At 39.8% G+C, this 144,179-nt stretch overlaps 2 protein-coding genes across 2 annotated transcripts; one reads left to right on the plus strand and one right to left on the minus strand.

The window, feature by feature from the left end:
- Positions 1-607: 607 nt before the first annotated feature.
- METTL25 (methyltransferase like 25) lies at positions 608-76,814 on the minus strand. Its single transcript, XM_067559876.1, has 12 exons — positions 76,547-76,814; positions 64,935-65,099; positions 57,330-57,430; positions 49,010-49,651; positions 46,379-46,523; positions 23,922-24,016; positions 20,754-20,783; positions 18,258-18,331; positions 13,690-13,783; positions 3,603-3,677; positions 2,927-2,998; positions 608-1,360 (listed from the first exon to the last, which is right to left on the minus strand). The coding sequence occupies exons 1-12, from the start codon at positions 76,812-76,814 to the stop codon at positions 1,274-1,276; spliced, it is 1,848 nt and encodes a 615-aa protein (XP_067415977.1). The 3' UTR covers positions 608-1,273.
- A 156-nt stretch (positions 76,815-76,970) lies between these two features.
- Positions 76,971-87,892, plus strand: CCDC59 (coiled-coil domain containing 59). Its single transcript, XM_067559875.1, has 4 exons — positions 76,971-77,172; positions 78,836-79,058; positions 81,568-81,664; positions 86,535-87,892. The coding sequence occupies exons 1-4, from the start codon at positions 77,019-77,021 to the stop codon at positions 86,694-86,696; spliced, it is 636 nt and encodes a 211-aa protein (XP_067415976.1). The 5' UTR covers positions 76,971-77,018; the 3' UTR covers positions 86,697-87,892.
- Positions 87,893-144,179: the final 56,287 nt, after the last annotated feature.

A 144,179-nucleotide genomic window follows, 5' to 3' on the forward strand; every position in this document is an offset into this window, starting at 1 on the left:
GGAAGATGAATGACATCTGGGAAGTTTAGCGTGCATGCAGACTGTGTATTGTTTTGTGATGTGTTTTCTCTGTAATGCTTTTGTCCTAAAAATAAATGTACAGTGCTCTGAAAGCTGGCTGGTCACCCTGTCTTTGTTCCTGAGAGAGAGCAAACCATACACAGGTGCTGGATTCAGGTCGGTGCTGTGGGATAAACACAGTGAATTGCAGAAAAACTGCAAGACTAAATCCCTGGTCTGGAGGAAGTGGGAAGAGGGCCTGCCTATACAGAGGTGGTGGCTGATGCCTGAGACCTAACGGGGTGCCCTTGAGTGGACCAGGGAGGAGGCAGAGGTACAGTTAATTCTAGAACTGTGACATCGTTATCATTACATTTATATAATACCATTAATTCTGAAGGATCCTAAAACATTTTGGCCTGTATAGTATACTGAAGTGTAGCTGATTCTGGGTTGGAATGTAGCAGCCATTTTGTACCAGTAACAATACAAAAGAGCGTTAAGAACATGCAGAAGAAATGTCCTTAATTAAATGCACTATCCCAACGGCTCCAAAGCATCATGGATCTGCAAATTACAAGACTGTATCACAGGCTGCCCACTCAATCTTTTACTTTTTCCTATATTTTATTGAAATTATGACTAGAAATGAAAAATAACATTAAAATTGTTATATTATTAAACAGTGTGAAAGGTCTACAATTACCAAAGCAAAGTAAGGAAATTATACCTTCCATTTCAGCATAAATTTACCCAGTTGCAATTGAGATTACCATAACACCTAAGCATAGTGGATGAAATATTGGTCCCACAGAAGTCAATGATAAAACTCCTGTTGGCTTTACAGAAGCTCAGATTTCACTGACTGAGATGAGTTAACAAGAGAATGGGCACTTCCCCATAAATCTGAGCTATACTGTCCCATCAGTTTTTTAAGCTATTAGCATTAGTAGAGTTCTGCTTTAAAATTAATCATACAATAAGGGCTTCTGAATTTTTCTGGGAAAATCAGATGCTTAACATAACTTTAATAAATTAGACAAGGACATGTTGAAAGATAAAACAACTTCAATTGTTCTTTGGATATATTTCTCATGATTCACACTTATTAAATGCTTTTTTTTCAGGTAAAACCAAATGGTTACATCATATATCATTGGATTACTTAGATAGTAATTTAAAATATTAACAAAATAAACATGTGGGTCAAAAGTAATGTGTCAGACCTAGAACTGTGAACTATCTAGCAATTTGCTTCAACTTGAATGCATTGCTATTTCTTCAGAGCAACAACTGCATAGCATCTGGGGGATTTCACAGGATCAAATAACTTCACCAGTCCAGACCAGGCAACGTTGTCCTGTAAAATGATATACGATTAAAGTACATAAAAATGTGTTTGATTTAAAAGCTAAGATATGGGAATGGTCCCACATTTTGAAATATGAAACTGCAAAAAAAGGAAACGCTAATGTTTATGCAATACAAGAAACTGTTAGGAACTCACAAAATAATGCTTATGAAAAGTAAAACAATCTGTAGTTTTAAAGTCATTACATTATTTCTTATGTACTATCATCTGAGTCTACCACTCACTATACAGATCTCTTCTTTTCTAACTTGCAAGCAGTGAAATTAAAGGTAAAATCCTGCTAACTTTACTCATGCAAGTAGTACCGGTGAAGTTAATGAGACTTCTCACATGAGTCAATTTATTTGGATTTGGCCCTAACACTTTGTATAGCTTCCATAATTTCTGTCTATTCCATTTTAACCAGAAAAATACAATGTGTGAGTCAACCAGTGCAAGATTAAATCTATGGGTATATTAAATTTAGAAAAGGTAAATCAGAGCTAACTGCACCAGGTCTGATCTCCCATCTTGGATAATATACAGATCTCTTCATGATTTATAGCTAGTTGGCATTTGGGAAAATACATCATTATTTAGATATTTCAGAGTCACCTCTCTCTGTAAAAATATCAGAACAAAAGCAAACATTTATTACAGCTCATTTACTCCAAGTGCACTGTAAAAGAGAATAAAGCAAAGCTTTCCTTATGATAAAATGGAGCTGTTAAAATGAAAAGTTTATAGTGGAAAAACGAATATTAAACAAACGTGTTTAATATGAAAAGATCACAAAACTTTACTTTGGCTAGAGCCCACAGTAGAAGCTTCAAAGACACCATCACCTTCTAACAAATTACTATTGGATGGAAAAAGTAGTATTGAAACAGCGTAAGTATGATTGTTACTTTTGAGTTAATTAAGCCAAGCTGAGACAATGTAAGTGGGTGTAATTCAATGGAAGCCACTGTCGTTGCACCATCTTACTGTACATTAGTGTATGTGGTGTATGTTAGCCAGGTGCAACTCAATTGATAAGATAGTTGAAAAAAAGCTTTTTTTCAGCTATATCTTAACTAAGTAAGTATAAAAATAATCCACATGCATGATGGACATGATCCAAAGCTCACTGAAGTCCAGAAAGACTGCCACTGAGATCAATGGGCAGCAGATCAGCTCTTACAATATCATTAGGTGAAAGCTGTGGTATACGCAGGGTAATGTTTGTTTAGCGCTTCTAATATTACTTTTAATGATTAATATACCAATACTTGGTATGGAATGAGATTTGTCAGGGTTTGACATTTTTATTTTTTTTACTGTCTGACTAGCAATTACCATACAACTAGAAGAACATACTCTTTACTGTTGAAGCTTTGCTTAAAATAATAATAAATAAACCTCTGCTAGGCATATGTTTAGACAAAGATGGAATGAATACTTACCTTTTTGCTAATATGATGAGAATAGTAAGTCTGCAACAGGGCTTTCTGGTACTCATTAAATAATTTGGTTAAAATAATCTCTCTTGAATGACACAGTTTTCAGCTATCATAAAATATAAAGTAAACACACCTTCTCTTTGAGGTAGCAAAGACGATCCAGAAGTAACAAAATCTCTATACAGGGAGCCAGAACAACTTTCAACTGAAAGAAAGATTAGACATGAGCATGACTCTAAGAAAGGAAGCCAATGTACTACTAAAAGATTATTCTATCCCCCAGAAAACACTTCTAGGAAGGTGAATCTTTTTCTTGAGAAAAAGCTTTACAAGTGCCACCTTGCCAGTTCTTCCCTATCTGACATTTTAGAAAATCAATCTAGTAAAGATCTAAAGTCCATGGAATGTTATAAGCAGGGAAAGTATTTTATTTGGTTGGCTCAGAGGCATAATCTAACATGGAAATCATCCTATAAATGGCAGAAAGCTTTGAAGAGGGAAATAATTTTTTAAAAGATTTTTTTTGTTAAATAACTTCATGGAGACCTATCCGGCTTCAAAAGGAGTCTGACATTTCTTTTTTCACATTCATAATCCCTCTTGAATAAGAATCTTCCATGTGTTCTCTTTATTATTTGGTTGACACCTGATATAGCTCAGGAATAGGATATCCTCCCAGTAAAATGTTCTTCTGTAGACAATATATCATAACATAAACCGGTCCACCACCACATAACATTTAGCAGGGCTCTATTCTAGACTAGCACATATATATGCACAAGGTAAAGTTTTTAATCCTGTGATTTTACCATATTAAATGCTTCCAGCTCATTCATTCTATGCTTGTATTTTTCATAGTAATCCATTATACAGCTGTCTGGGAGCTGCAACAGGGGAAAAAAAGGATAACAACAATTAAAACCATTCCTATTACCTACTCAAGGCAATTTCTAAAACAACCTTATTCTTTCTAATTAAAAGTGATACTGTCAAAGGAACTTTTGTTTTGTTTTTTATATTAGTTCTTCTCTAAGACTTATAATAAGCAATTTTTTCTGTTCTCAATTACCTGAATTCTTCTATTAACGTTTGCCTTTTCACTAACATTAAATATTCATTATTCAGTAGGACGAAAACATTCTTAAACGAGCATTATACACTGAAGTGGAGGTGACATTCTTATTTCCTACAGAGAATGCCTCACATTAATTTTACAAAGAAATACAAAAGGGCTTACTTACATAGCTAAGGGAGGGAGAATGATATGTCATACATAGCAAAAGGAGTAGAAGTGAGGACTCTGGGGTTTTAGTCTTTGTTCTGCCACTTACTCTCTGTCAGGCCCTGGAGAAGTCACACACTTTCTCTGTGCCTCAGGTTACCTCTCTGTGAAATAACTATAATAATCTTCCATATTGCTTTTCCTCATCTGCAATTCTCTGCAGCCTCCCTCTCCTTCACCAGACTGTCTGTTTGCAGTGTTGCCAATGCTTGTGATAATGCAGGTGCTGCAGTTTTGGGCTGGTTTTGGTGAGAAGACACAAGCAGCTCTAGAATTTTGCCTGAGCCACCTACAGCTTCCCCCTTCGGCTATTACAGACTACTATGTTGCTTGTGTGACAGGCAGCAGCCATAGGGAAGCTGGGGCACAACAGAGCTGCCACCTCCTTCAAGTTTGGCAGTAATAGCTCAACACCCCCTACCCCAGTGCATGAAATGCTAGTTAATGAAGATAAGAGCTTTGGGGAAGCCCTCCCACTGAAGGCTGGAGACAGAGGGACAGCTACTGGAGAATACCAGGGCATTAAGAGTGGAAAAGCAGATGGCTGCAGGATCCTGCAAGGGAGGAGTGGGACGGAGGGCTGAAGGATCCTATTGGGGGATCCTCCCAGGATGGATTGGGGCTGCCTCCCAGCTGGGACTAAGGAGAGCCCTGGACAGTGAGAGGGGAGGAGTCTGTTCATCCTGGTCCAAATTCTCAGTGGATGCTCAACACAGCAGTCACAAGTACATGTGAGCAAGTTATCATGTGCATTTTTCACATGCAAAGTGTCTGGTTTACATATACACATCAAGCAGGTTTTCTAACTACTTGATTTGTGTATACCACTGTATTTTTTCTATGTATGGTTCTCACAGAGTTGCAAGGGCAAAAAGTTGTGTGCTTAAAATGTGGAAACGATTATATGAACGTAGGGACCATACTCTTCTGTGCTGTCTGGACATTATACTATGAATGCAAATCACTAAGGGAAACAAAGAGGATGCCTGCTGCACTTGCCAATTCCTCCTCAAGTCTCCAGTTCTGCATTGAAAAAACCAGAGTGTGCTCCTAACATGCTCAAGCACTACAGGGAGACAGCACTATGGCCAGAGTCTCTTCATTGACTTAGGCAAAATGCCACTTGGCTGTCTCAGACTATGAACACCAGTATGGCACCACTGTTATGCAAATGATGTATGCTCTCTCTTCAGGATGACTTATTCTAGTGGTTGGGTTTATGGGGGAGGCGATAGGATAATCAAGACTGTTGGCGCAGGGAGTAAGAAGAAGCAGGGTCTCTGGTTTTATGAGTAGAAACACAAGGATTGGGGGAGGAGAGGCTTCTTGTACACTCCCACGTTGCATCACCCATACAGTGGACAGCCACAATCTCAGGTGAATTTGGTTCATTTTTCTGTGACTGAATGCTTCTCCAACTCTCTCTATAATGACATCTCCCTGACTGACTACATTAAACTTCCTGCTCCCTAGACACCTTGATGGGACTAGATTTCTTTTTTAATGTATGCAATGTATATTGTTTCTCTATTAATTAGAATAGAAGTCAGAGCTGTTAAAATTTCTTGTCAGATAAAGTGAAATTTGGCAGTGTCACCACATGACTAGCACAATTTATGTTTAAAATACAAACAGTTGTACTTGAAACAGACCATAAGGAACACATTTTGTACAAATTTTAATAAACTTTGAATAATCCCTATATTCAACATATTTGAGTTATACCTCCCTTTCCATCATTGGTAGCTGAACTTTAAGACTGAGATTTTTTATAGTCACCAAGGGATTTGGATGCCTAGTTCTATGGGAATTGGTCATCTAAATCCCCTATGTGGATATGAAAATCTCAGCCTAAGTAAATAAAATCATTCCCTTTTCTCCCTCCACAAATTCACACATTTTTGGTTGGTTTGGGGATATAATCACGTTACTTTAAGTTTTAATGCACTATTGAAAATAAATGTGATTTTGTACATGTGGTTCTTGCATGCCTCCTCTGAAGAAAGCAAGCCACAGATCATGATTTTTCCTTTAATTTCCCCTTAGTCTGTCAACACCATTATGTAATACTCCACTATTTCCCTGGAACAGCTGTTGCCAAGGAAACACATCCAATACTGCTCTGTGGTGGGAAAATGAGCTGGGGATTTTAGATAAACAGAGATGTGCTTTCTTATTTTGCTGCCCAGAATACAAAGCCTTAATTCTCAAGTGAGAGAACCTTCCACTGTGCACAATTATCTGTACCAAAACTATGATTCCCTTTTCTTTTCCTCTTAAGATATAACATGACACAATGCAATATCATGTGCCATTTATTACTGCTTGATATTTTCTTATATTAGTACCCAGAAGCTCTAATCAGGGCAGGGGTTCACTGTGCTAGGTACTGTACAAACACCTATGAAGACACAATCCTGATCCTGAAGATACATGACACAAACCAGTGATGCAATCCTATATATTTCATATACATACATATGTATTTGCTCCAAAATCTTATTATTATAGATAGATAAATTGCCAACTAGTCTCATCTTTATTCCACTCAGTATAGCTATTGGATGACATCTTATCAGCACTGTGGTCTTGAGGAGAGATTTAAAGGAATGGGTATCAGCATTACAAATTACCTCAAGGTGAGCCATTTCACATATAAGGGACTTTGTGGAAGGCGGTATGAAGGTGTTTGTGTGAGAAGCAGAAAAGCAGGCCAATGAGACTGACTTTGTTGGCAGAATGGAGGATGTACATTAATAATAATCTCATGCTCTCCAAATTTTTTCATAACGTGGACCACATTTTAATAGAAGGCATGGACACTTCCTCATACAGTGAATGTGCCCCACCTTCCCCCCCACTCACAATCATGTGGCAACTACAGAAATTACTTACTTAGAAAAATAGTAGTAGGAAAATAATTGATGTACTTTTAGCTTCTTTTAATGCAATTTAGCAGCTAGAAACAAGGGAGAGAATCAGCTCTCCATGAACCACCACCAAGTGCTCAGCCACCACCAGTGGTCTAAACTGATTAATCCATTACACTGCTCCACCTCTTCTTAAAATGAACCAATCCAATATAAAAACAAATACCCTACAGATAAATTCAAAGTCCAGTGATGCTTGTAAAGCAATGCATGACAGCTGACAATATTTTGGCATAAGTCAGTGGATAGCGAAGGATGTCTTCTCTTTCTTCAAAAACGTAATGCAGCAATCAATTTCCCGGACAACAGAACACAAGTATGGTCATGGACTCAGGATTCTTATAATAATAGCGAGACAAAACTACAAGAGCAGGGCTGGTCAGGCCACACACAGAACATTTTTGTAACATTTGATCTACTTGGGGTTTCGTCAAACAATTGAAGAAAAAAGTGAATGACTGCTAAAGCAAAATGGTTTATATCAATGCTCTCAGATATTATGTCATGCTACCACTTTAATCATAGCATTGCCAATAGCAATACCGTTGTTAAGACTGACAAGGACAATCCATTCAAATACTGTTTTCAGTTTTTTTGTAATCTGCTGAATGCTACAGGTAAAATTTTTTGAGAGTTTTAAGTAATTCATATTCACTTATTTGAGTTTGGGAAGGGTGGAAAAAATCCACTTTTATGATAAAAGAATTAAAGTGACAGCTACATCTATTGGCAATACTGCCCAACTTTTTGTCATCTGCAAATTTTATTAGCACATTACCACTTTTTGTGGCAAGATCATTAATAAAATTGTTACATAAGATTGGTCCAAAGACCGATCCCTGAGGAACTCCACTAGAAATATCCCTCCAGTGTATTAGTTATTTTTAAGTGTATAATCCCTGTTTTAAAAATCATTCAATAGGCGTAATTCTTATTTTATATTGGTATTATGCTGATGTAAATCCACTAACTCCAGTAGTTACTCCTGATTGACATAGTCTGAGATAATTTGGGGGTTTTCAGAGCAGTCAGAGGTTGCAGGCTCATGCCAGGAAGCTGCTGGAGCCCCAGACTACCTGGGCCAGCCATGCTGACGCCCCTGTGGGTGCCCAGTCAATTGTTGAAGGTGGCAGAGAAGAGACCACTGATGTGGGGAGACTACCGAAGCTTGAAGTAAGGGTAGGAAGCAACCCAGGGATCAGAATTGTTCCAGTGAGAGACCAAGCCTGAACACAGCAGTATTGGTTCCTCAGGGTCCTGGGACAGGACCTGGTGAAGTTGAGTGGTCCTGGGTCCCCCTGCCCTGCACCATGCCCATCACTGGATGAGGTCACCATCCGAAGAAGCAGGTGTTGCCACCCAGGCCACTAGGCCACGCTGCCCCGAGGCAAGGGCAAGGCAAGGGCCTCTGCACTGACTCAGGCCTCGGAGCCTGAGTCACTGACCAAGGGAGAGATTTCTTTCCCCCAACTCTTGCTTTTTGCCTTATACACGCCCATCAGGGTGTGTCAACCCCACAACAGTACTCTTCTACTAATTTTCTTTAAAAGTTTTAGCCTGTTTTAAAGATGATGCTGGTACTAACAAGACGTATCAATTGTTTAAAAATACGTTATCGGAAATGAGAAATATTGCTTTGTGCACAGTTTTGTAAGACAAAATGATAATGTATTCCAGTGAACAGAATGATCAGCATATTCTCTATACAGTATCATAATCACAGTCATAATCTAGTTAATTTTATCACTGAAAAATGAAATACTCTGGAGTTCACAATCTTAATGTAGTAAAATTGAAATAAACAGTAATTTTAATTAGACTAACTAGCTTAAAAATTCACTGCAAGTCCAATGAACAACGAGTTCCCTTGAGAATACCCATATCTTGGCTCAAATTAATGACCATAAAGGAAAAGTACAAGTGAAATTGTTACAGTATAAGCATTCTTTTTAAAATGAACGCCATCCAATTCTTTTAAAGAATGTTAAAATAATAAAAACAACAAGCTTGGTTTATTGTACAGTTTAAAAGTTCTACAGTTCTATACACGCAGAAATGAAGGGTCGCATAATTGAAAAGCAACCCACATCATAAGAATAATAAAAGACAGCAGGTTATATTATGATAAACATTTCTCTTTATGTGCTGCATAAAAAAGCTACCCTGGGAGATTCTGAATATTTTTCATTCTGACTTCAGTAGATGCAACATGCCAAATATGAGAGCTGTTTAAATTATTTTTAAAGAGAGGATAATGTCTTTGCTGCAGGGTTACATTGTTTCCATGTATGCAATTTACTACTGCGCCATTAATTTAAACATCTCTCACATTATATCACGCGAAACTGATCATGAAAAATTTTCAGCACAGTAGACTTATTTGATGCAATACTCTGGGTTTAAAAAAATCAGTCAATCAATCAATCAAATTTACAGCAACATACACAAACACACACTTAAGGTAATGCAGCCTAATCTATGGAATCGCTACTGCATCTTCATGGTATATATTTAACTGGATGCTTCTGGAGGAGTTTTTAAATTGTTTGTGAAATATTTTGACTACAAGACAAAGTAACCATCATTAGCCAATGGCAAAGTAAGCTATAACTATATAGTAGCTTGTATGCTTGTATGTAGTGACAAGATGGATCCAAGGTGATTACAGTAGAACCTCAGATTTACGAACACCTCAGGAGGTTGTTCATAACTCTGAAATGTTCGTAACTCTGAACAAAACATTATGATTGTTCTTTCAAAAGTTTACAACTGAACAATGACCAAATACAGCTTTGAAACCTTACTATGCAGAAGGAAAATGCTACTTTTAACCATTTTAATTTAAATGAAACAAGCAGCGAAACAGTACTGTACTGTATTTGCTATTTTTTTGTCTTTGCTGCTACCTGATCGTGTACTTCTATTTCCAAATGAGGTGTGTGGTTGACCCGTCAATTCATAACTGTGGTATTCATAACTCTGAGGTTCTACTGTCTTTAATATCTTTTCTCTGTATGTGGAATATCAATTGACAAAGCTATCTCTATATAGAATTCATCCCGGAATGACCTAATCCCTTCATGAGTTCAGGCTGCAACGAGGTAGCCATGAAAAGTATAAAAAAGAGCAATGGTGCTAAAGACACTGAGTGTAAAGAAGGTTGAAAAGTGGATTTAATCAAGGTTTAATCTTTGTGTATTCATCAGTTTTACTGTACTGATATAAAAAGAACAAATATGTTCCATTGTTTTCTATAAATAATATGGAGGCAGCTACCATTACATTACTACCAAGAGGTTCCAGACTTTAATATTTAGATGTCCATCTAGGACAGAAATATTAGAAACTGAGCTTGTTGCTTTCTTTAATCATATAAAACTGGGCCAACTCAGTGGTAAACACAGAGTATAAGTCAGTACTGAATTTGGCCCATTATGTTTTAATAATATAATGGACATAACATAAACACACTAAAACATATCATGAGGAAGCTTTAAAAATACATGATACTATAATGACAAATTCATAAAAAATAAATTATAAGAGGATCTTGAGTGTTCCGCCATAGCAAGTTTTAACATACTTAAAGCTATTTGCTGTATTCCTGTATATTGGGTTGGGGTGGATATGCTACCAATTAAGGATTGGAATAGTTTAGATTAAATAGATTATGAATTGTCAGATGGAAGGTCAGCTTGGTAGGCAAAATATCCACACCCACGAATGCTCAGGAGTAGCAAAGAACCTGCAAATGAGATGTCTTCCTTCCCTTTTCCAAACAGCCCTATCCCCCTCCTAACTCCTGCTGAGACTGCAGAGGGAGCTGGAATATTTTCTACTGAACAGCTGTAGCAATATGGGAAAGAGAGAAAAAACACATCCTTTCCATCCTTGTTTTTTTTTAAATAAATCGAAACAGCCAATAAGTGGAATGGCGGACACTCCTTCTCTGGAGGAAGGAACTGGGATGAGCCCCTGCACCAGTCATCCAAGGTACCTCTGTCCTGCATAGATGTGAGAGTAAGAAGTGCTCCGTCATCTGATCACAGATGATGAAGGGTATTTGGTGAATGAGAGAGTAAGAAATCTTCTGCCAAATAAGGGCTTCCTCTCCTATCTCTAGCTGACAGCCAGTGCTTTCTTCTTACAAAATTGTGTGTATGTGTGTGGTGTGTGATTAGAATCAGTAAGTGTGTAAGGGCAAAGAAAACTTCTTTGAGAAAAATACTATCCACATTCCTCCACACCGTCCCCCTCCCTCACTCCACCACTGCATATTCCCCTTGCCCTATCCATCATTCTATCAGAATTGCACAAAAATGTAAGCAAATGTAGTGCCTTTCCTGGGGATATCTTTTAGCCCCAGGGAAGTGGTAGGTTTGACTGTCCTCCAAAGGATTAAATGGATCTAATGTAGCTACATTCAAGGCAGAAACAATCATTTAGAAACTTCACAACCCAAACAGGAGCAAATTTTTATCCTAAATTGTGCATCACATAAAAGCAGGAATTTATCATGAAAATTTTGGGGAGATTCCAAACTATATCGCGATACAAATGACATTACTAATAACAGAAAATGGCTAAATTTTCAAGGTTCTCTTTTATAAGTGATTTCTAGGGATTTGTCATTTTTATCATGTTCTATTTGGGTTCTAGTCACATTTAAATCTCTCATACCTATATAGCTGTTCCTGTTTTGGAATGATAATGATTGGTATGAAAATGTTCTGTCTCTTACTCCACATATCTCACAGTAATTTCTTAGGACTGAGAACCAATCCAGAAACATGTTCGATTAGTTAGCCACTTCATTTGTTTACACAGTTTTGAAAATTAACAGATGGTCATTAGAGAATCAGAAACACATTAATATATATTTGTCCTCCATGCACAGATTTATTTAAATATAAGTTTGTAAATGTAATATAACATAGATTATTTAATATCCCCTTTAGATCTTTTTACTGCCTCCCTCTGTTAGAACTTTTTACACAAACATAATCTGGTTATACAATGAATTAATGTATAGATGGAACTGGATCTATTCCTCTGGTCTTCTACAGTTGTGGCTAAAATATTTTATTTCTTTACTTTTAATACTGAGAGCAGTATGGTAATCCAGTGGCAGCACAATGTGTTAATTTGAATTCAGAGCATGAGTTGAGTTCCATCCTTTCATAGCGTTACCAGTCAGAAATGTTGAGGGTACAGGACACTCGTTCCTTGAGCAAAAGGGATGTCTTACATTGCTATACCACTGTATCTTCCAGTTGGACAATGACTCCCAAACAAGGGGCATAAGAAAATAAGAGTGCAGGAAGCTGAGAGATTAATATATTAAGCAAAAGCCATTTATTCTGTAATTTCTGGCTCATTATTCAGCTTTTCTGATCTACATAACTTTAAATAATAAAAATGAAATATCTCCATATTTGTGCAGAATAGTGGTTCATTGGGACCTAGAATGAAGGACACAGGAGGCAGGCTTATCATATACGCAGATGAAATAAGAAAGTTATGGCAGGCTGACCAGCACAGTTTCAGCACAGGCAAAAGAATCCACATGCTTGACCTGAAACTGAAGCACGTAGGAGGCGTGTTTATTTACTTTGGATGACAGCATGTGTAAAATGAGTATATTATTAATTCCCTACCTCACAGGGGTGTTATGAGAATAAATCTATAAATACTAAGGAGGCATTCAGTTGCTACGTTCATGGAAGCCATATTGAGTCTCTACAGAGAGAGAGAAGGAAAGGCTTGATTTATACGAAGTTCACTAAGACTTTAGTCAATATAGCTACAGGGAAAGGAAGAGAATTACTCTGGTTTTCATTCAACTTGTTAGCCATCTGGCACTAGCCACTGTCAGAAGACAGGATACTGAGCCTGATGGACCATTGGTCTGACCCAGTATGGCCATTCTTATATTTTTACCTGCTGTTCTATATCCACCTCTTTCACAGAATCAAACTAATCCACCTATCTACCCTGGATTACAAAGGCTTTAACCCTAGTTCTGCCAAATCCTGTATTGAGTCTTTTCATGCTATCACAGCATGGCAAGATTGGAAGGAAAACCGAATGAATCAGAAAGCGTTATCAGCCCATATGATTAAAGGTCTCAGCTAAACCTTCTTCCTGGTTTTGATGCTATATGTACAGTCTAGTACTCATTTTATGATTTTAGGCCACAAAGAGGATGCAAGAGTTATGTGGTGGAGTACCCATCTCTACCACATATGTCTTGAAGGACAAAGAAGAAGGAAAAGGATATTGTAAACTCATTTGGATAAATAGAAATGTTCATTAATTATAAACACTTAGGCTTCAGAGTGTATTTTTGGGGTGGGGGTTTAAAAATTATTTAGAATATTAGTAATCATGCAAAAATAAAAATAGAAAAGACATCTCACAAGTCAAAGGTTTTAAAATAAAACTGCAAGTATTCTAAAGAAAAGAAAAGTGGAAGTTAATCCCCAAACTGAATATACAAACTGATATAATTTGACGTGGATAGATAAATATTGTTTAACTCACAAAAAGCTGTAGATGTGGATGTATATTTTAGTAATACTAGCTGCCCACATAATATATGCAAACAGCTCCATCAAAATGCTGGCCACTTCTAGGGTTTACATTGATACGTGAACTGTATGCAATATGAAATCAGCTGCTTACCTTTGACTCATCTAGTTCAAGTTTCTTCAGAGACTTTCTGACATAATCCACAAAAGAGGAAGACTTGGAGAAAATTTTACCAACATGCCGATCACTGCAAATGTATTATTGAGGTTATTCTTTTAATTTTCCAACAACACAAAAGTTCCGTATTATTGTTTCACTACTCTCAGATCCATTGCAAACATATACAATAGGATATACTATGAAGTTAGAATAATAATTTATTTAAAATTTACTTTTTCTTTTACCTAAAAATACATCAAAGCAAGCTAACTAATACCAAAGATGTTTTTAGACCAAAAATACAATTACTCATGAATACCTGAAATTATGAAAGACGTAAAGGTGATTTTTTTATTTCTGTTCCTCTCCTAACATTTTAAAAAATATTATTGGCTGCATTACACAGTGACCATTTTCAATGAATCACCTGCTAATATTAGCAAGAGTTAAATGTTTATGAAAGCAGAACCTCTTCAATGCCAATTATCGATCCAGGACCATATAGTAAGTTGTGTGATTCTGATCTGACTGATGCCCTGGAGTTTTGTCTCCTAGATTTATGTGTAATGTAAACAAAGATGTATAATGTGATTCTCATTTATATTAGGCAATGTCAGAATTTTCTGGATTTCCCATTTCGGGTGCCTCTTGGGAAACTTGCCCAATATTTAAATTAGTTCAGGCAAAGTGATAAAGCAATGCAGAAAAAGGACCAGAAGACATACAGAAAATGCACTCACATTAGCAAATTACAGGTAATCTCTTCTCTTCATTTAAAATACATTATAAAATGTCTGAATATGCTTTGTCAGGCCTCAGTCTGAATTAACTTTCATAGATATCACTTATACAACAGACAGTTCCAAATCTCACTGACCTTGGCTGTCTCGTGCTGTAAGAATCATATTCTCAAACACATTAACTACTCACAAATTCTCTCTTCAATGTATTATTTATGCACAAACAAACTTTTCATAAAATATTAGTTAGGTATTGTAACACTGGCAAAGCAGGTGCCAGATTACACCAAGGTTCCCATGCCTCACTTCGATATTGACAAATACATAGGTGGAAGTAGTCTGGGTCACCTGTGTGTATGTGTGTTAAAATAAATATTAGAGTTATAAAAGTGTGCTTAGTGTTTAGACTTTATTAAATGCTTGTAAATTGTATATGCATTATTCTCGTTTATAACATCTGTATTCTATATTGTAAGACAGTATTTGAATATTTGCACTGTATGTCTCTGTAACTGTGTAAGGTCATGTCTACACTTACAAGCTTACAGCAGCACAGCTGTATCGATACAGCTGACGCTCTCCCACTGACACAGTGCTGTGCACACAAGCGCTTATGCCGGCAAAATTTATGTCACTCAGGGATGTGTTTTTTTCGCATCCCTGAGAAATAAAAGTTTTGCCAACATAAGTGCTAGTGTAGACATAGCCTAAATCACCATATAGGAATGGGACTTGAATTTAGTGTGAAATGCTGGCTTCCAACAGAAAGTGTTAGATCCTGCCCAACAGAGAAGACCATTCGACACCAGATGAAATAATGTGGAAGATCAAAGGACAAAAGGTTTGCTAATTGGTCTCCCTGCTCCCACCCATGAAGAGGAAATATGCAGATGAATTCCTTCCATCAGCTGAGTTGGCAGCTTAGAGAAGGCGAAAAGGGAAATCCCTGACAAGGAGAAACTGTATCGCTGTGCTGCTTGGACTCTCAAGGGCAAGGTTTTCTAGGCATAAGGAAGAGGTCCTCAGTGTTTAGTATGGATTACCCCATGGGACATATAGAGCTAGCTTATTATAGAAGCTTCTATTACCTTTTGAAACTTAAGACTGTAACTGTGACCAGATAGCTAGTGTGAAAAATCGGGACAGAGAGTGGGGAGTAAAAGGCACCATATAAGAAAAAGCCCCGAATATCAGAACTGTCCCTATAAAATCGGGACATCTGGTCACCCTATTTGTGTGTTTCTGTTTACCTGCTTTAACCTTGTAAATATTTCCTACTTACCAAATCTCTAGATAGTTTATTATAGAGTTGGCTACAAGTATTGTCTTTGGTGTGAGATCTAAGGTGCAACTGACCTGAGGTAAGTGACTGGTCCTTTGGGACTGGGAGCAACCTAATATTGTGATTTTTGGTGAAAGGGACCATTTATCACAAAAGCAAGCTTGTCTACATGACAAGGTAAACTGGAGTACCCAAGGGCACTCTCTGTGACTCCATGGTTAGACTATTATAGTACCTGAGGAGTTTGTACTTGATGCTTGTTGATGAAATTTAAGTAGAGAACTCAGTGCCAATTTGGGGTTTGTGTCCTGGCTCTTAACAGTCTGCCCTGAGATTGGTACTCATGCTATTGAGTCACTGTAGGACAGCTTGACAGGTATATCATCTTAAAAACTATTTTACTGGAATCTCTTAGAAAGTTTATTCTTTTCAACTGAGGGCCTGATTCAAAGCCCACTGAAGTTGACAGAAAGACTCTCATTGACTTCACTGGGCTTTTGGTCAGGATCCAAGTTCTTTGTGTAAATTAGCTTTAAATATTTTTTTTCGGGGGATGGGGGGGGAGGAGGAAATTCCTACGACCATATTTTTTATTATTCCAATGCAATAAAATCTTTGTGCAAATGCAGTCTGAAGACTACTTAATGGCTATGCATCTAAAACATTCTTTGGAAAAATATGAATTTAGTGCTTCTGTCCTACAAATCAGAAGCAACACAGTTGTAACAAGAAAGATATATACTTTATTCATGAAGCTCTAAAAAGTCAGAATGGGCTCTTAATGACTCAAGGCATCATAATTCATTCTTTTAATTGTCTTAAACTGCTTTTTAAGTGTTATTGGATAAGGAACCTGACATCTTAAAAACTGCTGAAATGGTCCCACTAGGCTTCACAGAGACGAAGAAAATTCCAGCTACTTCATCCAAACTGGAGACATCTCACATTAAAACTGGGCCTAAAACACTTTTCATTTCAAAAGTGCAATCTATTACTTCCCCCACGTTACCTTTACTTTAACACGCACTTGCCTAGCCCATACTTTCAGTTTTTACAATCTTATTCTCATGTTTTGTTCTGCTAAATTTTCTGTGTAGTTTTATCACACATGATGCCATACAAAGGAAGAAATGTTTCTGTTGGGAGGTTGCCCATTGGCAGAAAAAAGCTGTGGTCTCACTGTAAAATCCCACAGACAATTTGCCACTGGTCTCGTGCATCCATTTTGGCTCTTGGGCTCCTTGCTGCTCTCCTCAATATGCACTGACAGGCATTCAAGTCAGTAGGTGACTCTGAGACCTGTGATGAAGAAGCACGCTCAGGCACAGAGGTGCTCTGAAAAATAATCTATATAGCTCAAAGCTGTATTTTGGTGTGCTCACCACATGGAATAAGGCAAGAACACATGGTCTGGGTTTAACCAGGCCACAACTTTAGTAGTCCAATTATATCCAAGGTTACCATTGAAATACAGCCCAGTGCTGACAGTGGCAGTCCACTGTTCCTTTGCTAATTCTTGAGGATGCTCTAACCACAGGTGGAGCCAATCATAACACTAGGAGGTTTTTTTGGGTACCTCCATCCGCCCACTAGCATCCCTCCCACTTTTGGGGGCTGAAGAGAGAGAAGATCTTAACACCCACTCCTCTGCAAGGACCGCTATAAAGTACATTGGCAGGATGATCCTCCCAGGGTATGTTCCAGCCCCTGGTTTGGATGTGTCCCCAAGGGGTTAGACACTTTGTCCCCATCCTGAATGGAGATACTGTTGGGATGCCCATTATGTTACCATTCTTTATTGAATCTGAAGCCTAAATCGGCAACTTCCTGCACTGGGCACCTGTCAAAAACTGTGACAACTAAATGACTCTCACATAGGTCCCACTGTGCCCTCTGGGTGGGGGGGAATCCCAGCCCTCCAGCTGTACAAAAAACCCCAACCCTTAGGTTTCACTGTGAGGAAGATGAAAAACCCAATCAGCTTCAAACGCCCTAGGTGGTATGGGGAAAAACTCCTTCCCAGTCCCGAAGCAGTGACCTATGTAAGGGAGAGAGGGTGCGTTGACCGCTGGACAGACTGACAAACAGGAAGTGGCCCTGAGTGCAGGGCTATTTTTATGGCTCCAAATCTCATGCCAAATCCTGCAAGACCTCCAGCCCATCCTGGAAGTCCTGTGGGTACCAGAAATCTCGCTGGACCTGTCTACCCTGTCCTTTATGCCCTGTCCCATCATGGGAGCCAAACTCAGCCCTCGCTAGGCTTGGGACCATCAACTTTTTAGTGCATTTGTCACAGTTCCCTACATGTACAATGCCAAGGATAGGGTTAACCCCTCTCCTATGCTGGAAGGACAAGAGCTCTGTGCAGATGGTATCCTCTGCATATGGATTCAGAGCAAATGACAGTCTTGTATTATTACTGACTGCATTCATAATGCAAACATATACAGGCAAAATTTATGGCCTGATTCTGCAAGTCTCATGTTAATAGTTACAATTTGCAGAGTAAGGAAGGCAGAATTAGGCTCAGAGTCTCATACCTTTTGGTGACACCATAACATTCCTCTATAATAACCTGTAGAACAGCTCGATAAAACAATGATTCTGTAGGGAGCTGAAAAAAGAAAATCAAAGAACAGCAGGAATGGAAAGTTGGCATCAAAATCAAGACCAGAGTACCTACAATAGTGTTGGCTGCCTTACCTAATTACTGGTTTGTATTCTCTCAAACCAGTCTTAATTACCTGGTTGAGAGGAAAATTTACTAATTTTCCTGTTTGCAAGTTAAAATGGTTCAGATAACAACATAACCATAATTGTGAGAAAAAATAAACACAGGAAACTGCAGAGTTTGGTAGGAAGTGGGTAGAGGGATAGGGATTAGAGAAAAAGAAGGGAAGATGGGCCAAATTTTGCTCTTCATTTGTAAACCCAGGGAACTATATTGCAGTTAATGGAGTTACTCCAAAATTGCATCATCATACTTTAGAGCAAAGTCTGGTCCAATGAATAAAAAAAAAAAAAAAAAAAGGCAAAAGGAAAACATACTACTGATGCCATAATGTTCTCTTATTTATAGCTACTTTATCTTGGTTCCCTGAAACACTGATATCCATGTAGAAAGCACTGCGCTTATAAAAACAGTGGAGTGCATTTAAAACTTCATACCTTTAGGTATGAAAGATGTGTTTACTTAAGAAAAGCTAATGTTTGTCAGTTAAAAACATAGGGCCAAATGCATCTCCTGTGTAAACCCACTGAAGCCAATAGGCATACAATGAGAATAAGTTGGCCTATAAATCTAGTCTGTTAAATACTTGTACAGTTAGTGTGCATACACAAAAATATGATAAAATACACAATAATGATTTAAAGTACTCAGAGAATAAAATTTAGACAGGGATTTAAAAATGAGAGACAGCTAAGATATTCCCGCTAGAAGCAAGGTGCTACAATAAATCATATAGCAATTCTCAGTCACGATACTTTCCTATCTTCATATCAAATACGGCAGTAGTACTGAGTGAAAAAGTTACTGGTCTCCACACTGAAAAATCAGGAAGACATATGGGATTTGCCTTTTGTATTTGTGATTACATGATGGTATATTACTTGTACTATAGTAAAAATATATTACATAGCTTCTGGTTTTAGGTTACCCAATATCTGTAGACATAATATGTAATATGTAATCATAAACTAAAGCTAAATAAAAATGCCATTACAAATAAATATTTTTCAGTGAAAAAACCCACTAAATATGCATGCTTATCCTGGTTTTTGCATTTCAATTTTCAAATACAGCCTATCAGTATGTAACTTAACTTAAAATATTATGTTAATTTGATTATAGGCTTTTGGAGGTTTCTCTGGTTAGATTGGTCCACCAATCATGCTCCTGCACTGAGTTTGCATCTGCTTTCTGAGAAAATGTAGACCTAAGAGTGAGTGCTGGGAGGGTAATAGGACTGTCTGGCCAACTACATTGCTCAACACGGTTTAGGAGTTTTGTCTGCAGTTTGCTGTACCAGATTCAGGAAGACAACCAAGTACCAGGCTAGGCTTCTGGTGGGGCAAAACATTGTTAATTTTCTCTAGTTACTAACCAAATTTTAACCACGGGATGTGATGCCAGAGAGCCAAGTATGTTTTAATTATTTACATTAAAATTAAAGAATTAAATATTCTTAAAATATAGGGGACTAGTTTACACTGTCATTTTTGTTGCAGTAACAGGAGTTAATTTCCTACTGTTCAACTTGTTTTAATAGTTAGATGTACATAAAGTTCCACTCCTCTTTTATTAAAATCAATTTTAATAAAAAATTGAAGAATAACTCTTTTCAGAGTTCCCCACAGTAATTTATGAACAATATTTTGGCCATTTCAGATTATTTCCTTTTGGACAAGTTTTTGCCTCAAAAAACACCACAAGTGGCATTATTGTTGGAAATCTCTGCAGAAACTACCAAAATGTAATGAGTTGGGAAGAGCCTGAACTAACTTCTTACTCCTACTGAGATGTTACTACACCCAAAAACATTACGGTTCCTCAGAATAAAGAGGTCAGTGAATCCTCTAAAGATGATGCATTGGGCCAGGAGCCTCTGTTGGACCAGTTTGCGTAAGAAAACACCCAAAGTTTAGAAGGGTAATTTTACACTTTCATTTTTTAAAGACGCACTTTTGGATTTGTGAAGAATATTAACCTGCATGATTAAGCACAAAAATAGCTTACGATTAAAATAAGATATTTTCATCTATATTAAATTTGTACTTTCTTTAAAATATGTGTTGGCTGACTCTTGACTGTCTGAAGAAAATAGATTCTTTAGCATCACTATGTGCAGATAAGGCAATAAAAATGCAATTTTGTGGTGCTGAAACATGATCAATCTGGCTTTGATTTATATTCTGTTAATTGTAGTGTTTTAGAAACCAGTAAATTGCAAGTTCAGGAGAAGGTCATGTATTAAAAGTATTCAAAAAGAGAAAACAGTTTTGTCATTAGAAGGGTTAAAATAAACATTACTTACCACTTGGCTGACTGCAACTCGTTCCAAAGCCTTTAAAAGTGAAGAAATTAAACTGCTATGTTTATTCTTTATCAGGACATTTTATAAACGTGTTATATAAAGGCTGGTGGAAAAGACATTTTATAAGATTAATTATGTGATATAACATGAGCGTGTACACTTAAGAGTGTTAAAACCATTAGGGGATGTTAATCAGTTCACTTCTGTTATTTAGGATTTATTTATAGGACAAGCAATGATAACGAAATGCATATATATGTATCCTCTTCAATTTTTGAAAGCACTAAGAAAAAAGAAATTTAATTTTTCTTGGCTATATTCCTATACAACTATAAGCATAAAAACAGCTCAATTTAGATACTATACTGTATTCTTAAATAATCTTTTAATTTAATGCACAATACATTAAAATATCTTTTTAAGTCTCTAGTGACTGCATGAATGTTCATTTTCAACTTGCAGTACTTAAAGTTAAACAAAATAAAAACTTTAGAGAGACTGCAGTTTAAAATGACACACAGATCCTGTAAAATAGAGTTTTCAGCCCATGAATCCTAATGGTGTGAGAGTATTTGATTTTTATGATCCAAAGAATTAAGAAAAAAATGAAATGAGTGGAAGATTTTTCTACAGTTGGAAAGATATTGTACTTATAGGAATTACAGCCAAAGAACATTCTCTGTGCAACCAAAGAATATGCAGTGAACACATTCTGTGACACTACCACAATATAATAAATAAATACCGCACAGCTTACTACTCATACCATCCCTACTCCCCAAATCCCCAGCACTGTTCCTCTCTCTATCACCCACTCCTCTTTCTTGTCCCAGAGGTCACTATGCTGCCAACCTGCACCCTGGACTTTCCTTCAGCTGTGCTCCAAGTAGCTGCAGTTCTCCCTTCCCATTCCTTTTAGAGCGTAACAGGTGCAATTTACACTACATAAAATCTACTTCCCCCCTTTACTGCCAGTGAAATAATTGGCTATTGCAGGTATTCCCTGTGGTCACTGCTGACCTCTTCCCTACTCCAGAAGTCTCTCCTCCTGCTGCACAGCAGCCTACAAGTCTCGGTGTCAGCCTTAGAAGTGAATGAGAACCCCAGCTAGAAAGAAGGGCAGCGTTACTGCTGTCCAGGCTGGAATTTGTGTTGCTGTTGCATGATTCCTCTTGTAATGATCAGGTAGATTGTGGCAGATACTGGGACGGGTTTCACTGTTAGCTACTCCTGTAACTCACTCTCTATTACTAACAGCGTGCTGGTGAATACCGATGACCAGCATCAGCCAGAGAGCAGCCGCTCTTCCTGCAAATATGCCAATGGAATAGAATCAAGTGATGTTGAGACACAAGTCAGCAAAAGCCAGCTGTTTACATGCTGGCACAGACCAGTGAGTGCTCTGGATGTGGATGTGAGTTCTCTAAGCCAGCCCCTATGGTGTCTGTGGCCTCCTGTAGTTCAGCAAATGGGAACTGCCATGCAAGTAACAACAGTGGGATTGTTCTCAATACATTGCAAGCTCCCAGAGAACACTAGCTGGGTCACTCCCGACAGAGGGAGTAGTGCTCTAACTGTTCTGCTCTGTCTGCCCCTTCCCTGAGCTTAATGGGATGAAACGACAAGCCTTCGCCACACACGTTCCCGAGAGAGTCTCTGGCGCAGGGATAGCACCTATGGGCAGAGGATAACTTCTTGGAATCCACCTTTCTAATAACTTCAAGAGAAAGTGTGGAAAGGGGAACATGATGATCTTTCTTTTGTGAACGTAAGTACACCGGGTGCAAAAAGTATATAATTACTGTGTGTGGCCAAAAGCATCTCCAGCTGATTGTTTGCCTCTGAAATATATTATTGTCAAATGGCAGCTTGAGCTTACTTGTCTCTCACTAAATAAGGCCTAGCCTACACTAGAAATTAGGTACATTTAACTACATCGGTAAGGGGTGTGAAAAATCCACAACCCAAGTGGTATAGGGAAGCCGACCTACGTCCCCACGTAGACAGTGCTAGGTCAATCTAGCTACTGGCTCTTGGAAAAGTGGATTACCAATGCTGACACGAGAATCCCTCTCGTTGGCATAGGTAGCATCTACACTGAAGCACTAAAGTGGCTCAGCTGTGCTGCTGTAGCATTTTAAGTGAAGATGAGCACTTAGAAAGAGTGGGAAATGGAAATGTTATAAGGAAATGAATGGGCCAATCTGACAATTGATCTAGGATATAATAGATAAGTTACTGGGACAACAGAAGATGGCAAAAACATTTCCTTAGGGCTTACTGATGATTTAGGGTATGGAGGTTCTAGAATTTACATTTTGGTCTAAATCCTTAAGCAGTTGAGATGTTTCATGCAGTTTGTTGAGGATGTGACATTTGGGGGCGAGAGCATCCTGTCTAATTGTCCTGACATGTTTCAGTCTGAAGATCTCTAACATTAGTTCTGATCTCTTTAACCTTAACATATGGGACTCAGTTGATTTTTGGCTGGGATTTGTGAGTGAGAAGCTGAAGTTGAGGCTAACAGCATCTCTTGTGGTGGGTCCTGGCAAAAGGGATAAAAAATCAACGGAGATTAGAGGTGGTGGTTTCCTACTGCCACAGTAGTTGAAGATTTGGGGTCATGCCCTTATCCTCAATTTAATTACCAATCCATCATGCTGTGCTGATGTAAAATGAGTGTACAGTCTCTTGGTCAAATGTTAGATGATTTCCTGGAGTAGGTCTACTCTGGTTTTGGGATTAGACAGGCCTGTTTATGGTTTTGTACAGTTAGAACATTGAGTGCTATGAACAAGGAATGGTTTGGGGGAAAGTCAGTGATGGTAGAAGAATGCCATCTCTTTTAAACCACTGCCACGAGCTGTTGCCCTAACAGATTACTTTATTTAAATTCAGGTCCACAAAATTGTGGCCTCTTTGGCCACTTTTAAAATAATTTTTTGTCTATCCTCATTGTTTCCTGCCCTCAGCAAGTACAAAATCTGCAAAGTTGGAAGGTTAATGCAATTTTTTTTTACCTATAATTTATCATGCTTACAACATTAATAATGTTATTCTGTAGAGTCTGGGATTTAAGTCATAGCTCTAGGATTACAAGCCAAAAACAATGAATTCTATAACATCTGGATAAAGCTTCCAGTAGGAAAAAAAGAAAAAGAACCATACTAAGCAGGCTGACATTCTGGCATTGCGACCACAGCACCAGCCCTCTTCCTTTAAATACCGGCACATGGGAAACCCCCACAATCCCAGAGAGCAATCTGCAAATGAGAGAAAAATAGTGTGTTACTTTATTAAATTCTTCTTCTCTTCAGGTAAATCATCTATTGAGAAAGACAAACAGTAGTTAGAGCATAGGAGCAGAGCTGTTGAACTGTTATTCCTGTCCAATAACAGAAAACATATTGGTGTTATGAAAAAGGTATTTTCTCAACAACAGATGTTTTTGCTTTAGGCTCCATTTTTGAAATCTTCATATTTTCCAAAGTTATTCCTCCAAGACCTAACCGAGTGAATTGTATGCAAAATCTGCTTTCTTTCTTTCTGTTTAATGTTCTTTAGAGATGACAAAAGAGTTTGCATTTAATTTTGGCAACCAACACATTGACATTCATCCCAAGATGCTGAGCTGGGCAGCTTGTCAATATAACAGGACGTATGTATCATTTACTGCTGGGCTTTTCTTTTACAGTAAACAATTTTTAAATAGTATTTTGGCAACTCATTACAGAAGATATGCTTGTTTACTAAAGTGCTGAAGGTCTGCTTTGTTGTTAGCCATTATGTTTGTTTTCCAGAAAGGACCAGCTGCAAAGGCTCTTGCTGCTTCTTCAAAACACTAAAGCATTTACACATCACAGATTGACTGAGTTTGGTTTAGTCTCATTAATGTTTCAAGTGACAACAAAGCTCCTAAATTAATGCTTAATCCTAATGCAATGTTGGGACAGCTAAACTGGCAACATTGTGAATGTTCATACTACCCGTGGTATGGAAAGTTCTTCTAAGTTTTCTTTAAAACACTTTGATGTCAGCTGACTGTTTAAATCATTCTGAACGTGATTTTAATACTTAAAAATGAAAACAAGTTGGATGGGATCCTGGCATTTCAACTTAGAAAGATGGCTCTGAAATATTTTAAAATTAATCAAGCAGATGAGGTTAAAAAGAGGACAGTGGAAATATAAGAGTCTTCAGATTTATAAAAAGTTACATGCATTCGAAGAATGGGATACAAACCTGCATGCAGAACTCTTTTCAAAGACCTGGCAGACAGAAAAAGGAGACTGAAATTGATAAAGGATAAAAAGACGAGACCAGTGGACTAACAGTGGGAGCTCCAAGCATTAGAGAATGAGACTAGTGAAGAGCAACCAAGAGAAAAAAAAGAGGAAGATGATCCTAAAACATTAAGATGATCTTTGAGGAAAAAAGATGAACAGAAGCCTTTGGTCTACAAGGGTATGTCTACGCTGCATTGGGAGGTGTGATTCCCAGCATTGGTAGACAGACTCGGGCCAGCCCTGCTCAAGTTAGCATGCTAAAAATAGCAGTGTGGATATTGCGGCACTGGCGGCAGCTCAGGCTAACCACCTGAGCTCAGAGCCCAGCATGTCAGGTGGCTAGCCTAAGCCCCTAGTGGTGCTGCAATATTCACACTGCTATTTTTAGCATGCTAGCTTGAGTAGAGATGGCATGAGTCTGTTTACTCATGCTGGGAATCACACCTCGCAACTGCAGTAAAGATATACCCAATGGAGTACTATGTACAGTAAAAGGGAAGAGAATAGTAGAGTTATGTCCAAGATAATTTATCTAATCCCTATTGATCTTTGTTTGCTGTCCTGGTCACTGATCCTATTTAGATTTCTAACAATATGATTTATTGTCAGAATATCAGCAAAGGTGTAATCTGTTGTGACATATACATTTCCCTGAATTTCCGTCACTACTGAGTGCAGTATCTACTATATCGATCCCCTCCCAAATTCCGCATTTTGTGAATTACTTTAAGTGAAGGGAACTGTTAATATGTGATTTTATATTGGAGGTAAAATTAGGATGTGATTTTATGAATGTACTAACTTTAGTCACTATACCCAATATCCTACTTAGCTTTACAGAAGCATGGTCTAACGATTAAAACACCTCTCTGAATCAGGAGATCAAGACTCCACTCCCAGCTGTCACCAGACTGATTGAGTGGCTTTGCTTAAGCCATTTAACCAAAGAAACTTAAAAAGATTTGAGGGTCATGGTGGATAATCAGCTGAACATGAGCTTCCAGTGTGATGTTGTGGCTGAAAGGGCTAGTGCAATCCTTGGCTTCATAAAAGGGGAATCTCGAGTAGGAGTAGAGAGGTTATTTTATCTCTGTATTTGGCATGTGCAACCACTACTAGAATAGTGTCCAGATCTGGTGTCCACAATTCAAAAAGGATGTTGATAAATTGGAAATGGTTCAGAGAAGAGCCATGAGAATGATTAAAGGATTAGAAGACCTGTCATATTGTAGATTCAATCTATTTAGCATAACAAAAAGAGAAGGTTAAGTGATGATTGAATAAAGTCTGTAAGTACCTGTATGGGGAACAAATATTTAATAATGGGCCCTTCAACCTAGTAAAGAATAGTATAACATGATCCAATAGCTGGAAACTGAAATTCAGACAGGAAATAAGGCATACATATTTTAACAGTGAGAGTAATTAACCACTGGAACAATTTACTAAGGATTGTGGTGGATTCTCCATCACTGACCATTTTTAAACCAGCATTGGATGTTTTTCTAAAACATATGCTCTACGAGTTATTTTGGGGAAGTTCTATAGCCTGTGTTATATAGGAGGTCACACTAGATGATCACAATAGTCCCTTCTGGCCTTGGAATCTATGCATCTATAATACAGAGATAATAATATTATTAATTTTAATGTATTAATTAATTTAATAATTAATATTACATATCACACAAAAGTGCTCTATGACTTCATTAATTAATGTACATACTGTGCTTTGAAATTATTTGATGGATTATGTTATAAAATATGCAGTATTATTACCATAACATAAAATCTATGAACACATATATGGGTGTGTTAGACAGACAGACAGACAGATAAGTTACACTCTGGAACAGAATGTATCTGCATGCTGGATATATGTGGGTAAGATTGGGAATTATCCTGAAGTTTAGGACCTTGTGGAAAGGTTTGCTTGATTACTGGGCTGACTGAATTTACCATGACAAAATGAAGGTTCATGTTTGAGAGACTATGTCTCTAGTATCCTAGAAAGTATTCACAAAAAAAAGTTTTATGACAATATTGTATATAAAATATATCAGGCCAGCTTAATCGCTGCTGTAACTATTGGCTACATCACAGAAAAATTTGGCAAATTTATTTATAATAAAGTGATGGTTAATAAGATTCTATGAAATACATTTATGTAAAGAAAACGACTGTTATAATTTTGTTGTTGGTTATGCAATAAATATTTCAAACAAAAATTGGCAAGCTCTGAAAAGAAAGAGCAGGTTTTTTGGAATTTTTATTCTCTCCTCTACTCTGTGAGTGTCTTCTCATTATCCCACGTCCAGTGAAACTCATCCCCAATACAAGCTAAAAATGCTATAACCTTAGCTAGGCTAACATTTATGTACAGTATCACTTATAAATTAATCTGAACCATTTCTATTTTCTCTGAACAAAATAATTAGTAAGTGCTGTCACCACTCATGATACTGAAATGCGCTGTGAGGAAAAATAATGCTCTAATACAGAATTTTCTTCTGGACCTCCCAATATAATTTATTTCGCCAGTGTATTTAGAATGTAAGCTCCTTGTGTCAGATTTTATGTGTTTTCTCCCATGTTTTCTTGTACACTCCCAAGCATACTGTGGGTGTTTAAAACAACAATTCAGCAGATAAGTAAGCATATATTTTTATGGGCCACATTTTAAAAACCTGGACACCCTTTTTGTGCCTGCCATTATTTGTAGGCTCTAGTAACATTATGATGTGTAATTACCTGATTGCTCACAGATGAGATATCTAACTGGCATTATTTTTGCCCTCAAAACTGCAGGACGAAGAAGGGAGACTGAGTTGATTCTGATTTAAAAGTCAGGTTTACAGTTATTTTAAAAGTCACATTGGGTTTCTTTTAAATATTTTGCAGTGAAATGTCCTTTACAAGATTATAGTTTGAATCTGTATGTCAGGTTACTAAGAAAAAACAAGTGTGAATCACAACTGTTCTAACAAAATCCTGAAGTGGGAGTTCAATAAATATTGATATATAAACACTGAAAACATTCAGGAATACTTTATGGATACATTATGAAAGATTGTATAGCATATAACTTTGAAAGAGACAGTATATTGTATATGAAGCAACTAACAAGACATCTTACCATTCATTATAGGGATATCTATAAGGCAGAACTCTTCTCTCTATACAACTTCTCACAAATTGAGTAATTCTAGGTAATGGAATGAAGCACGGAATAAGAGCTGAAGTATAATATAACTCTATTCACTGTTAATGAAGTAGATATATCGTGACGTGTAGGCTAACAGCTTACAAAAATCCCACAGCACATGTGTAGCAGAAGGAATAGCCACAATGAGCATACAAGAAGGAGCTGCTATCAAAACAGCTAATATTCAGGCTGAATTCTATTCTGTTCTATTGAGGTTTATAGGCTCTTCATAGTACACTGCATTTCTGATACCACGCAATATACAGCGTAAGGGAACATATGAGGTATGACAGAACTGAAGCAATGCTATCCCATGAGTACAAGTCTCCCAATTCTGGAAGGCACCTGAGCACATGCTTTAAATCCCACTGATTTTAATGGGCCTTAAGTATGTGCCTAAATGCTTGCTGAATGGAACAGTTTGGTAAATCATGATTTAAGCAAATAAAATTAAGGGATGTTCGACTGGCTCCAAGATGCATCAATGGTCCAACAACACAAATAAAGGCATTGATTATGCAAAAATGCCCAAGGCCACAGCAGGAAAAGCATTCTGATGTACTGTGATGAAAACAATTCCCTCCTCTAGCCAAAGAGCACAAGTCCTACTTCTAAATCCAGACAAAGGGAGGTAACATCGGTGGGTTTGTGGAATACTTTTTGTTTTCTAAAAGCAGTTATTTGAATTAGCTACTTCTCCATTCTGTTTGTTTCTATGGGCTAAGTAAGTAGTTACCACACACAAAGGGGAGGGGGAAGTAAACTATCATCAACTGAACATGGGAAAAAAACTAACAGTTTTGAATGAATGAATTTCTTTCAAGTATGTTGAATTATGTCTTTCCATCTCTACTGGGAAACCAACTACTAGTTATGTACTTTTAATATTATTGCATTTGGATTACTTTCTAATGCATTAATTTATTCTTGAAGGTTGTGTGTTTACTGTTATCTGATCTTGATTTTGTAATCCTGGTTTTATGGTCTTCTATAGACTGACAATCTGTTTTTAACTACTATTCTAAGGTTTTGCAGAGAGATTTTAGCTCCAACTACTTTGCCTACATTTTTGTAGCATTGCAACTACCTTAGCACTTATATTTGGAATGTCCATTTTATATTCTATTTCAGCGTAATTTGTAGTTGATGGAATTCTTTTCCTGTACTTAATTGTTCCCAGTGGGGAAAAGGGAAGATGCAAAAGGATGTTTGATATATATAAAATGTCGCTGATGATTCGATTAAGCAAGAAGTATTATCCAGAAAAAAATATACTTTTGGATTTTTGTCAACCACCCCCATTCTCATAATACATTTTAATTCTTTCAGCATACCGTAATGGGGGAAAAGAGCTTCACACTCACCCTTGTCAACCTCTTCATTCTATTGCATAGCTCCCTTGACACGGATTTGTTTGGTCAGCATTTCATGGCTATATAAGAGTTGTATAGCTAACCAAAACTAGTATGTGTGGATAGAAAACAGTGCAACTTATATTACGTGGCCAGGGTGTAGAACACTAAACATACCCTATTTACTGCCTCTTTTGGTGCTTATAGAAAAAAAATATTTGGCAGTGCATATAAGAGCAAAGGATTTTATTGGGTTGGGGAATCCTGAGTAGCCTTTTCTTGTATTTGCTATTCCACTCATATGTGTGAAATAGGCCACAAAAAAAAGTGTGGTACCCATCTTCTTCAGTATGGTCAATTTTACCTAATGCAATGTATTGCATCAAATGTATAGGAAAACAGTGGGCCTCATTCTTCTATGTTGCACGCTGTACCTTGTATAGATTTTTCTACCTGTGCAGAGTGAGTGTAAAATACCACCATTCTAGTATGGTAACATTTTAAATTCACTTTGAACAGACATAAATGACTTTGAAAGGTGCAAAACAGGGAAGAATCAAGGCCAATATGTTTTATTCCTGTAGCTCAGAAAGTTCCAGAGTGTATTGCAATTTCTTGTTTATTTCCTGTCCCAGTGTTTTTGAAGACTCGTTTGCATTCATTAAAATGTTTTCTTTCTGTTTCCCAGTGATTCGCAAGTGTTATGCATAGAAATACATTCACATGTTTTCCTTTGCACCTTCTGAAACAGAATGGTTTATTACCAAGCAAATAGCCCTAATGCAGGCATTTTTTTTTACGAAAATTTTCTTACAGACTCATTTTAATTTATTTAACACTAAATATTACTCACTATAGCAAACATAATTCATACCGGGTGGCAAGACCATTATTATCTAAATCACCGATGGATTATTTAAACAGTACAAATCTGATTTCTTGTTTTATGGTTTTCAATAACATGTAGATGATTTATAAATTCTGGTTTGGAAAACTGTTTTTTTTTCTTCAGATCGATAATGACAGACAGTCAACACAATCAGTTATTACACTATGCAAAGTACTATAAAAATAGAGGCTACTTGTTTCCTTCAACTGGCTGATGGCGTTTTTCTGCACATCTTATTTTTTAAGACATTAAGCTATTCGAATACATACATAACTAAAAATGGATGGAGGTGAACTGTGATTTATTTTCTAGTGACTGAGTCCATCAGTTTGTATATAGTATGTGGCAAACAGAAGGTAGAAATAACCTTTTAATGTACAGGCCGAACTGCCAACTCTACTCAGGATTGCATTTTGTTTCAGAAATTATACTCTCCAAAGGAAAACAACTGTCATTTACATCATTTTTAACCTTTACCTTGGCTGAGGCAATTTGTTACTGAAGTGTTGTGAAATATCAGTCTCTTAAAGTGTTTCTGCATGAGTAGAACTTGAAGAGAAAGAAAGCTCCTTCTAATTTAGTACTGACATAACTATACTACTACTAAACCCAGAGCTTGTATAGTCTGAAAGCATTTTAATAGCTTTTAAAGTGACACTGACACTTTAAACTTGGCTTTTTTACCAAAATCACCACTGAAATGTAATAAAACTGAAATCTGATTCCAAATTGGATTTATCTTTCTCCATTTTTGCCACTTGTTTTTATACTGGTCTTGCTATAATAAAATCAGTGTTGTTGATTGATACCTCTTGGTACTATCTAGTTCACATGGACCAACATGGCGACATCATCTAATCTATTCTGTATGCTTATGAGCACCTTTCCTCTTCCACTGCTTAAGAAACAGCATTTGCTAATACTGAATGGCTGCTGTAATTTATAAATGTACAATGCAACAAATATTAACCAACGCACAATGTTACTTTTATGCAATATTGTTTAACATATTTTGTATGTGTTCATTGTTATTCCTGAAAAGAGGCATGTTTCCTTTTTATATTTTGATGTTATACATACATTACATCACAAAACCCAGACCTCGCATCTCCTTTTTTTTTTTTTTTTTTTGACACTCAAGCTCTAGAGCTCCTGTCCATTTCCTTTTAATGTTTCAATTTTCACTACATTCCTTCTACCCCAAAAGTCCAAATTCTCTGTTTGCACTTCCAAATGTATTTATTGAGCCTAAATCCCTAACTTACCCTTCTACTTCAGACTAGGACTCAGTGCGGAAGTTGGAAACGTAAGAACCTCAGACTCTTGGACCAGATCCTTTAAGGTCATGGAACTACACAAATTTACATCTGAGTATGGATGAGGTTCTAGCACCTTAGTGGTTATTTGTAACAATGTTGGGCACATGATTTTCAGACAGAATGTGATTTTTTGAGTTAACAGTGTTCCTTTAAACAGCAAGGATCCAAATACCAACATTATTTTTGAGGCAACAAATAGAACTTCAGTATGAGCCTGTGTCCTCCACCATCCATTTTAACACACACAGAGACTGTCTAAACTTCTCTGGTCTTATTTATATACCTAAAAAGTCATAATGAAATAATAAATTAAGTTATGGTAAGACCAAAATCATCACATAAACCTGTGTTGCTAAATAAGTAAATATTATTAATAATCACAAATGAGCAGCAGATATTGACAAAGAAAATTGCTATTGAACTTGTTGACAAAACTATATCCTGGGTCTGGATATTAAAACAAAGTCCTACAAAAAGATAATTAGGTATTGTTTTATTTTCGTCAAAAGTCAATGAAGTCTGATTTAGAGTCAGAGTCATCTTGCAAGACAGAGCTCTCTACCATTGTTTATATACAATATTATTTTATTTGAGATGAGTTAGGAGAGGGCAGGGAGGTATCTTTAAAAGGATTCCTTGAAACGGATGTTTTCATTTCCTCACGTACCAAGAATACAAAACCTTGAGTTCAGTTACTTATTAATTTTGTTTACATGTCAACTGCATGTTTTTACTGCACAAATCCAATGTATATGAGCATTTACAATCCCTTTCTTTTGTCACAAAAATAATGAGGTGCAAATAAAAGCAAAAAAAGAAAGAAGCAAGAATATTTTAAGGATCCATTTCTAACCACTTCTGGACTGCTACAGAATATCCCAAGGCAAAAATAAAATCAGTGCCAAGCCTGCAGAAAACACACAACTGACTGAAGATCAGATACAGCTGTCAGTGTGAGGTAATTGTAAAAGAACTGCCAAGCACATCGAAAAAGCTCCGTATTAATCACGTACTTATTGGCAGGGATTGCTTTGGGATTCTGGCCAAAGTCAAATAGTGAAGAGTAACATGATATAGCACCTAAAGCTTGTACACAGCTGAATCCACATAGCTGGCACCAAGATCTGCTCATCAGCTATTTAATTACAAAGACCAATACCTGGGAGGTAACCACCATAAAAATAATTTTCAAGCTTGTGTGGTTCATGACACATTAGTGGTTAAGATAAAGCCAGTCATAACAGATGAGGTGAAAATAAACAAATCTAGTCCTTCATTCCTATTTTAATTTTTAAAGTTGTTAGAAAAGAAGCAAAAGTGTACGGCCCATGACCAATTTCATTACTATCATGTAATAAATTGTGACCTAGAGTCTTGATAGTGTTTCCTTCTGTGTAACCTGAGCTTTACTTTCTTTGAAGAAATATGGTTAGCATTCCTATAAGTATATGATTAAAATATTCTACAGAAATAATAGCAGCATGAGTCATATGATAATTGTATGTGGTATTATTTTCTGTTTTTCTCCCCCTCCCTCATTCTTCTCTCTTTCCTTCTGTCCTGTTCTTGTTACTTAGATTCTTTTTGATATTTCTGTTTAAAATGTTTTCTGTATACAAAGTAAATTTTCCCCCTAAAACTCTATAATATCAGTAATACATGACGTCCTAATATATATATATATATAGAAAAAGAGATAAAAAGACCAAAGAAAGTTATAATGTGATAACACAAAATCATCAGTTTTTATTATATATATTACAATAGAGTCTACAGGCCCCAATTAAGATTGGCTCTGTACAACCATATTGTGAAATACAGTCCCTGACTCAGAAGCTTACAATCCAAACAGACAAGACAGAGAAAAGGCGGTGGGGAGAGGGAAACAAAGTCAATGAAAGATTAATTGACTTGCCCAGGGTCATATAGCAGCTCAATGACAGATGGGGAAATAGAAACCTGGTCTACTGACTTCCATTCCAGTGCTCAATCCACTGAAACATGCTACCTCCCCAGCAAGCATTGCCTCAGTCAACAAGCATTCTTAAATCTGTATTTATCACCCAATATTACTGGAAAAGAAATATGAATTGTGTCTCGCATACATGACATTGTAGAAATGTGTGATCTTACTACACTGCAAATTGTACTTCCCCCGGTGCAGAGGTGAACAGAGACAACACTCACTCATTGCTTTAATCTTCAAACCAACCAGTATAATAAATCAAAGTTATCAACCATAGGAAATGTTACCAAAAGGAAACGGGATTAAATATTTATAATAAGAGAGATTAATAAGGTGAGAATTCAAATTCTTTGCTAAAATTATATAAAAACATTTCTTTTAGAACTGTGACCTAAATTATTACTAGTCAGATTTTACCTAAAACTAACACTTCCTAATCCTGGTGCACACTGATATAACTCCAACAACTATATTATTTCTTAACAGTAACTGGAAACTCCTACAACTATTAGCTCCGACATAGCCACATATACTGAGTATTATAAAAGCTTCACTTATATGAAGATTTATTAAATGCTAGTATATTTCCAAACATCCTAAATGCAAAAACATTCACTAGTAAATAGTATTATACTCTGAACCTGAAATTGCAAATCAGATATTAAAAATTAAAGAGAGAATGGTCAGTGAAAAACAATTCAGTAGCTTCAACGAGAGTCAATGACACACACAAAAACAGAAACTGTCCTAAAATATATAAAAGTTTGAGAATACTACACAATATTTTTATATGACCTTCTTATGGTGTAATAAAATATTTTTGAAAAATATTTTTCACTTATAAAGTGATTTTCTTCTCATAGTATTTACAAATGTCAATGAATTAAACCTCACAGCATACCATGCTATATATATGCAACATCACACACAAATCCTGTTTGGCAAAGATAAGATTAGAACCAAAACCTCATGACTCCCAATCTATTTTTCTAAGTTACCTATTGATATGATATATCTATCAAACCCCCAGTCACTGAAGGTTTCTAGGTAACAGTTCTGTGCTTCAGCTGCAGACCAGCTCCATTATGACAATGACAGATTTTTGCTAACTGTCTAAAATTGGTTAAAATGTAAAGTAAGTTACCTAAGACACTTAATTTAAATAAAAATATTTTTAAAATCTGGAATACTACGATTTGAAGAAAGTATTTAGGATCAATCATTTGAATATACTGTATAGTCATCCAACAGGCAGAATTAGAGTGACCAGATGTCCTGATTTTATAGGGACAGTCTTGATATCTGGGGCTTTGTCTTATATAGCTGCCTATTACCCCTCGCCCCGTCCTGATTTTTCACACTTACTATCTGGTCATTCTAGGCAGAATATCATTTAATTCAATTATTTCTCCTTAAGAGAAGAGCACTGTCACATTATCTTGGCTTGTAGTAAATTTGCACTTCAAACTCTGTAACAAGCCATATGTCTTGTCTGCAGAGAAAAGCTCTGCATTTTCAGCTAGACATAGGATTCTTCTTCACTTACTTCCTAAACACTTCCAAAGTGCAGCTGTGTTGCCGTTAACCAGAGGATGCTTTCCAAACCAGAGGTGGATGACTTTCAATGGCAGAAGAAATGACTCCTGTACAGTAGGACTGATCCTGCTACTTTTATTGCGACAGAACTCCTCCTGAAGAAGCTAATAACCTTTGTTTGTGTGTGTGTGTGTGGAGGGGGGGGCAGTGGGGATACATTTTTGTAGCAGTTACAATTGGCTGGATGCTATACAAATAAATAATGTATAAATGATGTCCCTGACTGAAAAACATACACTAAAACAGACAAACATATGAAAGATAAGGGAAATAGGTACAAAACAAGAAACAAGTAATGTTCAGTGTAACAAGTGACCATATTTATACAACACTTTTTTCTAATAATATTAGAGGTATAGATTATCTCCAGTTTCTCCTCAACTTTGCTATTAGTCAGTAAATTTCCCACCTCTGTCATGGTAGAAATAGATCTTCAGAAACAAATAGGAAATATGCTTCAGTAAACACAGTGGAGTATGTATGTGTCCGTGTACATTTTGTATAGTGTTTTGGGATTCTCTGTAGGAATGGTACTACAATGTATCATCCAAAGAACACTACACAGTACATTTTACTCACTAGTGCGCTGAAACTCACAACATACTGTGCACAAGTGAACTGCTGGGCCCACATGGAGCCCTGTGAAAGTCAATTAGCCTCTGCATGGATTTAACATGTGTGTGTGCTACATTGTAGGATTAGGGCCTCATTAATTACATCTTTCTATGTTTATGTTAAACTATAAAAGACAGTGTACAAACTGAAATCTATAAAACGTAGCCTTTATCCACAATGAATAGAAAATAGGGGCTAATTTAAATATTGCATCGTGGAAGTAACATTATATCTAATGATGGGGAAAGTTTTTTTTTGTGACAACTTTTTTCAGCTTTCAGGAGAAAACTTTCTATGTTTGGTGTTATATGAAAGCTAAATATTTTGTTTGTTTTTCCCCAGCCAAATATGACAAAATATTTGTTTGGCTGGGTTGGGATAATAAGAATGTAAAATAATAGTAAGAAAAATTGGGTTTAAGATAGTTTTTACGTTTAGACAACTAAAATTTATTTTAAAAATTGGAAGATAATTTGATTAAACATTTTACTTATTTCCAAAATAAATTACATTAACACACATGAATTACACATGGTCAATTATATACTGAACATGTGCAAATCATCATTTTTTATAATATTTAAGGTTTCCACAAAGATTCATGTTATAATTCTTTACTACTGTTGGAAAAACAGGCATAAGTTCAAAAATCATATACACTGTGCTTTGGACAAACCCAATGGCTTTCAGAGTACACATATTCTGTTTCTTAGGGAGGATTTACAAACAATGTAATAAAAAGCCATAGTGACAGTTTGCTTGAACAATATTGTGTAAAATTCTGCTCTCAAGATAGAAAAATGACTTTGATAATAAAATAATGCCTGTCTCAGTAACCCTTCCTGTCCCCCATGATATATTTTACTACAACTGACTTCAAAACCAACTATTATTTTAACACATATATTGAAGTTTTTTCCTTCTGTACTGTGTAATTTTTGTTTCTTCTGAATATTCTGACTTCTAATTTAGAATCTTTTTAATCATTTACCTAAATTTTCAGTCAGCTTTCTTAGACTAACCAGTTATTACTCTGCCAATATCTGTTTCATTCCAGAGAATGGATTGTTAAAGTATTCTTTTGAAGTTCTTTCAGGAGAGCAAAAACTGTTTGTCTGACATTGCTGGATGTGCTTAGCATGAACAGATAATGTTCTTAGGTTATTAGCTGAACTGGCGTAGAAGAATGGGACATGATAGATAGTGATCCATTTTCATTTGTATACATAACTAAGTCTGTAACCTTTCTGGTCCTTTGGTAGTTTTCTTTGGTAATGATCTACACAGGTCTACATTTTTCTTTGTATATGATCTGAAATATTTTCTATCTCTTGTAGATGTGTAGGAATGCTGGCACAGGTGGAGAGGAGATCAGATGAGAAACTTCTGCATCTGTGATAGAAGATAAGGAAGAGAGAGTTGGTTATGGGGGGAGAGGAAGACAAGGCTAGATGAGGAGAGGAGGAAGGACATGTTATATTTTGTCAATTGTATCTTCTTTGCTGATGAGATTAACCAAATTCTGACTAGATTGACTACTTCTATAATAGCAGATCCATGTCAGAGCAGGTACAAAAGCAGCATCTTCTCTGGTATAGTTTTGGTCACAGTCACTCTTAGATGTTCTAGAACAGTGGCTCTCAATCTTTCCAGATTACTGTACCCCTTTCAGGAATCTGATTTTTCTTGGGTACCCCCAAGTTTCACCTCACTTAAAAACTACTTACTTACAAAATCAGACATAAAAATACAGAAGTGTCACAGCACACTTGTTCTTGAAAAACTGTTTACTTTCTCATTTTACCATATAATTATAAAATAAATCAATTGGAATATACATATTGTACTTACATTTCAATGTATAGTATATAGAGCAGTATAAACAAGTCATTCTATGAAATTTTAGTTTGTATTGACTTTGTTAGTGCTTTTTATGTAGCCTGTTGTAAAATTAGGCAAATATGTAGATGAGTTGATGTACCCTCTGGAATATCACTGCATACCCCCAGGGGTACACATACTCCTGTTTGAGAACCACTGTACTAGAAGTGCTGGGGGAGCTTCAGGCTGGTAAAATCTACACAAAGTCCATTATTGATGCAGATTGTCAATACATCTCTTTGGAAAGGAAAATTACCACAATCTTTCAAAATGTACAAGAAACAAACTCTTCCTATTGAAGGTCTTGCCAATCACAGCCCTGCCCCTAACATTGTGCGTTGCGAAGATTATTGAGAAGGTTGTGGAAAGACAGATCTGTCATAATCTCAAACATCAAGAAAGCAGCAAAAACAAGGGAGTACTCAGTATAAGTCCTTATTTGGGCAGAAGTGGTGTGAGTCTTCTTTATGTATCTGATACCTAGATACTGTGGCGAATTGCATTCTAAATTAGAAACACAAGCAGACAAAATTTAAAATTTCAAAATTGTCCAAGTGACTTAAATGACCGAGGCACTTCCAATGAGACTTAAGTTCCTGAGAGAAAATGGGATTTAGGCTTCTAAATCATTTGGGAAATTCTGAAATTTTTACACAAGATGCTGAGATGACAAATAATTTATATGAATACTTTCAACCTGATTTTTATTTAGATATGTCATGGAAAATATGTTAGTCTTTTTGGTCAAAAATCTCCTTCTGTAATAAAGCAAGCTAAGGTATCCAAGGCAATTCTTTCAGAGCAATCAGCTGCCTTTGAAACCATTGAATAGATGTTTTGTTTACATGTCTGAATCCTGGATAAAGTAGATGGAATTCTGTTAAAGTGACTCCAGTCTTTCCTCTTGAAGAGGTCCCCAAGAATGGTATTGGGCAGTTGTTTAAATGTCCTTTAGTCAGATGGACAAACATACATACACAAACTTGAATTTCTTATCCAGTCTTACATCCAGTAAAATACAGTGCATTACAAAGTCTTCAGATGTGGTTTAATTTTTAAGTATCAGCTAGATCTACAAACGCGGATAAAGAAAAGTAGTGTAGTGGTTTTATCATGAATGTTTAAATCTGAACAGTCTGAAGTATGAGATAATTCCAAGTTAAAGATTAAAGCCAATGGTGCTACCATGATTTACATCACTAAGTATCTGGCCTGTAGTGCACTGTAACCATAGAAATAGTGAATTAAGGTTGCTCCATATTTTTCATCCATTTAAATAACTTTCACTAATATTAAATGAAATTACAACAAACCTGTATCGATTAGAGTTAAACTTGGATCAAAACAAAAAAACAGTTAAGAAATATTTATTTTCTCTAGCCCTGAAATACTAGAGATTGCATATTATAAAGGGATACCAGAACTTTGTAAGCTGTTGGTCCTAAACTAAAAACAATGTAATACCATACTTTTAAAATTGTATAGTCTATAGTATAGAAGATATGAATGCAAAACTGTGTTCAAGATTTGGTCATGCAAAATACTTCTTTACATATATGCTTTTTCTCAGTTAGGAAAATGAACTCCCAGCACAATTTTAAGTAAATGTAAAAACAGTTATTTAACACTAAACTGCATTTGATACCCATTTAATGATGCTTCATCACTGTTTGTAACTAAACAAAGAATCAGCCTTTCATTTAATCTTTTTATTTCACTGAAATGGTTTCAACAGAAAGTAACTTACTGCATTCTTAGATGGTAAGATCTTTGGAACAGACTATGTCTTTTTTTGTGTCTGCCTGTGCATACACGATACCCAGAGCCACTGGCGAATCGGGGCAACTGCCCTGGGCCCTGCACTTTGGGGGGCCCCACGCTTTGTGCTAGGACTGGCAGGGAGGCAGGCGGCTGCAGCCCACCTCCTAGCTGCATGCTGAGACCCAGTGGGAGGTGGGCGGCTGCCGCCAGGGTCCCGGCTTCGCCCTGGGCCCCCTTAGGGTCGGCCCTGATGATACCTGGTACATTCTGGACACCACTAAAAGATAAATAGCCAGACCTATTTTTGCTTAACTTCCACAGCATCTGGCAACAGGCCAAATCCTAGTTCTCAGGCTCTGCAGAAATGGAAAGAGCCACTTAAACAGTCACTCTCCCTAGCAACAGCTACAGACTTTAAAGTTCAGACAGGTTCTTTGAGTCTGTAGTATGTTTATCTTAAAAATCTGCATTCTTTTACTGAAAAAAGTTTATATGAAATATAATATATGAAAATAGATTCCTCCCCCAATATTCATCCTAGGCACCTATGAGTCATCATTTATTGTGGAAACACTTGTTTTCACCAGATATACTCCCTTTTATAATTGACAGAAAAATTTACAAATACAGATTAAATCGAAGATTTGAAATCCTTTTTGTTCTGTTCATTCATGAAAAAATAAAACAAAAAACACTTTTATTTTAAACTGGTCACTTCATGGGGGAGATTGTTAGAGAGCCACAGACTACAGCATTGTCTCGAAATGTAACAAGATGATGATTTTTAAATGTTCCAAAACATTTCTGATACATTTTGATTTAAAATATCTGTATTTTCTTGACAGTCATTTATTAGGCCTCTCACAAATTCAATGAAATATCGCAAACAAGCCCTGCGCAGCAATATCTAGAGAAGGTCTGGAAAGAAAATCAGGCTCTTTGTTCTTTTGCTTGGAATAGTTTTCATGTCTTGCCATGGTCTCAATGATGGTTGTTTTAAGATAGTGAACTATGGAATATTTTTGAAAATACAAGCAGATATCTGCAATGCTTAGAAGGCAGCCAAGCAAAATACATGGCTCCTATCCTATAATACTTCTACAGCAGTGATTAATCCTGCATTTCTACAGAATGCAAAAATAAGGAGTCATTATGTTTCTCTAGTGCGTTCGTCTAAGGAGCTACTCAGCCTACTCACTATGGGGGACTTTTTTGTCTCCCTGCATTCAATTTATTTAACATCTTTTTTATTTAGCTTTCGCAAATTTATTGAAATTCTTAAAATAAAGTATGCCTTCTTTTGCATCCTTTTCATTTCCTTTAATTATGTTTACAAGCTTATAAAAGTTAGATGTTAACAAGTGTAGCCAAAGTTTATATTTACCTGGATCAAGAGTCTCAAGGCTCTTGTTCCTTTGCAGAAAGCCTGTTGCAGACATTCAGACATGGACTATGCCCATAATTATGTTATCTGTGCTTTATTTACTCTTTTTGAACATCTCTCAAAATGACTTACTCTTCAAAGGTACTCTTCAAAACTTCTAGTAAGCCTTTCAAATTCATCAGTCTGGCACATATCCCTTTCTTACTAAACTACTATAGAAAAATGGCCTCATCTAGCAAACCCCTATTATCAGGATACTTTTTACTACCTTGAGTAGTCACACTATAGTCAGCAGAGGCTTTAAGTCCCATTTAAATCAATCGAACTACACATAATAATACACCTAGTAGTGAGCATTGTAGCCCTATGCAATCAAACTATGAAATAATGATCTCTTTAGCAATATACAGTGTAGCTGTAGCCATTTCAGTCCCAGGTTATTAGACAGACAAGGTAGGTGTCGGTCCCTTACAATATGTGCTAACTACGTATGCTAAATAATCTGTTCCACCACGCATTTTGCTGTGACGGTGGGAGTTCCTTTCTGAGAACTGAAGAAGAGCTCCATGTACTCAAAAGCTTCTCTCTCTCACCACCAGAAGTTGGTCCCCCCCCAAAAAAAAATTCATCTCACCCACCTTGTCTCTTTAGTGATGGCAGTTTTGGTGCATCTGCTCTGACAACAATGGATACTGTATCGGAAAACTCCAACTCCCTCTGTGACCAACCAATAATGTTTATATTTTTGAGGGATTGGCAAAGGGAAGTTAAAGGTGACTCCCTTACAATGATGTTTAATTCACATTTCCCTTCTTCTTTTTTTCATCCCTCTTAGGCCAAGTGCCACCTGTCTGGCCCATTTACCTGGAGACATATGGAAGTGTGAGGTAGGAAGGCTCTTCAAAAGCCTCAGAATAGCTGCAAAACTGATCCAGGAAGATTATTTCAACCTAATGACCAACAGGAAACAGAAATTTTCCTGATACATTGCCATAAGGACTTATAAAGAGTAAAAATCCTACAAAAGGGTAGCTACTATATATTCTGAGATTAACTGACTCAATTACATTCCAAATTTAACTTTGGAAACAGAAGCAGTATCTAAAAGAATTAAAAGAATACATTATGCCAGCAGCTGCTATGCAAGAGGGTGAATCTAGAGCACATATAACAAGACTCAGTGAGGAAAAGCTCAAAGGAATCAACTATAATAATCACTAAGTACCTTAATCCATAAAGAAATATCTGTATAAATGACCAATTCTACTTAAATGAGGAAGTCAGAGTAAGATTATTTTAAGAGTTGTCAAAATATTCCATATTAACTGAAATGTACTAGTTGATGCTATTTCTGATAACACCAGTAAAATTCTTAGACAGGAGTTAACTGAACAAGAACTCAAGATTATTCAGTATCTTCCCTCTAGTCCAGTGGTCCCCAAACTTTTTATCTCCCCCCCTCCCCGGGGCTGAGAGCAGGGCCGTGGCAGCCGGGGAACCCTGGGGCCACGGCCAGGAGCCAAAGCCGGGCCTGAGCCAAGCCAGGAACCGAGACCAGGCCAGGGGCTGCAGTTGGGGGTCGGGGCTGAGAGCTGAGGCTGTGAACAGGGCTGTGGCGGCCAGGGGATCCAGCCAGGGCCAGGCCAGGAACCACGGCCGGGGGGCAGGGCCAGGAGTCAAGGCTGAGACCAGAAGCGCAGCTGGCGGGGGCGGAGCAGAGCTCGGGGCAGAACGGGGCTGGATGGCACTCCCACCCTGCTCTCCATGGGGGCTGGCCTGGGCCCTGCCACACCCCCTGGAATGTTCTTCCTCACCTCCCTGAGGGGACGCACCCCCCAGTTTGGGTACCTCTGCCCTAGTAAATCACAGTGAAGGCTCTCACAGTTCTATGGGGCGAAAATTCTTCCCATAATAATTGGAGATATAGTCCCTTTCCCATAATTCTTGACCAAACTTTTCTGCAGAAGGATCAAGCATACTTAAGGGAGACAGAAAATTATAGCCCATACATATACTGACCATTGGACCCAAGACCATGCCTAATTGTGCTTTATACTTTAACCCCACCAACTCCTAAATCCTCAACCAAACACTGGGAAAGGGGTAAATACAACCTTGCAAAGCTGTGACAACACCATTATAATCTTCCAGTTTAAGAAAAATACATGGAATTACTGCCTGTCAACAGCACCCCCAGATGGGGAAAAAGAACTTGCAATAATCATGATGGCTCAGTAATCAGTGAACCGCTGCATATTCACATTTCCTGATGAATCCACTAGCCAGGCCCACTAAACACTGCATGTTGCATCACCAAAAGGAGAAATTCTCTTCCTATCCACAGTCAATCATTATGTGTGAAGGGACAATAATTTATTGGATTCAGCTATGACAACCTTCGGCATTAGATAGAAAACAAGTGCCAAGCAATACACAAGCCTCTCAATCTGGACAACCGTCAGCCCATAGCAGCTTTTGTGAGGGCTGGCACATCTATTTCAGTCAATACCTATCTGGCATTCACAGAAGGGAGGATGAATAGGAAAAAGTATTGCTACTGGCAGAAGGAATGGGCAGTTTTTACACTCTCAGACCTGGTTGTGAGAGCTAATCTATTAGACCAGCAGTTTTTTAAATGTCAGTCCCAACTGGTTCTGCAGCACATGAAGAACCATGGTTAGTATGGTGTCATGGCAGGCAAACTCACACTGGACCCAATTTGTCAGGGCTAACAGATACAAGTTTCTGCAGGAACAGGCAATCTCTTTTGCTACATTATTTTCCCTCTCCCTGGAATTATCCTTCTGGGCTCAACAAGGGTACATCTAGACTAGAGGAAAAGGTGCATTTTGAAATAGATAGCCAAGTAACTGATCTGAAAAAATACATATTTTTCCCTAATGTAGTTTTACCCCTAGGTCTTCTCTACCCTGGATTTTTTTTTTTTTTAGCCTTGTTAATAGATTGTTATTCCCCTTTAGAAAAATGCTTTTGGACAAATTATAATTTGATCTGTCTGGGAGGCAGTGCCACACTGCACTGGCCCAGGGAGAGCTGTGGCAGGGATTATGTGTTAGCTCTGGTGCAGAAGGGTAATGGACTCTGATGGTGCAATCTACATAACCCTGGCAACCTGGCCAGCTCCAGAGGCCAGCCCACAGCAGGGGTAGGGAAGACCCATGATCCCATTGCCTCCCCACTGCCTTTGAGACAATTTGTTTTCCTGGGAGTGCATGAGTGGGGAGTCTTTGCATTCCCCTGATAGTAAGAACTGCAACTGGCTCTAGTGCTGGTCCTTGTGCTCTTGCCCCTCCACTATGTACCTATGCAAGAGAAAGGGACAATCTGGCTTTTTTGTGGAAAACATAGTTTTAGACGCTATAATAAATAATTCTGCAGTAAAATTCTGAATGTCCTAATTTTCTGAGCATGATGGAATAGGTTCAGTGTTCTCTCCCAGGAGAAGAAAAATAGTGTTTTCCTTTTTCTTTTCATAAGGAGTTCTTCATTAGAGTAATCATATACTTCAAGATGCAAGAAATTAAACAACTAGAAATTCTAATATGTAATCTGGCTTAATTTCTACAATTAAAAAAAAGCTGTGAAAGTGCATTGGTGGTGGCAGTGGCAGGGTAGTAGTAGTTTCTGAAGGCATTGGGGCTGCTCTGGAAAAAAGAAGTACACCAACAGAAAGGTCAGGACTTTTTGCCCTCTTTGCAGTAACAGTAAGTAACTAACATTTGGGGAAGAAAAACTTGATAACAGGGAGTAAAAATTGTTGTGCATTGTACATATCTAAAACATGAATTGATTTTGTAATATTTTTTCCCTTCCTGGCTTCACCTCCTTTTTTTGTTCTTTTCTTTCCTGTTCGCAGGACCTCATGTACAATGAGATTATGAAGGAACGAACATTGATGCATCATAAGTTCTTTTTAAATTGCTGCATAATCATATTCAGGAATCTAAACTTTCATTTAAAAAAAGGAACTTTAGCCTTTGTGGTTGTAAATGGAGGGACTGAGGTATGCCTGAGTCTGCAGAGAGCCTGAAACAATCACTAAGAGAGATGTAAACTGCCCCATTCATCTCATTTTAACGTGGTGTTAACATTCAAGCTTGACGACAATTTAAATGTTAGCATTCACTACTTTACTGCTGATCAAGTTAGCAATATTTGCCATTTTTAGATGTAGTAGAAGATACTAGGGTGTAGTAGAGAAGGATAACTACTGTAGTTCTTGTGACAGATTATTGGAGTGGGAAAAAAAGACTTCATCTCTGTACATTATATAACAGAGCTGCACTCCAAAGCTTTCCAGCTGAATTAAAAACTGCCTCATTTAAATGCAAAATCCAGTGAGGACCGACAACTATTTGCTTACTGAGGCAAATACCCTTTTTCATTCATTATAAAAATTCTCACATACATTAATCTAACACTTTGGCTAAATTGTCACCAATGTCAGTTTTAGAGTCCTACCTATTTATTTATTAATATGATCCAGCATCATGTTATTTGCTGTGCTTTGTTGAATTTTTTTATTTCACTTCAGTTTGTAATTTGCCATTGTATTTTTGACAATAACAATGGTACCTCCAACTGCAAAAGTTAAATGGCAGACATTAAAAATAACCAGTGTTTTTGGGGGTAACACAGCAGTCCATCAATGTCATGTCCTACGTGTCTTACACTCATAAAACTTGTGTAGCTACAATTTTCCGTTTTTTCTTCTTTGAAGGCTATATTTTACAAGTAAAGATATCAACCTTTTCCCAAAAATGAAAAACTAACCCTTGAAAGAAAGCTTTTAATTCAATATGAAGTTATCCTCAGACAACTTTCAGCTTCATTCCCCAGTGAAATCTGTTACGCACGTAGTGTTCCACAAACTATCCTGGTAATGGCCCAGAGTGCTATATTCTGATGGGCATTTTTTAAAGTAATTGCTTAAACTCAGAGGGCCAAATTCTGCTCTTAGTTATGCATGCACAACCCAAAATAAATGGAAGTTGTGTGCACATAGCCCAAGGCAAAATCTGGCACAACACATTTTAAAAGGATAAAAACATATTGACCGAAAGAATCCACATTTTATGAGTGTAGTAATGGAATAAAAACAGCTGTATTTTAGCCATCTAAAAACCTTCTGCACTAATGTGCCTAATTTCAGTCAGAATATTGGAAATACTGGCACAACAGGAAAGCTATAGGGCATCTGGGAGAGAATGTCCCACCTAATGTAATTAAAACCAGTTCTAAATAAACCACTGAAAAGGAATAGACACAAGTTAGCTATTAGTTAAAAGGTAACTATATTCTCATCTTGCAGATTGGCAGACTCAACATGAGTTCAACAGAATGCCTGTACCTTTTAGGGTTTCAAACTCTTCTGACAACAGATGGTAGCAGCAGCCCACACTGCAAACGGCCTTGATTTCAGGCTTAGCAGTAAAGATTCGTAGTGTATTTGGAGCAAGATCCCCACATGTATGTAGTCCCACCATTATACAGTCCTAAAAATAAACAGCAACAATCAAACAAACACATTTCTTTTCAACTGAAGGAAAAGACAAGAACAGTAAAAATGGACATGCTACAAATGGTTAATTTGCTCTGAGTAATAAATGTACAAGCTCATGGAGACTCCTGGTGTCCTATTTTGGAAATTTACTGAAGAACCAAAAGCAATTCAGTGCCAACAAAGTGTGAGAACCTTTCCTATAAACATATGTGAGGGGAGGCGTTCTCTGTGTCTTTGTTGGAATGGTGAAGCTACTCTCAATTTTCTCTACTCTTCATTCCTTTCCTTTGCAAGGAGAAAGCCGAAGCCCAGGACAATTAATTGAACCTGAGTCACTGAACCTCTGTCACTGATGGCAGTGCAGAGATCTACCACCAAGTGACAAATCATTATCTTTTGAACTTTTTCTTTCTTCTTCATGTTTTTTTTTACTTTTTTTTTTTTGTTTTTACTTCAAAATGTCCTACCTTAACTTACATGACTGAATGACACTTCTGCTGCTTCTCAATGATTCAGTAGACATTGGTAGCACTGAAAATAAGTGCTGTTTGAGAAACAATGAGTTTTCCGCATCTCTATTATCGTTGCTCTGTCTCTACAGTACTTTTCCTCCTAAACAGCCCAACCCTGCATCCCTGAAGTCAACAGGAGTTTTGTCAATGACTTCAATGAAAGCATGTTCAGAGATCTAGTTACGGATACTATATACTCTTCTTCTATCCTCTGCATTTCCTGAGTTCTTTTTCCTCACTTTTTCTCCTTTGTGTCCCTTGCTTTTATTTCTCCATCCCAGTTATCCTTTGTTTCACTTCCGACCATGATACCTTCTCTCCTCCTTTCCTCCACTATACTGTTCCTCTTTCATCTCACTTCTCTCCCTGACATCCTGCTGCTCCATTTCCTGTTTTGGGAAGGTTCTCTCTGGAACTTTTGGCCTGTGAGAATTAAATGCCATCTGTACAATACTCTTCTCCTAACTGACCCTATCCTGAGGTTAGCACTCTGCAGTCCTTCCTCCCTTAACAGTAATGGAAAAGAGCATTAGAAGGACTATAGGGCATAGTAAGGGATGGAATTTCATGCTCCCGCAAGAACAGTATTTAATCCTGGAGGCTGGAAAAGTTAGACAAATTCTCCCAAAATTAAGATGGTGGAAGATGGCCACCAGATATAAAAGACATAAAAAACATGTTAAATAACATGAAGATTCTGACAAAACAGTTCAAAAGTCAATTTTGTTCTGAGCTACACTGATATCATCTACCTTCTTCAATTCTACTTTTGTAACCCCATTGAATTCAATAGCATTGTACTGGTGTAACTGAGAGCAGATTCTAATCCCTTGATTTATATAGTGGATTTATCCATCAGAATAAATTAATTCAGCATTAGCTCTGGGCTACTCATAAATATATATTCAAACTATTCTGTTTCAGTGATTCAAATTAATTTTGAAGTTTTGCCAAATAAATCAATAAACACTGCAGTTTTTCTCCAATCATTTTCAGTGTTTAGGAATATTGCAAAATCAGTTGAACAAAGTGATCAGTTAAAACAAAGTGTAACCATTTGTAATGAAGTTTTAAAAAGCTTTTTAATGGTACAATTTTATCACATATGATGGCAGGCAGTACTGTTTACTAGTTGTAGCAGCTACAGTGTGACTTTGCTTCTAAAAACAAGAGTAGGGGGCCTGATCTCTGTTCACCTCCATCTTTTGCATTCATTTATATCCGTGCAATGTGAGCACCTGGTGGATGTAAAACACAACCATTCTTACTTGGTAGCATTTACTCTGTGTTCACTTTGTATCCGTGTAAATGACTACATAAAATACAATACAGAGGAACTGAAATCAGGCCCCAGTTGTTTAGTCGATTATTAAATTGCCATTATCTTTAAATCTGAAAATCCAAACTGCAAAAAATTTTGCTAACAAATAAAATTATTTGTAAAGTCCTTAAGTTCTAGGGGTTACTATACTGTACCATATACAGTATTTCATATTTAAATTTAAACTTTAATTACTAAACAATCATTTCACAAAAGTTGTTTTCAATGCAAAATATATTCCCCTGAATAATTAATTGGCAAATATGAATTATCCTCCTTATAATTTAACATATTTATATGTAACTAGACTAGTAAAGTTACAGGATAGTTGATGAATATCATTGTACAGTCACTGTTAACTTTGTTTTAAGTCGAATTACAGCCACTTCCTAAGCTGTAAGTAGTGCTTAATTCACCTAGCCAAAAGTAGTCCGGCACATGCATTGAACAGGAAAAAAAAAATGCATTGAGAAGAAATGGTTATGCAAAGTGGATGTGAAGAGCTATCAAGTCAGAACTCTTCACTCATACTGCTGATAGCATTCTCCACCCACTTTGCAATCACTTTGCACACAAGGTGCAAAGCAGTGGAGAATCAGACACTGGTACTTCAAAAATAATAATAATGCTAATAAGTGAAATAACCTCAAGATCTGTAATGATATCATGAAGTTCTGTTTCTGCAGTGATATATGAAGTCAATGGCAAATAAAGGTTTGATTCATTTGACTTGCTTGCTTTGGCCTTGATGGAAGCCATTTTTCTTTGTTCTTTTTCCTCTTCACAGAGTTCCATGTTATATTTAGATGAAGAAACAGCTTCTACAGCATCAGCAGGTAGAATGTTTAGAAGAGAAAAAGTATTTTCAGAAATTTTGTTCCCATCAGACTGTGGCTGAGCCACCAAATGAAGTTCAGTTTGTTTGCTGGTTTTACACATAGAAGGGTCTGTGATAGTACCAGTAATTTCCAAAGGAACTGAATTCAGGGTAGCCACCTGGTCCTGACTTAAAAGACTGTTGTTAGTTCTGAAAAGCTTTTCATTGATATTTGTTCTACATTTCATTTCATCTTTCACTGCCCTTTCCTTTGGCTCTGCCAACATTTGGCCTCTGACATTTGCTCTTGCCCGACTTTGATAAGCTCTCCAGTGTTTCTTTAATTTCCTGTTCCTTTCATTAGCTCCATGAGTGTTGGTGTTTGAGGAATCAATGCCATAAACCTTTAGATTATATTGCAGGGATAAAAAGGAGCTTAGATAGCCTTTTCCAGAGCCCAGGTCAATCACCTAGAGTTAAGAATAACAAAATGAATTAAAAATAGCATGTACCATATTAATGAACAACAAATAAGACATGTTTCAAACTCATGCTAATAATAAACATTCCCCTAAGAAAAAGAAGTATGGGTTCCATAATTTACTTAACTCTTATTCTGCTCCGCTCCTGGTTTAAAATATGAAATATGTTAAAACTGGTTTAGTTCTACAAAAGAAACACAGTCAATATAATAATCATGACATTCAGTGTCCTGACTTTTCTAAGTCTTTTAATGTACTTTTATACAAGTAATTTCCTTTTGTTTAAAAAAAAAAGTAAAATAAAAAATTAATGAGCCAGATTCTCAAGTGTAGCCTCTTTGTACTACACTGCTGGCAGACCTGGAAAGCCAATTCTGTGTAACCAACCCAGGAAAGATCACTCCAATGTAAGGGCGATCTTGCAGTGACATACGGATAGATGCCTTAGGTAGGAGCTCACATGCCATTCACCTTCCCTAATGTTAGCTGATGAGAAGAGAGTGCACAGTTGGAACGGCTAGTTTTTCAGCTTCTTGTGGCTGTGAGTTAGTGTCAACCCATGGCTGATCTAACAAATGCAGTTTAACAGTGCACTGAGTAGCAGCAGGAACAGGACAAAAAGTAAGAACTTTACACCAACTTTGCACAATCCCCCGTCTTTCACTATGTGAATTTTGATTATACATGAGGATTTGGCCCAATTCTTTGTAAGATTTCTGGAGTAGGTCATAGAGAGCCACTTCTCAACAAAATAGAGACTGTCACAAAAATGTCATCTGATCCAGTATCTGTTAAGAATTATATGGAATATGTATAAAACCTTGTTTGTTAGGTATGCTCCGGAATAGCTTGATCCAAGGATTTCTGGACTGTAAGATGTCTCATTTGAACATTTGCTCTGATTTTATGCCAGACCATGTGAACAGGCATAAAAGGTTTGACTCATGCGTAAATTGAACTGCACATACTTAGTAACCAGGCAGTACATTTGAATCCAGCAAAGCTGGAATTAAAAGGACAGTTTTATATTTTGAAGTACTGAGGATGCTATAATTTTTGTTCAAGCCAAGAAATATGACAAAGAATTAAATTAGTAACCAAAGTAATTTTGGATCAAGGTCAAGAAAGGGACTACACAGAGCAGAAAGTATTTATTATTGGGGTAAAAATTGATTATGGAATGAATTTATGACCCAGAGATATTATGCAAGGATTAAGAACATGATTTCTTTCTGTGAGTTTTCTCTACGTTTTCCATCTAGTTACACTAGAATCCTTAAATTCTTTGGGTGACGTGTATACACACACCTTTGGTGGAAGAGGAATGAAATAGACTTTGGCTGTAACTTTTGTAAAAATAGTTTACTTGCCACCCTCACCACCATCACACCAGATGCCTCCCACAAAGCTGTAAAAGAAAGACAAGAAAGGAACATGTGGAATGTTTTTGCCAGTTAGCTAAGAAATGATGACAGGATGGAATTCTAAGAAAGATATCACTGTATAGAATGTGTCATGATTCCACCCATACCCCTAATTCTACATAGCATTAGGATTATTATTCCTATGAAAGGAACTAACTGAACATCTGTGCAGACTGTGGATTTGTTCCAAAACCTATTATCATGACCCCTAGTGGCTGTAAAGAAGAACAACTGTTTTCGCAAGATATTTTCATTTATTATCAAGTGAAAAAACATACAGATAAACATCATACATTTTTAACATTCGTATAGTCTTTGTAAAGTGAAAAGAAAATATAGGTTTAAAAATAGGCAGTGATATTATGCTGAAATAAACTGACTGGACTAAATTCATCCCTTATGTAATTCCACCGATTATATAAGGAAAGATACTTAACATACAGTACTATGATATACATGCCAAGCATGAACTTTTATAATAAAATTTCCATGACATAATAAACTCCAAAAGCCCTGTCCATACTGGGCTGGGTACTATGTTTAAACACACTGCCTGGCCCAATACAGGCATGGGCATCATTTTCCAGAAGACTGAGCATTTCCCAGAATCAAGTCATGAATTAAATATGCAATGAAGAATTAAATCTTATTTGTTTCACACACTGAATGAATTTATTGCCCATACTGCACCTTCCAAAGAAAATTTAACAAATATGTGTAAAAGAAAACAAGAATGACACTTAGCTTATTTTCAGAATTTAACAAAGGCCTTTTATATAAAAGTTTCATTTGTATGATGTTGTTTCAGTAACAGTGGGTATTAGGATCAATGAGAAATTGTGATAGAGAACCTATTTTTTAAATCAATAAAACTTTAAAGTTTTTTAAAAAAAACTTTAAACTCAAATAGTTAACTTGAAAGTGATTGCAACAAGCATAACATTTCTGCCTTTATACCCATTTTATTATTTGTTATAATACATAATAAAACACTACAAGAGAACAATATCCTTTACCACCCATTATACATCATAGGTATGGAGGTGAAGCTAAGGGCACTTTTCAATCCTTCAGTGACCTGTAATCTCTAAAAGAAACACCCTGAGGACATCTGTGCGTTGTAAAACATGTGTTGTATTTTCATTGCTCTACATATTTTAATTAAATGTTATATATATTTTGTTCTGTCAGCAGGATTGAAAGAAATCAATAAGGAAAAAACTCTCCTAAAACTTTACAATTCATATTGTTTTTTAAAGTTTAAAGGTAACTAAAACAAAAGAGGTTGCTTTTTAATAACTAAAAAGGGGAATTTAAAAAAAAAAAAGTAACTGGAAAGCTCCTTTCATATATTAGGGATTTGTAACTGAACACATAAATTCTGTTACAGCACATGACTGAATGATGGAATAAAGTTAACATAAAGCCATCTGCATTTCATATTTAGTGACATACTATATAGCAGTGTTTCTATTAAAATCAGTGGCCACAAGTTGTTATTTTTTCAAAACAACCATCAAAAGAATCAATTATTTGGCCAAAGATGCTTGAAACCAACAAATATACATACTCACTGGTTAAAAATATGCATCCTTTATTGTCAATTATCAATCCAATAAAGACAGAGTGCTGGCCGGTTGCAGCTTTTAATAATAGCCAATTGCACCAAAAGTAGCAAGAGTTAGAGTTAGCACATTGAGGTGGCTCCAATCATTTCTCTCTGGATGTATCTACATTTTGAGCTAGATGAGACATACCCGCAGTAGCTCTGGTTGACACAGCACACTAAAAATAGTGTGTGGTAATGGAGGCAATGCAAGCAATGGGAGGGGCTAGCTGCCCAAGTACGTTCCTAGTGTCTCACCTGGAACATGACACTCCCACCACAGCTACACTCTATTTTTAGCATGCTAGCTCTCACTGAGGTAGTGCAGGTATGTCTCTTCAAGCTGAAATTTATGCCTTCAGTTTAAAGTGTAGACATATCCATAGAATGTATTCAGAAAGCTGTGATTGGCAACTTCTCCTTTGCCTCACCTACTGAGTCCCACTGTGACATATCCTGTATACTATTTAACATTTATATGAAATTGCTAAGAGCGATTGTGAAAGACCATGGGCTCAAAAACCAGCAAACGCATATAACACTAATCTTTACATCAAATACAAAGAGTACCGTTGACAGATTTCTCAAAACTTGAAAGACTTCAACAAGCAGGAAGGCAGAAGGAAACACTTTGAAAAACTTACTAATACTGTAACATCACTATTCATAGAGGACATCTGCCTTAAGATGGTCCACATTTCTCACTGCTGTTGGATCTCCAACGAACTTCTGAAAACATTCTATTCCACTTCTACTTGCAAAGATGACTGCACCCCATCGTGTCACACTCGGACTTGACTACAGTTATCCACACATTAGCGACTGTCAGTAGTGAATATTCCAGTGCACTATATTTAAGAATAAAACTACCTGCAGTACTTTACAGCTGAGGGTTTTCTTCAAAATGCAAGAGCCTGCATAATCAGCAACAGAGCCTTCCAAGAAGACATTGTCCCTACTCTGCTCTCTGCTGTGATTTCCCATAGAACTCAATCAAGTTCAAGGTTTCAGTCCTTATCTTCAAAGCTCTCCACAAGATTGATCCAAACTACCTGAAAGGCCACTTCACATGACCTCTCACAACAACTACAAACTCTAGAAAAATAAACTATCAACCACAAGAATATTCTTTTGAATGGGACACAACACTTTGTCTGAGACTGATTACTTTGGAAAGAGGAAGTCAGATCATCAACAAACAGGCTACTCCAGCCACTTTTCCTGCAACCAAAGGAGGCCCACTAGCAAGCAAGCACAATGTCAGCAGAACATCACTGGGCTGCAGTTCCAGTTCCTTCTATATAAAAGTCCAGAAAACTGTGAGACCTGAAGAGATGAAAACCCCTTGCCACAAGGTGGCTGACCATTTAAGGGGAGTCAGGGACCAGTTACCCATGACAGGCTTCTTGAAGAATGAGCCCATCTCAGCCCACTTGGGTGTAAATTACCTGGCTGGGTGGCTGACTGGCAGCTAAAGACCACCAAGACCTGATAAAAGGCTACCAAAGCTCAACTGAAGGAGAATATTCTTAAGGAGAGGAACTCCCAGACGAAGCAGGAACTGGACAATAACTGCTGCCTGCTAACCTCTCCAAACTGACATGTGAAGGAACTGAGTAAAAAAGGGACTAACTGGAGAGAAGATGACCGAGGGCTACAACTGGCCTGAAACATAACCCAGTCCAAGAGGAGAACTGTGGACTCTTGAACTGAGGAGAGTGAGACTATTTTAATAATAACCCAGCTCCGGGATGAAGACTGGGGACTCCCGTATTTAAGAGAGGATGCTTGTCAGGGTGTTTGTCTAATCTGTTCTTAAAAACTGCCAATGATGGGAATTCTACAACCTTCTTTGGATGCCTATCCCAGTGCTTACCTATCCTTATGGTTTGAAAGCTTTCATAATATCTAACCTAAATTTTCTTTACTGCAGATTAAGCCCATTACACATTATCCTACTTTCAGTGGCCACAGAGAATAATTGATCACCATCCTCACAATAACAGCTCTTAACATATTTGAAGACTATCAGGTCCCTGCTCAGTCTTCTTTTCTCAAGACTAAACAGCCCCAGTTTTTTAACCTTTCCTCATAGGTCAGGTTTTTCTAAACCTTTTATCATATCTGTTGCATTGCTCTGGACTCTATCCAGTTTGTTCTCACTTTAGAGCAGGGGTGGGGATCCTTTTTTATGTCAAGGACCTGATGGTGGCCCTGGCAGCGGGGGAGAATTCGGTGGCGGCGTGGTTTCACGGCGGCGTTCCGTGGGGGGCGGGGGGCAGTGCCCACCGCCGAAGTCCCCCCGCCGCCGAAAAGGGGCAAACAGCGGCAGGGTTACGGCGGCAGGGTTTCGGCGGCGGGCACTGCTCCCCTTCCCCCCGGAACCCCGCTGCCGCCGGGAAACCGCGCCGCCGCCAAATTCCCCCCCACCGCCAGGTCCAGACCAAATGATTTTGCGGGCCTTATACAGCCCGCTGCGGGCCGGACCAAATCATTTCGCAGGCCGTGGGCCGGACGTTCCCCACCCTTGCTTTAGAGTGTGGTTCCCAAAACTGGACACAGCACTGCAGCCGAGGCTTCACCAGTGTCAAGCACAGCGAGACAATTACCTCCTATGTTTTAAAGCCCAGAATGATATTAACCATTTTACCAACTACATCACATTGTTGACTCATATTCAATTTGTCATCTACAATAACTCCCAGATCCTTTTTCAGCTATACTACTGTTGAGACAGTTATTCCCCAGATTGTATTTGTGCATTTGATTCTTCCTTCCTTACTGAAGTAGTTTTGCACTTGTCTTTATTGAATTTCATCCTTGTTGATTTCAAACCAATTCTCCAATTTGTCAATCTCATTATGAATTCTACCCTTGTCCTCCAAAATGCTTGCAACCCCTCCCAGCTTAGTGTCATCTGCAAATTTTATAAGCATGCTCTCCACTACATTATCCAAGTCATTAATGAAAGTATTGAATAGTACCAGACCCAGGACAGACCACTACAGTACCCCACTTGCTACATCCTCCCAATTCGACAGCGAACCAATTGATAACTACTCTTTGAGCACTCTTTCAACCAGTTATGCATCAACCTTATAGTAATTTCATTTAGACTAAATTACCCTCATTTGCTTATGAGAACGTCATGAGGGACAGTGTCAAAAGCCTAACTAAAATCAAGATATATCACATCTACTGCTTCCACCATTACCTACTAGGTCAATAACCCTGTCAAAGAAAGAAATTAGGCTGGTCTGGCATGATTTGTTCTTGACAAATCCATGCTAGCTATTGCTTATCACCCCATTATTCTCTAGGTGCTTACAAATTGAAGAAGGGTAGGATTTGAGGAGAAGGGGGGTATCAGCCAGTCAGCCTTAACGCCTGATCACTTTAAAATTAGTCTTTGGTTCTCACATCCTCACCTCAGACAACCTCAAAATTAGAACTTCACAACCCTTAGTATGAGATAGTATAAAAGTGGGGAAAGACAGCCCCCTGTTGGGCCCTGCAGCTCCTTGAACATCAAACCAGTGCTGTATGGAGCCTGGGGAAAGCAAACATACACAGAGCATTCAGTGTATTCACAACTAGACTGGCACCAGAGAGTAGAGGAGTAGCTGAAGCCACTTTGACCTGCTGCTTTTGAGACTGGAGCCAGGAATCGTTGGACCAACAAGGCTCGTTCACCAGATGAGTGTTTTCTAGCATGGTGGGTGTCACTAAAGAGGGGGGAAATTCCAATTCTTCGGTGCAAAAATAGAAAAATTTACTTTTAAAACTTGTCAGATAGTGTATTGTTTTATTTATTTGCTATTTTTATGAGCCTAATGGAATATGGAGAATGAAGTTCTGTTTCTCTATTGGTTACTGTTCTTGTCTCATCACTATCATACAAGGAACACTATATACATGGCAATGTGCAGTGCAGCTTTTAACTGCTCAGCATATTTTTCATGATTCATGATTGTAATAATGATGGGAAAGGTCATTTACCTGAAGTTAATAATGGGGTGGGTGAAGATCCCCTGGGCAGTGGTTCCCAACATTTTTGGCTCGAGGGCCACAGATATAATTTTTACTTCCCTGAAGGGCCACCAGTCAACGCCAGCAGTCTCTCTCCCCCATCCCAGCCAGATGGAAGCAGTTCAGCAAGTGGTTCCTTTCTGCAGCCAGGGGGACGGGAGATCAGTGCTCCCCTCCTTCTGGCTGCAGCAGAGACCCAAACACTTATGGCCCCAGGCAGAATGCTTTGCTGTGCTCCCTGCTAAAGTCAGGGGCAGGGAAGCGCTGATCTCCTGTCCCCTTGGCTGCAGCAAGGAGCCTGCACAGGTCTTTTAGCCCTGTGGCAACGCACTCCGTTCAGGTCCTTAGGCAGCAGCTCCCTTCTGCAGCCAGCGGGAGGGGAGCAGCGGGCCAATCTGAAAGCCCCCGGGGGCCACTTTTGGCCACCAGGGCACAGGTTGGGAACCACTGCTCTACAGCTTCCCCTTCAGTCATTATTACTTTAAAAAAAAGAAAAAAATCTGCATTAAGATTATATCAAAATCTAGGATTTGAACAAGATGGAAAAAATGAGACAAGTATTTGTAAATTACATAGCAATACACACTAAAAAAAAGTACATTCTTACCTGCTTTATACCACAAAAATTTGCAATGCTATGTATCAATTCTGACATGATCTGCACTTCATGAGATTTCTTATTATTCATAAACTCATCTGTTTTCATTTCTATAAGAGACCAGAAAAACAGAAATATTAATACTATTCAGATCATCTGGCCTTCATTGCTCTCAAATGGAATCAACATCCAACTATAAATATATATATTTTTAAAGTTTACATCGTAATATATCAGTGGTTTGTTTTCACTAAGAAGTTGTAAGAATGCTCATATGATTATACTTCTGACTCCAAGATGAATTAGTGAAACTGAACAACATATTAAGAGCATTACCAGTAGTACTGTTAGCAATAGTAACAAAATACAGAAGTAAATATCTAGTATGACAAAAAATTGCTACTACAAAATGTGCTCCCTTATTCCTTCTTCGCCCAGGAATTTAGTTTAGCTCTTCACTACAACTACATTTACCTATACACAGATGAAACATAAAGGCAGTGCTGGGAAACATTCTCACAGCACAGTTTGCTGGTTCTGGTACCTATTAATTCTGCATGTTTGCTGATGATCTCACAATAGATACACTTCAAGCTCTCAGCAATTACATTGAGGAAATGGAGGCAAGAGAAGCACCATTCTTTCCTAGCTTCCCTTTTGCTGCAAAGGGTAGTAATCCACTACTGGACCTTACCAACAGATTATTACCCTCACTCTGGCTCAGCTGTCCTAGACAATGCTTTGAGGGGACAGAGCCAAGGCCCACTCCCTGCCTATTTGCTCGGGGGATGTGATAAATAGCAGGTACATAGCACCGAGGTATCTCTGCTTGCCCAGACTGAAGGACTAAGAGACTCTGCAGGGAATGGCTGTGTGCATAGAGGAGGAGAAATTATACTTGTCTGTACATCCCTGTGGGGTCACACAGACAGAGACATAAAATCAGTTGACTACTTGTGAAGTAAGATATGCAGAATTAAGCCCTAAGGGCACACTTACAGAACAGAAAACAGAAAAGTTAAAGACACTTTTCTCTATAATTAGTCAGATTAATACACCTCCTCTTTCCCGCATTCCATGGAATACTGTCTTAATTTGTCCAGAAACTGATCATCAGACAATAACTACATTCATTCCTTAATCAGATCATGCTGGGAATAATGCCCAGAGCATTACTTAAAAAAAAAAGAAAGTAGAGGGTTGAATTGAGTTCGTGAGACTCAGAGTTTTCCCAACTTCCCTCCAACATCCATAGGATCTCTGCACTTTTTAAACATCTGGTTCTGTATAACAAACTATTATGACAGTACTTTGAATCTAATATAGAAACCATGAACAAACAAAAGAAAATCATAAACTTTAAAACTAACAAACAAAAGCATATGGGAGAAACCAATGTTTATCACTTTATTTTTACTGATTTATTGAGGACTTCTGAAGGTTCTCATTAAAAGTAGAAATACTTGTTAAGGTCCCCAGATTCTCCTAAAAAAACAAAATTGTAACTATTCCAATTGAGAAGTTTAGAGTTCCTCCGCCACCAGTGCATGGTGATGATGCAATCTTATGCTAAGAGATAAAATCTCACAGCTTTTTTGTATCTTCAGACATGTTAGGATCTGAATCAGGAGTATGGGGGGGGGTGGGGGGGGGGGCCGCGCGTGAGTATCACAGATTCCAAAGTATTATGGCAGGGGTTGACAACCTATGGCATGCATGCCAAAGGTGGCACATGCAATGATTTTGAGTGGCACACCATGCTGCTCCCAGACCCAAGCAGGGCCACTCCCCCCTTCCAGCCCAATGGTGCCCTGCCCTGACCAAAGCTGGCGCAAAGCAGGCGAGGAAGGCTGCCTAGCCCCTGCACCCCTGGGGTCCCCGCGGCTCCTTAGATGCATTCAGCTCAGGGTCAGGAGGACAGGAGGCTAAGGGGCTGGGTTGGTGCACCACTGGCCCTGGCCAGGAGCCACGCAGCGGCCGCTCCGCCCCACCTGTTCTGCACCGGCTCTGGCCAGGGTACTACTGGGTCCACATGGGAGAGAGGCGGGACCAGAAGGGGAGAGTAGGCACCGCATAGTCCTGCTTGGGGCCGGGAGCGGCATAGCTCCAGTCAGCAGGGCACTTCTGGGCCCACTTGGGAGAGGGGTGGCCGTCGCAATGTCAGTGGGGGGCGGCTCCTCAGAGGAGGGCCCAGCCGGCGCCCCTCCCAGGTACTCCACCGCTGCAATGGGGAGGAGGGGGAGAGCAAGAAACGGGCCCGCAGACACACACCTCCCACCATCGCCGAACACCCTGGCCAGGGTGCTGGACCCACAGCACGTGGGAGGGGAGGCGAGGGGAAAGATTTGGCACCCTGCTTCCAAAAGGTTGCCGACCCCTGTATTAGGGTCTTCATTTCTGTGATTTTTACAACTTTTTTCCATTTCAAAGACAACTTTCTCAAAATAACAGATATATTCTATTTTCCTGTTCAGAAAAAACCTCTATTGACAATAATGTAAGTTTTTGCTGAATAAGGGCAATGTTGGGCAAATCTTGCTCCAAAACCAGCAATATTGTTATGAAATATAGTCCATATACTACCCCATGCTCTTCAGCGTAAATGTGAAAGCCTAGATGGGGGCGTTTAAAATATTACATCAGCTAAGTCTGGGACCCCCAATGCTTAAACTGAATAGAAGCAGTTTCAAAATCAAAGAACCAAATTCTGCAGATAGGCTACTTTACACCACCTGAGGTTCTGACCCAAAATTAGAGTCTCTTTCTACCTATGCATTTACTTGCATATAAAAAGTGCTTATCCTCATAGTTACTAATGGTCCATAAATGTCTTCATGCTCATTTTTCTCACTTTTTCCAGTCTGTGCTTACTCGTCAGCAAATGACCCAGAACAGGGGGGAAAAGGAGGCACAAGCAATGATTTTGAGTGGCACACTCAAATCAAATTTGAAAAATAATTATGGGGATTTTAATATTAAAATATGATGGATTTTATTTATAAGGATTTTTGGGAACCGAAGGACTTTTTCCACTTTTCAAACCTGCTGTGATAATAACAGACATTCTTCAGTCTAATGAAAAAAGCAGACAGCTAGAGACAGTGGAATACTGCAGCAGAAAGCTGCAAAATTTGAGGAAATCTGCAGGGAATATTCCAGTTTTAAGAGGAGATTTTTATTTTTTAAACCCTTTTGCAATGCATTCTGTTGTTCCATCAAGATCTTGCTCATAATTGCTCACCTAACTTAAATCGCTATGCTTTTAGTCTCTTTCAAATGTGAATAACTGCTGACTCAAGCAAAATTTAGTGATTTTAGAAACAAAGCATCTGTGTGTGCAACCCCCTTCCCGAAAAAAGTTTCTAAGACTCATTTATTCTCTGAAGAATTCTTTCTATAACATGCTAAGAACAGGATGAGTGTGAGTTCTCTTATTTTATACTGAAATATATCTGCTATACCTCTAGACTGTATGCTCTTAGGCAGTAAGGAGCATGTGATAAGGTGTCTGCCCCACACTGGCAGAGAAGCCTAGAGAGGCTGCCAATTGGAGAGAGGCTGCATGGAGCAGCCAATCAGGGCCCAGAGGGTTCACATAAAAGGGAACTGCAGGGCAAAGCAAATCAATGGCTGCTGGGTGCTTAGGCATTGAGAATTCTCTCTGAGGGCTGAGAGAATAGATAGCACCTTGGACAGAGCAGCTGCTAGCAGGGACTGCCTGGGGGAACTAGAGGGAGCTCCTGACTGGCTAATGGGATTTGCAGGCTTGACCCTGAGAAGAGGGTGAAGAAGGTATTGGGGCCATGGGGAAGTGGTCCAGGGAACTTAAACAACACCGGTGGAGATGTTAAAGGGAGGCAGCAAGAGGCTACTATCTACAGAGTCCCTGGGCCAGGACCCAGAGTAGTGGATGGGCCCAGATTTCCCCCACTTGCCACTGTGGAAGTGGCTGGACTATCAGACTGTCAGATACTTCTACCCCCCGGTAGGAGGAAAACATGGATAGTGACACAGCTGGAGGGCTCGGTCATGAAAAGAATGCTGCAATACTTGGACTGAGGTGGGTCTGCAGATGGAGACAAAGATGAGAGAGGCACCACCAGGAGAGGGCATGCTGGCTGAGAGCTACTCTGGTGAGTGAACATCAGAGCTGTTATTTGTCTGGAAAGCTGCACTAATTGTATGATGCAATATACACTGACAATTTCTATCTCAGTAATTAACAGCCATATATCATCTCTTATATATGCCAACTGAATTGCATGTTGAAGACAGGACATTTTGTGAAGTCCTCCTTGAAGAGCTTCCTAGGCATTGTTCAGATAGAGAGCAGGATTTGTACACCCTCGCCTTCTATGGAAGATGCAGAGGATTCGACCCTTGAAACCAGCAGATGCCTATGTTCCAAAAGGAGTTTCAGGATGCACACAGGCAAGGTCCATTTACACAGCCTTCTGCCTGTATACCAGCTTCTCCTCTTGGGCAGCACTTCAGCAGGAGCCAGGCTGATGGGGGAATTCCCTGCTGTTCTGGCTGACGAATCAGAACTTCTACAAAAGGAGGGTTTTGTGGAGTTCAAAGAATGGAGGGGAAAAATGGATAAAGTTATATCGACTGTGGCAGCATTAACATGTGGCGGGTAAATTGACGTCTTTGGGTCTGTTTCTCCAGCATGCCTCCCTTCCTACATTCAGATCTCAACCTTCTACCAAGAGGAATTCCACTGTTCTACATCTTCTCCTCTGGACAAGGATCATTTACATTTCATACCCCTAGGTCAGGGAAGCTGGAAATATGATAAGCTCACAATAAGCTATGCCAGGAAGCAACAGAGAATCATGCCAAGACCTGGATTCAGAATGGTTCTCTGCATGGCCCTGTTTGCACTATAACTATTAAGCCCTAGTAAAGATTTAAGGATTGGATTTTCAAAAGCACTTTAATGACTTGGTGTGCTCCTTTTCCAACAACCTACCCTAAAAGTTGTTACTATTATGTGCATCCATATAACAAGGTTTTAAAAGTATTTCACAAGTTAGAGAACGCTGGAGATATTTGTGGGGGTAGTCTCTCAAACGTGTTATTTTTATGACAAGGAACATTACAAAAGACAGTTAAACAATAAATGGAATTATGTTGAAAAATAATTTTCCATGATATAAATGACAGTTTTTCCTTTGTGTGTAAGGCCCTTTAAAGATTCCAATTTGTTTGTGAACATTTCACATAGGTTAGCAAATGTGCCTTTTTTTTGAAATACAGGAATGAGTCCAGGAAAATCTAAAAGAAGATTAAGATTTAAAGATCCCAGTTTTCACATGAAAAGTCCCATTTTACAAATCTGTAGCTTGGTACTTTGCCTCAGCAAGATGACTGCCAAGCAATTCATTTTGATTAAGGAGTCTTCCTTGACTTGTTGGCAATTCTATACAAAGGACTCAAATTATAATAAAACTGTTCAATAAATGAAACATTTGGAATATTTTCTATATTGCGATAAAGCACAGGTTTAGAATTACTATATTACAATCATGAAGTCCATTTAAAGTGTGTGGGAAAACAACTGGTCTCTATCCCTAAATGTAGATGTTTAGCTCAATACAGACATAAGGAAGGAAGATGTTTGGTGTATACAGGGGGGAAAACCTGGTCCAAATCCTGGGGACAGCAGGAAAAAAGGGTACAAAGTCAAAAGGGGGAGAAGCAGAAAAAAACCCATTAATTACAGATAGCTAAGCATAGAGTAGGGCCTGAGAGAGCATGGAAAAAGAGCCAAGATGGAAACAAGAAAAGAGTTGTGTGTATACAACCATAAAAATAAGGACAAAGGGCTTCAGTTGGATGTAAAAAGGAAGAGAAGCCAGTGAAGGCATTCAGGGAGGGGACTAACATGTTCATAGCACCAAGAGAGGAAGATGATTTTAGTTGTCACATTTTGGATAGTCTGCAGATGTGAAAGACAGGAAAGTCAGATAGATAAGATCCCAGCAGTAAATGGAATAGATGGTTAACCCCCTTCATTAGGAAAGAGAAGAAGAAAGGACATCAGAGTTTAGATACAATGTAGAGAGCAAAGCAGATTAGAAAACAAAGGCAGGAGAGCACCGAGAGCGTGGATGTGAGCAGTTAATGAGAAGTGTCAAAGACAATGCCAAGACTGTGAATGGGAAAAGGAAATGGGTACTGCACTTGAAAACAATAACAGTGAAAGGCAAGTAAAGAAAGAACAATTTATGATCTGTTAAAACAAGGCAAAGCTGGAGTAAATCCACAGCAAAGAAATCACCTTTGAGGCCGCTTTCATTCAATATAAATAACTGCAGTTAATGGACAGATTCCAGACTTATACCAGTGCACCTGAGATCAGACTCTAGTCTAAGTAAAAAGATGGGGAATAAGGAAGATCAGTTCATTTTGTGTTGTCAATCCTGTCTGTAAGACCCCAATCCAGCAATGCACTTAACCATGTGCTTAATTTTGAGCACAAGAGTAGTACCAAGTTTTCAAGTTACTTTAAGTCCTGATACACCAAAACACTTAAGCACATGCCTAACTTTAAGGGTGCAGTAGTAGTCCCATGAAAACCAATCAGACTACACACACTCTTAAAGGTAAGTACATATTTTTTAAAAATATACGATTTTCCTATATGTATGACACTCCCAGGTCATCACAAAGTAGTTGAGCAGAATGTCTCAAGACATACATGTTCAAATTAAATTTTAACATAAAAGCTTCTTCCCGCGGTTGGGTGTTTAGCATGGGCACATTTAATCAAGGGAGACAGTCCAACAGGCACTTATATTCTTACTCATGAAAATTGTTGTAGTGGCCCCATGTCTGTTAGGGAAGGCAAGGACAAGGAGAATGTGTGATTTTCCCACACCATATATGAAGTTCCAAAATGAGCAAGACTATAATAGGAAGTGCTAAAAAGTCTTAGCAGATGTTTACTGAGCATGCTGAAAAGTGATCTTAAATCACTTAATTTTCTTGTTTTTATTCCCAAAGGCCCCACTGGTAGGGACCATACAAACACATAAGAAGACACAGATCCAGCCCAGCAGAATCATATGCACCATCGTCTGTACCTTCTGGGTTTTCTGTAGAAGTCTCTCATCTGAATATGGACCTAGACGCATCAGCATCTGCTAAGGTGAATCCCTGCAACCATGCAGAATCCCATTGATTTCATGCAAATTCAAGGCCCGTGTCTGAAGCTGTTTAGCTTCACATAGGACATGGGAGAACAGCTTGAGGTGGTATAGCTGCAAGACATCCTAGTGAAGCCTTTAACAAGAGCAAGAATACCAACTAAAACTCACTCTGCTCAGGGAGAAATAATGTTTGCTAAGTACTGAACCATATCAAATTGCCTTCAGTCTGCCTTCCTAACTAGTCCCTTCTAAGGCCAGAGTCTTGGAAACATCTACAGGAATGGGAATCTAGTGATTCTTTTTGCTCATATTTCAGGAAGAAAAAATATCCTATAAATCTGTGCACTGGAGTAAGTAGCTAAGAATAAAAGTAAATCGAGAGGAGAAGCAAGAGACTCATCTAGCCTTAGCCACCACAGTGCCCAATTTTTGTAAAGTAAAATAAATTCCAATATACCACATCTCTCTTGTTGCTTTCCATTCAGTGCTCCAAGCATCTGTTCTAATGGGGTACACACTCCAAGGTTTGGCAAGGAATGGTATTTAGCAGCAAGGGCAAAGAACTCCACGTTGACCAGCTTCTGAGAATTTTCACAGAACACGTTGGAAAAATTGCAGCTATCTGTGTGGAAAGTGGAAGGAAAAGTTACATGTTAACAATAATTAACAATGAAATTGCTCTTCTACTCTGAACTGGAGAACGATAAACAACAAATAAGAAGTATAAAAAGTTACTTTGCCCTTCAGAACTGGACAATTCATTACACTTCTTCACATTTTAATTTTCCTTATGAATTTATGCCCAATTCTGCACTCAATTATACCCATATAAATATGGGGTAAATCCACTCACTTCAGCAGAACTACTTTAGTGTAAATGACAGCATAATTTGGCTACAGTGTCACCCCTTCTCTCTTGTTTAACCCCTTGCCTGCTGTGAATGTCCCACCTCTCTCTCATTACTATGTATTACTGGACTCCGAACTCCTAGTTAAATTTTGTCCTTGTTTCATCCCAAGCTGATTCCCACAGACAACATTTTAATATCAGTAAAGAAATATAATAATTACATTTACAATCATTACATTTATAAACTTTCTCAGCTGCTCTATAACTCTGAATTTCCAGTAGGAAAATACATTCACCCCAAAAATCTAGGCATGATTCTCACTTAGGTTCCCAAATGTCAATGGACCTGAACAAAGCATTCTGTTTGTGTGGCCACATCTAACTTTTTCAGATGAGGGCTGAAAAGGTGGCAAATTTTCAAATGATTTTAAAACATTACTTGGAAATAATAACTGCCACTGAATTAGAAAATAGGCTTCAAATTAATGTTAAAAAAGCAGTTAAATTATATTTAAACAATAAACAAAATACAGGCAATCTCTCACTTTTTGTTCTGTGTTGACACAGCACCTAGCATAATGAGATACTAGTCCATTACCAGGACTCCTAAGTGCTATAATAATACAAATAATTATAATAACAACAAACTATAAAACTTGTCTATAGAAACTGTACATCTTGCAAAGAAGACAGACAAAAAATGGAATGGCCATGAGCAAGCACTCGAAGAAGAAAAAACAGTTACAAACCTTCCAAAACTGTTGTTCTTTGAGATGTGTTGTTCATGTACATTCCATGCCAACTGTGTGCATGCCGTACGCACAGTTGCCAGAGATATTTCCCTCAGTGGTATCTGTAGTACCGGCTCTGGCACTGGTATAAAGGGTGCCACTGGCCCTGGGCCTTCTCAGTTCCTTCTTACCGGTAACTCCGACAGTGGGGTAGGAGAATGGCTCATGGAATGGACATGAGCAACAGTTAAGGAAGGTTAGTAACCGTTTTTTCTTCTTTGAGTGCTTGCTCATGTCCATTCCATGCTAGGTGATTCACAAGCAGTATTCCCGGAAGGCAGACTATGAATCTGAAACTCACAAACTGCCTTACGGGTTCCCCCTTGGTCTTATGGAGAATGCCAACACCAGATTTATATCTGGCACAGCATTCTTCCTCTGCCACCTCAGTATAGCCCCCCGACGTGCCCCACTCACCTGTACAAGGGAAGAAAGGAGAATCCTGCACAGGCCATTCTCCTTACTGAACTGCTCTTCACAATCTGTAAACCCCCTTACTCTCTTGCGTGACCGCCCAAGTCATGTCACAATTTGATCCACTGAAAGCTGTCCTACTGATTTCAACTGTTTTACTTGTGGAACAAGGTACTCCCAAGACATAAGTACAGGTGACAACATGTGGTCCTAGTAAGAATAAATATTTTGAAAGGCTATAACCAGACTATCCATTTTTAAATTGTTTCAGTAGCTGTTCTTATCATTTTTATTTTTCTGCTTCAAAATTAAAGAGTGCTTTCTGTATTACATAAATGATTTTGCTTGTTTTGTATTATTGAGGTAAATCAGTGATCCAGTAATTTTCAAATAACAAAACTTTATGTAAGATGCTGGTATAGTCTGAAACAAGAAAATAGGAATATGAACATACAGAAATACTGAAACAAAGTAAGGAATAATGCCAAAGGTTCATTTAAAAAAAAAAGTCAGCCCAAGTTTTGTTCCAGGAAGGAGGGGAAATTAGATTTGTGCATTCTGAAATCACAGAAGGGGAATAAAAACTCCTTCTCATAACACCTTCAAATCAAACAAATTAGGACAGTCTAATATCAGAGGGGTGAAGTAATGAAACACTTGTGTGCAATGTAATGGATGACTCCTTTACTTCAAATCTTGGATAAACTCATAAAGGAGTTGGATACTGAAGCCAAGACATTTTTCTGCTTCGAAGATGTGCTCGGAGTTCTGACAAGGAGAAAAAAGTCTACAGTTTGAGCTGTTGCAGAACTAATACATTAATGCCATGTAAAATCTGCAACTATTGTGTAATTAACTTTAGGCCCAGTGTGAAAGTATTTTTGCACAGCAACCAGAGAAGTCATGTAATACCTTTTGTTTGGTTTCTTTCTGTTCTGTAAAATGTCAGTAAATGTTTAGTTTAGTTTAATCTTAACTAAATCGGATTTATTGTTAAAACTGGAGTAGTTACAATAGCTGCTGGAATAAAATGGCAATCTGTACTCAAGGGAGGCACAGAAAGATGAAAGGGAGATGGCTAAGGGCTTGAAGAAGACTTGGATCCTCCTTTCTGAGCCATGCCACAGAAGGATTAATGGTATCAGAAATTGGCTCAAGCAGTTCATATGACCAGGAATCATCACACACTACACACAGAGATAGTCTTAAAAGATCGTTTTGATTATTCCATCCTGATAAGAATTAAAACATTTCATAAATATAGTTGTTCAATATACTAAAGATCCAGCTATAAATGAAAGATTATATGTGTGTTAGACTGAGTGTTACTACACAGTACATCATAAATCTACTAGTACAGCATTTACTTTCATTGTGCAATTGCCCTATAACTGTTATTTCACATTATACAAAAATATACACTTTCATATTAAAAAAACCAATCAAATGCAATTTTCTCTACTTTCTAAAAAGTATCTACAAAAACATCAGTTTCTGTTCCTTCCAATTTAAACCTCTGTTTGTAACAAAAAATTAACAGAATCTTTATTCACATCACTGGCCAGAAATAAATCAGCCCTAGGCTTGTTTCAAGGAGTAAAATTACACGATTCTTTTTTCCCCCTTCATCAACACTAACAAATAAAAATAAAAATATGTGTTTTTCAAAATATAGGTTTATTCAGTTAACTTATTTTCAATTCTCTGGGACTACATGTGAATTCCATGAAATTCATACAAATTCACAAAATAAAAATAGTGAAAAGCAATAAAAATTGCATGGCAATCCTTAGGTTTCATATAGTATGGACAACTCACTAATCCGTCAAGCAAAAGACCCAGATTAAAGGGGGGAAGTGGTCAACAACCTGCAATTGTTGGGAGTATGATAGAGATTGAGTATTCAATCTCAAACTGCAGAGGGATTTTTCTACTAGCCAGCTGTTTAATAAATCAGTGTTGCCAGGAGGAAAAAAAAACCTCTGATTTTCCTGTTGGAGAAGAGGTGTTCCAATTTTGTTTCACAGGCATTATGTTTTAAGTGCTACAGCATTGTTGTTACTAATTTTTTTATTGTAAAACTTGTGAAAAGTCCAATTCCATCTAATATTATATATACACACACTTTAGCTTAAAATTAGATTTATTGCAGACTTATCAAAATCCGGTAAATTTCCTTTCAGCATTTTTATACATTGGCACATACAATTGTGAGTTATAAAGATGAGGATTCCAAGAATAGTCTTTTTCAGCCAGTACTACTTTTAAAAAAAAAAATGGTCTCAGGGCAATCATAAGAAATTCTTTTCCAACACAATTTATTTTTCTCATTCATTTGCATATAATCAAAATCAAGTAAGCACTTCTTAAAATATAGATTTTAAAGTAATCACGGTATATTTTAAAATATTTTTTAACTTATGTAAAATGAATAAGAAACAGATATGAATGAACTTTCATCTCTGTAACTTTCATATTATATGCTGAAAACATATTTTGGTTTCTGAGTGATTTCTTCCTCAACATCTGGCTAGGTAGAAGTATTCCTGAGAGGTTCTTATCTTTTAAATATACTGGCTTCTAACATCAATAAATAAAATTAAGGGTTAGGGAAAATATGTCCTTTATCATTACAATGGCATCAGATACTTAATATAATTTTAAGTACTGTTACTCTTTCCTCCCCACCAAACAGGAACAAAAACATAGTTTTGGAAAATATTTCACTATAATGAATCTATGAGAACAAGAAACCCTTGATAACTACGGATGTATCCATTTCTTTAACAATGTGATGGGAAAGATTAAACAGACTAAAACACATGTGTATTAATATTCTAAACCAAGTATTAGTGACTGAAACATTTTTGTTCTTTCTACTAAGGGCAATTCAGCTGTTGATGAAGATTAGATGAAATATTTGTATTTAATCTCAGGAAGTGAAAACAACTACAAATTATTATCTATAAACAAATAAGGTAAATATATATTGCCCTCTTATGTGCAATGACCTATTTTGTATAGGTTAGTCTGTCTTATGTCATATGTGAAAACTCTAAATAAATTATTCCAAGGTACTGGAAATGCATGCAATGAGCTCATTAGAGAATTCTCTGTAAAATAGTTATGTCCTTATTGTATAGAGTGACCAGATGTCCCAATTTTATAGGGACAGTCCCAATATTCAGGACTTTTTCTCATATAGGTGCCTATTACTTCCCACCTCCATCCCAATGTGTCCTATCTGGTCACCCTATTATTGTACCAATGTTAATCTCATATAGAACTTGTTAAATGGATCCAAGTATGCATTTCTGCATCATTCTTATTTAATTAGGCAAAACTATTTGCAAAAAAAATAATAAGGCTTTTCCAGGAATATTGGAATATCAAAATACAGCACTCCCACTCAGGATGACATCTGCTTTTGTATTGTTAAAAGGTCTGTTTACAAGTATGCGCTGAAATGAAAGACACTAAGAGATTGTAATTTTACTTAATTTCATTGAATTCTGTTATATCACTAAAGAATGTGTTGCAGGACAGCAAACAAATTATTTTGATCATCATGTAACATTAGTATGCTATCACCTGTATACATAATCCTAACAATTTAAATTTTATTTAGCTGGCAGATAAGAAAACCTAAACCCAGTTATAACAAAGACAGCTGAAATGTTACCTCAAAGTACATAATTGTACTGGATGTTGTTTTGAAATGTCATAAAGATGGCAATTTCTCAAAGCATTTTAACTTTGACTTCCCACCACATAAAATCTATTATTCCCTTAATCAGTCAGCTCATGTACCTGTCACTAGGTATACAGGTAGAGAATAAACATGCCAAAAATCAAAATTATACCTTGAATATTTAAACAATTTACAGTATAAAATACAAAACGGTTACAGACTTTTTAGAAAATCTGTGTCTAACTTTACAGTCATCTAAATCACTGCTACATAAACGAAACGCAACTTGGTAAATGTGTGATCTTGGAGGCATGAAAAATAGACCAGGTGTACTCTATGTCTAAAACTGGATCTTAATTTATGTGATCTACATGAAATGAGGGTTACACTTTTATATGCTCATTATCTGGAACTCTGATGAGGTCACAAGGGAATGTTCTTGGAAATCAGTTAACAGAACATACAGTCACCCTCCGGTATTTAGCAATATATACAACAAACAGAATCATACTTTTCTTCCTCATTTACTCGTGAGAGAGAAAATATGATTCAACAGATGCACTTGACATCCCTATGACAATTCAAAATATTGCACAAAATAATTGTTTTGTGTCAATTTTAAAAAATCAGCCTTTCACTTTGCAGAAATATTTTGAATTTTTATTAGCAATCTTCATTTCGTGTAGAGAATCAGTTTTACTTAATCCACTCTAAATGTTGAATTGAGATTTCATTTAGTGCCCCTTTATTATAAGACAGACTTAACAAAAATAAAAAGTGAGTGCCTGAACGGTTTTCTCCATGCCATTCATCTTATATATTTTGGGGATTCTAAACATATAGTCAGACATGAACTTCTCATTAACTCTTAGGAGGTGAAGGCCTTGCCATATATAATGGGAAACATAATTTTATCCAGATTTGTAGTCATGCCTTTCGGATATATGACCTCAACCTCACATTCCTTTGTGCATTGAAAGTATATCCATTCCCTGAACCAGATACCTCTACAAGTTACAGTATTTTATATATCATAACTCCACAGTCTTTTTTCCAAACTAAATAAGCATAGTCTTTTAAATCCCTTGTAATACTGAATAGCTACTGTACACACCTTCAATCATTTTCATTTCTCTTCTCCATTCTCTTTTTCTATTTATCTTGGGTTTTGAAATAATACGACCAAAACCTAACACATTATTCAAATTGAAATGACCCATCTATGTAAATAAAAGCAAGACCATATTTTCTGTTTTCTTCTCCAGCCAACCTTTTATTCACTTTTTTAAAAAAACACTGGTACATATTTCACAAATATTTTCACTGAGAAATCCACAATGTCTGGATCTTGTACTTGAGAATTTACCACGGTGCACATCTATTTTAAATTATTTCTTCCAATGTATAATTGTCTACTTTGGATTTCATCAACTAATTTTTTAGACACAAATAGAGTTCCTAACAATCCTCCCTAACCTTAAATAAGTTTGAAGCTACTTCCTCATCTTCCAGATTGTTGATATGTTGAACAACACCACTAGTCTCAGTACTGATGATCAGGCTGCTCTATCCCTGCTTCAATTCCATTTACTCCATTTGGCTTTTCCATCTATCTCTGGGTTGCCATTATTTATTGTTTTCTGGTTCCTTCTCAGTTTTTCAGCCTGAATGTCTGGCTCTCTTTCTTCTGTCTTCTTACCCCTATATTTCTTTTATAATGTCTGATCTGACTAAATTGCCTCTTGCATCTTTTCATTAACCTGTTTGTTTGATTTCTCTCTTTGGGCCGACTCCCCCACTCACTTTCTTGAGAAGATCATACCTAACATTTTCTGGTCATTTCTTAGGTTTCAAGAGTTTTAAAAGAATTGGCCCAGGAGCACTCTGAGCTATTAAAGTTGAAATTTAACTATCTTGGAATACTTGGGAAGTCTCATAGGCCTGGGGAAAAAAAGCTAATGCACCAATATGTAGAAAGAGTAAATGGGATGATTCAGGTAACTACAGGCCAGTTAGCTTGACAGCCTAGGGGGCTGAAGGGAGGAAGCAAGGAGTAACGTCAGGGCTCCCTGCATCCAGGTCATTTTCCTCACCTGGGCTGTATCGGGGGGGCAGAGAGCAGCAGCTCCTGATGCTTGACTCACAGCACAGCCCAGGTGGGGAAAGTGACCTGGATGCCAGGAGCCCTGGCATTGCTCCTGACTCCCCCTCCTCCCCAGCCTCCTGGGAGGGCACAGAGGAACATTGGATGGGGTTGAGCAGTATCTGTGTGTCACCGCTAGCTCCCCCACCCATGTTCCTCCACCGGCAGGAAGCAGGGAGGCTCACAGCCCCGTGCCCGGCCAGAGCTCATAGTTCCATGGGTAGTGGTGCTCTGAGTTCACAGCCCCATGCCTGGCTGGGGTTGGGGCTACTCACAGCTTGTGACCCCCACATAACTATGTTGTGACACCCGCTTTCCCCCCCCAGCTTGAGAACCAATGATCTAGGAGAACCTACATGGGGGAAGATTGCTGTCAGTAGAGGGCTCTTTAATCTAGCAAATAAAAGCACAACAAAATCTGGTGGCTGAAAGGTGAAGGTAGAAAAAATAGACTAGAAATAAGGAACAGTTTTTTATTTTATTTTTTTACACACTGAGGGTAATTAACAATTGGAACAACTTAGCAAAAAGTGGGATAGATTCTCCATCACCTGAAGTCTTTGAATCAAGATTATATATCTTTCGAAAAAGGCATGTTGCTCTATGACAACTAGAAGACCTGATCTTGATGAAGAAATTACCAGGTGAAATTCTGTGGCCTGTGTTATGCATAAGAATAGACTGGATGATCATAATGGTCCCTTATGGCCATCAAATCTATGAAAAATTACTTTAAGCTTTCCTGATTCTTCCTACTTCATGACTATTTCTTCAGCACCCATCTCATTTTGTGCCTTTTCAGTTTCTTCCCTCCCCTTATTCAATTCTTGTTTCCATCTTTTTTATCCCTTGTCCTTTCTCTTTTGATGACTTCATCAAATCAACTTCTTTGCTTCTGTCCCCCATTCTTGTCTAGTCTTGCATCTCCACTTTAATTCAGAATCCTCTCGTGACTATTCCACAGTTGTAGGAGACAACATCCGTTAACCTGGACAATTTTATCCTTTCCTTCTAATACCTTTCTGCACTTCTCCTACTAACAGCATCACTATACCCCTGTCTATACCAGGCTCATAAAGATAGTTCAGCCATTATCCTTCCCTACCCCCAACTTTCTTCTCATTGTTATATCAGTTTTGGAAAAATCCAGTCTCCTACTCACCACTAGTTCATGGGAACCCGGCAAGTCTAAAACATAACCTTTCATTTTTAAAATCTTCCTTGTGCTTGTAAACATCTCAAATTTGAATATAATGTAACATTATGGAAGCCCTTGTCACAGTCCAGGGCAACTACACCTGTATTCCCCCTCTCTGGTCCATCAAGGGCACCCACCTTATGCTCCCAGTTCCACAGCAGTCACCACTCTTGGGCAGAGACTGCATCTCTCTCCCTCTTGACCAGGGTTTCTCAGGCTGCCTGTTTCCCTACCTACACTGCGTTATTCCCAGTGAGCCAGGCTGCCTAACCACATCAGCATCTCTTCATTGCTTACTCTTCAAAGGCTATGAACAATACAATTGCCCACAGTTTTAAGTTACCACATAGCTCTTCCTAAGCAAGCACATTTATGCTTAAGTTGAAAGCACTGAAGAAAACATTAAAACTATAAAAGAACCTACACACATGCTAATAAGCTCACCAGTGATTACTCCTAGTGATAGTGTGTCTAGCAGTGGTGCCCAGAGATGACACTAATGATTACTTTGATGATGAATATGTTTTCAGTCCTATATGTCAAGGCTAACTTCCCAACCATTATGAAAGATCAATATCTTGTTTTCTGTAAGCAATACATCCCTGTGTTAAAGTACAATTAAAAAACCCATGATTTTAAAACATTTTCTCTAATATAGATCTACATGATTGTTCTAGGTTTGTCTTGTTTAGTACCATTTTCAATGACACTATTATCAACATTTCCTCCAACCAGAGGACCTGGAGCTGGGAAGCAGTATATCTCCCCTCCATGTTGCAGATGGTGATACCAATGAAATTATGAATCTGTAGGTTTTTACAAATCAAATGACATCTCCCTTCCCTTTCTGTCACTAGTTTGCCCACAGAAGGAGATTTTACTATATTATGTTCCCACACTACCTACTGCTGCTGCTCTTAAATTTGTCATAAATCGAAAGAAGTTACCAAGGTTCTGATCAGTTTCACTGATGCTATTCAAAAGAAATGTTGCTGCACATGTGGACTTCATACTGCTGCTGTTTGGGAAAGCTACAAGAAGCAGCAGAAATAGGCTTACTGGGTAGGACGACCCAAAAACAGAGACTGGAAAAGGGGTAGAGTGACAGACAGCATTTGCAAAGACCCTGGGGGATGAGCAGAATGGTGGACAACACCATCTCCTAACGTAGAAGATCTTCTCCCCCAATGGCTATGAGGCTTTGCAGAGGGAAGAGAGAAAAATAAAGTTCATTCTACTTTCCAACAACGAGAGGAAAGGGGCAAGGCTTCAAATTTATCAGATAACTACTGTCTAGAGGCTGATACAAATGATGGCACCCCAACCAGTTGGTCAGCACTTTGGAATCCCAGCTGCTAGGTATAATTGGAAGAGACTGGGCTTCCCGCCAAGATCTCATTTGTGGCTCCTCCCAATCTCTCATACTGGCTTGGTACAGTAGAAGATCACTGTTGCACAGGGGCCAGCGTGAAAAAAACCCCAAAGGCTTGAGCAATAAGGAGATACAAACAGAGCAGTAATATGAGAAGAAACGGCAGAAGACAGTGCACAAAGTGGGAAATCCATAGAACCAAGGCTGCAGGGTAGTTTGGATTGGAGTTGTAGTGTCTTGAAACCAACCAAGAGAAATTTAAACTTGATACAGAAACATACAAATCTGAGGAAGATGATTAGATCTTAGGCACAAGAAAAGAAAATTATTTTACCTAAACAATGTTCGATGGTTTAAAGACAAGAGCAGCCAGGAGGCTGAAAAAAAGGTTACAGTAGTCCAGGCACAAGAGAGCAGATATGTGAATCATCATTTTAACAACTTCATCATACATAATATCTCATTGGGTCAAACATCTCTTTGAGCAACGGCATCATAGATCATGGTCCAGCACTAATCTAGGAATAGTATTTGTTAGTTAACAGCTCCTGCACAGCCAGCATGAAAACTTGTTAACCTTAGATCCCTTTAGTATGGTTTGAGAATTTACTGACAAAAAATTGGTTAATTAAAAATAAAAAGAAAGAAAAAGACATTCAAACTCTAAAGTTGCTATTTCTACTCTCAGAGCTATTTAATCACAAAACAATGCATATTATGAATGCATACAAGTGAAAAGTATTATTATTTATCAACTGCTGCACCAGCAATGTGGGGACAAAGCAATATTGCTATATACTTGTTCAGCTGTTAGGCTGTCTTTGGAATGCAAATGTTACACCTAGCATCATTGCCTGCATGTCTCATAGTTTTTCCAGGCGTTTCCTGGTTTATTTTCAGTAGAAACAGCAGCAACCCTGAAAGTACCTGCTACTTTTGAGGCAGCAGGAAATTTAAACATTTATGGACCTCACAATCACTTAGAAGGAGCCACCAAATGCCATCACTCTGTGGCACTGCATAGCAGGATGATGACATTTTGAACACCCTAGTGCAAAATGGCACCGAAAAACTGTCCAACTGAATCACAATACACTGAAATTGTCCCTTGTGCCATGGCAGGTGGGGCAGTGACGTCTCTGCAGCATGACAACGCAGTGCTGTAGGTCCATTCCGCAGCCTCACACAGTGCAGTGTCTCTCCTGTGATGCTGCAGAGAGAGCATTACCAACCCCAACAGATAAAAAATCATGAGCATGGCTTAAAAAATCACTATACTTTAAACAATAATAACTTTGTCATCTGGTTTCTGAGCCTTTAGTGCGCTCCCAATCAGGAGGGCGACAGACATTTCTTTTAAAGGGAAACTGAGTGTCTCTGCAATCACCTGACTCCAGGAGTTGGGGCTTGACGAAAAACACCCAGCAGGGGGTCCTGGCTACACTACCCAACTGCAACGGCCTCATAGCATGGCGCTGTGACACTGCCATGTGGTGGGGCAGAGTCAGAGAATGACCCCAGCACTTCCCCCAGGGGCAGAACTGCCCCGCTGGGACCAGCAATGCCAGGGCACTAATGCCCCCCGAAGGGGCGCTCGGGCACCTACTTACCCCATAGCCCGGCCGTGGCACTGCCGGCGGCCTCCTCCAGGGGGCGCTGCTGCTGCCGCCGCAGGAGCCCGGCCCCGCTCAGCGCCTCCAGCACCGTCTCCGGGGACAGAGCCACCAGCTGCTCCCACAGGCCCCGCGTATAAAACTCCACCGTGTGGGCCTGGCACAGGGGCATCGCCCGCCTGAGAAACTGCGTCACGGCCCGCAGCCGAGAGGCCACCGTCTCCGCTGCCGGTTCGGGTGGGAGCGAGCCGAGAGAACGCGACATGGCGTCGTCGACGGGCAGATCTGCTCGGCGCTCGATTCGTGATGCCTGTGGGGCCGGGCGACTGGCGGAGGCTCCACCCTGCCTCAGCAGGTGAGGCTGACGAATCGAACGCGGAGCAGAGTCCGCCCACCCATCGCCTAAGCGGCGGGCGCTGTTTAGTGACGTACACAGAGCGCGACGGAGGGGGAGGGAAGAGACAGGGTGATGAGGAGCCGGGGCTGTGGAAGGCTGATGGCACCGCTGACTGCGAAGAGCCGGGCTGCCCCGAAGCAAAACACCGCGGCGGCCCAGGGCCCCCGCCGGAAGCGGACATGGAGGCCGGACCCGCGGCAGAGCTTTCGGGGGAGCGTCCGGGAGGGTGAGTGAAGCGAGGGAGCCGCCGCCCGGGCCCCACGGTGGCTCCTGCGACTCGAGGTGGGGGGCGGGGAGCGCCGCCAACGGGCGTCTGGCCTCGCGGGCTCCAGCGTTCAGGGGCAGCGCGCGGGGGGTGTCTCGCGCTTCCCCCTCCTGCCCCCAACAGCCGTCTCTGACCCCGGTCCCTGGTGCCCAGAGCTCGCCGCAGGCAGCCCGCGGCCGCCCGGAGCCTGTTGTCGTGGCAGGTAGCGCCGTCGGGTCCGGACTGCCCTGCGCTCGCGGGCGGCCTGCAGCCAGCCTGGCGCAGCGTTTCGCTGCTCACTGGGGACTCGCGCGGCGGGGAGGGAGGTGTCTCTTGTGCCCCTCGCCTCGTCCCCGCCCGCTTTCTGGAAGCGGGATTCCCCCGCGGGCCGGTATGAGGAGCGGGGGGCTCTGGCTCAGCTCGGTCTTCTCCGCCTCCTCAGCGCTGGTCAGGGAGCAGGTTCCGTGCTGCTAACTCGAGAACTGTGAATAGACGAGGCGGGGCCTGGCCCGCCTGGAAATGTGGAGGTGCTGGGGTTGCAATTAGTTGGCTCTTCTTGAGGTCCCACAGTGCGGAAGGGCTGGCTCCCAAGCTTTTTTTGCTTTAGCTCTAGGCCAGCTCTGTGGTTAGTTGGATGTAGAGAAATACATGTGTTGCAAACGCATTTTCATCCCTTCATTCGTGGTAGGAGACACATCACACCTCTCTAATGCTCCATGCTAGTGTTTCAGAGAAAACACTGGAGGGGGAGCTCAGCCACTCTCAAATTTTGTCCATTGAGCAGGAGTGATTCAACTAAAAACTTGTATGAAAACCATGTGTGCTGTCATTCCAGTGCCAGAATGGGTTTAATCCTGCTCTATGGAAAAGAAGATTCCCATTTATTTGTCTTCTAGCTAATAAATGGCTATACAAAGTGGAATAACTTTTAATTTTTTTCTATTTTGAGTTACTTCAGTGGAAAGCTAATAGTCATGTATGTGTCAAGTGTGTCATACTTCTAGACTAGAGGGAGAGTTGTATAGTTAGATAGCAACTAACTATAAGCTGGTAACGAAGAAAGAGATGAGACAATATTTTATTTAAGAATACTTTAAGTCATTGTCCTTCTATAACTGATCCAGTTGTAGTTGCATATTTCTTGGGTAGCCAAGATTATTTTTAGCAATGCTTCTTTGACACTATCTTTATGATTTCCCATTGATGTCCTATGTGTGTCGTACACGAGAGCAAGAGATTGTGATAAGTGCAAACTTTATAAAATATCTGGTTATTCATTCAAGTATTTTTAAATGATGATTATCAGCAAGGCTGCACCCACACAACCACATTTTGCACCTATTTTCCTGCAACGGTGCAGCTGCAACAATCCTAGCAATGTAAGTGCTAGCATAGATAGGGATCAGTGGTTTTTACCTTCATGTTATGAAGCCTTTCTATATTTTCTTGACACAACTCAAAACAGTTAAGCCCTGTCTACAGTATTGGTAGACTGGTTCAAGTGCATTGTTGGAAAAATGCGTTGGTATAGAAAAAGTTAAGTCACTTTCTTAGATAGTTTGTATCTAACTCAGTATTTTCCCACTGTGCCATAGTAGGGAAAAGTTTGGGAACCATTCTAACTCATTCTTTCTAATGGTTTCAGGACAAGGATTTGCATTTTGGAGAAAGCAAAAGATCCAACAAGATTACAAGAAATTACTAAAAAAGGAAGGAAAGGCAAAACCTCAACGGGAAGTTCAGTACACAGATACTTACCCTGAGCACTTGAAGCATCTCTATTTAGCCGAAGAGGAAATGCTTAAAGAACAATCCAAGTCTAAAAGAAATCCAGTTTTGTTGGAACAAAAGTGCAGCACAACAGTAAAGTAAGTATAATTTTTTAAACAATTTAACTGATTTTGTTTCCCCTTCATTCTTAAGTCACCTGGTGCCTCAGCTTAGGTCTTGTGGTTTATTTGTTATCTTTAAGAAAAGGAATAAATATTATAAAATCCTAATAAATAGACATGTTTTCTTAACATTACCTTTGATTTGGAATTGTTAGAACCCTTAACACAACAGATTTATACTGATTTTATCAGAACCAGAAAGCAAAACTGACAACAAGGGCTAGACTCCTGAAATAATGGGAATTTTGCCATGTCACTTCACTGGAAGGATTTGGTCCAGGGTGAAATAATGATGCTGGGCCAAATAATTTACCAGTTTAGTCCCCAGTCCTGCTCAGAGAGAGGCCTGCAAAGACCCTGTAGCGATATAGGAATTCAAATTAAAACTGCACTGGTGCGAAGACAATATTAGTTGAATTTTAGTTTGTATTTTATGTTGCGTGTGCATGCAAGAAGAGTTTTTTTTCTGTCCTAATAGCCCTATTTTCATGTTAACAGTAAAATTATAGTCTCTATGAAATAAATAGCTTTGAACTTCTATTTGAAAAAATGAACAACTTACTTTAATACTGTATTTAGTGTTTAAAATTATGATTTAAAAAATCCCTTGTTTTCCTTTAAAGATAAGGTGATTGATTAGTTGTTAAATACTAATAGGGAGAAAATGTTTTTCACAAACAGCTCCTTTGTTGTACCACAGGTAACTTGCTAGATGGTAGTGTTCTTAACCAATGCTCTTGTATGATGATCTGCTTTGAGAGATTTGGTGGGGTTTGGGTTTTTTGGACTGCAAAGCAAAAGACGTTGACATTGTTATATATGTTTGTGCTGTTTGTCACAGTGGCCTTGATCTCATTCTTGTTGAAGTCAATGAGAAGATTCCACTGACTTCTTTGAAGTGGATTGCGCTTCAGAGTACTCTTAGTCGAATTAGTGGTGTCCTGGCCAAATGCTAGTTTGGGTGACTCTTGTTTAAGAGCATTTTGCTTGCACCTTAAATTGGATAAGTTATTTCTTAGTGGTTTTTTTGTAAACTCTTGTCAGCTGTTTAAAAACACACATTACCCATGTTTTATTCTCCACACATCTGCACTTTCATGATGGGTGCAAATCTTTTTATATATAATATATATATTTTCGGGGTCTATTAGTAAAGCAGTTTGGTGCAAAATGTGTTTATAAATGGAGTCCTGCCTGGGCCTTATTCTATATCATCTCATTGTGCTTCCTCACTTTATATAAATTTCCAAAATCAACTTACTCAGGAGGAGGTGTAATTTTACTTTCCAATAAACTTAATTTTGACCCAACATCTTTAACTACTGCTTAGTATTCCAATTAACTGTTCTTCGCACAATACTGGAGAAATTCATCATCTTACATCTTTGTTGCATCTTATTTGTTTAGGTATATAAATCCATCACTTTAAAAATTCTTAATTTAACTGTTGCACCATAATACATTATTTATCATACTAATTTACTTGTATAAGTAAAGAGTTTTCAATCACTTTGTATTAATGTATTACATCGCTTGAAATTTAGTTTCCAGAAATGCTTGGTCTAAATGATTATATGAATGCAGTCATATTACATGTGCTATGTGCATTTGGTCCATGACAGTTAATATCATTTGGGATTATCTACAATTTTACTACGTTTTATTAAGGTGTAGGGAATATAAAATAGAATCTTGTCTATGGTGTTTCTATTGTTTTTAGCATTTGTCTTTGTACACTGCATTATTGTTTAAAATAATTGCACACTTTCAAAAAGATGTGCTGTCAATTTTAAGTGTTAGTACACCATCTTGCCACATGATGGAGCTGAAAATAAACCAAAGACCACTGCAGAAAATAAATGTGATACTTTTGAATGGCAGCATGAGTTCTGAGACATAGTATCTGAATTTTCCTATTTTGACTGAACCTATATCAGATTCTCTAGGTGGCACTGATGAGTTGTCCTCCTTGAAATATAAATTCTAGAGCATCAAGGAATTTGTCCACCTATTAACTTTGAAAATATTTCTGCCAGATAAACTAACAATTTTTTTAAATTTTTGGTAGTGGCTTGAGCCCTTTGTTTAAACAGTATAGTAGTTAATGTAGGAATTGGGAATCTGAACAAAATCATGAAGATGGATAACTCTTATGCAGAAGAACCCCACAATGGAGGAGCAGTGTGGTGGCAGGAAACTCCCGGCTGGCCCCTGGCCACCACCCTGCTCCTGGGCCCGATTGCAGCCTCTCTCCCAGCCCCAGTTCTGGCCATGCTCCTGGCCCTAGCTCCACTGCCAGCCTTAGCTCCCACCGAGGCTGCAGCTCCAGCTCCCGGCATGGATCAGAAAAGTTTGGGGACCACTGTTTTAGAGCCACTTAATTCCCAAGTAGTCTATAATAAATCAGTCCTGCTTTGTGGTACAGTTACAATTGTGCTAATCTAAAGATCCATGAGCTAATTATGTGCACACTTATCCGTTCCAGGTCAGATACGACTCAAAGGAAGTTTAAGAAAACTTCAAATCAAAAAGCAAAAGAAGAATATGAGACAGTAAAGGCTGAACGTGCCAAGAAGAAAGAGGTGAATAAATCCTAAATTGAGATCTTTGGGGCAGGATTGTGTCCAGATGTTAAATGGGAAGGGGGAGGTAATGGTACTCTTTTTAACATAAGATTAAATACCACTCTCACATGTACAAGTGTTAAAATACGATTGTTCATGTCCTCCTGTTTTGTGCTGCATTGGGTTTCCTGGGTTTTGCTCTGTGTGGGGTCACCAGGCTAAGCTCAAACTTTATAGGACTTGATGCCCCCTGTGCTCTTTGATCTGATTTCCTGTCAATGAGGTTTGTCTGCCCTGCTAGGCAATGCTAGACTTCTTGGACTTGATTTCTTGATTTTGGAGGGGAGGGGGAAATAATTGTGACATCTCCCACATGCCATCCATTTGTAATGCTAACTGAGAGGTCACTCACTGTAGATACTGCAAATCTTCATATTGAGTCAACAGTGTAATGCAGCTGCAAAAAAAGGCTAATATCATTCTGGAGTGTATTAACAGGAGTTCCGTATAGAGAACATGGGAGTTAATTATTCTGCTGTACTCTACACTGGTGAGGCCTCAACCCAAGTACTATGTCTAGTTCTGGTTGCTGTACTTGAGGAAGGATTTGGATAAATTAGAGAGCGTCTAGAGGACAGCAACAAAAATGATAAAAGGATTAGAAAACCTTAACTATGAGGAAAGGTTGGGGGAAAAAAAAACTGGGCATATTTAGTCTTGAGAAAAGAGGACTGAACGGGGGGAATCTGATAAGTCTTCAAATGCATTAAGAGCTGCCATAAAAAGGACTGGCATCAGTTGTTCTCCTGTCCAGGTAGAACAAGAAAGAATCATAGAAGATTAGGGTTGGAAGGGATCTCAGGAGGTCATCTAGTTCAACCTCCGGCTCAAAGCAGGATCAACCCCAACTAAATCATCCCAGCCAGGGCTTTGTCAAGCCAGGCCTTAAAATCTCGAAGGATGAAGATTCCACCACCTTCCTAGGTAACCCATTCCAGTGCTTCACCACCCTCCTAGTGAAAGCTTTTTTCCTAATATCCAACCTAGACCTCTCACACTGCAACTTGAGACCATTGCTCCTTGTTTCTGTCATCTGCCGTCACTGAGAACAATCTAGCTCCATCCTCCCTGGAACACCTCTTCAGGTAGTTGAAAGCCACTATCAAATCCTCTTTACTCTTCTCTTCTGCAGACTAAACAAGCCTAGTTCCCTCAGCCTCTCCTCATAAGTCATGCGTTCCAGCCCCCTAATAATTTTCATTACCCTCTGCTGGATTCTCGTTTGTCCACATCCTTCCTGTAGTGGGGGGACCAAAGCTGGACACAGTACTCCAAATATGGCCTCACCAGTGCTGAATAAAGAGAAATAATAATTTGCCCCGATCTGCTGGCAATGCTTCTACTAATGCAGCCCCATATGCTATTAGCCTTCTTGGCATTAAGGGCACACTGTTGACTCATATCCAGCTACTTGTCCACTGTAACCCCCAGGTCCTTTTCTGCAGAACTGCTGCCTAGCCAGTCAGTCCCCAGTCTGCAGCAGTGCATTGGATTCTTCCATCCAAGTGTAGGATGCTTCACTTGTCCTTTTTGAACCTCATCAGATTTCTTTTGGGTAATGGGCTTAATCTGTAGCAAGGGGAATTTAGGTTAGATATTAGGAAGAACTTTTCAACTATAAGGGTAGTTAAACTCTAGAATAGGCTTCCAAGGGAAATTATGGAATCCCCATCATTAAAGGTTTTTAAAAACACCTTTTACCTACACCTATCATGGATGGTGTAGGTTTACTTGGTCCTGCCTTAGCACAAAGGCTGGACTTGATGATCCCTCAAGGTGCCTTCCAGACCTACTATTGATTTTTTTTCAGTGGCTAATTTGAGACACATTGAAGGGCTTGACTTTTAAAAAGTGCTGGTACTCATCACTTTCTGAAAAAAATCCGGCCAAAATTACTAGCCCCTTTTTAAAATCTGGCTTGATTAAATATGTGTAGGCAGAACAGTAGGAAATAGTAAAATATGGAACATGTGCACAGGCATTCATATGGGATTCTGACTCAATGGAAAAACATATCATTCGTGTAAATTTTTTTCCCTTTTAAGGAAAAAATGACAACAATTTACTTGCACATGCTGGATTGAGAATTAGTTAACTCAGGAAAAAGATCTATTCGTGTAGAGCTCAATTAAGGTGGCTTCTTAATTTTGGTGGTAAAAAAGATAGTAGGATTAAATAGGGGTCATAAATATATAAATTGTAGTACAGTTATATACAATCAGTAGAACTTCCTCACCTTGGATACTGCATTTGCTTTTGGTCATCTCGTCTTAAAATGGGCATAACAACCACTGAATACCAGTAGAAGTTATTGTAAAGGCATTGGAAATGTGGGGCTTTCAGAAGGGGAGAGAATATGTCATGGGGATGCACAGAAAATGTCAATGGGACATTTATTCCCCCTATATAAGAAAAGGGCGCTTTCTAGAGAATGCTTTCAACAATCACACCAGCTAGAATAAACCTTAACCAGCAATTAGCATATGTTCTGATCAAGACTAAAATAATTACACCTTTTTACTCCCTCCACTCCACTGTTTGCCTTTCCAGATATATTCTGAGTCATGACTTCTCTGCCAGATAGAGATATTTGAACTGCACTTTGTTCCTGTAAGCTTGAGTAGCTGCTTGTGTTTCTTTACAGGGCTCTGGGGCTTTGTCCTTTCCTTACCCACCACAGAAGTGGACATGCTAAGCTGTCAGGTGATAGACAGCTTGGAATGGATCCTGAACACAGCAGACCAATTTATATGCAGAGATCTAGCACTCTCCCGACCCACTTGCTGGGAGTTATATTTGCATGCAATTAAGTCATAAAGGTGTGAGGCTCTTCACCAAGAAAGTGGATCAGAGATCTGAGAATGCACCCTCTGGCTCACAGATAGCTGAATAATCTTGCTTCCCCCTCTTCTTTTGTCGCTAGTGAAAGTTCTTCAGAAGATCAAGGGGGAAGTAACAGTAATCCTCACCCCCACTGGGTGGCTCTGGTACTTGGACCCAGTGGCATGGTCTTGGAGGTCTTCACTCCCATTTCCTCAGCAGGCAGGATTTTCATGCCCCCATCCCACTTATGCCTCATAGCTGAGCTATTGCATTGTGGGCTCTAAAGAGATGGGTTGCTCCTCCAGAGAAAGGACACTTGACTCTTCTAAAGTGTTCCACTTGTTCAGACTATACAAGAGTTTGGACAAAATCCTCCTAATGATGCCAAGGTAAAACGATCCCAAAAAAACAGGCATTATTGCAGGGTTTTTAAAAGATGGCCTAGGACTTCCCATCGTTGCTGCTTGCATCTGTGCTCTAAATAGTGTTATAAATCTAGACTCCAAGTTTCTAATAGATCACACAAAGATATTAATGATTAAGACAGGTTTATTTTTCCTTTCCATAGAAACGTGTTTCCTTGTCAGTCATGTCAGCAAGAGCAGCCTCAAATCTTTACCTGTAGACACAAGCTGTCCTGCATATTCCACATGACAGGGTTATTCTTCCTGCTCCAGAATCATTTGTTTGAAGCCCAATGTCAGCAGTGATCTAAAGTAATTTTTCTCTGATGGTTCTTGGTATGGCATGTATGAAATGAAATTGATTACTGCAAAAAATAAACAAACACTCCTAATGTTCATTAATGAAATACTCATTTATGGACACTATATACGAAAGGGACTCGGTCTTTGCTATTATTTAGACTTTTTTTTGCTGCTTTGAGATTCCTATTTAGAAATGTTTACTTGGGTATAGATGTAACTCACTTTGTATTTTTATACAACAAAGTACTATTCCTGCTAAATTATATAATATTTCTGTTGCATAAAATGTTTTTAATGTATTATGTCCGCAAAACTTTCTGAAGCCTGTTTGTGCAATGAAAAGCATATAATATGCATATGATAAACCAGCATCTCTTGACATGCACACTGTTGCTAAGACAGCTGTCTTTGTGGCCTTTACAGTAGTGCATTTCAAAGAATAAAATCCCATCAGAGCAGCCATCCAAATAAACTGAAGCAAGCCTTTAGTCTGATTAGTAACAGCATCACATATTTTGATGGGACATGATTTCAGTGAAGCAAATTAGTCAGCATGCTCATAATTTGCTTCAGGAATGTATTCAACATAAAACAAAATATTTATAGTAGCACCTAAACTGGTCCTAAATGCTGAATACAATGATATTCTATTATATAAAGAGTTTTATACCATGCTCCTCACTGTAGTATGTCAGTGCCTTCCAGTAATGCATTACGCGATGCGACTAACATCTTTCACGTGTTTTTTTTTTTTTTTTTCTTTTTTTCTTATCCTCTCCCCAGTGGGCGATGTGTGCGCAGTAGTGTGTCTTGTTTTATGGGGAGGCTTTTTTCTTGTTTTTGTTTTGAGTTTAACATTTGTTGCTATATGCTTGTTACAGAAAGCAGGTCAAAAAAATTTGCTTTGCATTGAAACAGAAGGTGGTGAGGTTTGTGATGGTCCTTAGTTCCTGTGGGATTTCATTCCACAGCCTCAGCCAGCCCTCTAGAAAGGTCTGTGTGGGAGACAAAAGACGTTAGCTTTATTTCAGAGAGTACCCTTGTGCTACAGAAGTGAAGTTGCTGACCACAGTCTTTATCCCAGAGCTTTAGGTGAATGTAATGTTTGTTTGTTACAATAATATCTGATTCTTCTTCAGTTTCTCAAACGTCTGTTAAATAGTGGTGGCTGTAAAACCAGAATGATACCTAACTTTCAATATTTTCAGAAGAAGGCTTGCATTATTTAATAATTGATGTCTAAGGTTTGTATTAATTCTGATTTATGTCAGTTACATTTTTTGCTGCTTTTATTTCAGGCAGCAGAGAAAAGGAAACGAGAAAGAGAAGAAGCTCAAAGGCTCTACAAGCAAAAGAAAATGGAAACGTATAAAATATTAAGTAAAAGGACCAAAAAAGGACAGCCAAATCTAAATTTACAAATAGAATTTCTCCTTCAGAAAATACAACAAAAAACATAGACCAGCTGATCTTCTCTTTTCAGTGAATTAAATCAATCTACTAATTAGATGCATTGACTGGTATTTTATTATAAATGATATTTTTTTGAGGGCATATGGCAACCACTTTTGTTTGTTCTGATCACTGGTCCAGGATTGTGCTGGAGAAAGTCATTGGTCCTGAAAACATTTATACTGGTCTGAAAAGAATATTTCTAATGCAAGAAGATTATATGATATTGGACCTTTACAGTAAATGTTCTAATTAGCACCTTGCTTTAGTCCCCATTTCAATTCTGTATTGATTTTTAGCCAATATCCCAAATTGTTAATTTAAAACTTACACCATTTTGAGAGCTGGCATAAAGCATTTGTTTTTAGCTCTAGCAGTTCTTGTTATATTGACTGCTGAAATCATGCCTGTTAAATAGGGAGAAGAAGGATGGTAAATTGTGTAAATATGTCATGAACTGCCAGGGCTAGGAATTGCATGCCTTATGTCATTTGAAAGCTCAAAACATGGAAACCTAGAATAAAAATTACATTGTAAGGCTTATTATACCATTTCCTCCTGCCCCCATACAACTTGCCCAAGTCCAAAACCTCCTATAGTCAGTTATGGGTTAGTGCTATAGGGTGATCATTTCAAGGTTCAATATGTTGTGAACCATCATGGATGGAAATAGAGCCTGGACCTAATAGAGCACTGGACTAGGACTTAGGATAACTGGGTTCTATTCGTGACTGTGCTGCTGGCTTGCTGGAAGACCATGGGCAAGTCACTTTGCCTGTATGTTTCAGTTTCCTCTTCTGTAGGATGCAGATAATGGTAATGATCTACTTTGCCAAGCATTATGAGATCTGCTGATGAAATATGCTGTGTAAGAGCTAGTTATTGTATTTATTATGTTTATTTCTGTGGCCAATTCTAAGATACCAGTGGATTTTAAATAAACAGATCTTTGACCTCTTGAATGGAAATAAGACATTGACTACTGCTTGAAGTCAAGAGTCTCATTTGCATCACTGCTTTAGAACACTTCTGTTGCCCCTATTATAAGAAGATTTTTCTGGAGATTTGTATGCTCATCTACGTTTTTTTCAGGTGCACAGAGAATGTATTTTGATCATTCCACATGTTAGCTAAATATCTTTGCATATCTTGTTTGTTGTTCCTCTTCTTGAAACAGGTCTTCCATAAATACATTTGAACTCTATATACAGCTAACATTTTTCTATGCTATAGCTTTAAAATCCTAATATTAATAGTTCCTTCCACTGAGAATTTTTTCCTTTTTGAAAGCATTCAGCCAAAGCTGGTAAATATTATGGGTTTATTTTTAAGTCTGGCTGTGGTAATGTTTACTAGTGCTAATGATATTTAGCTCTGGATGTAGCTATAAAAATGTTAATTTTTGTACAGTTGCCTGCAGCCATGGCAGCAGTTAACTTTTTTCAGAACAGTATGTTCCCATGTCTCCATCTTCTGTAGCATTCAGAAAATCAATTTTAAAGTTTGTAATTTTAAATGGCCACATGCATAGTATGGTCAATATAATGTGGTGGAATACAGAAACGAAGAACCTTACTTCAAAAAGATTTTATTCCAAAAGTCGTAAGTATTTATAAAAACATATTCCTACATATATAAAAATGGCCCTCCTTTTTTCCCAAGTGGGAGAATGTCTGCATTGGCATGTGCCCTGCCAGGTCCATGCACTAGGTGGAAATTGTACTTTTGGCGAGAGAGAGACCACTGCATGAACCTGGGGTTGGTGTCTTTCATCCTATTCAACCACCTGAGTAGTGCATAATCAGTGACTAGTTGGAAGGAGCTCTCAACTAGATAATAGAGTAGATAATTTGAGTGCATTTGAGATGTAATTAGTCCCCTGTGGTGGGGTAGATAATAGAGTAGGGTGTCTACGGCCCACTTTATGGCCAATGCCTTCTTGATAATTGAATAGTGTTTCCCTGGGGACAATTTGTGGCTCAGATATAAGATGGGGTCGTCTTCCCCGTTGACTTCAGGACTGCCTTGAGCCACACTTCCAAGGCATTGGTTTGAAGTGTGAAGTAAGGTGTATAAGGACTGGCTCCTAGGACTGCTGTTTCTTTAGGGCCTGGAAGGCTTCACATTCATTGGACCACCCCACCTGGCGGGGCTGAGAGTTCTTAGGTCCAAGAGGGGGGCTGTGACTCCCAAAGCTGGGCACAAACTGCTGGTAGTACCCAGCTAGTCCCAGGAATTGTTGCATCTGTTTTGTTGGTGTCTGTGTGTCCGAAAGGGCTTGTTACCTAACCAATCGGAGGTTGTAATTTGCCCCCTCCCACTTTGTACCTGAGGTAGGTCACCTCTGCCTGTTTGAGGTGGCATTTTGTGGGGTTGGCTCTGAGACCAGCATCCCTAAGGGCCTGGGGTAGGTTAGAGAGGTGCTGAAGGTGATCTTCCCAACTGGTGCTATAAATCTCGATGTCATCTATCTAGATTGTCACATACTGGGTGTGGGGCTGAAGTACTGTTAAGTACTGTTAAGTGCTGGAAGATGGCCGCCCCATATAGTGCGAACAGCATCGTCATGAACTGGAACAGGCCGTATGGTGTAGGAAAGACTGTTTTTGCCTGTGAGTTGGATGTTAAGGATTTGCCAGTGCCTTTTTGTTAGATCCAGGGTCGAAAGAAATTTGGCCTTGGCTACTCAGTCTAGGAGTTCTTTGACCCGCAGCATTGGGTGATGGCATTGAAATGGGTGATGGCATTGACCTTTTGGAAGTTGGTGGTAAAATTGGATGGCCCCATCCAACTTTGGGACCAAGATGGTTGGCCACTGCCATTTGCTCTGATTCCTCTACAACTCCCATCTCAAGCATCATCTCCAATTCCTGGCGGATGGCAGCCCACATCTTTCTGGGAAGAGGCTAGTGGTCATCCTCCACCTTCTGCCCAGGGGTCATGGTGATATGGTAGCTTATGATATAGCTGTCCACCCTGAAAACACTGACATGTCCGGGAAGCTCTGCATGAGTTGTTGCAGCTGTTCCTGTTGTGAGAGACTGGGACTCCCTCCCACTACAACAGGCTTTGGTTCTAAGGGTTCCCCCTACTAAATGTCCCACCTCAGGTTCTGGTTGGGGTAAGATGTAATGAGTAGGGCCTCTCTGGCCTTCCAGGCTTTTAATAAGTTCACATGGTATGTGCACACTTTCGTCATCCTGGCCTACAGGCCCTCTGTGGCATGCGACTTCGAAGAGGCCCTGCCACCTGGCTAGGAGTTGGGACTCTGTGGAGGGCAACAGAAGATCCCGGTACTCCAGTGCAAAGCTGTGTACCTTGCCCCCTTTCCTTTATTGCTGCTCCTGGGTGCGCTGAACTTGTAACAGGTTCTCCTGAGCAAAAGCCCCCAGGGTTCAGAGCTGCTCGTGTAATTGTAGCACATAGTGGGTGGTCACCTGAACATGCGTTTCTTGCTCCTCCAGCTCTCCCTAAGGAGGTCGAGGATGCCCTGAGGTTGCCTCCCATGGAGCTCCAGGGGAAAGAACCCAATCAAAGTGTGGGGCACCTACCATATAGCTAATAGTAGGGCTGACTGCAACATGTCCCAATGTTGAGGGTCATCTTCTATGAACTTCTGCAACATTGCCTTTAAACTTCCACAGCATTACCTTCCATTGAACCGCTTGTCTAGTCAGTCGGTTTGGGGATGTCATACAGAATTCCTGAGGGCTCGAATGTTCAGGAGCCGGCACAACTTGGCCATCAACAATGTTGGTGCCTTGGTAAAGATTTCCCTGGATATTCTGACACTGGTGAAAATCTTCATAAACTCTGTGATGATGTTGGGTGCCATAGCTGCACACAAGAGGACAGCTTCAGGATACCATGTTGCATAGTCCACAATTACTAGAATGAAGCAGTTCCCTGTCTAGCTCCACTCTAATAGCCGTATGAGATCCATATTGATGCGGTCAAATGGTATGCTGGCCATGGGAAGCGGTAGAAGGGGAATGTGAGAGACCCCTTTGGGTCTGGCCAGCTGGCATTTGGGGCAGGAGGCACAGTAGTCTCTCACCTCCTGGCATATGTCCAGCCAGAAGCAGCATTGGGCTATCCTCTGGAAAGATTTTTCCCCCTACCCCGGTGTCCCTCCCATGGCACTGTGTCAGCTAAACACGGAAGGCTCTGGCGTAGCCTCCGGGAGACCAACAGTTGCCAGATATCTTCATATATTTGAGCGTCCTGCATGACTCGATAGAGACGATCTTGTCAAATCTTGAACCATAGTCCCTACAGTGCTTGGGCTGTGTTGTCTCCTTGGTGTGGGGTTGTGACCTGTTCCCAGGCTTTTCTCAGAGCTGGGTCCTTCCTTTGCTCCCAGACAAAGTCCCTGTCATGCCTCAGCTCCACCTTAGCATCTTCCGTAGGGTTCTCCACACCAAGGCCTAGAGCAGAGAGATTTCTCCAGGGCTTCGGGTGTTTCTTCTCCAGGGTCAGGCTCAGAGGGTGGCAAGTAGTTCCTTCCTTGTTGGACTTTCCCCTGTCACGGGGGTCGTTGGCGACATTCACATAGGATATCCCGGAACCCTGGCCAGTCTTGCCCCAGGATCACAGGTTAGGCCAACCCAAGGGCTACCTTGACCTGGAGCATGGTCTTACAGTAGGGGGCCTCGAGGCTTACCCAGGCAGTTGGATAGGGCTGTATGTCTCTGTGGATATGTTCCCTGTCAGCTCGAGGTCGGGAACTAGTGTCAAATAAGTGTCTGACTGCAGCCTGAATCAACTAAGGGCATCCTGGGGATTCTGTTTATCGGTAGGGGGACCAGAGACCCTTCTTCTGGATCTGAGAGCTGCCTACCCAGTCTTGGCCATAACTGCAGTGTATATGAGGGCAGTCTCCCCATAAGTGCCCTTGTTGATCATGCTCCCAGTCTCCTCTGGAGCCTGGGTCTGCTCCCCCCTCCCCATCATCCTCATATCAGGTCATGCCCTCCCAGTGGGTCTCCTTTCTTGCTGGTCAGGGTCCGGCTGATAACTTTCCTTCACTTGAGGTTTGGGGTGATGGCCGTTGGCTGGGGAAAATGTGGGTCCTCGACTCCATTCAATAGTGGCTCCCACTGGCCGTTCTATCCCTCCTGCCCATCAGCTGCCAAGTAATCTTCCATCAGTTTGCTGGTGTCTGTCAGTGTGGTCAGCTAATGTCACTGCACCCATTCCTTTCCCCCACTGGGGAGGTTCTGGATGAACTGTTTGAGGACCATGGTCTCCGCCACCTGTGCCCCTGACCGTTACTCAGGCTTCAGCCACCACCAGGCGCAATCCCAAAAGCATTGCACTAGCTCCCGGGGGTTGGGGGAAATATCTTTCTTGGCAAAAGCACCAGTGGTAAGGGTCGGGTCCAGGATGGCGGCCATCACCTTCCCATACTCCAGAGTGTCCTGTGGATTCAGACTCTGGTAGGCTATTTGAGCTGGACCTGTCAGATAAGGTGCCAACAGCATGGCCCAATGTTCTGGTGGCCAAGGGGTGGTGGTGGCAGCTACCTGCTTGAATGTCACCAAGAACATTTCATGGTCATCGCTGGGTCCATCTTTGACAAGCATACTGGAATGCTGGTAGGAAAGTCCCCAGCATCTGGCCTGTGGCTTTCTGGTCGGTCACATTAGAACAGCCATTTGTTGACCCAACTATTCTTGTGTGTGGTGTTGTGGCCAATTCTATCATTTGTTGCTGTGAGGCCGTAATTTGCTGTAATAGTTGTCTGGTGCTACTGGTGCTGCGCAGCCTGTTTGTTGGTCTCCAGCAGCCACTTCAAGATCTTGTCGGTTTCCATCCCAGGCGAAGCAACTACCAAACAGCCGAACACAGGTTACACCTCTGGTGAGCTCCTCCCCCTGGAGCCTTTCAACAGGGCCTGGTCGCTACCCGCATTCTCTGTGGCGTGGGGTGGGTACACCCCATCACCTGTGGGGACGCTGTGACCCCACAGTCAAGCTCATTGGATTGTCTCAGCCCTTGGGGTTGTGTTGTCTAGTGGCTAGAGTCAATACAGCTGCCTCTGCCTTCAGCGTAGCAGGGCCTAGTGGCCAGAGTCAATATGACCACCCTTGGGTTCAGGGCCTACTGGCCAGAGTCAATATGACCGCCCTTGGGTTCAGGGCCTAGTGGCCTAATAGCCAGAGTCATTATGGCAGTCACCATCAGGAGAGGTAACAGCTGGGGTAGGGGGATCTGGGCCCTCCCTGCTCCAATGGGTCCTAACCTAGGGCACTGTCCGTGACCAGTGAGTACCACTGAGTTAGTGGGGATCCTGCCACTGACTTCTCCAGGGGCCACTGCTAGCCTTCCCTCTGGGTCACTTCCTACCCTGTCTCCTGAAGCGTCTTGTCAGGTTGTCATCAGAATTTCTGGGTGTCTCGGCACAGGTGGTTTCCTGGGACTCTGACTCCATTCAGGTGGCCGTAGGTGTTGAGTGTTCTACCTAGTTCTCAGCATCTCCAGTATCCTAGTCTGGTGTTGCAGTGGCTGCTAGGCTGAAGCCTCCATCACACATCCTTCCTCCTTGGCAGCCGGCCTAGAGTGAGCTGGGCTGCTCCCTTTTATACTGAAGCAGCAGTTGGAACATGCCCAACACAGTCAGAGGGGTGGGATTTCCTCTGCCCATAGCGAGGGGTTAACCCCTTCCTGACCAGTGTGGGGGTAAGTACACCCTGTCACATTCCCTTTGAGCATTGTGAGGCATTAACTCATACAATCGAGTTGAAAAAAATTCATCTCATAGTTTCATTTCCACTATATTTTGTAGTTTAAACCACATTTGTTCAAAAGGTATGAAGTTACTTCTTTGAATTCATAGTATTGCTTTGTAAGATTTTATTTTATTTATTTATTTATTTTGGCAGGGACAGGGTCCTTTATGAGAGTATTACTGAAAGGTAACTACTCTCTTGGGATTTTCATGTAGAAATTCGATCCTGTAAAACTTCTGTCTCCCCCTGCTTTGACAGCCAAGAAATAATGCCATATGAATCTCTACATCTGATAAAGATTATTAAGACATAAAGAGGAAGAGAGTCTGTCCCAGGCACTTGGTTGTGTCTTCAAATTTGTCTAGTTGTCAAAGGAAAGGATGCAAAAATAACTAAGTTACAGACTCTCTAAGGGGGTCCCCTTCTGTCCAGCCATATACATAATTAACAGTGAGGGAACTTAGTGGGAGTTTCCCATTGATAGCATTCCATAGGAGGAGGAATTTAATGTGATAGACTTCTTCAGGACATACACTCTGAAAAGAACCGTCTGATCTGCAGATCAGTACTCTAGAGATACATTTGTGCTATTCACAATGTATTGTTATGAGGTATTTAGTAAACTTCTGAAATAAAGAAATCCTCTTGCTGTTTTTGTTTTTATTTGAAATACTAATGTAGTAAACAAACTGTAAAATCTGATTGGCTGACTTTAAGCTCCCTCAAGAGGGAAGTTGGGGACATGTTCTCATTCAGCAGAGCCCTAAGGATTTGCCTCCCACTGCCTCTTTACACAGCTTTCTCTGTTGGCTCTGCATCATTGCTGTAATCTCATTCAAACAGGATTGAACAGGATTCTATAGAGCTTGGCAACAGAATAAGTGTGAGCATTTCTTCTAAGAATCTTTTTTAGCAGATGAATGCACTACCTGCAGGAGAAAAAATAAAGGCTTGTGTATATGTGAATAGTCATCTTTTATTATACAGTCAGCACATCACACTCACTATAGCTAATATTAACAGTATTTCCATCCTACCCCCTATTTTCAGTTACTTGTAACTTTACCCTTCCATGCTGAAATTTTCCAAGTTTAGTCTCTAACAATCTTTGACATCTTTTTTAATTGCTCTCTGGCTGAAACAGTTGGGCATAGAAAGCTGCACTGTGGCAGGGAAATGGCCTTTATCGAGAAGTGCCCTTTCTAAATGCACTTTCCCAGTCTTCTAGAGAGCAGCATCCAGGTGTGTGGGGGGGTACTCTCCTGTTTCCACCCTTTTCTCTTGTGCAGAGTCGTGATGATATAGATGGGGAATAGCTTCAACTACTTTCCAGTTCCTTTTTTACTTCTGAAAGTGCAGTGGGCTTTGAATTACACTCTGTGTCCTCTACACTTCCCACCTCAACTTCTTTATCTGTCCCTTCAGGTTTTTTTTTCTTGAATAGAGTTAATTAAACCATCAATTTTTTTCATTTAAAAATGAATATGATGTAACTTATTCATGTGCAATTAATTTAAGTATCCTGGTTGTTTTGCATCTGCACTCCATCAAACAAACTTTTAAGCTTAATTTAAGTGTGTGTGTGTGTGTGTGTGTGTGTGTGTGTGTGTGTGTGTGTGAAATTGAAGAAAGTGAGCTTATGAGTGTACAATAAACTACATACCATTCCATAAAATTATAAATGTATATGAATGGAATACTAACATAATTGTAATATTGCTGTTGCCCAGGTTTATCATTTAATGGGTGGCAGACATTGTCCTGACAGATATGTATCTAGTTAATGTTTTGAGGGGCTTGTTTGTGTGGATTATTTTCCCCAAACCCTGAGATATAACAATTGAACATAAAGTTGTCATCATGTAAGTCATCGCCTCCTATAGGAGAAATTTCAAAAACTCCAAAACTTTGGTCCATGCCATGACCCCTGAGAATTTCCTATCTTTACTTCAGGTAGTTGGATTTAAGCTAGCGTGTGCCTGTAAAACATTGGGATGGTACATTTGAGACCCAAACCACTTTTTATGAAGACTTTAATGGAGTGAAACTTTAATAAACATTTCTGGCACACTCCCTCTCTTCTTATTTAAAGATTCAGAATTCTGCCTTCACATAGATGATGATTTCAGTTGGGGTGCGGTCACTTATTAATTTTCCTTTCAAGGTTTGTAATTTGTTTTTCCCTGTATGATTCGTTGTGCAAATGGGCACATAAAATAAAAATCATTACCCCTTCATCCATCAATCAGCATTCAGAATTTCTAAATGTTTCTGGAATTGATTTATTAAGAATGTCATCCTATTCCTCCTTGCCACTGAGAAGGCTTGAGTTCTGGCTAGGGGGACCAGGACATGATTTGCTTTCCTTCCAGCTGAATGTTCCTGCAGCATTTTGTTCCTTGCCTGGTCTCTTCTGTGTTTATTTTAAAGAACTAGAATTTGGGGGATAATCACATCATAGTTCTTCAGGCTTCTTTTCTTTCCGGTCAGAGAACAGATCACGAGTGTGCCAGTGTGTCCCTCACAATTTTGTTTCAGCTAGCCTCAGCCTTCTTTCTGCCTTTTCACTGTTTCCTCACTCTTGTTTCTCTACCAATTTTGTTATTTAATTATTACTTAATGATGAAAATGGACTTGAACTAACTTTCTAAATGGTGCTTCGTGTAGGTGGGTGTGTCAGAGTTTCAGGGTAACTGCACCTCTGTTCCCCCTTCTGTGGTTTGCTCCAGGAGTTCCCTTCCTAGTCAGGTCTCCAACTGTTACCTTTCTCTGGGCAGGAACCCTTATCCTAATTGCTTCTAAGGGGGAAATTTTAAGGCTGCACAACTCCCTGCACTGTGACTGTGTAACTCCTCTACATTGTGATATCTCGAGCCAGCCAGTCTGCCTAAAGGCCAGTATCTGTGCTTTGTTTTCTCTCTGAGGGCTAGGAACAGTGTATTGTCAGCAGTTACAAGTTCCCAGACAGCTCTTTCTGTTTCCCTAAGCAAGCACCTTTATTCTTAATGTAAAACTTTTACAGAGAAAGCATAGAAAAACAATAAAAGTTCCTCCACGCATGCTAAAAGCTTACCTGAGGTCAACCATCAGTCTTATGCGGCCTAATAGGTCAAAGTCTTTCCAACCCTTCCTTGAGGGATGGGGAGGGGTCTTTAGATAGAAGGTCCTCTCCGTTTGCTGGATCAGAAAGAAGGCCCTGCTTAAAACCAGTCTTTTTATATCAAAATCCCTTTCTTTATCTGTTGGTTTTTGGAAAAGCCAGTTTGAACTAGTACATGCAAGAATCCCTAGGGAGGCTTTCTGGAGATGTTTATAAGTGACTCATCTTAATCACCCCCTACTGTTTGTAGCTCCTGGCAGAGCTGTGGCTCTCCCCCGACTCCCAGACCCATATTGTTACACATCATAAAACACACATGCACTTAACACAAGGTGGTCCCCACACCCCACAGCTATCATGTGGGGTTGCAGCATCCATCACAGGGTGTGCATATGAATCTTTAACACATACCCATCGTGTTTGGGACTAACACAGACTGCTAAATAATCTCCACACTGAAGGCTGGGTGGAGAGACTATTTAATCCCAGACCACTGCTCCATCACAGTCTAGCTAACCACAACAGTAGCAGCACTTCTGGTGATCAGGGAAGGAAAAAGAATTTTCATCAATTCCCCCTGCTAACAGCAGGCTTTCTTATTTATGCCCCATTGCCTTTCTTCAGCTCTTTGACTTTATGGAGATGTGGGTGTAAAGAGGAAATGAGCCATTATGAAGACCTGTCGTCTTTTCCACGAGAGAATCATGAAATTTGTTAAGTTGTTTCTCCACCAGTTTAGTTTCCTGTAGTTCCCTGTGTCAGCAGCAACAGCCCTTTGTGAGTGTGTGGGTGGAGGAGAGAAGGGAACCTTTCTTACTCCTCCTGTATGACCACCAAGGGTATGGTCTACCCAGCTAGTGGCAGCGAGATGCTGATCCCTGCTTAACAGACTCAGGCTTACGCTATGGTGCTAAAAATAGCTGTGTAGACAGTGCTAGGGAGTTGCTGCTCGGGTTCAGAAGCCTAGGCTTCCAATCCAAGCTGCAATGTCTGTACACCCATTTTTAGTGCCATAATGCAAGCTCTACGAGCTCAAGTCTGTTGACCCAGGCTCAGAAGCTTGCCACAGGCTGTGGAGACCTACCCTAACAGACCCATAGAATATCCTGAGCTATTTCTTATATTCTCCTCATAGCTTTCTACTGCTATTCCCTCTGGTCCCAGCTCTCCAGTCCATGACAGCAGCAGTTCCTGAACGATGGGGAGAGGGGTATTTGGGGGGATGGTGGAAGCAAGACCTTTCAGGTAGGTTCTTCACACACTCCCTGCAGGACACCATGCTATTTTGCGAACGGGAAAGGGTGGAGTTATGTTTAGGTTTTTTTAAGATGCATCTTCTGAAAGGAACCGTGTGGTGTAAGATGTGAATTTGTAGATGAAGGATGTGTTAGGCTGAGGTTAGCAATATCTAGAGCTTGAGTTGGTTTTATTTGTATCACTGAGGTTTTACCTAAGGTCAAGTCGTGAGTCAGTCAAATGATCTTCTGTGGCTGAGTCTATTCAGCAAAACATCAACTCATTCCAATAATTTCTGTCTACCTACCGTTGTGACTCCATTACTGTGATATCTTATACTTTGTAACATATTCATAATCTTACACCTTTTTAATGAATGTATCCTGACAACATCTCTGTGAGGTAGGGAAGTGGCATAATGTCCATTTTACAAATGGGAACTGAGGCTGAGAAAAACTGTCTTGCCCAAATCACACAGGAAGTCTGTAGTACAGCAGAATTGAACCTCCTGAGTCCCAGCCTAGCACCTCTCTAAGAGAGTGGTCAATGGAGTAGGACTGGGAATGGTATTATGGGAGTGATCCATTTTGGGGGTGGGGAGAAGAGATTTGATCACTACAGGGGAGGAGCTTCCTTTTTTGTACATTACTTTTTAATTTGTGGGAATGTTTGTCCTTACCAGTGCAGCAGTCCAGTTACATGACATGTCAGATGTTGGGGAGCAAACCTTGTACACACAAACATTTTCAAATCTGGCCATTAATTTTGGGAGAGCAATTGAGTTGCCTAGGGCCTGATTTTTTTTTAAGAGGTGCTGAGTACCCAAAATTCCAGTCTGACAATCAGGCCCAAAGTATGTGTATTCGAGCACCTGAAAATTGATGCACGTAAGAGCAGTGGCCACATATTAAAAATTTATTCACACATCTATAATAAGAGATTAAAATATGTGTAGGAAAGAGTCGTATGGCATAAATTTTTTGTGAGCATACATTTAACTGTGTTATTTATACCACTGAACATGCTGGACCAGTGGGGCCAAGATTTTTCAAAAACATTTTAGATGCCTCAATTTTTGGGTACCCAACTTGAGTCGCTTTTCAAAAAGTGCTGAGCACCTGCCCTCTGCAAATTAGGCAGAGATGTGTACCAAAACCCTCTAGACCCTTATGAAAATTTTGGCCTGGTTATTTGGCTTTGTGTAGCTTTCCTTTGTTATATCAATTTTAACAAGAAAATCACTGAATGTGCAAAACAGTGTCTACTTCCTCAGAGTCAGTTAGCTTAACACTGGAATCCTGAAAGCGCTGTCTCCCAGGGCATTTGCAGCTTCCCACTTCTGTACTGATTTTCTTCAGTCTTTCCCTAAATACTTTCATTACGGCTTTTATGCTCTGGGAAGGCTACAGTCATCACAGTAAGAGTGCCTTTCCAGCGTGTATGGTGAATATGTTTGGTGGGGGGGAAGAAGAAATTTTAAATGTTCTAATACAGATGTGAGAGAGAAAAGGTGGGTGAGGTAATATCTTTAATTGGACCAACTTCTGTTGGTGTGAGACACAAGCTTTCAGAGTGATTGACTCTGAGTTAAATTTCCCAGACCTGAAAAAGAGCTCTGTGTAAGCTCGAAAGCTCGTCTCTCTCACCAACAGAAGTTAGTCCAATTAAAGATATTACCTCACCCACCTTTTCTCTCTCACATCTGTATTAGAACATTTGCCTCTCTAATATCCTGGGACCAACTTGACTACATTGTTGATACTGGACACTTTGTGATCAGTGTGGGTACCAGTGAGACATGGTACACCCGATTTGCGATCAATAAGGTTTAATGTGCAAGGTTTTCTATCGATATACTAGTTGAACACAAAGCCTAAAATTAACTACAATATATCATACTCACTAAGCCTAGAGAGCTAAGCAGTTACTCAGAAGGCTGTATACAGGAACGGCTTTCTTCAGGGGCCCTGCCAGGGAGTCAGTGGATCCTCTGATCCGACCGGCAGCACCTCCCGTGGAGTCAAGTGTTGATGGAGCTCCTGATTCACATCCTTCACATTGCAGATGGTGATCTCGTGAGGGTCTGGCTCAGGCCCATTGTCGTTCACGTCCAGAAGAGTCAGGAGCAAGGTGCCCATGCCAGTGGCAGGAGGGGTTCCATCATCCCACTGCCAGCACTATGGCCGCGTAGGTGGTGTTCTTCACAAACACAGACTCCTTGTCCAGATGGTCCCTTGCCGTCATAATGCCGTTTCCTGATGAATTGCCACTGCACAGTAATATAGATGTGGGCATTTGTCTAATGCAGACCAGTTTAGAGGTCTTCTCCCTCCTTGTACTCCAGTGAAATCTGTCAGCCCTATGATAGAAGGGGCCAGGGAAGCAGCAAGAAACGAAAATACATGTTCTCCTTTTGTCTTGAGAGAGAAGAGGGAGAATGTGTCACTTCCTCTGCTCTGTCTGCAGAACATTGCTTGAGAAACTGTAATACTAATTTTAATGAACGCTCTCATTAAGCTGGTTTTGAAAGCTCCAAAGCTTTTAGCCCCTTCTGAATCTGTCCCTTAAGAAAAGATAATTTTTTTAAGGGAAAGACAAAACCATTCTTGTGTTACTTTATTTGAATAGCGAGTTGGTAGAAATTTGGGACAAACTGGATATCGGATCTTCTCTCCCTCAGGTTTTTTGGTAAATTATGCAAATGCCACAAATCATAATGTGAATATGTAGTTTCAAAAATTGATTCAATCACTGTATCATGCTCTTAGGTTTAGGAGGTAATATGTCTTTTTCTGAAAGGCATTTTTGATCAAAGCTATTAGAAGCACCTCCAAGTGGATTGATGGACAAAGGTGTTCAGAGAAAGCCACCTTTCTAACAAAAGATGGGGAGGGAAAGACTGAAAGCCTATTTCCTTGCAGAATAATTTTTGCTAGAGTATTGTTTTTAGAACTTTTTGCTGAGCTGATGGTTCATAACATAATGAAAACCATCACTATGAGACGGGCCTGCTGAAGTCTCTTCATAGAAACTTCAGATTTCAAATAATACTTTCTTAAGGGAATGTGAAAAAAAGCATGAAAGGTTTGACTTCGGTGTTGTCTACATTTTTGTCGGTCAGGGGTGTGAAAAGAAACACACCTCACTGACATAAATTTCACTGACAAAAGGGCCGGTGTGGACAATGCTATGTCAGCGGGAGATGCTCTCCCGCCAACATAGCCACTGCCACTCATTGGGGGGTGGTTTAATTATGCCGGCAGGAGAGCTCTGTCCTGTTGGCATAGAGTGGCTACACAGGAGACCTTACAATAGTGCAGCTGCAGCAGTACAGCTGTGCCGCTGTAAGGTCTGTAGTGTAGATGTGGCCTAATGTAAAGGAAGACTTCTTTGTGGGTTTTGGGGGGAGGTGGGAATGTGGAATCACCCTAGCTTCTTCAGCTAAAGCTTACTCCTTCTCCCCCCTCCTATTGCTAGCAATGTACAGAGCTGGAGTTTCAGTTTCTGGTTTTTATAATAGAAAACAAAAGAGTCACTCTCATTCTATTTAAGTAGCTACTTGTATGACCCTATCACTATACTCTCTGTGCAACTCCAACATATCCTGTTGTGTGAAAGACAATGTTTTCACTTTTTCTTTTCCCTTTGTCAAGTGATTGTTTTAACAGCTTTTCCCTCTAGGGACTGGGGCTTAATAATCAAGAAGAAATAGTTTTTACCAGTTCAGAGAGCCATTCTGAGGTATTTCCCTCTTTCTTGCATGCTTCCCTGCCCCTTTCCCCTAAATGTGAAGAAAAAGATAGGTAGCTCTTCATCATTCTTTACTTATCTGATTGAAAAAGCCATGTGATAGTCCTGGTCTCTTAACAAAAAAGAGACCTGAGGATTGTCTGCCTCTTTAAAACAATTTTCTGAACAGATCAAGCACACTTTGCATTGTGGAGTGTTAGATAGCAACTGCGTGAGAGCTTTTGTTAGTGTTGTACAATGAATGGAAGTTCTACATTTAAACAGAAAGCAAAACACTTATGCTCCCACTTCCTTATACTTACCTTATTTTTTCTATTGTGAATATGGGAAGAGAGAAAGCTTATATTTTGTCAGTACAAAAGAACTCAGTATTTTTATAATTTTATATATATATAAACATTCCATTAATTAAATTAAAATTTATATTAAAACCATTCCATGAAAATTGTTATTAAACCCAATGTGGTCCAAGCTGAGGTCTCTATTGCTAGTGTTAATATTAATTCATCCAGGGATGTTTTTAGCATTTATGGAACTTCAAGATTTTCATTTCTCTCTCTCTATTGCACAACCACATCACCAACATTGCGATCTCTCTTCTAACAATCGATAGAAGTTCAGATAACAATAGCTATCAATCAATAGCGGTTTGGATCACTGTTTTCTTATTTGCATTCATCTCCCTGCAAATTTTCCAAAGACAGGATTATCCCCAAAATCTGAATTAGTTGACTAGCAAGTCAATTCCGACCAAGATGAGATATCCTATGAGTTTCTGTTCTGGATCTAAATGTCAAGAACATCAATTTGCAGGTAAGACCAACTTGTTTTTAAAGACGGTGGAAATAATTTCATATCTCAAATCTTATATTTCTATTATTTGTTTTAGGTTTAGATCCTTCATCAGAACATTCAAATTAGTATATAAAATGTCTAAATTAGTGGTGTATAAAATGCTAATTTGGTCATGCTGGTTTTATTGTGTAATTTTATTAAAGCCTTTTTTATTAAAGCATTTAGTGCCACAAGGACAGTTTGCAGTCAAATAACAGAATATGTTTTTTAAAGATACATAAAGAAGAGATGCTCTGTGATTTGTGTTCACAGCATGAGCCATGTTTATGCCAAAAGCTAAGACTATGTGGCCAGAATAGTTACAGCTGCATCTCACTTAACTCTGTTTATGGTGGTGCGACAGAAAGCTGAGCTCCGCAATGAAATTTTTTTCCTGTCATGTAGGATGAGCCCTTTTCCTTTTGAACTCAGGGATAAGCAAACACCTGCATTTCTGACCACTGACAACGCTGATAGTCAGGTGACGAACAGAGTTTGGTGCTGCATTTCACGCTTCCTGCCTGCAAGTCAGAATCTGTCTCTTCTTTGACAAAATTAAGTGGCCTGGAGCATTGGCACAGTAGTCCTTTATTTAAATATGCATGTTCCAAATTGCAGTGCAGCACACTTGCATCTTACCACCAGGCCAACACTGAAAACAGAAAATGTTCTCTGGGTAGCAATGTCAGACAAATATTTTAACTATTTCATTCATTTTTTTCCGCATCTAAAAATCATTTAGCTCTGTTTTCATCACTGTCACTGGAAACCAGGGTTCTGAAACTGCAGAGCAGAATGTTGCTGGCTGGTCCCTTAACATACATTGGTGACAATGTTTCGCTTTCATCAATTTTTTCTTTTGTTAAAAGGTGAGTTTGGGGATTAGTAATGAGATCCAGCCTTTAATTTTAGGTCATGGATTCAAATTCAACCATGCTAATAGTGTCTGAAGCTTTCTCTTTCTGACAGCTGTTCAGTAGCCCATGAGAGAGGTGAGTTGTCTCAGAAAGGTTCCTCGTGGACAAGTGTCCGTGTCATAAAAACTCCCCCATTTGGCAGTCTCTATAGAGATCCCAAGGACCAGAAGTGCATGGAGACTGAATCATCCTGTCACCCGTAGAAGTGGTGTTTTGAGGTCAGGATTCAGGCAGATTGGTGGAGCAGGTCAGGGAAGGCACAAAGAAGATAAGAAATGGATGGTGGCTCCGTAGCATCTAGAGGACTTCACTTTCTAGGACTGTCAGTCTAGTTATTCTGCGGAGCAATGAAGAAATAAAAGTATTGTGGAAATAGTGCAAATGTTCTAACTGAGGGTCAGATTCTAATCCCTCAGCATCTTCCATGAACATGCAACATCAAAATGCAGCTATAGTGTTGTGTTTCTGCTATATCATCTACGGGAGGGTCCTTGCACTCTGACTCCCACATTAAATGTAGAGACTCAAGCACCACAGCAGATCTTAAAGCAAGAGCACAGGTGATTTGGAGTTGGCCAGGGGTATGTCGGGATGCAATGAAAATCCACTGCTTCAAAAACACCTGCTCTTTCTATTCTGACTCATAATCTACAGAAGTTGTTATGGAGTATAGGGGTTGTGTGAGTTACATTTATTATTAATATTTATATCTATCATGTAGAGGCCACCAATCAGTGACTGGAGCCCCATTCTGCCAGGCACTGCACACATATATAATGAAAAGATGGTTCCTGCCCAAAAGAGCTTACAGTCTAAGAAGAAAATAGATAATAGGCAGCCAGGGGAGCATGTGGAAACAGTGAGATAGTTATGATTAGTGTAAAAAGCAGTGGTGACAGCATGCTATCTAATGAGGCTGGTTTGTGGATTCTGTCCCTAAACACCTGAGCACAGTTTGTTACACTCTGAGAATTTAACCCTAAATGTTTTTCAGGAAAATTATGCTAAAAACAATGGTAATCTTACATTACCAGGATTCTCCTTTAGTTCTATAAGTAATATATTTAAGTACTGGCGCCTAAATTAATTATCTGCCATAAATGGAAACTACATACCCTACAATTACTGACACACACGTATTGTGTTCATCTAAAAGTAAAAGGAGCTCAGCTATGAAACCGAGATTCAGTCTTCTCTCTAGCAATGGGAGGATTACAAATTATGCTGTAATTTGCAGTGTGTTTTAGATCCAAGAACTATAAATAACCAGCTTGTATCATGTTTCACATAGGGACTAAGCCTCTTAAGGAGACACAGATGATAAGCCTGGACAGTAACAGAATAATGCTAGATTACAGTGAAAGCCTTCACATTTTATCTTCAATCATTGCTAATATTTATGCTTAGTTTCCTTCCTCTTCCAGTTAAAGATTAGGTCAAGTATGCAATAAAAATGGATAAAACTAAATATACCTTTTGCAAGATAATAACCTATATTGAGAGTTAAGCTTTGTAGTTTATTTTTACAGTTTTAAACACTCATCCAGTCTCTTTTGTGCAAGGAGTGTAAAAATGAGTAAGACATAGTGACCTTGGCACTACTAAATGTTACTTCATGCAGTGCCACATACACCAGCACTGCAGTTGTGATTAAAGCAGTCTGAAAGCTGTTCTCATGTACATCAGTCACTTACACCGACTAGCTTCATGCTTCCAAATGATAAATTAGCGCAGGGTGTATTTTTACTAGCCACATCCCTGTTTGGCTCAGCCTCACCTTTTTCAGAGCTTGCACCTCTGCTTGTAATGATAACTAGGTGAAGTGCTGCTTTCCTATTTTGTTCAAGGGTAGAAACGCTTCAGCAACATATAGCAGATATTTACTAATAGTAAAGTTTTACATCCATTTTACACAAATTATTACACAGGCAGAGCTGCATACTTATGAAGCAATGCAGTAGAGCATCAAATACTATATTTTACTGCCTACTCTAAACAGTGTGCTTTGTTTTATCTTGTGGGACGTATGCCTTAATATAATTTCTGTCTTTTAAATCAGCATGCCTTGTATTCTGTTTTAAAATCTATTAATGAAATACATAAAATGAAAAAGGAAAGGCATTTTCATGCTAGTTGTGGCGTAAGTACTTTTTTGGATTACCTTCTGTAAAAATGTAATGCTATAATATAATATAAAGCTATACTATAGCTATAATATAGACAAGGTGAATGTGGTAATTTCTTTCATTGAACCAACTTCTGTTGGTGAGAGAGACGAGCTCTTCTTCAGGTCTGCGAACGGTACTCTGAGTGTCAGCTAAATACAAGGTGGAACAGACTGTTTAGCATAAGTGGTTAACATGTATTTCAAAAGGCACAATTCAATGTGAAGTGACCAGTTAAAACCCGTCCCGTTCTAGGGGGGGAAAAGGGGCGGGAAAGCTGCCGACGGCTCAGTTAGTGGGTTGTAGGTGGTTGTAATAAGCCATAAATCCAGTGTCTCTGTTCAGTCCATGATGTTTAGGGCTTGGTTACACTTTGAAATGCTACAGCAGTACAGCTGTGCCTCTGCAGCACTTCAGTGTAGGCACTACCTAGGCCGGTAGCAGCTGGGGAGGGAGGGGTAAGTGACCCCCCCCACGTCTGCCACGGGTCCGCACCCCCTTTCCTCCCTGCCAGCGGCTCTATTGCCTCTTGGGTCCGCCTGACTGTCTGCTTCCTTGAATTCATCCACTCACCACCACCGCCCCGCGCCTGCCACCCACACCAGTACCTCTGGGTCCCGGTTTCCACCATTTTCCTTCCCTACCTTTCCACCACCCACCCCCCTTTCCTCCCTCCCTGCCAGCCGCTCCAGTGCCTCCAGGGTCCTTGCATTCACCACTCATCCCCCCCTCCCTGCAACCATGCAAGTGACCCCCACCCCACAGCAGCCCCCTCCCTAAACTGCAGTTCTTCCCGCCTCCTCAAGCAGCCCCCTCCTGCCAGGTGGCTCAGGGCAGTTGCTGCACCTGTAGCCAGACTGACTGCTCTGCAGAGAAGAACAACTCCCTGGAGCCACCTGGCAGGAGCTGCAGTTCTTCCTGCACCCCACTCACCTTTCTCACCTGAGTGAGGCAGCCTGGCCATTCAAAGAGCTCCTCAACTTTTCCTAATATTCTGATCCACGCAACTGATGCATCAACACCCAGAACTTATTATCTGAACATGTCTATGTGCATGTTTATTTGATTTTTCTAACGTTAACTGAGTATAATAGGAAAAATTGTCAATGCGGCCACCAGCAAGAGGTGGTGGCCACTCTCTGTGGCCACCAAAAAATTGTTGTGAGAACCACTGACCTAGGCCAACAGCAGGGGCTCTCCCATCGGTGTAGGCGATCCACCTCCCAGAGAAGCAGGGCCAGCCTTAGCGGTGAGCAACGGGGACCAACACCCGGGGCACTGTGCGCAGTGCAGAAGTGCACGCTGCATAGTATCTCCTACCTGACCTGCCGGGAGCCAGCTGGGCAGTGTGTGGAGAGGGCAGACAACCTGAGCTGCAGGGGGGTAGTTGGACTACCAGCCAGGTAACTCCTCTGGAGCAGGGGTGCCCCTTTTCCCCCTCCTGCCCTGTTCTATTGCCATCTGCAGCCTTTGCTGCTCCTGCCCCTTCCCGTCCGCCATGGAGCTGCCCCTGGCCAAGCTGCCTGGTACCAGCTGAGTAGGGGGGATTAGCAGAGGGGAGCCTGTCTGGGTCAGCAGTGGGTGCTGCCAGCAGCTGCTGCTGTCTGGGAAAGTGTTCAGGCTGATGAGTGCTCTGCTTAAAGAGACAGTGTGCTGACACACTCACTCCCCCCCAACCCAAACCACTCTCTCACATCCACTTGTATTATTATTTTTGTTGTTGTTGTTACTTCTTGGTACTCTCTTTGAAATGTGCAATGCACATATATTCTCTGTAAGTTTATTATTTCAATGTTCATTAAGGGACACGGCACTATTTTAGTTTTGTGATAGGTCTGTGCATTTCATAATTTTATTTCTCTCTCATGCTTAGATGTAATTCTTCAAGTAGTGAATTCTAAAATACCTAACCAAACCTGTCCTGGCTGGAATAATTATCATTATTACTTTCATTACCACATTATGCTTTGTCATTCATTATTTAAAATGGTACAATCAAATAATAGTTTCCTTTTAGAATGTAAATTTAGTCTGTACTCACCTTAGCAGTGCCAGTTCAAAAAAATTAACTCAACACATAACTTTAGACACTGCTGATGAAGGTTGCTTATTTTCAAATTGTATTTTTAGTTAGATCTGTAAAATAACTTAAAATTCATATGACAATAAATGCAGTTCTGGTACTAATAGTAATGTGGAATCAAATGTTAGTGAGTCATGGACATGTACATGATTATGATCGGTAAACATAAATGTCAAAATAATGAGAAAAATAAATTCCCATTCTTAATAACAGAGGGAAAAAACCCTAATCTCATATGTTAAAATTAAGTAAATATGTTTTTAGTAGTGTGAAAAACAATTGACTAAGACAGAGTAGATAATGGCCAGAGGGCTGTGGGATGGCTCTGGGAAGACTCAGCCCCCATGCCACAGCCCAGAGCCTTTTGGGCTGCTTGTGGTGGTGGTGGCGTTGCCTTCAGAGCAGTGGAGATATATCTACAAGTTTTGCGTCTGTTGTTCTGGCAGGGTCTGGAGCCACTTAGAGGTCGTGGTGTGTCATGGTCTGGAGGGAGCTTGCTTCTGATGAGGAGATTGAAGAGGCTGGGGGATTGTTTGGAGGCCAGAAGCAGGGGCTCAGGAAAGATTTCTTTCAGGCTGAGGTCCACATCGAGTATGGGTTGTAATTGTTTAATGATAGCCTGTGTAGAGTGGCGGGTGACAACTAGGGGTTTGTGGTTAAAGGGGATTTTATTTCTGTATTGACGCAGGTTCTTTTGTGGTAGCTGGATGGCTCGTTCCATAATGCAATTAACTTCTCAGTTGAAGCATCCTTGTTTGGTGAATGCAGTTTTAAGTGTGTTAAGGTGTATATCCCAGACTTTCTCCTCAGAGCATATTCTGTGGTATCTGGGTGCCTGGCTGTAGGTAACAGATTTCTTGGTGTGTTTGGGACGGTTACTGGATCTGTGAAGGTAGGCGTGGTGATACATGGGTTTCCTGCATATAGTTGTCTGTAGGGGTCTGTTGTTGATGCTGATTGTGGTGTCCAGGAAATGGATGCTTGTGTGAGAGTGTTCTAGAGAGAGTTCAGTGGAAGGGTGATGGTGGTTCACACTGTGGTGGAAATCTGTGAGGAAGTTTAGGTCATCTGTCTAGAGAATGAAAATGTATCTTAGGTATATAATGGGTGACATGATGCATTTGTCCAGAAATTCTTCTTCATGGTGGCCCATGAAGAGGTTGGCATATTGGGGAGCCATCCTAGTACCCAGGGCTGTTTCCATGGTTTGGGCAAAGTATTTGTTGTGAACGTAAAATAGTTGTTTTAATTAAATTCATAACTTTGCTAGATACTAAAAATTATTGAGTGAATATACACTGAATATGGCTTGTTAAAAAAATTGACTGAATGTACACTGAATATGGCTTATTAAAGCAATCTAGAGCTCACAAGCCCCCACGCCCATGACTGAAGAGGTGTTAACTGGCCATTTCACCTTGAATGATCCCTTGAAATGTGTGATAACTACTTACTCTAAACCATGTGTTCCACCTTGTATTTAACTGTGACACTCTGATGGCTTGTCTACACTTGAAATTGTATAGAGACATAGCAGCAGCTGTGCCACTGTAGCGCTTCAGTGTAGACACTACCTAGACTGAAGGCAGTGGTTCACATGTTGACATAGGTAATCCACCTCCCTGAGAGGCAGTTGCTAGGTTGACAGAAGAATTCTTCCATTGACCTAGCACTGTCTACACCGGAGGTTAGAGCTGGTTTAGCTATTTCTCTCAGGGATGTGTATTTTTCACACCCCTGAGAGACAGAGCTATGCCCATGTAAGTACCCACCCTCAGTACATTTCCCAGACCTGAAGAAGAGTTCCGTGTAAGCTCAAAAACTTGTCTCTTTCACCAATGGAAGGTGGTCCAATAAAAAATGTTATCTCACCCACCTTCTATCTCTAGTATTCTGGGACCAACACAACTACAGCAACACTTCATACTGTTGATACTGGACGCTTAGTGTGAATTCGAGCAAGACACGGTACACCCGATTTGCAGATCAATAAGGTTTAATATGCAAGGTTTTTATCGATATACTAGTTGAATACAAAGCCTAAAATTAACTATAATATATGATACTCACTAAGCCTGGAGAGCTCAGAAGGCTGTATACGGGAACAGCTTTCTTCAGGGACCCCGCCAGGGAGTCAGTGGCCTCTGGTCCGACCCACGGAGTCAGGTGTTGATGGAGCGTGCCCCTTTGTCTAAGTAGTGACTTCTTATACCCTTCCATAAACAGCTTTCACCTAATTACCTCTCTGCTTATGATCATATATGCTAATTACCTACATTGGGTTTTCACCCTTAACTACATTCCATTCTCACCATGATAATTGGGATCATCAAAACAACATCTGGTGATAGGAGAGGTGGTGTAAACATATGCCCCTGGGCAATGAAAAAGTGTACCCCTAGACGTTTAAGGATAACTTGTTGTTCCCATCTCCGTTATCTATGTGCAGCTGCAAGCATACATGTTGTGTATTTTGTTTTATGTGCTGTGGTATGCCGAAAACTGAGAGATCTACAAGATTACTCAGTAGTCCTATTCATCTCTGCCAACCAGATGATGTCATGCTACGGGGGTCAGAATAGCCAAGTAAGCAACTAAAAGCTTGTAAGACAGTGGTCATGCAATTCAAATTGTAATAGGCCTCCAACACATACAAGCTATAATATAGCTTAGTGTTCCCAGTTTCAACTTATCCTTGTTAATTTACTCATTTTTATCTGCTTTACAGTGTACATAAAACCAATTCCTGAGAAATAAAATAGTTCCATTGTCAAGCAGTCAGTAACACTTTAACTTCCTCAGATATACATTTAAATTTAATAAAATTATTGCATCTTAAATAACTGCCCATTGAGTATTAAAAACACATTTACCATTGATTAACAATACAATATGTATATGCAGTTGTTATCCCATATGTTTTTAACAATAAGTGGTATTTATTATTGTTACTGTTGTATTAAATTTAAGTAACTTGATTCAGAATATGCATGTTAGCAAGCAATATTCAGCATCTTTCTTGTGCTTTGTGGCCAAGACCTTTTAAAAAAAATAGGATCCTGAAGTTAGGTTCCCTAATCCATACTAAGGTACCTGAATAAGACCTGAATTCAAAAGTGCTGGGTGCCTAGCAGCTCCTATGAAAGTCTATTTTGAAACTCATTTTTGGTTTGTTTGTTTTTTAAAGTCTTGGCCTGTTTTCTTAGGTAGGTTTTATTTTTAATCCACATATATACAAAAGTTGTAATCTTGTTTAATGATGTGGACTTTGAAACTATTTGAGATGTTGCTCGTAGGTCCCTTTTTAGTATACCTCTTCACTGTGGCTTAGACTACTGGAATCCTGTTTTTTAATGAAAGGAGATAATTAACATTTCATTATGTATTAGACAATTCAATGGATCTCTGCAGCACTGACAAGAGTAATAAATCTCATCAGAAGTAGTAAACTCTTTCATTTAACATATAAATGGCATTATTTGGAAACAATGTAGTTGGAGCTTTGTCAGTCCCAGGATATTAGAGAGACAAGGTGGGTGAGGTAATATCGTTTATTGGACCAACTTCTGTTGGAGAGAGAGAGAGTGAGATTTCGAGCCACACACAACTGAAGAAGAGCTTTGTGTGGCTTGAAAGTTGTCTCTCTCACCAACAGAAGTTGGTCCAATAAACGATATTACCTCACCCACCTTGTCTCTTATTTAGGAACAGGCAATTACAGAACTAAATGCAGAGAAGGGGTACACAGGCAGTCTCACTGCCTCAATGTATCTTTCAGCTGCTCTTTAATCTGTGGAATGTTTCAACCTTTGGCAGCATTTGTAAATTTCTTAGGTTATTTCACCTCACCATCCCCAACCCAGCATCTCTGTTCAGCAAAGCTCTTAAGCACAGGCTTAAGTTTAAATCAATGTGATTTAAGCATATGCTTAAAGTTAATCACATGCTTAAGTGTTTTCTTGAACTGGGATACAAGGCTTATGGTCTGCATTTGCCTCTGGCCTAGTATGTCCCACCTTGACTCAACCAGGCATGGATTTCATGTGGCAGTGTGCAGGCATACTGGGACTCTAGCAGTTACATAACCAGAGTGGATTCTGTGCTGAATGTTTTCTGGAGTATCAGGTTCTTGTCTATATGGTCAGTAAGAGTGAGACTGGAGTTTAACTGTGGTGTGGAGAAATCACTGTTTTTCTCAGTTATCCTCAGTACAAGGGAGTACTGAGTGAGAAGCAGAGAAGGTGCTGGCGGCATAAGATTGGGGGAGTAATTTTTTAAATGTTGGGATTTGGGTATCCTTTATACTTTGTTTGAGTGCAAAAACACACACACAGTACTCTGGCTGTTCTGGATGAGGCAAAGAGCTTATTGCTACCAAAGTGCAAGATGTTGGAAAGCAGTCATGTTTTTGTGTTCCCTAAGTAGCATCCTAGTTTGCAAACATTCTTCTTTCTAAGATCTCCAGGGCTCTCTCTCAACCCTCTGGTTGTTGCCTTCCCTCTGATCTAGAATTTATTTAGAACTAGAGTGAATTTCTAGACAAAAGACATCATTAAGGTGAAATTAATTTGAAGGGTACTGTACATAACAGTAGCTTAAGGGTAAAAATCCTTCAGAGAACATTCTAGTAATAACAGCAACGTCCTGCCCCCCGCCGCCCCCCCCCCCCCCCCCCCCCCCCCCCCCCCCCACACACACACACACAAACCCACCATTTTAAAGCCTAGAAATTCAGAGGTAAGGTTAAATTTAAAAGAAACACAAAAGCATAGAAATTCATATTTTAATTACCAGTGCCTTACCTGTCCCCACAGAGATGCCAGTCTTTCATCTTATCTTCTTTGCAGGTGGAGTATTGCAAATATACTTCCCAATAAACAAGGACAGAACCACCAGAACCATGATATGACTATAAGAGTGACATTGTTAATGTGAAATTGCAATGAAGAGATCAGGTAGTCTGACATTTTTATTTTCTCAGAACATCATTATGGGGGTGGACGTAAGTTAGTTTGCATACCCTCACTGACTTTCCATATAACTCTGAATTTCTTTGCTTTTAATGGTTGCTTTGGTGCCTTTTGATAACTACTGTATTCTTGTAAGAATTTTTGCTATGCACTCTCAACCATCATTACAACTTCACGCTTGGCCTGTGAATACTACTACGTTTTTGCAAATCCACATTGGCAAAGTGAAGAAATTCCACCCAAATTGCTCAGTGTACTGTGGTAGAATTACTGTGCTGGAGAGGACTTCAATTTTCAGGTAGTTACATCTGTGAAAGTAATGCAACACATTCAGTTAACAACCAGCTACATAAAAAAACCATTGTAAGCCTCTAAGGACAAAATTCTGGGCCAGGCAGAAAGAGAAGAAGAATGGTCAGCGGAAATGGAGGAGGTAAGCGGAGGAGAGGAATTAGGAGGAAAGATTAGTTCCGTTTTGTAAGGGCTGCGAGAAGATTTTCTGCAGTGTAAGCAGAAGCAGCTTCACTGATGACATGGAGTTGCACTCACTTAAACCAGCTGTAAATTTGCACCGAGTTTGAAATAGTGACCAAAGACCCAAAGAATTCTATTCATAGTTCTTCCTGTGGCAGGAAAGACTTGCTCCTACCTTGTTTCTAGCCCCACAAACAGCTCAGAGACTGTCTTCAGGTAAAGCACCTTTTGTGGTTTACTTACACTGCTCTTTTCCGCCATCTTTTCAGATCATGCCACCTCGTACCACCACTAACATGGAGGTCAGCTCCTGAGACAAGGTGGCGAGAGATCTCCTGTGGCTGACTGGTGCGCTATCTGTTTCTGTTGTCATCATCATCTCCTTCTTTCCTATGCCTTTTGTGTCATCTGGACTAATGAGTTAATTAACCTCTTAATTCCCAGTCTATCAATTGGGAGCAGTTCCCGTAGATCGGCTATGCTCTGCGGCAAGTAATTGGAGCTGTAGTGATCAGAGTGCTGGCTCAGATGCTGTTGCCTCACATGCTGTTACACTTCCGTACACTGCACAAGATTAATATAGAGCAGTGGTTTTCAACCTTTTTTTCATTTACGGATGCCCTACAAAATTTTGAATGGCAGTGCAGACCCCTTTGGAAATCTTAAATATAGTCTGCGGACCCCCAGTAGTCCGCGGACCACAGGTTGAAACCACTGGTATGGAGTAGCCTGATCCAAAGCCACTTGGAGTTAGTGGGAGTTTTACTATTGAGCTTTGGCTCTGGCTCAGGCGCTTAGGGACAGGCAGATCTGATTGACCCCACAGCGTCAGTACTATCACTATAAACACATGTGGAAAGAGCTATGCTATTCAGAACCCCCATTTTTCACTCATCATTTTTGCAAATGTTTTCCTCCTGGGCTGAAACTCTCATATTAAAGTTTCAGCTCAAAGGAGATTTTAATATTGCAAGTAGAACAAAAAGAACAAAAATCAGTAATTTGATGTTATGAGAATTTCACTAGTTTACCTTGCATCTGGAAGATAATTCAACAGTTCAGTAATGTTATGACAGTCAAAATCCCAGGCTGGGAATTATTAGATGACTGTGTATATGTTGTGTAAAATTACGTTATACTTCACTAAATAGGAATTAGAAAAATGGTAGCTACAGAAAAAATAAAAAAATCACAGGAAAAAGAAACACATTTAGTGATTTCTTTAGAAGACACTTAGAAATGAGCTCAGATTAAAAACCCAAATCTGAACCTTGAATTCAAGTCTATACATGAGTTTGCAGCTCAAAACCCATCTCAGTAATAAACTGAGCCTGAATGCCAATTCAACTAATGGAAAATGTTGATTTCAATCCAGATTTTGAACCCCTACATTTGTTAGAGATTTGGCTTGCCTCTTTGTAGATATATGAAGTTTGCACTTCGCTCTACATAAAAAGTTTTAGTGCCATTGCATTTATTTTTCACAATAAATGTTTGTATTGGTGAGCCAGTATTTCTTTTTAATTTATCTATGTTTTGAAGGGGGAAAAAAATCAAGTTTTGGTTGAAACATACGATTGAAATATGTTGGCAAGGCAGTTTAAATTGTCACTGCTTAGAGCTTACCTGCTGTAGCCGTAAGTAGTGGACTTTATTCTGCAAGGCTATAAATCCGGTGTTTTTGAGCACAACATTCAAATGTTTTTAAGTTTGTTGTTGATTATGCCACTACAAAGTTTAATGCAGATCCTGACCTGCTTTCCTTAACTGACTTTGCACTTCAGCTTATGGTTGGGTCAACTAATTTCCCAAGCTTTCAGCTAGCTCTATCCTTACAGGCATCAACTTTCACAGTCATCTGGTCAAATGTATTGCCCAGAATAGCAATCACTGGCTGGACTGTCTCTGTCTTTGTGTCCAAACCTATTTTCCAATTTATTTTCCTCATTAGTGCCTAGAGTTGAGCTTTCACTTGTTGGTGAGTCTGGCCTTGAATCCGTGTCAACCGAACGGTCTGTGGATTTTGTTGATAATTTCTTAATTACAAAGAATTCTGCCATACAGTGTTCAGTGTGTACTTTAGGCATTTCTCTAGTGTCTAAATTTCCATCTAAATATCTTTTCAGATTCAAACCAACTTGGACTACATATACAATGAAACTTAAATTCCAATTTTCTTCATGAAGCTCTGACAAAACATGTATGTCTCAGCACTGCCTACTCCTTCCCCCCGACCTCTTCTGCTAAAGGGCTCTGTGAAGAAAACTTTCTGTACAGTGTGATGCTTTATAAACTCATCACAAAATATTGCATAGGGCACTGTTTTATTTTGCTATGGGCTTTAAAACATGAGAGAAGTCTGAAATGCAAGGCCTTGATACTGCAAGTATTTACATATGGGCTTAATTTTACTGCCTCAAGTAGTCTCATTGAAATCAAATGTAGTAAAGTTAAGCCCATGCATATGAGTTTGCAGGATTAGGGCTTAAAATAATAGAAGTAATCTATGTTGCCTTTTAGTCCCCTGCTTTCATGGGTGGTATTTAAGATAATTCAAAAAAATAAAAACTCAGCCAGAAAAAGGACAGTTTTTGCATTTTTCTTTAAAAAAAAAATCCAGGAAGACCCATCTCATGCTTTGAATGGTATTGTCTGTTTATTGTAAATAAAAGAAGCCAGCATATAGGTGAGTCATCAGCACAGCTTTTTTGGAATTCAGAACAGTCAGTGAAGTTGAGGAGGGTGTGTCACAGATCCTACTGAGCACCCCTTCCTGGCCACCTGCTAAGGCTGCTGAGAGGGGAATCCAAGCCTCTGTGCTCTTGATCTTCTGGGCTGTGATAAGCTTCTAGAGACTGCAGACGGCAGCACTGCTTCCTCCCTTGGTCTCTCCAGCACATTTCTCACACACCGAGTCTGTCTACTACCCCATCTCAGAAAAGGAGCTCCTCAGCCCAACAGCCCTAGGCCCCCCAAGATCAGTGCTGACCCCCAAGATACCTCACTGACTAAAACACATCCCTCTCCCAAACCTCTACCACAAAGATGGGAGACTTTTTGGTTCACAATTTAACACTCTCAGGGACATGCAGCTCTTGTGGAGCAGTCAACACACACACACTTTGCACTGTCCAACACCTTTATGCTCTTTTATACTTAATCATCTGGCACAGGAGAGTACAGATCATACAAAACACTAAAGACATGTCCCTTGCTTTCTATCTCACCCTTCCCTTGTGAGCCCTTGGGAAAACATCCTGGATCCAGGAAGGCAAGCAGGCAGGGTGTCCCCTCCTCATCCAGACTGTTGTATGCAGGCTGGTCTCTCTCCCTCATCAAACCCCTTCCCAGCTTTTGTGACCTTGGTCTCTCCTGCCCCATGCTTTCCCTTTCTGTCTGGCCCCTATTCTTTTGTGTTTCTTTATTTTAAACTACTCCTCGTCACCTGGCCTCTTTTGTTCGTCTCCTAAAAATTTCACTGCTCCTAACTTTCCCCACCTCTGCATTCAGAGGAATCAGGTAAACTGTTTTGTCTAAGGATGCAGCTCACCCATTGTCCCAATTGTCTGCACCTGAATAGCATCCTTAAGTGGCAAGTATCTTCTATTGAATCTGTCTGGTTCACATGTGCTACAGGACCTGTCAGCAATGGCAGATCCACAGATTTATAGCCACTCATGACACAGCAGATTTTTATAATACAACTTCACAAGATCAGTCAGAATTCATAAGTTGTACAGACATAATTCATCACAGGCTCAATTTGTTTATTTATTTGAGATCCTGGTTTGGTTTTGTTCTTTTTACCCAATTTTCCCAGGTTGATTGACTGATGTACAAGGATGCCAAACATAAATTGCTGATGCTCAAACATCGAGTCAATGCTTCTCAGCACAACTATGAATCCATGATCCTCTGGTCTTCCAACTGAGGATCAAAACCCTCTGATCCATGCAGTCTCCTGCATTAGATACAAACATTTTTAGGTGGTTGTCAATCGTAGGATTCCTAGGGAGAGGAAATGTAACTGGAATTGGGCAAATTCTCAGCAAATAAAGGTAATATATTATGATTTTTTACAGGGAAATGATGCAAAAGAGTTCCTGGTTTGTTTCTAAAATGAGTGATAATGTGCTAAACAACTCAGTGACAGTTCATCAGCTAGTGGTAATATGGGATACATGCCAGTTCTTCTGCTTCAGGGTTATTGTTTTGTATCCACAGCAGCAGAGAATAGCATCAAAAATTGTCTTTGAAATACTAACATAAGAAGACATGCTTTGCATAACTCTACCTTGTCACCTTAACATTCCTTAATATATGCATCAGGTTTTGTCTGAATTATTAACAAATACACACTGGTATTAGCATAAAAAAATAACAAGACAATAGAGAGACTCCATTGTCTTCATGATATTTAACAAAACCAATGCATACTATATGTAAATCTTTTGAACTGCAGTTTGTTCATGGCCATCCTTAGACAGTAAAATTGGAGAAAGTTCTTTCACATTAAAATTAATTAACTCCTGTTCTAACAAACGAGCTAGCCTAATTATACCTATTTGAGCCCCAACATATCCATTTTACAAACCATTAGCAGCTATAAGGCATAAACTAAATCTACCTGTCTCTTAAAAATTTGGTTTCATCCCATTAAGGCAGATATTCCTCCTGATAGGTTTCTCTACTTGCTCACTAATATGAATGGCCAACACAGGTCTAGTAGTGTTGAAGGATTTTATAGCAAGTCATGATCTCTTTTATTTGTGCTGTAATTCCTTTCTGTAGCTCCAGCATCACACAGACAACAACCTTATTTTTCTGTATTATCTCAGCTACAGCTTTGACCTTGGATCTATTGGTAGAAAAATATAGTGCTAATCTAACAATGTAGTTGAAGTTTGAGGAATTTATCTCCTCACATATATCTTATAATAAATATCTCTGGGTCACTGGTTTCACACTGACTTGGGCTGGTAGTCGCTACAGCAGGTCAACGCAGCTTTGAGTGCACAAAAATGTTAATTAAAAATAGCCTTTTTTTCAAATGTGAAACTTTTCAGGAAAAATTATCAACATTATCTAAAGCCTTTGAAACTCAAATTCTTCATAGTGCCTGCTTGGCTGTTGGACTTCTCCTGATTTACTGTATCTACAGCAACAGCAAATAAATTAATAAAGGCCAGTGTTAATTGATCAGATCATATATTTGAATAAAGCTAGTGAAACTCTGCACTTCAGCAGGTCCATTAAACAGAAAAAATTCAGAAAGTGGGAGGAAATAAGCTAGTGCAGCTACATTTGTCCTGTTACTAGCTGTGGTAGAACTGCTTTTCAGGAGCTTTTGCTTTTCTTTCTTTATCAAGGAAACCCCACTGGGTGGAGGCATGGAGCTGAATTTCCCCAGTGAAAATCAGTAGTAAGGAAGGAGCTCTTGGAGACAGATGTAACAGTTCAAGAGATTCAATACTATTTTAAGGTACACCTTCTAATTAGGAAGTTTGCAGTTCTAGCAAAATAAATAAATACAATTATAAAAAAGTTATAAAAAGAGCTTAGCAAATATGTTAAAATAGCAAATTTTTAACTATATTTGCTGATGAAGTTTCACACTTTAATCGTATAAATTGATGATGACTAAAGCCAGTCAAGAAATCTACAAGAAAAAAAGAATCACTAGTGTGCTACTTATGCAGTCTTTCCTTGATTGGTCCCTCTGTGAGACAAAAAATGAATTTATATATAAACTTGTGGCATCTTAACAAGTTTATTTTGTCTCATTAGTCTTATGGGCAAATGGCACATTTCCAAGTGAAGTCTTTACCAGGAATTTGGTTACATAATTTGACTAACAAATAGTTCAATGCAGCTACTTACGTGCAATGAAAATATGTCTGGGAAAAATGTAATTGAAGGCATGATTCAGTTTCACTGGAGTATGGGGAACTAAAAATGGTCTAATGGCAACAATCTATGTACAACAGGAAATTATTTAGGTAACGTGAAGCATTTGTAAAATGTTTGTTAGTTCCAGATAGACCTGGTTTTTTTAAATGAAATTCTAGTAGATTACACATTATGAATTTCTGGGAACTGTAATGATTTAGCACCCAGTTGTGTTTGTTTGTCTGGGTATAACCTGTAGGCAGGAGCTACACTTTAGAAAAATAAAATAATAGGAGAGAGATTCAGGGAAAGCAGATATGACTGAAAATATACTCTGAATCTAGAAACAACTGCATCACAAGTGACAATGGGCTAGATTCACAAAGGGACATAGATGCTCTGTCACCCAGTGAAATTCACACCCTGGAGCTAGGCATCTATGAGGGACGAGGAGAGTTAGGAGGCTAAGTAAGGGATTCACAGAGACCAACAAATTGTGCGGCAAGCTGCCAAATTAGCCAATAGGAAATATGGAGGAGACAGATAGGGCTTAGTCATTGAGGTGCCTCACTCCGGACTGGAGTGAGGTACCTCCCTCTGCTTGGGATTCTCAGCTGTGAACTCGCTCCTGAAGTTTGGCACCTAAGCCAGGAGAGCTCTTCCTTGCAGACAAAATGAAACAAACAAACCAACCAACCCAGAGAGATCACCACCCCCTTATACCTAATTGCCCAGTGGTTAGGGCACTCACCTGGGAGTGGGAGACCTGTTTTCAAATACCCACTCTGCCCGGTTTGGAGCGGCAATTGGAACTCTGGTCTCCTACATTCCACCTATTCTAATTCCTGGGTTACATGCACGTACACTGGCCTGCCACAAAAATTCCTTATGTGCTCATTCCCAGCTGTTTTTTGTGTGGGGTGGACATGGTCCGAGCATGCCTACTGGATCAAGCCTTACAGGAGAGTTTGTAAATCCCACCTGTCTTAGGCAAAGGGTAGGACACCAAGCGGCTTGGTGCTGTCAGGACGTGCGCATTTTTCCTAAGATCTAACTCCTTTATACTCAGATATACAGATTTATAGCACTATCTTAGGGATTCTGTATTTCAGGGTTTGTTAATTTCATTTTTCAGGATTTATTTTTAACAGTTTTTCAATTTTATGTAGCTGTCCAAAATTCAGGGTTTTTCAGAGCTTTCTCTTTGTATGTACTCCGAGGAGTACTGTATATTACATACATTATTCATTACAATAGTATATGCTGTCATGAGTAATCTGTTTGTAACGTTCCCTAGTGCACTTTAAAGTAGTACTGTTTTAAACAGCACAACGTTAAAAAGCACACAACGGAGCCTTTAGTGCACACAAGCAGCATTTACACAGACTTTTTTAACATGCCACACGGTAGCACGCTTTAGAAATCACAGCTCTATAGTTTGCATTACTGCTTCATGTAGAGAAGCCCTGAAATACAAGTAATCATTTCTGGTGTTTATTGGATAAACACCATTAATTAATTTATTTATTTTCGTATCGGGATATTTTATCAGTTAAAAATAAAAATCAGAAACCCTACACCAGCGTTTCTGAAAAGTGGCCACCAGTGGATTTTTTTTGCAGCCATGATAGCCTCCAAAGCATGGGCAGAGACTAAAGAGTGGAGAGGGGGGTTGTAGGAAGGTGCAGTGGCCTTCCTCTGAGCCTGGGCCCGAAGGAGGGCCGCAAGCACCCAATCAGGTCCTAGACAGGCCGGCAGCCCAGTCTGCCCGGCAACCAGACAGCTGGGCTCCGATAGGCCCGGCCAGTCGGCCAACCCGGCAGCAGGGGGGTGGGGCCTCCGGGAGGACGGCAGCCATAAAAAGCAGGTCCCTTAGCTCAGAAGGAAGGAGGCAGCTGACGGAGGCAGATGTGCTGTCTTGCTGGCTGCAGCGAAGGGCCGAACCATGCCAGGCCTCCGCCTCAGGTAACCATCCTCCGGGCTTGAGGCCCCAGGAGCAACGCCGACAGCCCACCTCTAAGGCCTGGGTCGGGCCTCCAGGCCCCCTGGACTGGCCAAGGCTTGCAGGCCCGAAGCGCTGGGCTCAGCCTCGGGGCCGCAGCGACTGGGATGAGCCCCCTGAACCGGAGGGCTGGGAGTTCTGCCTGGAAGCTGGTCCGGACTGGAGGAGCTGCCGGACGCCCAACCCCTGGAGGCAGGACCAGACCAGGAGGAGTTGCCGGAGGCTGAACCCTACCCCCAGCTCTGTGATCTGGAGGAGCTGCCCCTCGCTGAGGAGCTTCCCACTCTACCCTCTGTGGACGCAGAGGGATTGACTGGTCTACCCCGTGCGGTGTACCCCAGCGACCCGGAGGAACTGGCGGACACAGGTACCGGGGAACCCGGGGAGGAAGAAGCCCAGGGGCAGCCAGAGGCGTGGCTGTACTAGGGGTAAGCCCCATCAGCATGTTGCGGCGGGAGCCCCGCTGACTGAGTGGCAACACCCGTGCCACTGCTAGGGCCCTGGGCTGGGATGCAGTGGAGTTGGGTGGGCTTGCGTCACCCTCCCCTCCCCCCGATCTGTGCCAACCCCAAAGAGTGCATAGCATCTACCGCTCCCCTGACTCGAGGTCACTGCTCCTTGCTCGCCCGCCCTGCCTGAGGGCCGGGGCGAAAGACTGCTTGCTCGCCCGCCCTGCCTGAGGGCCGGGGCGAAAGACTGCTAACACTAACATTCCCCGTTGATATAGGAAGGTGCAGTGGCCTTCCTCTGAGCCTGGGCCCGAGGAAGGGCCACCTGGACTAGACCGGACGGAAGGCCGTCCTACAGGGGTAAACCAGCAGCCACTCCCTGAAGCGCCCAGCTGTTGCACCTGAATAGCTGTTACCCCTGAATAGATGCGCTGCCTTGGTGTTTGCACTGGCACCACCAGCAGGGATCAGTGCCCTGCACCACGCAGCCTCCTTAGGGGCTCCGGGCAGTGCCTCTGGAGACACATGGGGCTGGTGTGTACAGTGCTGGAGGCAGCTCTTGTCAGTGGAAGCGGTTGCTGTGGGCTCCCCTGGACAGCTCCCCTGCTTCCACCTGGCCGGGGCATGTGAAGCCTTCGACTCCACAGGCAGCTGGTGAGTTCCCAAACCACCTTTCCCAGGGTGGGCTCTTCCTGAAGAGCAGTGGGAGGCGGGGACAGAGAAATGGGTTTGTCTGAGCAGCCACGAGCAAGAGTTGGTGGCTGCACTTTGAGGCCACCAAAATTTTTGTTGTGAGAACCCCTGCGGGCCTACATCCTCTGAGTCTGAATAATGCTACAGGATCCAGAATGGAGATGATCAAATTATTAGTTGTGAGTAATATCTATTTTGAATTTAGTTTTCTTTTTCTCTTGTTCGTGAATCATGTGCAGACTAGCTATGCCATCCTTCTCTTTTGTATTGTTCCACTGGCTCCTTCTCTCAAGTAGAAGCTTCTTGTCTTCACTTTTATCATCTCTCTACCTCTCATCTCTCATTCATTATCAAAATGACTCCCACCTCCAGTTAGCTTATGATACCAACCTCCACCACCCACCTAGTAAACGTCCAAATAAGCACCTTCATGCTGTCTCCCATGCTGCCCTTCATGCTTGGAAGGAGCTCCCTGTAAACATCAGTAAAGCTACTAAATTATCCTCCTTCAAATCTCTCTCAAACTCTCCTTTGCTATGATGTCTACAAAAACCTTGACAATGGTTATGCCTCTGATGTGCTGATACCACTGCCTATTATGCTGATCAGTGATGTTTTCTTGTACTCTCAGTCTACCTGTTTCCATTTGTTGTCTCTTGTCTTTTACTTAGATTGTAAACTCTTTGGGGCTGGGACTATTGTGACACTGACAGAACAGTCAACCTGTGTGTGACCCATAACTTAACAGGAGGAATTACAATGGTAATCAAGACCATTTACTTGTGTGTGGGTATCAAATAAATGTTCATCAGGCTAGCAATCTCCAACTCATTACTTTATATCAATAAGAATCAAAGAGTAGTAGAAGCTAATTGTATTTGTCTGTGTTTACCTATATCTTGTCAGTTTAATAATGTGATCTAATTAGCTTATAGATGCTAAAATTCTGTTCCTGTCTTTAATGATTCTTTACTGTATTCTACTGATTCACAGATCAAAACCAGATATTATAATTTAGATGGGACTTGTGATGTAATAATATTATTGTCTTCATTTCTCCTTGAAACTTGTAAATTCCACATAGTAAACTGCCTGTGAACTGTCTGAATGGTTAATTGCCTTATGTGAACTAATGCAGTTGGCTACCTGTGTATGCATAAGGAGCAGAAGATTGCTTTGAAACAACAATATATATTTCCTATTCTTCAGCCAAGGAAGGCCCTATTGTGGTGATGGCTGGCTGCAACTATAAAGAAAGCTTTGGGCCTGATCCTTTTAATCTCAGATCTGTTTAAACTTCTGTAGGGAAAGTCTAAGGCCACGAGACTGAGATCTTCAGGTCTATTCTGGATTAACCGTGGAAGTCTCATGGAAAAATTTGAACAAACTCTGCACATGGACTGCCAATTGGACTGTAACCTTTTAAACTGACTCCAGAAAGACTTTTGCAAATCAGCAGCCTCACCACCTCTGCTATGAAACTGATCTAAGAACTTTGCTCATATCTGTATGTATATTGATCTTTTAACCATAACTACTCTCTTCTTTCTTCTTTTGATTAATAAATCTTAGATTTAATAAGAATTGGCATTGGCCACTGTTGGAAGACAGGATACTGGGCTAGATAGACTATTGGTCTGACCCAGTATGGCCATTCTTATGTTCTTATGACTGTAAGCGTGTGTTTGGGTGAGATCTGAAATATTTATTGATGTGGTGGACAATGTGTCCGATCTTTGGGATTGGGAGAACTTTAAGTATGGTGAATAAGGTTTTTCAGTAATCTCTCACTATATGAGACTTGGCTGTACGGATGGGAGCCAGAGGCTGGATTGTTTAAAGGGGACTGTATTTTGGCTTCTTGGTAAACAGTGTGGTATTACAGAAGCTGTTTTGTTACTGGCATGGTGAATCTAATTATGGAATAAGCCACCAGTTTGGGGGATTGCTGCCCTATTTCTTGCAGTTTGCCCTGAATAAGCATTCTTACTGTGGCCCCTCCATTACCATGGTCACAACTATCTTTTTGTTCTGTGTTTTGTAGAGCACCTAGCACGATGGCTCCAAGGTCATAACTGTGGCTCCTACATCACATGGTAATACAAGTAATAAACCTTGGTTTCTACTAACATATTAACTATTCATCAGTATTCACCAAATAGTTTGTGCAGACAAATGTCAGCCTGTGGATTGTTCATAACTATTCACTTCTTCTATTCATGGTGTATGATGGTAATCAAATCACATGGTGTATATTTACTTTTTGATTGGATTATTGAAATTTAAATAACAGAATGATTAATATTCCTGCCCCAACAGCTGGGAAGACATCCTCATTAGTTCCTTTTTCAGTCAGTCAAGTCCAGTTTGCTGACTTCAATATGCGGTACATGGCTAGTAGCTTAATAAACATTGGCTAAGGGATGGAGCTGTAGTACAGAAGAGAGCTTAGCTGAAAATCTCTCTAAAAGTTTCAGCTTGGTAACTTACTGGTATGCAGCTTGATCCCTGCAAACACTGACTACCACTCATCACAGTCAGTTATTTCATGGCTCCACTTGTCCACTGCTGGATCCACCAGCCCAAACCTTTGTGCTTATATGGAGATATAAGGGACGTTAGGTCAGCATTCTATTTTGTACAGTTATACGAGTCCCCAGGAGCAGATCTCCGTGCAGGACCAGTGCCGTTGATTATAACGGGTGGCCTAAGCATTATATCCAGCAGTAAAGGGGTGTAGGATCAGACCCTTACTTAATGCTGTTCTGTGTTTATAAAGAATCACAATTTTAATGTTTCACAAAGAATGAAGTGAAATCAAATGAATTAATTTTCTGTCTTTTTTTAGTGCACAGTCCATTTAAAAAAATATTGCCATGTTTTCAAAGTCACTGGAGCCATTATAAAAATAAAATCACCAGAAGCAAGGGATTTGTTAGTTTGATTTTTTTTTTTTTTTTTTTTTTTAAATAAAAGAAAAATTTCTGTCACAGAGTTCCTTAGCAGTAGAAAAATTATCTAGATACTTTATTCTAAGATATCAAAGACCCAGTTTGAGCCTGGCAACAACACTAAGTGGCAGTACAATGCACTGGCATACACACTAACTGAGTTGAGTTCCTGAGGTAAAATCCTGGCCCCACTGAAGTTAATGGGTGTTTTGCCTTTGACTTCAATGGGGACAGATTTTCACTTCAGTTCAAGTCTCTCACTCCCTGGTCAGGCAGGGTGTCTGAAAGGTCTCAGGAGGCAGAGCGCTGAGGGCCAAGGAATGAGTTTCAAGATATAAAAGCAAGCTTGCTAGAACTCTGAATGTAATCTTTTCTCTTCCTCCAAAAAAAGGAAGGATGGCAGCCCTGATACATCAAGGAAACAAAGCCTGAGTCCTTAGCGTGGAGAAAACATAGTCTCCTCAGGACTCAGTCTGGCAAAGAGTAACCGGAATTCATGTTTTAGCTACGGATTTGTCATTTTCTTTTCTTCAGATAACTGCAACTACAGTACTCTTCCTCTGGTTAGGAATGCCAGGAATCAGTATACACAAAGAGCATCATGTAATGAGCAGCAGTCACCTTCCCTCTAGTTCTGGAGAACAAGTGCATCACCTCTGCCATGCACACCCAGGGCCATGTCTTTGAAAGGCAAATCTATTCGGTGGAGTGACAGTGGCGCAGGAGGGCATATTGTAGAGTTTACTGTGGGGTTATATAAATGCTCTTTCATAGGGCATGGAAAGTACATCCCGGGGCACTTTAGGATGAAAGCAAAATCTAACTGTCACTTGGTGCTTTAAACTCAGTTTAGAGACAAAGTAGTGAAACATTCCTGGGAAAACAGCACCAGAATGACAAAAAACGAATAAAACAAAACACTTGTTGAAATTTAATTATCTCAGATGTAGTTTACAGGGCCAAAAACAATCTTACCTTTCTGAGAGAGCAGAAGTATTGTTCCAAAGCAAAGTTAATGGATTTTTAGCCTGAGTAAATGTGCATTTCTTTGCATTCAGTCACCAGGTCAATAATGCATTTACTGGACTGTTGATGCACGTAGATTTGAAGTTTCTTCTAGAGAGTAAGTTTAATGCTTTTCTAATTACTAGTTATGTTGTCTTATGGTTTGTAAATGTACTAATAAATTGAATACTTTTTATAAAATAAAGTGTTTTACAAGTATTTTCACAAGCAAGTGCGAAGAAGAAATTTTTGCATTGTCCTATTTATTTACATCATTTAAACATCATCATTTGTTTATTTCAATACCATGAGGATGGGGGATTGTGCTGGGTGATGTACAAATAAGAAGAAAAAAGGGAGTCCCAGCTCCAAAGAGCTTACAACCCCTAATCTACAAAAATTTACATATGTGCAGAAAAGTGCGGGCTGCCCCATTTAAGTCAATGGGCTTATTCACCGTGTGTAAGGTTAAGCATAGGCATAAGCATAAATCTTTGTAGGATCAGGGTTTTGATAAGCCAGGGATATGGTCTGATATATTTAGAGCATTTCTCCTTGCAATTATTGTTACTACTAGCAAATATCAGACTCCTCTGTTGGAAGTAGCTCATGCAGAATTGGTATAGTTGACTTTATTTTGATTTTTTTTTAAATGGAGTGATGTATTAACAACATTGGGCCTAGTGATTAGTCCTGGCTCAGTTCAGGGCCTTAGCAATGCAAATCATTCACCGTAAAGCGGGGTAGTCCGCAGCTGTCTGACAGAGGGGAACCCTTACTTGTCAGCTCTACTCCACCTGCTTCTCTCCCCCATCTCTCACCAGAGAGTGTGCGTGCCAGGGGCAAGAGGAGGTGGGTGGAGAGCACAGTGCTCCATCAGATCCTTGGCTGGGGACAAACCCTGTTGGAGCAACTGCTAAATTAAGCCAAGTGCAGTGGTCCCATATGCATTGCTGCGTTAGCCAAAGATCAGACAGAGCACTATAAACTCCACTCTGCTCTGCCTCCTTTTGCCCCTAGTATTCTTCCCATATTCCCCTTAAATGGCAGAGCCTACTGTGGTGCTGTACAACCATTAAAGAATTGCTCTGTCAGGGGGAATCTATGGTTGCTTTGTGCTGCTTGAGTTCGAAACTGTCGGGGCCAAAAATCTGGCCCTGTATCAAGAACCAACGGGGTGAGAGGGGCTGAACTCAGGGATCTAATGCATGTTTTGCATCTCAAACTACTGTTGTCCTACATTAGGAAGTGGGAAATGTAGTTCTTATGATACAAGCAATACATTTGTGGCAATGAAGCATTGTTGTGCTTTCTACACTTGTGAAAAAAGTCAAAATAAAGCACCAAGACTGTTCGGTGCCGACATGGCAAGAATGCTAAAGCAACAGTGTTATACAAAGATCTGATTTCATCCAGAGGTCTGCTGCTAGCATGACCTCTTAGAACCCAGGAAAGACGCTCAAGTTATTTGTCACCAGGATGCTGAAATGGAATTTCTTTCTATTACACTACCACTTTTTTAAATTTTTTGACAATTTCATGTTGACTTTTCACGCTCCAAACATTCTGTTTGCACGGATGTGTTGTCTCCCTTACATGATTTTTATATTGTCACCTGCTCTGCGTATATTTCGAGCACTAAGAGATTATACCATAGAAGAGGTGCTCTGTTTTCTAAGGCAATGGTACTCTTTCCAAGAGAATAAATAATTCTGCTAAAGACCATGTAATATTTTTCACAGGTCACTGGAAGGAGAAAACCTTCTTAGCCTCTTCTTTGTTGTAATAAGCCTGACTATGGCCTTCATTGTATAAAGACTTATGCATGTGCTTACCTTTTATGCATGTTAAAAATCCTGTGAAGCCAATGGGTTGCCTCAGATGCATAAAGTTAATCAAATGCATAAATATTTGCAGGTTCAGGGCTTTGATTAGTGAAAAGAAAGTTAACTTTTTTCAGTGAGTGCTGCTCCTTTGTACTAAATTTACCTATCTGTTGTGAATGGTTCATTCTAGTACTGTAATCAGGGAGTGTTCTGGGTCACTCATTGCTAATGCATAAAATACTTACACAGATTTGGTGTTTTAGACACAGAAAGCATGATAAAGTTTATTTCTGACTGACACATCTATACCCAGGGTAGCCCCCTGAAAATGCCAAGGTTAGGGCAGGCTGCGAAAAGGAGATCCCAGTCTCCCAAATTGGTGGCTATCACTGAAGTTAGATTCACCAACCCATCACAAACAGTGCCCCACACTGGTTATCAAGAAGCTACAACAAGAAATACATAGGTCTCTTAACTGCATTTCAGTCTCTGGCTCCCAATCAGCGACTGTGTCCAGTAAAGAGAAGTTATTTAAACTCTATTCACTTTTCTAAAATGTTCTCCTGATCCTCAAAGGGTCAGCCATATTACCAGATCAATATGAGTTTGAATCTTACCAAAAATACCACACTGGAGCCAGTCCTTTAGTAACTAAAATTAAAGGTTTATTATAAAAGGAAAAAAACAAACAACTAAGAAGAGAGATGTTAAATGGGCAAAGCAATCAGAAACATACAAATGACTTCAAAGTCCATATTTATCAGATTCTCAGAAAATTGTGTCGTTTGCAGGCTTGTACAGTTCTCTGGTGTACATCTTGTACATGGAAGGGTCTCAGTCCTTTTGTCTTACAGCTTCAGATGTAGAATATTGATCCAGAGGTAGGAAGCGGGAATGAAGACAAGATGGAGATGGCGTAGCTGCATTTTATAATCTCCGGTCTGCCATGTGGCTTGTTTCAAACACGAGCTCACAGCACATGGGCAGGGAAAGGCACTTTTTCAGTCCCCCTGACCATAGGCATGTCCTCATGACTCAAAGGTGCCATCCTGATTTCTCTCCCTGGGCTCATTGTAAAGGTAATAACTCTCAATGACACTAATCTGCCTGGGGGGTGTAGCCCAGTAGCAGAGCACAAGTGCTTGGCTACAGATATATATCACACAGCTATAACTTACAGTACAAAGATGATACATACCCACAAACAATATTATCATACTTAGCAAATCATAACCTTTCCAATGGTACCTGACATTGCATATCTTGTATGAAATACTGTAATTTTACAATATTGATATCAATAATATAATAAATGGTCACCCCTAATCTAGACAGCATTAGTCTCACCTAGTAAGCATTTTTTTAAAATGAGATCTCCAGTTATGGAAAGTTTTGTTGTCTCAGGGAGCCAGCAGAAGGAATGTTAATAATTCAAATCCAGTGAATTTTTGCAGGGGGTAAGGGGGAAGGATGAAGTGCAGAAAGAACTAATAATATATGGCTCGATAGGTGTTCTTCGTAAAAGATGCACTGTTTCCATTGGGTGTGGAGGGGTTTCATTTTAATTCTTTCTGCTTCAAATTTCATCCGTTGCGTTATTAATTTCTTCCAGGAGACTAAAAAATACTGTCTGATTTCTCAAGAGGAAACTGCAAACTGACTGAAATAATGAGCTCTTGGATTTATGGAATCACCTCTTTTGTTGTCATGGAAACTAAAGTTATAAAAAATGAAAAGAGGATGAAGCTAACTCCCACGTTTTTCTTTTAAGTTTGGGTACTGTTAATGTTCCTTAACATAGCTTTTTAAATACTTCTGAGCAAAGGTTGGAAAAATACAGTTGTGTAAGTTTGACAGCAGAGTTCCCTGCATAACTGAGGCATAATAACCCTTTTAAATCAATAGCCTACTGACATCTATTAGTTAGAGCCAAATCCTACTCCCAGTGAAGTCAATGGAAATTTGTCCATTGCCATCAGTAGAAACAGGATTTGGCCTGAGTGAAGATACATTACTGTTCCTTCAATCCATGGAATTTCCTATTTGTGGGATTAGGCTCTTCCTAAAGATTAAATGTCAACTGTTGTAGTTGTTGGTTAGTATCCAGAACTCTTTTCCAAAACAAGGCTCTCTACTGTATTTCACTGCATGAATCAACTGAGCAATCAAGCATCTGTTTTGTTTGAACGATCTGTCTTCTGGAATTAGCCCCACAGAGACTCTTTGGGTCAATAACTCTAGCCATTTTGTAGCTATGGTCTTAATTATAGCTCTAACCAGTGTCCCAAAACCCTGCACTTGAGGGTACTCCCACTCTATGTGAATGTGTGCTTGCTCTGCTGCAGCATTCATTTAGATTAACTATCCTGTAAAATGGGATATCTGTATATCCACGGGAATAACCAAATTAGCAGTCATTTGTACCTGAAACATACTGATATTGGGTGGGCATCTTGCCAAATCCTACTCCTTTAAATCAGCTCTTAGCTACTGCTTTGTTTTTCCCCCTACTAATTTGCCAAGTGGTTGTTCTCTAGATTAGGTCCCAGTATAGTTTGGAGACAAATTTATAACTAGTGTATTCCCAGCTATTGTTTCTTCAACCTAGAGCAAAGATCTGATTAAACCACCATCCAGTATTAGAAGCAAAATATTTAATTGTAATTTATGAAAAGTCAGGTTGGGGGTCCAGGTTCTAACTGTTCATTTACTCACATACAAATACTTCTAATCCTTATAGTTCTGAAAAATGAATAAAAACATTAAGACCCGTTAAGGTCAGTGGCAAAACTCTCATTGACTTCAAGAGGACTAGGATTTCACTTCATTCTCCATCCAAGCTGGACACTTCGCATCTAACATAGAAAGGACAAATTTTGTTTTCTACTTTAAGAGAAAAGAAAGAGAGGTTTATTTTGCATCATCTTTCAGTTGCTGGTAGTTTAGGAATCTCTCTTCCCCACCCTCAAAACCCACCTTTCTTTACATATTTCCAATAAAACTTCATAAAAGTTAAAGTTGTATAAAGTCCTTCATAAATCAGTAGTTCCTGTATCTGAGTTCCTTGTAGATTTAAAGTCTGTGTTCAAATTTCCCGGATATACTTATTTGTTTATTGTTCAAGGATCATTTATTATAGACATTTAATGGGAATTTTTCCATTGACTTTTGTTGAGACTGGAACAGGTAGCCTTTAGTTTGCGGAATCCAAGCCTTCACAAAAATTAATTCATACCACAATGCTAGGATCAAAATTTAAGCAGTTTCTCTTTTATCCTCATGATAATAGGAAATCATACATTTTATTAATAATCATAGAATAAATACATTCTAGTATTTCCTATTTAAAACTGAATAAATAAATACAAGATGATAATATACAGCTGTATAAATAGAGAGAAAGGAAGAATGGTCTTGTTGTTGGGACACAAGTCTGGGAATTGAGACCCAGGTTCAATCCACTGCTCTTCCACAGATTTTCTGAGAGAACTTGGGCAAGTCACTTAGTCTTTGTGTGCCTCAGTTCCTCATCTGTAAAATGGGGTAACAGTACTTCCCTACCTCACAGAAGTTTACTGAGGATAAATATATTAAAGACTGCAAGGGGCTTAGATGCCACAATAATGGGGCCCTCAAAGTGCAATAGATAAAATACAATATAATGTTTCACTTCACTTTGAATCTTCAATAATCCCAAATCTTTAAAAATAAGTCAAGTCATTAAAAGGTTTCAAAAATTCATGCAAAGGTATTTTCTTTGTCCAGTGGCCACAGAGAGGGGAATATACAAGAGGGAGAGAAGTTGTTGCAGGAAAAGATAAGAGCCTATGGGGATGGAGAGGAGAGGTTTTTTTGTTTTGTTTTTTTTTTTTAAATAAAAAAAGCATAAAGAGAACAGCCACTCCCCCAAACTGTGACTAGTTAAAATGAATAGTTACTGAGCTCTGGTCCACACTAACCTGGCGATTCGGCGGCAGTTGACGGGAGTTACACAAACTGCTCAGAGTAGCTTGCGTAACTCACGTTGACTGCTCTGCTTTCCTTCTGTGTGCTGTCTACACTGCACTGTGCTGATGGGAACAGCGTTCCCGTCGACGCAGCACTACACTACTTGAGGGGGTGGTTTTACTCAGTCGATTTCTTGATCGATTGAGCGGGTCTACACTGACTGCTCAATCGATCCAGAAAGATCGATCTGGCGGCAGCGAATTTGCTGCCGACAGTATAGCCATGGTCTGAGTAACCCATAGGTTGACATTTCTTTGCATAAATTATTCACTAAACACCTACAAATAACAAATCAGTTTGTAGTAATTTGGGCTGGGCCCCCAAACAGATAATAGGGTGAAATTTGCAATGGATTATTGAACCAGCTGTAAATCAGATACATTTTTACATATGTCGGCCACAAAATATACTTGAGGTGTTATTAGATGACACGTCTGATAAACGGTGCATTGCCTTTGCATCAAACACTATTGATTGCTGAGCTCTGAGAGCCATTGTCTGTGGGAAATGTGTAGTTCTTGAGCTCTTGCCAGTTTCTTGTTGCTGAGCAACAGCATTTGTCCCCTCCAGTTGTGTGTGTGTGGGGCATGTACATATGAATTAAAAATAAGAACTCTGTGGATTGAAAACTAACCTATACAGTGTCCTTAACTGTTTAATGACCAAATCAAATATCATGTATGATTTAAAATTAATCAGACTTGACAGGCATTATGTTTTCTGGTTATTCCTAAATGGTGTTGATGACTAAATAACATCAGCCACGTGACAAGTGCAGTAATCCCCTACAAATACCCTGCCTGCTGTATCTCAGAGCTTTTATAATATTGCATTTATAAATACTAATAAAAATTCCATAACATGTATTTACTGGAAATTATGCATGCTAGGCACCGACTCCTCATTGTGCTGGTGGGAGAGGGGTCTTGTGGGAAGACTCAGAGCTGGGGGGAGGAAGAGGTGGGGAATGGGCGGGACTACAGTCAGGGCTGGCCCTGATCTCCGGCTAGTGCCTGCGCGCATTGATCAGATGATGGGTGGGGAGCAGCTCTTCACAGCCCATTAGCTCATGGGCTGATGGAGCGCCATCCCTGAAGGTGCTCAGTGTATTTATATAGGGCTGGTGCATGTTTAAAAAAAGGGGAGAAGGGAGGTTGTCAGTGTTTTCATTCTCTCTCCTTTTGTTCACCAAAATTTGAAATTGCAACATTCACTGAAATATTTTCACCAGCTTTACAATGTAATCAATGTAATCAAACTTACACTGGAATTACAAAAGTTTTCAACTCGTTGTATATCAGTGCCTTCGGATCTCTGATTAAGCAGAAGTGTGTCTGTTCAGGACTGTAAAGTCATTCACTAATAAGTTAAAGTGACAGCCTATCAATTATCAATACATAATTGTTCAATAAAGGCAGAGAAACCCAAGGGCATTCAGGTTCAAGTGTTAACTAAATGGTTCACTGCAAAAACCAATTTCATACCAAACAGTAACTCCTCCCAGTGCTCTGAAAGGAGAGAGCTTAATCACTGGATTCTTATGACTCCGTGGCCCAATGATGATAGTCAACAGCACCATTTAAAGTGGGGGAGCATAGCTTTGTCCCCCCTGCCTGACCTTCCTCTTGCCTTCTCTGCCCTCTCCCCCACAGCAGCCTGGGGCATGAGCCCTTATATTTACCCACTCCAAATTTGCGAGAGTGGCATTGGTACCTGGAATCCAGGGTCACAGCCCTACTCACATTTGGCCTGGCCAAAAGTAGTCGGGCTAGGCCCAGGTGAACCTTTCAACTCCCTGGCATATGCTGGTGTGGCAGTGGTAAGGTGTGTGCTTGTGAGTGGAGGAATAGAGGGCATGTGCTATTAAGCGGTGTATTTTCACTTGCTTTTGTAGCTTTGTATTAGTTGTGTTGTGTGTGTGTGTGTGTGTAGCAAACCACCTGCTTTACAATATTTTGTGTGAATTTACATGCATACATGTGAAAGAGAGTTGTTTCACTTATTTATTACTGATGATTGTTTTATATGCTTTGGTTGGCCATAAATGCTCGAAGGTAATTGTTCTTAGTCTAGCCATAGCCATCCCCTGTTGATATAAATCATTAATAAATCTGAGTCATCAGCAGTAAGTCTGCGGAAATGTAGAATAGAAAGTCTGGAAAACAAAATGATGGAACACACCAGGGAGTGAGTTCTGGGGGTGAAATGGTTGCTTCTTCTAGAATTTTGCCAGTGAAACATCAAAAATGCTACTTGTTAAAAATACATTATGGACAAAAGGATGGTCCTAGAAAATGTAGACTGATATTAAGGCAGAAACATGTCTGAAAGGCACAGCCACGGGTACTGAATTAATAACAGCATTTCTTATGCTGACATCATCCTGTGATTTTGTGTGCAGTTTCATGTATAGCATGAGCCTTATTTAAAGAAGCAAATTAGAGATTTACACAGGTAGGGGAAGGCTCAGACAATAGTTTTACAGGGAAACCAGGTATGAGCATACAGAGATGAATCACAAGGTCAGAGTTGAAATCACCGCAAATCCTTGTTAAATGAATATAACAGCAGCAGCTGCTGCCAGCTTTTTTTTTCTTTTTCTTTTTTAAACAGCAATGCTGTTGGCAGAGCAGAAAAGCAACAGCTAAACTCTGTCCTGTGAGCTACCGGGGCATTGCTGTAGTCACTTTCTAAGAAGAGGACACCATATTCCTGTGATCATAACAGGTGAAAAGTGTTAACTAATTAGTCCAAGATAATTGGAATTCTGTCTCACAGGCATTAAATTTTTTAGTTCATCCTCTGAGCCAGCTAACTCAAATGTGTTTGCTTCAGCTGCTCCCCAAAACATGTACAAACACACATTGCTTATGCAGAACCCAGACTTACATCGTCAAATCAGCAAAATGACTTTATATATGCAAAATGACTATGTGGGTGTACAAAACAGGTAACTGTATGGCTAAGAATGCAGTTTGCTCATGCAAATGTTGCATGCAGTCATGGATGGAGATGCAGTAGGTACACGCATAAACTTTTGGTGCAGTAAATGCACTCCCGTTTTGAAAATCTATCCCCAATCAAACAATTTTCATTTGTGACCAACGCTGTCAAATGGCTCACCAGAACCCAACCAAACAAGCCTGACACACCAGCCTCAAAAAACCAGTAGCAGGTCTCTTTGAATTACAATCTGGATGTAACTGCCAAACAGTCTACCAAAGTTTTCAGAGCAAACAAACATTCTTCTTGGCTGCTGGTTCATTTACTCTGTCCTTAGCCAATAATCTAGAAACACTCGTGAATGACTAATTTTCATTTTTCTTGACTAGGTATCAGGTCAAGAGCCTCCGAGAGCTTTATAAAGACTCAGTTATAGCTATCTGATATGGAAAAAAAGTGCTCTGAAAAGTCATGAGAAACAAACGGAGTATAACATTGCTGCTTATGAGAATCCTAGGTAAATTCCAGACTCTTCTTTTTACCTGTTTGTTTTTAGCGGCATGAGAAAACTTCAACCACAGCTATCAAATTCAAGTACTTACACTCTGCCAAGTTAGAAATTTCCTCTGTCATTAAATTTGACAAGAGTTATTCTTCTGTTCCTGTCTTTAAAAAAATGTTATCTAGTAGGCTATGGCTTCTTATCAACAATGCTGGCTGTTTATCCACTGTTGATATAGTGCTAGATCCTTGGGCCTGACTGAATAGTGCAAGTTAGATGGGGTATAAAGGTGGACATTGTAATTTGCTCCTCCAATTCTTACACAATAGAGTTGCATGGATTCTATTGCCCATAGAAGTCTTTATGACTACGGAGGCCTCAGCAGGATTTGCCCCATAAATTCATACCATTGTATTGTTAAGTGAAGAAATTAAATTTGCAGGGCGGTAATTGCCAGGATCATTGCTCCTCTTTTACTTATTTAAAGGAGCTACATTTCCTTTTCTTTTCTCTTCTGTATTCTCCCCCCCCCCCCCCCCCCCCCGCACACACACACACACACACACACACACACACACAGGCCCTCATTCAGCAAAGCAGTTAAACATGTGCTTAAATGTTACATATGTCTGTAGTCCAAATGAGTGCTTTGCTAAATCAGGGCCAGAGTTTTCAGTGGTACAATAAGTTCATTATCTAACTATTTCCTCTTTTTTAGGGTAGAGATCAGCTGATGTGTATGTTAATATTTTCCAAGTTCAATTTTCCATTACCTGTTAATTCTCAACAATTATTTTTGCAACATTTTCTTCGTTTCCTAATTATTCCTATTTCTTTACTTGTCAAAGACAGATCTAAATTAAGCTTAGTAGCTGAGCAATTTGAGTAATTAATTTCGTGTATCAGTGGACCTATTTTCTCTCCATTATTAATTGTTATGTAAGAGCTATCCCTACCACAATGCCTACAAGACTTTAGTCAACCAGGTCAGGCTATTTAAAAAGGTAGTTTTTATATGCAAAAATATTGTTATGAGTTGGGTGAAATATTTGTTATGGCTTGAAGTAAAACCTTGCTGAGATTGATGGATGTGAACTCACCCTTCAATTAACATAACTGTAAGGATATATTAATCATAAGCCTCTATCTAAGTCCGGGCTTGTCTCCACTTACCTCAGAGATTTGGCGGCAGTCGACCGGAGTTAGGCAAACTATGCAAAAAAACATGCGTAACTCTCATCGACTTCTGAGCTTCTGTTCTGCACGCTGTCTGCACTGCATTGTGCCAACGGGAACTGCATTCCCGTCGATGCAGCGCTACGCCACTTGAGAAGGTGGTCTTAATATGTCAATTTCTGGATCGATTGAGCGGGTTTTCACTGACCGCTTAGTCGATCCAGATAAGTTGATCTGATGGCGGCGAATTTGCTGCCATCAGTGAAGACCTAGCCTCAGAAAGTGTTATGTGAACTCACCCCAGAGTTTTGGACTGTGTGGATGGAGAGGCTTTGCTGAGCTATTGAGAGTGAATGAGAAGAAAACACACAGAAACTGAGAACAGAGAAGAACAGGGAAAGAGGAAGAGATAAAAGAACAAGAAAGCCAAACAGTAGCCTGAGTACAGTGTGACCCTGGAGAAGCTAGAGAGAGAGCTATTGCATCTGGAATTGGCTAGAGAGACTTGGGTCTGTAAGTTAAGAAACAGCTCCTTTTCTTCATGGATTCTCTTGTGCCTGGTGAAGCAGGACTTTTTATATTCCTTGTAAATAAACATGACTGCATCAAAGAAACACCTGACTGTCACCAATTTCTTCTCCTCACTGGAACATCCCCATGGCCCTGAAATTTGACTAGCTGCCCAGTCAAAAAAGGACAACAATATAATCAAGGAACTAACAAGATATGTCCTAATCATCACCTGGATAGCTTTACTTAAATCTGTACTTTTTACCCCCATCTTTTATCTGTTTTTTGGTTTGGGTGGGGTTTTGTCTTAGAGGCTACGTCTTCACTGACGGCGGCAAATTCACTGCCGTCAAATCTTTTTTTCTGGATGGACTGAGTGAAGACCCACTCAGTCAATCCAGAAATCGACGTATTAAGACCACCTTCTCAAGTGGCGTAGCGCTGTGTCGAGTGCAGTGAAGACGGCGCGAAGAAGAGAAGCAGAGAAGTCAATGAGAGTTGTGCAAGTTTTTTGCGTAGCTTGCATAACTCTGGTCGACTGCTGCCGACTCTCAGAGGTAAGTGTAGACGAGCCCTTAGAGTGCAGGCTCTCCAGGGCGGGGGCTGTGTCTTCCGATATGTTGGTATAGCATGTAACACACTTAGGTCCTAGTTCAGCAAAGCATTTAAGCTCCTGCTTAAGTCTATCCCCTATTCAGCAAAGCATTTAAGTATGCTTAACTCTAAATCAGTGGGGATTAAGCACATCATTAAAATTAAGCATGAGCTTCAGTGTTCCAGTAAATAAGGCTGGACTGTTGAATTGGGGCCTTTTGACCCTACTGTAAAACATATAATCGTAAATGTATTAATAGCATCACACCAACACCATGATAGACTCTTTCTAAATAATGTTCCCAAGCCAAAGAACTAGAAGTCTGATCTTGCACTGGGATCTGCTAACTTGGATCCCTCCCTGGCCCTCTATGGATTTCCACTGGATTTAACAGGATTTTGCAGAAGCAAAAGGGTTCACTCATGGACCTTATGCAAGATTTGATGCACGTACTCTTTGCCTCTGATGTATTTGTAAAAGCTCTTATTTTATGGACAGGAATCTACCATTGAATGGTAAATTTTGGCTTAAGATCAAATACATTAATATTTTATGGAAACAGCAATATTTGTAGGTGATTACTCAAAGTGAAAATCAGTCAATTTAAAAACAATTCTACTCCAGTACTGATCCAGCAGTAGACACCTGGAAAATATTCAGCTGGTTTGCTTTGAGAGTTTAAATGTTTCTGACTCAAATGATGAGGCTTGATTTCTTGCAGGTGGAAAAGACAATCAAATTTATTTATCAGAACAGGCGTTTTAGTTGCCACAAAGCTTTTTTTCCTCTGTTGAGACTCACATTTTCCCCCTCTCTCAAGGATAGAAAATAAAATAGCATCAGTGTCTATCATAGAACTGTAGAGATGTGACTAACACATCAAGGGAGCATCATTTATTTCTGTGTTCTAATGTAAAAGGCAGTTTCATGAAGGCAGTTGCTACTATGGGGGGAGGGAAGAGGACATTTCCATCAGAATCTTCAAAGCAGTGACAATGAATGCCCTGATCTAAGCACCACAGAAAATCAGGAGTTGACAGATGCATAAAAAATGCATCAAATGTAAGAGCTGTGGTGAACTATTTGTGTACCAGCATGGGCAGCAAGCAATTCAAAATGACTCCTAACACGATGCTATTCACAATGCCACCACACAGTCAATATCCTGTCTTGAGCATTTCTCCATGCATGACTGGGCTTCCACATGTCAGACGAGATCTTATTGCCATCTGGCACAATAAAATATAAGCGTGTCTAAGTGAAGTTGTGTGTAAAGCATTCCTTAATCAGCAAAAGGGGTCACTGTTGGGACACCAGGAGCCATTTTCCCCAGTTGTCTGTCTCCATGGGATGGACACACTGTCTATATAGTTTCCCAAACCCTGTCATCCTGTAGAGAGATAATCTGATTACAGTTAGAAAAGATACAGAAAGATAAATTAGACATTGGCATACATATTCTTCTGAGTGTCTCTATTTTGACTAGTATCTGAGAAATATCTGTGTCTCAAAAACATAGATATTGTGTTATGATTTATACCCTCTGACCTGGATCATTCATAATACATACTATTAAATGTCTAAATTGCATGATTTGCAGGGGAGAGGCAGTGATGGGCAGGTGCTACACAATTGTAATAAACACCTGGAACACAAACCCGGCCTGCAAGCAGAATTTTGACCTGTATCACCTTAAAAAAAAAAAAAAAAAACCCTGGTGATAAAAGTATGTATTAATTCACTGAGCTGCAAAGATTTCACCCATTTAATTAGTAGTACACTGGTAAGTGGTATGTTACATACTAACATCTGCAGTTTATGATAACCTTTAACACTGGCATTTCAGAAGCATAGCGGAAAGCTCTTGATTACTGCATTTTTAGCAGCATAACCACATTATGCAAAGAGAGGATTAGACTGCAGTGAAATGTGAAAAAATTAGCTGGTCAAACAACCATTAATCTGCTTTAATTTTTGTATCTTTTCTTCTCCCTTCAGATCATCTCAGACACAATTATAATTCATGTGGACTTCTGGCACAGGATTTGTTCCAGGCCAGCACACATTGGGACACTAGCTATCCCAGAAGGGATGCTGAGGTCATGCCCCAGCCTCTCTGGGGAGAAACGTGCTGTACTTTCTAAGGGTGTTCATAGGATTTCTGGGAGATATTGTGCCTTCTTGGTGCTTCTCTAGGGTGGGGTTGCTCTCCACTTCCTTCAATGGGGGCCAGTGCTTGTGGGGCACAAGGATAAAGAGCTATGTTCTCAGATGCTGCACTGCCTGCAGAATTTGGCCATCAAGATGGCTTAACCAGCCCTGAAAAGACCCCCCTTCCATGCAAGTGGGAGTCCCTAGTGGCATAGAGCCAGCATACAAGCTCATACACCCGCTCCTCCTCTCTGCTGCCAGTATAGCAGGGGAAAGGAGGCATGGCTGGAACAAGGGGCGGGGTATGGCCAGAATGTTCCTATGGACTAGCTATCCAGGATGAAGCTTCGTTCAGCCCTGAAGCAGTTTGCAGCCGGTGATGGCCGCCCAGCCCTGCACCCAGTCATTCCAGGATCAGAAAAATGTGAAAGTGTGCTTTATGCCACATTTGCACTGCCATCCTCCTGACGTGCACAGTGTACATTTTAGTTGGACCCCAGGACCTGGTCCACAGTGTAGATAAAATTTCATCCATTTCTCATTTCAGTAACTAGGCAACAATTCTTACATATTTAGTCTAACAGATTTTTTTTTCTTTCAGATGGGGAGGGCAGGTAGAAGGGTTTGTGGATATTGTGAATGTCATTCTTGTTCTTATTATGGATGAAAGGAAGCTTTGTAGCATTTCCTTAAAGGTGGTCAGACTCTGGATTCCCCTAATTTTCCCCTGGAAGTTTGTTCCATAGCTGGATCCTGTCAAGCAAGAATGCTACATTCTCTGCTCTCATGCACTTGGTCCTGGGCTTTGTGATCTGCTCAGTATGTGGGTAGAGGCTTTTGTTTGAAGTAGAAAACAGTTACCAGCAAACCTGTTATATAATAAGATCCATGCTAAAAGCCTGATTCTCCTCGCTGTCTTACACAGGTAAGAATCAAAAGTAACTCCACTGCGGTCCCTAGAGTAACATCAGATCTACACAGGTGTAAGTGAGAAAAGGTTTGGGTCCTGAGGGATAATTCTATACTAGACAAGCAAGGAGATGCAATACATATCAATCTTCAGGCAGATTTAAAGTAAAGGAGCAGGAGGTGGCTTTCTTTGACTTCATTATTTTTTCATTTTTATTATGAGGGGTTATGAAGAGATTGTGCTTGGTGCTGTACAATATGCAGAAGAAGGTAAGAGGCCAGATCTTGAGCTAGTGAATATCAGCATAGTTCCATTGATAAAAAGAGCTATGCCACACTGAGGATCTGGTCCATCATCCCTGCCCTCAAGAGTATACAAACTAGGGGCCAAATTTTGCAATGCACTGAGCACTTCCTGTAAGGTGCTTAGCAACCTGAGCTCTCAGTTCAGAACTTTGCAGGACTGGAGCTTTGAAGGAGTCTACTCTGAATTAGTTCTAGATCATTCTGTTTCTGTAAGTAGCAGTGAACGAGGGTTTAGTATTGCATCAGTAACAGTCATTTCACACTCAAAAGCATGTTCCTAGTCACCTTTGTGCAAAAAGGCTGGTTGCCTGTTTATAACATTGCCACCATATTTTCAAGCCTTTATATTTAACTGTGATAGTTAAGCTGTTGGAGGCATTTCCAGCAAATGGATGAAGTCATCCCCCGGGGAAGGAGAGTGGGGGAGGGCTATGAAGCTAGCTTTGCAAAGTACTCCTTAGCAGATGTTGCTATGTGATAGGCGTTGTCCCACAGGGAAAGCCACAGAAAATTGCATGTGCATTTAGACAGTGCCTTGTGAGAGTCAAGGAAAACTCCTACTGAGCTGTAGATTCAATCCAAGCTGCATGTCCTTGGTAAAGAATGCTGCTGTTTACCGATACATACATCATTACTAAGGAAGACAGAAAGCTGTATTGGTGGCTTCACTTGATATGGTATTGCTGCAGAAATCACAAAATCACCATGATTTTAACCATCTGTTTGTATTCAAAGCTTTGATCACATTATTTTTAAGTGTACATTCTCAGAAACCATTTGCTGTGCTAATAATTAAATATGGAATCTGCTTTAGAACCTCATATGTCATGTGAATCTGCTAGTTACTAAATATGAGCAGGTTGATTCTTAATATGTTATACAGTGAGCTTTGCAAAGTGAGAAGCTGATTAGTCACTGAAGATACAAGGCAGTGATAACTTTAGCAGGAATGTAACTTGGAATCTTGAGAACTGAACAAGAATATGTTTTTCGGAAGGGATGGAGGGCTTTGTTTTAGCTTAGGTTTTTATAGAAGACATTTTGGTTTACATTTTAGTGTGTGTATACATATACGCACACTAAAATGTAAATCAAAATGTTATATATTTATTTATTTTCAGGGGCATGTTAGTGTGAAGCGCTCAAAAAGCAGTTCCAATTACTTCCATAAATGACTTATAAATTAACGTCCTTAGAGTGAAGGTGCTGAATTTGGTCTATAAATCCTTGTATGGGTTGGGCTATAGCTAAGTCTGTCTCACATGATCTGTCACAGCAATTGAGATCAGCTTGAACATTTGAGATAATAGACTCTACATGTAAGTGTGAAAGGGCCAGATATTCTCAGAATTCAAGAGTCAGATTTCCCCCTCTGTCCTATGTGGTCTGATAGTTAATGAGTCTCCTGCCTTTCAGGACTTTGTGCCAACTCTTTTCTAAAGCTTTGGCTTGAGGGGAAAAATAAGAGGCTTGATTGCCCGATGAGCCTTGTCTTTTGCCTCTGAAAAGTGGTAGATTTATACATGCATTAAATATGTTATGTGTAGTTTGAGCCAGGTGGAAAGTTACCTTTTTATAAATCTAAAGAAAAAACATTAAAAAGATGGAAACTGCCAGTTTGAGCTATATTAAACAGTCAGTTAACTGTGATACTTCTTTAAATATAACCAATTATTACTCCTAAATAATAAGTGATACTGTATTTAATGGACTGATTTTCTGTGGGACTGCTACTCTCCACACATTAATTTCTCTTTATTATAGTTGTAAAATGTTTCGCTCTCTGTATCTTATCTGCAGCTAATGGGCATAGCCCTGCTGTTTCCTTACTGATGAGTGTAGGTCAGCTGGTGTCCTGGGATTTAATGTCTGATTAATCCCAAGGTACATGACTTGTTGGGAACACTGCTAGTTCATGATATCTGGTTCACCTGGGAGCATTTCAATCAGCTGCAACACTCTGACAACAACACAGAAAGCTTCATTCCCTTTAACGTATGAAGCTGGCCCTTTCAGCATCTCAGGCAGGTTCACAACAGAGTATATGTCCATGGACAGGTACACAACACCAATATTTAAAGATCTATTTTACAGACAGATTTTCACAACAGCCTCTTCCCATTACTTTCATTTTTCTTGGATGTATTCCCTGATTTACTATATTTTAGAGTTCAGTTTGCACTGGGAGAGCAATTTCACTGTTCAGACACTTAATGCTTATTAATTAAGCAATATTACATATAACCAGATAAATGCCTCCTACCATTTTAATTTTCAGAAAAGACATGCTAAAGAAAGACAACTGTTTACTTGAATGCCAGGAAATTAAGCAATTGTTTGTTGGCCATACACACAGGGTTTGTGTCATTGTTAACAATACCAAATGATGCAGTTATAAATACACTGTCAAAATCTAACCTGCACAGTGAGACTTTTTAGACTAAAACACACAAATGTGCTCTCTCATTTATTGTGTTCCAGTCCATCAGCTGCAATGTTGTGGCTCTGAATATGCAGTAAGTTCTGTCATTCTTGTGTAGCTGATTTTAGAATGATCTAATCAGAGCTGAGGTAGACAGAGCCAAACAAACTCTTGCACAGACAAACCTCCCTTAACCTAGCCAAGGAAGGAGGTGTGTACCGATTGTTAAGACCACTCTTCATTGGTCTCCTGGCTGTGGCTGAGCATGGGCCTATAATGTGTTGGTAGGTTTGGGAAAAGTCACTACAGTTTAACTAGGGTTTTTCTTAAAATAATTATTGTGCTGTAGATGAGAAGGAGATATATGCCAGAGGCTGTATTTCACCTATCACTCACTAATAGATGGCAGGTTTCAGGATTCTGGAAAGGGACAAATGGCTCTTTTACTGATTAATCCTACTGTCATGTATTGGAACCCTACTTAAAGGAGCAAAGATATTTCTGCTGATTCTTGGTTGGCAGGCTGTGAGGGCTATTAGTTTCAATTCAACATCTAAGAGATTTAAAAGGTGGCTATTTCTCTCTCTCTCTCTTTCTGCTGGAGTTGGTGCATGGGAAAAATGTAAGGATCTGTCCAGGTCAGGAAAAAGCTTAAAATTAGACTTATGTTTTGCTGATACTTATGTCACTAGTACCAATAAATTCCAGAAAGAGGGTAAATTGGACCACATCCAATGTGAGCTTGATTCTCCACCGCCTTGCACCTTATGTAGTCATTTATATCTGTACAATGTAAGTGCAAAATGGCTGTCAAACTCTATCATTTTGATCTGGTGGTGTTTTACACCCATGTCACAGACTGGCTGGCTCTTTAAGGGGACTTGAGCTCAGCCT

This window comes from Emydura macquarii, unplaced genomic scaffold (assembly GCF_026122565.2).
Source record: "Emydura macquarii macquarii isolate MOO-44397 ecotype Brisbane River unplaced genomic scaffold, CSIRO-AGI_Emac_v2 contig_2205, whole genome shotgun sequence".
NCBI classification, from domain to species: Eukaryota; Metazoa; Chordata; order Testudines; family Chelidae; genus Emydura; species Emydura macquarii.

Coding starts and splice junctions, on each gene's coding strand:
- CCDC59 (XM_067559875.1), top strand. CDS start 77,019: ATGAGGAGCCGGGGCTGTGGAAGGCTGATGGCACCGCTGACTGCGAAG. Junction 77,173..78,835: donor TCGGGGGAGCGTCCGGGAGG/GTGAGTGAAGCG, acceptor TAATGGTTTCAG/GACAAGGATTTGCATTTTGG. Junction 81,665..86,534: donor AACGTGCCAAGAAGAAAGAG/GTGAATAAATCC, acceptor CTTTTATTTCAG/GCAGCAGAGAAAAGGAAACG.
- METTL25 (XM_067559876.1), bottom strand. CDS start 76,814: ATGTCGCGTTCTCTCGGCTCGCTCCCACCCGAACCGGCAGCGGAGACG. Junction 57,431..64,934: donor AAAGCAACAAGAGAGATGTG/GTATATTGGAAT, acceptor GGTCTCTTATAG/AAATGAAAACAGATGAGTTT. Junction 3,678..13,689: donor TTGAACTAGATGAGTCAAAG/GTAAGCAGCTGA, acceptor CCCCTGTTGCAG/CTCCCAGACAGCTGTATAAT.